This window comes from Corticium candelabrum, chromosome 17 (genome assembly GCF_963422355.1).
Source record: "Corticium candelabrum chromosome 17, ooCorCand1.1, whole genome shotgun sequence".
Taxonomy (NCBI): domain Eukaryota; kingdom Metazoa; phylum Porifera; class Homoscleromorpha; order Homosclerophorida; family Plakinidae; genus Corticium; species Corticium candelabrum.
In genome coordinates, this window is record NC_085101.1 from 1,226,816 (window position 1) to 1,370,477 (window position 143,662).

General features: G+C 42.5%; 14 protein-coding genes and 2 long non-coding RNA genes across 16 annotated transcripts in view; 11 read left to right on the forward strand and 5 right to left on the reverse strand.

Annotated features, from left to right (window-relative positions):
* LOC134192984 (uncharacterized) overlaps window positions 1–5,686 on the forward strand; it is a 7,808-nt gene extending 2,122 nt beyond the window's left edge. Inside the window, exons 2-3 of the mRNA XM_062661744.1 lie at window positions 2,338–3,027; window positions 4,998–5,686. Coding sequence (XP_062517728.1) covers window positions 2,338–3,027; window positions 4,998–5,378 — 1,071 coding nt within the window. The 3' untranslated portion in view covers window positions 5,379–5,686. The remainder of the gene's footprint in view (window positions 1–2,337; window positions 3,028–4,997) is intronic.
* Window positions 5,687–9,633: 3,947 nt separating this feature from the next.
* On the forward strand, window positions 9,634–12,202 carry LOC134193295 (uncharacterized). Its single transcript, XM_062662117.1, has 3 exons — window positions 9,634–10,533; window positions 10,599–11,294; window positions 11,538–12,202. The coding sequence occupies exons 1-3, from the start codon at window positions 9,673–9,675 to the stop codon at window positions 12,039–12,041; spliced, it is 2,061 nt and encodes a 686-aa protein (XP_062518101.1). The 5' UTR covers window positions 9,634–9,672; the 3' UTR covers window positions 12,042–12,202.
* Window positions 12,203–12,985: 783 nt separating this feature from the next.
* Window positions 12,986–15,451, reverse strand: LOC134193112 (uncharacterized). The gene is made up of 2 exons (XM_062661903.1): window positions 15,441–15,451; window positions 12,986–15,343 (listed from the first exon to the last, which is right to left on the reverse strand). Exon 2 carries the CDS (start codon window positions 15,189–15,191, stop codon window positions 13,173–13,175), a length of 2,019 nt encoding a protein of 672 aa, XP_062517887.1. The 5' UTR covers window positions 15,192–15,343; window positions 15,441–15,451; the 3' UTR covers window positions 12,986–13,172.
* Window positions 15,452–21,932: 6,481 nt separating this feature from the next.
* Window positions 21,933–23,736, reverse strand: LOC134193149 (uncharacterized). The gene has a single exon (XM_062661949.1). The coding sequence runs from the start codon at window positions 22,949–22,951 to the stop codon at window positions 22,442–22,444; it is 510 nt and encodes a 169-aa protein (XP_062517933.1). The 5' UTR covers window positions 22,952–23,736; the 3' UTR covers window positions 21,933–22,441.
* A 5,699-nt stretch (window positions 23,737–29,435) lies between these two features.
* LOC134193310 (uncharacterized protein K02A2.6-like) lies at window positions 29,436–31,166 on the forward strand. Its single transcript, XM_062662138.1, has one exon. It carries the CDS (start codon window positions 29,485–29,487, stop codon window positions 30,976–30,978), a length of 1,494 nt encoding a protein of 497 aa, XP_062518122.1. The 5' UTR covers window positions 29,436–29,484; the 3' UTR covers window positions 30,979–31,166.
* A 5,828-nt stretch (window positions 31,167–36,994) lies between these two features.
* LOC134193309 (uncharacterized) lies at window positions 36,995–38,043 on the forward strand. The gene is made up of 4 exons (XR_009972052.1): window positions 36,995–37,720; window positions 37,792–37,827; window positions 37,905–37,940; window positions 37,998–38,043. It is a non-coding gene; the product is annotated as an uncharacterized LOC134193309 (long non-coding RNA).
* A 9,041-nt stretch (window positions 38,044–47,084) lies between these two features.
* Window positions 47,085–47,628, reverse strand: LOC134193506 (uncharacterized). The gene is made up of 2 exons (XM_062662333.1): window positions 47,452–47,628; window positions 47,085–47,381 (listed from the first exon to the last, which is right to left on the reverse strand). The coding sequence occupies exons 1-2, from the start codon at window positions 47,626–47,628 to the stop codon at window positions 47,085–47,087; spliced, it is 474 nt and encodes a 157-aa protein (XP_062518317.1).
* A 3,066-nt stretch (window positions 47,629–50,694) lies between these two features.
* LOC134193279 (collagen alpha-2(VIII) chain-like) lies at window positions 50,695–53,664 on the forward strand. Its single transcript, XM_062662104.1, has 8 exons — window positions 50,695–50,855; window positions 50,923–50,976; window positions 51,227–51,280; window positions 51,340–51,402; window positions 51,460–51,516; window positions 53,044–53,076; window positions 53,136–53,199; window positions 53,273–53,664. The coding sequence occupies exons 2-8, from the start codon at window positions 50,938–50,940 to the stop codon at window positions 53,641–53,643; spliced, it is 681 nt and encodes a 226-aa protein (XP_062518088.1). The 5' UTR covers window positions 50,695–50,855; window positions 50,923–50,937; the 3' UTR covers window positions 53,644–53,664.
* A 7,793-nt stretch (window positions 53,665–61,457) lies between these two features.
* On the forward strand, window positions 61,458–62,241 carry LOC134193437 (uncharacterized). The gene has a single exon (XM_062662269.1). The coding sequence runs from the start codon at window positions 61,524–61,526 to the stop codon at window positions 62,055–62,057; it is 534 nt and encodes a 177-aa protein (XP_062518253.1). The 5' UTR covers window positions 61,458–61,523; the 3' UTR covers window positions 62,058–62,241.
* A 5,869-nt stretch (window positions 62,242–68,110) lies between these two features.
* LOC134193507 (uncharacterized protein K02A2.6-like) lies at window positions 68,111–74,164 on the reverse strand. Its single transcript, XM_062662334.1, has 5 exons — window positions 73,144–74,164; window positions 72,685–73,098; window positions 71,945–72,568; window positions 70,542–70,696; window positions 68,111–68,224 (listed from the first exon to the last, which is right to left on the reverse strand). Exons 1-5 carry the CDS (start codon window positions 74,162–74,164, stop codon window positions 68,111–68,113), a joined length of 2,328 nt encoding a protein of 775 aa, XP_062518318.1.
* An 11,626-nt stretch (window positions 74,165–85,790) lies between these two features.
* LOC134192720 (uncharacterized) lies at window positions 85,791–86,246 on the forward strand. The gene is made up of 4 exons (XR_009971969.1): window positions 85,791–85,912; window positions 86,000–86,035; window positions 86,109–86,144; window positions 86,201–86,246. It is a non-coding gene; the product is annotated as an uncharacterized LOC134192720 (long non-coding RNA).
* A 10,483-nt stretch (window positions 86,247–96,729) lies between these two features.
* LOC134193508 (collagen alpha-1(XXV) chain-like) lies at window positions 96,730–104,741 on the forward strand. The gene is made up of 8 exons (XM_062662336.1): window positions 96,730–96,858; window positions 100,210–100,263; window positions 100,335–100,388; window positions 100,640–100,693; window positions 100,756–100,818; window positions 100,880–100,936; window positions 103,997–104,029; window positions 104,089–104,741. Exons 1-8 carry the CDS (start codon window positions 96,730–96,732, stop codon window positions 104,185–104,187), a joined length of 543 nt encoding a protein of 180 aa, XP_062518320.1. The 3' UTR covers window positions 104,188–104,741.
* Window positions 104,742–124,510: 19,769 nt separating this feature from the next.
* On the forward strand, window positions 124,511–125,470 carry LOC134193509 (uncharacterized). The gene has a single exon (XM_062662337.1). It carries the CDS (start codon window positions 124,544–124,546, stop codon window positions 125,468–125,470), a length of 927 nt encoding a protein of 308 aa, XP_062518321.1. The 5' UTR covers window positions 124,511–124,543.
* An 831-nt stretch (window positions 125,471–126,301) lies between these two features.
* Window positions 126,302–126,814, forward strand: LOC134193547 (pulmonary surfactant-associated protein D-like). Its single transcript, XM_062662372.1, has 4 exons — window positions 126,302–126,416; window positions 126,488–126,523; window positions 126,601–126,636; window positions 126,694–126,814. Exons 1-4 carry the CDS (start codon window positions 126,306–126,308, stop codon window positions 126,778–126,780), a joined length of 270 nt encoding a protein of 89 aa, XP_062518356.1. The 5' UTR covers window positions 126,302–126,305; the 3' UTR covers window positions 126,781–126,814.
* A 744-nt stretch (window positions 126,815–127,558) lies between these two features.
* LOC134193510 (uncharacterized protein K02A2.6-like) lies at window positions 127,559–132,113 on the reverse strand. The gene has a single exon (XM_062662338.1). The coding sequence runs from the start codon at window positions 131,913–131,915 to the stop codon at window positions 127,758–127,760; it is 4,158 nt and encodes a 1,385-aa protein (XP_062518322.1). The 5' UTR covers window positions 131,916–132,113; the 3' UTR covers window positions 127,559–127,757.
* Window positions 132,114–141,345: 9,232 nt separating this feature from the next.
* The window catches only part of LOC134193068 (collagen alpha-1(XXVII) chain-like), a 2,967-nt gene continuing 650 nt past the window's right edge, over window positions 141,346–143,662 (forward strand). Inside the window, exons 1-6 of the mRNA XM_062661856.1 lie at window positions 141,346–141,487; window positions 141,556–141,609; window positions 141,842–141,895; window positions 141,963–142,025; window positions 142,083–142,139; window positions 143,584–143,616. Of these exons, the coding sequence (XP_062517840.1) occupies window positions 141,571–141,609; window positions 141,842–141,895; window positions 141,963–142,025; window positions 142,083–142,139; window positions 143,584–143,616 (246 nt within the window). The 5' untranslated portion in view covers window positions 141,346–141,487; window positions 141,556–141,570. The remainder of the gene's footprint in view (window positions 141,488–141,555; window positions 141,610–141,841; window positions 141,896–141,962; window positions 142,026–142,082; window positions 142,140–143,583; window positions 143,617–143,662) is intronic.

The following is a 143,662-nucleotide window of genomic DNA, read 5'->3' on the forward strand; positions in this document are numbered from 1 at the left end:
TGTGTGTGTGTGTGTGTGTGTGTGTGTGTGTGTGTGTGTGTGTGTGTGTGTGTGTGTGTGTGTGTGTGTGTGTGTGTGTGTGTGTGTGTGTGTGTGTGTGTGTGTGTGTGTGTGTGTGTGTGTGTGTGTGTGTGTGTGTGTGTGTGTGTGTGTGTGTGTGTGTGTGTGTGTGTGTGTGCGTGCGTGCGTGCGTGCGTGCGTGCGTGCGTGCGTGCGTGCGTGCGTGCGTGCGTGCGTGCGTGCGTGCGTGCGTGCGTGCGTGCGTGCGTGCGTGCGTGCGTGCGTGCGTGCGTGCGTGCGTGCGTGCGTGCGTGCGTGCGTGCGTGCGTGCGTGCGTGCGTGCGTGCGTGCGTGCGTGTGTGTGTACAAATCTCAAATTTCTCCTCCCCACAACCACGTTTCATGATAGGGCCCACCTTAAAAAATTGTTTTCGTGTCTGACTACAGATGAGCCTAAGAACGATTTGTTCAATTGACCGAACGGCGGCGAAAACACTTCATGAACTTCCGTTGCCCCATCCTTTTGTATTGTAGCTAGGGACTGTGTGTACTTGACAACCAAGAAACACCTTCAGGAGTTGAATGCCACCTACAGTCAACTACTGTATTCGCCCGTAATAACGCCATGGGCATATAGAAAATAAACACTTTTTTCTGGGCGTATACTAGGGCATGGGCGTCATTTTGGTCCTAGGCGTATACATGGTCACTAAATGTTGTCGGCTGGCCAGTCATCATCTAAATACTTGAAGACAAAATACCATAAATGCTTGCAATTATCCATTTGCAAGATCTAAGGTACTGGTATCCATAAAGCATCAGCATACACGCAGAAACTAAACACTATACACACGTGGTCGTCGGACTGAAGCCCGTCAAGAGCATCAGGGCAATTGCAATGAAGACATGAGTCTAGCGGCAAGAACTTTCACTCAACATTGACACCAGCTCATCAAACGCACACAGACGGAGATGAATGTTCTGCGGACCCCATTTTGTTTTGTCTGCTCATGCGTATTCTGGGCTTATACTTGGGCATGGGCGTATAGTTGGGATGGGCGTTTTTTCGGGCTGAAAGTTCTGACCTGTCGCACATGGGCGTATATACGGGCATGGGCGTTATTTCGGTATGGGCGTTATTACGGGCGAATACGGTATTCACACGTCAGTATGATCAATCCTTTACTACATTGTGCTGCATCTGTTGATAGTCAATGTTTGCTGATATCAATTGCTATGTCAGTAATACCATACCACTGTTGTTACAATGGAACCGAGTGCAAACCTAGACTGTACATTTCAATTGTCTTGATCACGATCGCAAAACGACGACTACCTATACCAGGCCTATATACGTAATCTAAACTACTAGGAAGTTTGCATGTTTACTTCCATGACAGCTAGGGTTTCAACAAATACGTATTGTCTAGCTAGGACTCGGCGTTTCAGCAGATGGTCTGAAAAGTTCGTTGGAAGTGTTACTCACGAATGGGAGGCGCCTACGGATACCGTACAACTAGTAAAACAATAAATGTTTGTAGTGTGAGTGCATCGGTTTTGACACTGTCTAGAATCTTCATGGTGTTTTGGTCACCTTTGACTTGTCAACTAAAGAATGTCATAACACCCCTTGATATAGAGCCTTTGAAACTGTTAGGTGTCATATCTTGTGTAGCTTCTGACACAGTACAACACATTTCTGGATTAGCAGTAGACTAGACTTTGATAGGGCAGAATAGCTAAAGCAATACTATAATCAGTTGTCTTGATGTTGTTATGGTAGGCATATTTGTAAAGGTAAACTTGTTTGGACTGGTGTGTCAAGGGACAACTAGGTACATACTGTACATGATGTATGTGTTGTCTACCTTAATTGCAAGCTCTCACTGTCCTGCCAAAAACAATGAATTATTTTTTTATGCATTTGAATTTAGTACATTTTAATTAATACATTGTGTTGTTTTTGTTTTTGCATAATAGTCCTTGCCAGACTTGTTGGAGCTAATTTGATACAGATGGGCATGTGTTTGCTTAGCTAATAAATCAGCAAGTGATCTGCAGCTGATTACTATTGACTCTTTGTTTGTGCTTTCACTAAACAGTCTATATGATTAGTTTGTGCAACGAATTTCTAATTTTTGCGTAAGAGAAGGGAAGATACTGAATGGGGTACTGTAATGTAGATGTTGTTGATATTAATTGTAAATATGTCAGCGATAGGCATATAACTCATGAACTGTGTGGTATTTGTGAAATGTATTAAATGGGTTGTAGTTGCCATAAAGTTATTGTGGACAGTTTTGGTTTTCTCACTTAACGATGGTTATACATCTATAGGAAGTCTATGATGGCCCAAACGAGCGTTTCATGTTCAATTCTCCTTCTTATCGATCAATTAGAGACTTTCGTATCGGCATTGGTTTCAGTTTGTTCAGAGGGGCATGCAAGGCAATTGCTCTGACACCATCTTACTTGAAGGAACACAGAGTGCCTTTTGCTAAAATAGCTGCTGATCATAAACATTTGGAATTGAAGTCAGTGAAAGAACTATTTGGTTTCTCTGGTCAATACAATGTTTCATACATTGGAATTCGAACAGTTAACGGTATTCCATGTGATGTATTTGCGGAGAGACGAAACGACTTTCCACGTCCTGGAAATGCAACTATCACTGAAATGTCATTTGCTAGAAAGTCACTCAATTACATTGCTTCTAGTCGGCCAGAACATCAGGTTCCGATAAAGTATGAATTGTACAGTGAGAGCCTGATTGGCAGATTGCAGTCACCTCCTTTGCCTCATGAATTCCACAGCGTCATCAACGTTTACAAGTTTTCTTCCGTACTAGAAGATGTACCTCACATTGATGTGACTGCCTGTTACTCATCGAGTGCTACTGTTTGGTTCCAACTGAATAATGACTATGAGACACTCGTGCGGTATGGCATCGAGACTTTTACAAGGGCTTGTGTGCAGATGGTGGCTAGCAGTGCTTTGGTGGACGTGTCGCGTGTAACACGAATGACGGTGAGTTTGCTCATGTTGAATATCCAATAAAAGCTAGTGCATGTTTCATGTCTGTTGGTTTATCTACTTTACATGCTGATGGTTCTTGAACTTATATTAGAAGCTGCAAGTCATGATGGTAATCTAACCATGCAATCAGTAGCATTATCATCAATTAGTCAAAATTTTGACATTCCCTGCTGTGTAGAGACACAAACCCATTTGATAAACTTATGGATAGACAGCCAGCATAACTTCTCTATGTGAATGAGATGATCAGACAGTATATCTTTGTTGTAATGGAGAAACAGCAGAGAAGTCATCAATTCTTCTTTTACGTTGAACTTCCAAATTCAAAATAAAGGAGACGGAAAGACTCTTAGACCTACTTCTTACCGTTGTGTATGACAAGGCTGCTTTACGTGTATAGTAATACTGGCTTTACACTAGATGATTTGACTTGAGCCATTGGCTTGAGCCTGCATGACCCTGTGCTATGATTTGGCCCCGTGGAAACGGTGTTGGCTCAAGCTAAGTGCAATTAGCCCATGCTAGAGTAGCTCGAGCTAAACCTTACTGTCAGGCTTGAGATAAAGCTAACCACGTATTACATATTTTCGTGTTAAGAGGCAACAATATACACAAGCGTATTGCCTGCTACTTATTCCCGGATTATTATCAAAATGGCAAGCTGTAGTATGAGGATGTGAAATTCTTGTTGTGAAAACTGAACTGATGTGGAGGTTTTGATTGACAGTATCGTCGTCTTCATGCACTTGTGCCAAGCATTCCAGATGCACCACAACGCCCAGCCACCAATCATGGCCAAATTAGCACGGGCCAGCCAATATGTCTCGAGTCAAATCGTCTATTGTCTAGTGTAAAGCCGGTGTAAGACTGCATGTATACCATGCCAAAGTGCACAACACAGTACTGTACCTGTAGCTTTCGTTTGTAGCTAGTGAATACATCACATGTTTATAGGCCTACTATACTACTATTGTAGCTGCTCTAGGAAGCCGTCCCTGCAGCCGCTACATAATGTAATGCCAGATTCTAATTGACAGTACTTGAAAACCCATTAGAGTTTCAGTTTGGACACTTACGTTGAATACATATAGTTTTGATATCTTAAATAACACCAGTCACCTCGTTATTTTGGTTACATTGATTTTAATGGCTGTGATACAGTAACATACATACATACATGTATGTACATACATGATGGCATCTCTACCACTGCAGTGAAGACTTCAGACATACATTTTTTCTGTTTTATTTTGGAGTTGCTACAACTCCTAATAAAATGTAAAAATGATACAAAAATTCACACAATACTATTGCCAAGACCTAAAGAGTAGTATACTACTAATTTCCAGCGTGCTCGCCACAACCCGTGCCAGGGAGGTCCAAAAATCTTGAAAATCCTGCAGTACCCTTTGTCCACAAGTCCATTCCAGCCTAATGTTTTGTTTAAGTTTCCACTTAAAGCAGGCCATAATGGCTCTCGGTGGCAGTTTTCTCCTTTGTGTCCAGAATGTTGTTATGAGAGTTACAAAATGTTTCTGAAGTTTTCCCTTGTGGAGCAGTAGATTGAGGATATGGATGTTCTGATTCACAAATGTCACAATGCCGCTGGTTTGCGGCAAAGCCAAAACGCTGCATAAAATGGTTTTCCATATGATGTACCGGCCAAAACATGTTCCATTGTGTCTTCCTGTGCATGACAAGCTGGACAAGTTGACGAAATATCAAGTGCCCACCTGTAGAGATTTGCTTGAGTTGGGAGTGTCTTATGAAGTAATCTCCATAGAATGTCTTTGTTGACAGTGTCATAGGTACATACGTACATACATACATACATACATGTATACATACATACATACATACATACATACATACTTACTGTATAGTATGTAGAAGTTGCTGATGATGAATGTTGTAATGTGATGCTGTCTGCAATTTAATTTACAAGCATTTTTTGTCTTTAGTTCACAAAATTGGACATCAAGGTTCTTACACAAGTGACCCTAGTGGGGTCTTTAAATAACAACAGCATTCAAGCAAACCTGTTTATGGGAAAGAATCTGGATGACGGTGTTGCCAAGTTGCAAGCTATTATTGAGTCTGGCAAATTTGTTGTTGTTGTGGGTAACGCAACGTTCAAGGGAGTGGAAAGCTCTTTCTCTACTACGAGCCCGGTAGGGTCATCTTCATCGTCATCAGATGCTAGAGTGGGAGTTTTTATTGGAGCGGTGCTTGCTGCACTGTTCGTTGGTATCCTGATTGGTTGTTGTGTCGTCTATATTGTGGCAAAACGTAGAGGAGCGTTTTCTCCTACGTCTTACAACAAGCATGATAACCCTGTCTGAAGTGAGCAGTAAGGGTCATGCACAGGACTCTGGTGCAATGTAAAGTTGTGTTGTTTGTTTAGTTTGCAATATATGGTAGCAGTGATGTGATGTAGTAGTCAAGGGTGTAGTGTTTACTCAAATTCATTTTTCTCACAAATGTGAACTGGATATTCCTGCATGGAATTGTGAAATGCACATGTCCGAATGTATGCTGCAATCAATGAGTTATAATCATGCCATTGAAGTTACAACTTGTTACATGATAGTATAGTCAGTCATTTTTTCATAATAGTACAGATCAGTCAGTCCAGAGAAACGTTACAGTTCACTCGTGATACGGATTTTGCAATGTTTGTCTCTTGTGTCTGTACGTACAATAGTATTAGGGGGGGGAGAAGCTTCCACAGCATGCGCAATCTCGAGGGTAACACGCACCTTTTGTTGATCTCGGTGTACAGAAAGTAAACGTTTCCGTACGTGTCTGCTTCTGAACCGTAGATCATCTTGCCGTTGACTAGACTTTGTAAGTAAGTTCACTACTTACTATTTCGTGCATCTTGTGAGAGACTTTGCCTGCGTAGAGACGCGTAGGAAGCCATTTATTGATTAGGCTCCTCGAGCTGAGGGTGAGAGACTGCTGTTCAAGCTGAAGTCGCCTGATTCACTCTTTGAAGAGATACACGTGGAATGGAAAGACAGACTACTCATTGCCTAGCAATGGAAGTTTTGTTAGGTGAAGATTTTGCGGTAGGGGAACCCATTCGGGGTAACCGAACGTGACGCAGTGTGTGGCTGAATAGGACTACTTGTTTTCCCCATCTAGCGTTCTTGAACTGTGGAACTGTAAAACTGTGTATCTTTTCGAACTAGAGTCAGCAAATTCGTCTGGCCTAACCAACCCTTAATTCATGAAAGGCGGTGAGCTCACGAGCGTAGATTTACATCACTTGATGTACCTTGACCTGATTCTTTGTTTGCTATACAGACTAATAGTCTTGGCTGCTGGTTCAATCCAACTTCACACTGTATCAAGCATACTTCTCGACACGAAACCTGTAGAGCTTGATTTTCATGTGGCAGTGTGTTGATCGTGAGAATGACTTTCCTTTCCTTGCAACTCAGACTTTGCAAATGCAAGCTCTTGCTTGAGAACTCTAATCTTGTTTTGAAGTTTCACTATTTCATTTGCTTGCTGTTCAATTATCCGACATAAACCATCGTCTAGGCTCACTAGACTAGTTAGACACATGTCTTGTTCAACTGCGCCTGCGGATGAGGTAGAACAGCCTCTGCTTTCTGATTGAGACATTACAGCTATGGAATAGCTAGTGTGTTTGTGTGTGTGTGTGTGTGTGTGTGTGTGTGTGTGTGTGTGTGTGTGTGTGTGTGTGTGTGTGTGTGTGTGTGTGTGTGTGTGTGTGTGTGTGTGTGTGTGTGTGTTGTGTTACTTTAGACCTAGCTGTTGCTGAGATTTGTAGACTGGCAGTGCTAATATAATTGTAATAAACAGACTGTAGTGTACGACTGTACTCTGATCCGCGTCAGTACATATCGAGTGCAAGTTATCACAGTAAGAACTTTGACTTGGCCAATTACATATATACAGAAGCAAACTAGACTGCCTAGAAACGCGGAACGTCCTACATGTCTAGTTACCCCAAATGGGTTCCCAGGTGGCATGATGTCACTCGCCAAAACTAATCCATCGCTAGGCAATGAGTAGTCTGTGCTTCCACTCTGAATCAGGCGACTTCAGCTTGAACAGCAGTCTCTTAAGCTGGATTTACAATATGGGAACGCTTGAGCGTCGCGTCGCGTGCGTCCAGTCACGTTGTCTTGCGTGGGAGTGGCACGTACGCGTCACACGCGTCGTACCATTCACAATACGATTTCAGCGCGCCGTAGACGTCGCTGCCTGAATTATTGAACTGACCACTCGCGCTTCGATTTTCTACTAACAGAACTCTGCCGGAACCCCCAGCTTGCTCAAAATCAATTTCGAGGCGTTCTCCCATGCACGCAGGTCTTTGTACGTCTTGCAGTTGATCGTCCACAAGCAAGGACAGCTCCCTACACAATCTATAGACCGCTCAACGTCGAGTACAGCGCCCAAATCAATAATCATTGCCCACGGAAGCCACACGTGCATTTATAGTTGGCTGTGATTGGTCGAAATCAAGGTGCTACTTCCGACGCGACGTGTACAGCTTCCGATTCGACGCTCAAATAGAACTTGGTTCTATTTGGACGCGTCGCGTCGCGTCCGTCGAACGTCGCGTCGCGTAGACCATTTACAATTTGAATTTGTACTACGCGACGTGACGCGACGCGACGCACGCGACGCGACGCTCAAGCGTTTGCATATTGTAAATCCAGCTCTCGAGAAGCCGTACTCAAGAAATGGCTTCCTACGCGTCTCTACGCAGGCAAAGTCTCTCACAAGATGCACGAATGGTAAGTAGTAAACTGACTTACAAAGCCTAGTCACAGACCTGCCAACCTAGCAGTGTCAAAATGCGTGAGTTTGCAGGATAAATATGTGAGAGTTTAAAATTTTTGGACACGCCTACATTAGCATTAATATCAATAAATTTATATCGTAATAAGTGTTAAATATATATAAATAATATCTAATCATCAAAATTTAAGTATTTGCATGCCCGATTGGAGTAGAAGCCATTATTTTATTTAGTTACTAGGATCCATGGCCCGTCCTTCGTACGGGCAAGATACTGTAGTGTAAAGATAGGTCTGTGGACACGTCACGTGCAATTTTTGTTGCGAGGTCCCGGATGTGCTGACTGAATTCGAATCTTGCTCTTCGCGCTTGTTTCGATAGAAATCGACACACTCCCCGTGTAGCGTTTACTGCAGAGAACGTGTAGGTTGGATTCGGTGCAAATGCGATCGGAATTTGGAAAGAAACGAAAGCGCTAGAAGAGTAAGTTTCGTCGGCAAGAGATATTCGATTGCTCGAAGCTTTGCGAAGGACGGCGATGCATACAGTCTACACAGGACTTGTGTGGGCGTGTATTCGAATGAACTGGAATGTGTAGCGTTTGCGTTATCAAGAAATTTTACGCGGGGGTCGACCCCTGAAAAGGGGACCCGGTGCGTAATTTTTTAAATTTTTTTACACAAACCTTTCTCTGTGCGTACCGATTTCGGTTGCGAACGGACAAAAGACGTGGCCTCCAAACGCGAACACACACACACACAGACAGACAGACAGACAATTTGAGCTTTAGATAGTAGATAGTGCAACAAATGTATAACCGATTGATTAATGTGCCTAATTAGCGACACACAGTATCAACACCAATTACTAAACATAATAGTTAATTAATTAATTAAACACAGAACTTGTACTGTAGGTACTACTGCCTGTTATAAAAATCTAAGAACAAAGTACATGCACATTCTCGTGGCTAGTTGGGATGTTCTGGATTCTATTTTCTTGTGGCCTTCTTCGATCGCTTTTCCAGCAATACGTATGGTAATCGGGTAGCCAGCCCCTTCCCCCTTTTCCACTGCTGACCGACTCCTCCTTCGAATTCTAGGTCGGTACTTTGACCAAGTATGTTAGGAAAGAGTCGGATGAAGAGGGGGCTGGCACATAGAAATTGATATTGAGATATCAAGTGTGTGTACACATGCATGTACAAAAACTGCAGGGTACAGTTACACAGAACAGACACGCCTATCATTTTGGTTACACCCACCAATGGTCAGAATGCGGGAGATCTGATGCCAAATGCGGGTAAGCGGGAGAAGGGTCCCAATTGCGGGAGAGTTGGCAGCTCTGTAGTCAACGGCAAGATGATACAGCAGACCCGGAAGTCGACTTTAATTTGTGGTACAGAGCGAGATTGGCGAAAGGTGCGTTACGTGTTACCCTCGAGATTGCGCATGCTTTAGAAGCTTCACTCCCCCTAATATCAGCAAACGCTGTCATGTCTTGCCCAGAAGTACAGTATGACGCGACGGGAAAGGGTCTGGCTACGCGAGACAATGTTGTTTCCAGGGTTTTACTTTGAGTTACAGTTGACAGCGAGGACAGCTTGATAGCTGTTGAGGTAGATACTAGAGCACGCCCGCTTAGATCCTCACAAAATCTCACACAGGAAGTGACTTTTCCGCTCCTCGCGCGCGCGTTAAGAGGGGCTGTGCAAGAGGCTACGTCAGATGTACACCTAGCAAGAAACCCGATAACCGGAAGACCGAGAGCGCGGCCTAAGTCAAAAATTCCCGTAGCTGGTCTGGAACTCCGAGGTTTGGTGCTGAAACTCGTGCAACGCCACACGTGACAGCCATGACGCAAGCCAAGAGTTCAGTGCAGACGATGCTTCTCTTGTTCCTCTTCTTTATTGCAACAAGCCGCAGTCAAGTCCACACGTGCACGGTCGACGTCTCGACTCCCTCTCCAGACGCTCCTCCACTGCCAAACCTCGCTTCACAGTTCACAACGAGAATCGAAGCGAACATTGAAAACAGAGGCTACACAATAGACACAGTCGAATATTACGACGAACCGAACAACCGCGGAAGACTGGATTTCTCAGGTGGAACGTTCTCAACACCTCAAACCCGCATCTACACCTTCGCCGACAATCAATGGTTCAGCATCAATGGCACGCAATGCACAGCGTATCACCTCACGCCCAACGTCAGCTTTCGAGGGCTTCCTATTACTTTCGATCCTGCCGGCCAAGCCCACATCCGGGGTGTCGCGGATCTTTTGAGATTCGGAAAGCAATACAATGAAACGTATTTGGGGCGAGAGGAAGTGCGTGGCATACAAGCGGATCGATGGAGATCGTGCATCGTAACAAGACGTAATTTCAATGTGACTCTAGATTGGTACTTTGCAGCAGCTGATTGGCAGACCACAGCTGATGGAACGCCCCTCCGTCTCATTGTTGAGGGTGTCGCTCCCAACCGTACTGATCCAAATAATCCGACAGCCAATGTGAGCGGATTTCACCACTTCAAGCATTCCTACGAGTTTGTCTTCTTCCAGCCAGGACCAGCTGATAATCTACTATTCCAGCTACCTCGAGGAATATATTGTGATGGCACTCAGTTAGCCAAAAATCTCCCTCCAATACCAAATCAGTTTTCCACAAAAGTACAAATTATTGATGCTGTTAACAACTCAATCATAACTATCGATGTAAGCTGTTCACACTCAATTTGATAATTTCTATTTATTTCTATTTACTGGAATTTCTCTATCAGGAGTTTTACGATATTAAAAGGCAGCAATTTTTGTTTCAAAGTCCTCAGATCACTTCACTGCAAGACTTACATATTGGTGTTGGTTTTTACCTGACCAGTTCTTACTGTTACACATATCCAATCACTACTTCACTACTCCAGATGCCAGCTGGGCGTAATATTTTCCAACTTTCTCCTGATGGACAGCATCTACAACTGCGACCAGTGAGAGATTTATTTGGACTTGCTAAAGAGTTCAATGTGTCGTATGTGGGTGTTCGAACTGTCAATGACATTTCATGCGACGTCTTCCAGGAGCAGAGAGTCGATTATCCACGTTCTGGCAATACAACTATTGTTGAATTGTCATATTCCAGAAAGTCGGTGACTTATTACAATCATTCAAACGTTCCCGTTCATCAAATTCCTGTCAAGTATGAGGTATATAGTAAGGAATTGGTGGGAAGGTTGCTTGATCCTCCACCACCAGGCGCCTTTCATCAAATCTATAATATATATGATTTTGAACCGACTCCTCATCTTGTGCATAATGCAGACATCGGACAGTGTTTTAATTTGAGCGTCAACGTCTGGTTCCAGTTGATCGGAGAGTTGGATGATTTTCGTCAGCAAAGTAGAAATTCATTGATTCGTGCTTGCACAGATTCAGTGGCCGCAGCAGCTAAAGTTGATGTCACACGTGTTTCAAGAGTTACAGTAAGGATGAATAGATCTCTAGTTTGTCTGTCTGTGTTTCCATGGCTGGCTACATAGTGTCACAACTTGCACCTTACATCTACAATTTATGACACCAGCTTTTGAATATGTTTGCTTAATGTTTTGTTTTACATGGTACAGTCTTTTATGTTATTGTATATTTTAGTTATTTACTGGTTTTGAAATATATTGTGTTAATATTAATTTATCACTAGTACATATTTCTATGTTTCCATGATCTAGGTGATACCAACAACTGGTGATCGTTTTGTTGTTCATGCACTGCTTTTGGGACTTCTGAGAAATACAAGTATCACGCCTTATATATCAATGGGAGCAACACTGGATGATGCTTTAGACAATCTGAATCAAACTATTATGAGTGGTCAACTTAAAGTTTCAGTGAATAAGTCATCATCGTACTCAAGTGTAAGGGGAAGTCTCACTACCACCTTTCAATCTCCACAACATTCGTCACCATCTCAATGTCCTACCCCTGCTTCTCTAACTAAAGCTGCTACTGCAGTCATGCCAACAAAAGATGTAAATGTCACTTCATCATCACCATCTTCACCTCACATGAGTGGAAAGGGGTCATCGTCTGGATATTCTGCTGGGTCGATGGCAGGTCTTGCTATTGCCATGCTTATGGCTGGTGTAGTCAGTGGATGTGCAGTGATGTTTTTTGTTATGAAACGGAAAGCAACTGCAGAATTCGGCTATGGTAAACAGGGCAATGTCAATTGAACGGGTCTTGTATTGCATAGAATATTAGCAATTTTTGTGGATTTCTGATGCAGATTTGTTAGTTGTGTAGCAGTTTAGATTATTGTGATACGGTTATTCAAATACCTGTATTATGGATATGAAGCACAGCTGTTGATGATAGAATATATGAAGAAGCTTGATGTAGGATATTCATAGATACAACCTGTTATATAAACCGGTTGATCTTACAGCATACTCTGCATGCATCTCATAGAACAAAAGATTGCAACACACTTGACTTAGTGGAAAAGTTTGTTACCAAACACAGTAATGCTATAGGACCCTATGACCCAACATTTATGTGTAATGTACAGAGTATACCACCAACGTATGTGCGGCACACAGTGTGAAAAATAAGGAATTATTTTGGCTTGGTCAGACTGAGCCTTGGTAGGACAGTCTTGTATGGTGTTACATGTCTAATTAAGTGCCTCCCCTACTCCAGCAATTTTGCATGTAATTTTTGATAACCAACTTCCAAGGGAGAAATGGCGTTAAAGGCAGCTGAGGTTTTCTCTGGATAAAGCATGCTAGGAGGCACCTAAGTTCATGAAATTAACAGTTACACCATTGACAAGACCATCACGTGCTAAGCGGCAAGGTTTACACTATCATATATGCATGCTAATGGATGTTTTGCCCAAACACATCCCAACACTGGTGCAGTATTCAGTCGGACAAACAACACATTTGGTGGGGCATTGTGGTATGTCCTACCGTTATTTTCCACACTGGCACAGAGCAAACAGGACAACAGCAAAGACATATGTTTGCACATAATAATAACAATAATTTTGTATAAAAACGTTGACAGTAAATATTAATTCAAATTTATATAATTTGCTTTTAGATTAATTAAGTTATACCTATAGTTGCAAAGCATGCAAACGACTGTGTTACATAAAATCATAATTAGAGTTGAATATGAAATAGCCACCAAATGTACTGACAACTGTCTGAGCATGTCATCTCCCTGCCATTCTACACGTAAACATACCTATACGATACATACGTCTAGCAGTACTGACACTATACCACTAGCAGGCAATCAATATAACGTGTACTTGTATTGCACATACAACTAAAAAGTTGGATAATTTTCTTACACCACTAAACTTTGTAGCCACCCAAATAACATCGAAGAGACACGTTATCACTACCTCTCGAGTCAATTATCACATGTTGTAGAAAGTCAGTTAATCTTTGTGTTTCCTCCTCTATCGTTATCAAGTTCCCTGGATGACACCTCTCATGGGTTGAACAATAAACAACAGCATCAGGAGGCAGACTACGACACAAATAGCACAGGAAGCAAGAAAGGTCTGTCGCAGAATGATATAAGACATGAATTCGAAAGGAATGTGACTTGTCATCAACCGTCCCAATTGTGATCAGTATATCATATTGCCGCTCAGACAAATTGGCAAGTTTGAACATATTACTTGTACTTACTGTGTGACTGTCACCAACATTCATTCCAAATTCTCTACAGACAGACTGCACTACTTGATGGACTACACAACTGGCGGCCACTTGAACAGTCAGCGAGCAAGTCAGTGCTACTGCATGAAAAGACAAACGATCTTGCTCAGCATGTTTGCAACTACAACACTCTATAAGATCAGCAGTTGTCTTGACAGTAAAGGCATCATCGACAAGCTGATGTAAAGACAACCCAAACTGATGGTGTAACATCAAAATTTCTGACTGTCTTTGTTGTGAGCTACAAACTGATGCTTTGGAAGAGTCCATAATCCTAAAGCTTACACACACAGTTGCAATCATTTTTGACGTGCTCTTAAATGTTGGGCAGTCTGTTACAGTCAGTAATGTAGCTTGATGACCAGAACACAAAACTATGCTTGAAGCACTATTCTTGGTGTCAAACTTGACAACGTCAACGTCAAGTCGTTTTCGTTTTGGTGACGACTCAGGCACAGACTCCAATTGGTCAGCACTTTCGTCTTCCGCTGATGATTTCAAATTCATGTAAGATTTGGATCGAAAGTGTGATGATGTACCATCACTACCAACAAGAGAAACGAGATCAAAAGCAAGGTTATCGATATCATACTTGGATATGTTTTCCACGTCTATTGCTAACACCCACTTGTTATACACATTTCGCTGAAACTCACCGACAACTATCAAAGGTAACTCTTTGCTTGCATTGCTGTGGTAGTCATCTTTCTTACTAGATCGTTTGTCATCTTCACCAATCAGTTTAACTAACGATGAGTCAGTAAACCATTTCAATGTCGAATCATTTTCACAATCAGTGGCGAGTCTGGGGAGTTGCATTGCAGCCCCTTGCAAAAGACGTTTCTTGTTGCATAAAAGCATCTTCTTGTCAACAAGCTGTACTTTGGCTGTTACCAATCTATTTTGCAAAGCTTCGAGTGCTTGAATCAGCCCATTTGGGCAACTAGTATCCTCTTGATCGGCATTCTCAGACGTTTCATCCGCACAGCTGTCAGTAAACGATGAAGTCGAATAACTACACTCAAAATCTGTCAACACAAATCCGTGTTCCACAGAGTTTGACATAAACAAGATTAACAGTTGGTGTCCTTTGCGAGTAAAATCCCCGACTAACCACTTGACCACCCTACTGTAGTTGCCGACTACTTCAAACTGATGACAATTCACAATACATACAGAGGAATCAATCGATTGCAATAGAGCAATAGTATTCTTGTTGACTACTGCTGTTGTAATCGATTGTACGATTATTGGAATACTACACGACCCGACTATTGCTTGCTTACAAAATAGCGACAACCGATTGTCTGCAGTTGCCACCAGCATCATCTGCTTGCCTTGTATTGACACCAATTGCAGTGCCAAGCACAAGGATTCATACCCCATTGGAAACAAAGTTTCTATAGATTTGTTGTTGACTAAATCGAGTTTTCCCAGATTAGCAAACAAGTCGAATGCCTTAAATTTTTGCTCCTTATCACGTGACTCAAAACACATAATTGCTATGTGAGGCTGACAGTGACCAGAAAATGTTACATCTGGTAGCCACAACGATGACATTTCAGACAATTTAATGTCTTCAACGGTTGTTGTGAGTATTGTAAACTGTTTGTCGTTTTGTGATAGAATAGATAGACTTGTTACCATTCCAATGCTTCCACTCTCCGTCAACCAGCATATTTGAGATTCATTCTGAATGGTCACTGTGAGAGGCTCATTGATATCACACAGAACAAATTGTTTCCAACTCTCTTTCCTCAAACGTAAAGCAACCGCTAGCTGTCCGTTGCTCGTGTAAGCTAGACATAGATGTTGTAGAAGAGTACAAGTGTCCACGACGATCCCAAACGTAAGGATTTTCTCAATATTCAAAGTCTTGTCTATCCATTCTCTTACCTTCTTCATTGATGGTTCGTTGAGGTCGAGCGCATACTCGGAGAAGACAACAGATCTGTCTGACTCGAGATTGACACTCATGGCTTTTCCACGAAAGAAGCACAAGTTCATGTTTTTAGTTGATATTAAAATGCACCAAACGGTCCTGACACGCAAGTTTCTCACTCTCCAGTAATCATCTTTTTTCTTCTAGTACCTAGGTTAATGAAGTTAAATGTGTACAAATATAAGAGAAGGAAAATATGCATGTACATCATTTAGGTAATTGTTTATTATTTTAACTGCAATGATAAATTTGTACGTAGAAATGGTGTAGTGTGTATAGTGTAGTCTTGTGTTTGGCGATAGTTATTTGTGTATGCCCTAAGAGGGAACATGTACTTGCAAATCACACGCGGAAACTGATGATTAGAATGCAGCTCCGCGACTTGCTTATCAGTCCACAGGCTTGTTCACCGTGACTCGCTCTGACTTGCGGTGAATCGCTGTGACTGTAAGATGAATCCTTCTCAATAATTGTCGCTGCTTCTTACTATAGATGCATGCGAACATGCATGGATCTCTGACTACAAAAGTTTCAATATTTTGATTATTAAAAGGTTTTAGTTGTCCGGCATCCGTAGGCGCCTCGCATTCGTGAGTAACACGTCCAACGAAGTTTTCAGACCATCTACTGAAACGCCGAGTCCTAGCTAGACAATACGTATTTGTTGAAACCCTAGCTGTCATGGAAGTAAACACGCAAACTTCCTAGTAGTTTAGATTACGCCTAGAGGCCTGGTATAGGTAGTCGTCGTTTTGCGATCGTGATCAAGACAATTGAAATGTACAGTCTAGTTATGCACTCAGTTCCCTTGTAACGACAGTGGTATGGTATTTACTGACATTGAAATTGATATCAGCAAACATTGACTATCAACAGTGTTAGATGCAGCACAATGTAGTAAAGGATTGATCATACTGTAATTACGCAAGTATGGGACGTGTGAATAGTTGACTATAGGTGGCATTCAACTCCTGAAGGTGTTTCTTGGTTGTCACGTACACACAGTTCCTAGCTACAATACAAAAGGACGGGGCGACGGAACTTCATGAAGCATTTTCTTCGCTGTTTGGTCACTTGCACGAATCGTTCCTATACTCATCTGTAGTCGGACACGGAAACGATTTATATATATATATATATATATATATATATATATATATATATATATATATAGACTCCTGGACAAAGAATTACTAATTCCTTTCACTGGTTGTAATGCACTTGTAACTCTATCCGCACATATACGTTGGCCATTACAAAGTTATATATTTATCTTACTTAACCTTATGGCTGTTTGAGTGCTGTATATTTGGAGTATGCGGTGATTACTATTTATGAGTCTGGATGAACAATACTAGAATGGCAAGAAGAGACCGAGAAGATCATCTTCGTCTCTCAGACAACAAAGTTCAATTTTAGACGTACCACTACTGTCGTCAGTGCCTTAGCTGAGCACCTGCTCACAGTCGTTTCTGAGCCTCTTCCATGTTACTGAGTTCTACCATGTCGCTTTAAGGCAGTCGAATAAAGTTTAACTAATGCTACTAACGAACTTAAAAATGTAGATAACTTGATGGTATGCAACTAGATCGAGTCACACAGGCAGTGTTTGAATTGTGCCGTTTGGTGTCCTAGGACTAAATATTAACACAAACCTGAGACTGTATGCATGCACAACAAGCACACACCGACTACGTAGTAGTCAACTATTTATTACCCTTGTTGAGATCTTTTGAATTTTTACCTTATTATTTTTGGTGTGATATTATTCTCACCGATACATTTGAAATATTTAACAATGAATAAACAGTTGCTAAATACACACACACACACACACACACACACACACACACACACACACACACACACACACACACACACACACACACACACAATCTATTTAAAGGATACTCTGGCTTTGCAGAAACATTGGCTCCATTCTACCAAGCTGTCCTTAGTTTCATCTTTGGAAGATGATAGTATGTTTTGTTCTACCTCTCCTATGGAGAGTAATCATATTTTATCTGGTCGACCGTATGGAGGCGTTGCCTTGCTGTGGCATAAACGATACGATCATTTAATTGCTCCTGTGAAAACTGCTTCTGAACGTATGGTTGCTGTGCGATTACGTTCGTGCTCTGGAATAATCGTGGTTATTCAATTTACATGTTTACAGAATATGGTAACTCAGAAGCTTTAGAAGATTACAACATGGAGCTCGGATGTCTGGATGGGATATTGGATGCAGAAGTATATGATGCAGTGGTAGTCTTGGGTGACTTTAATGCTGATCTTCGTAAATCTGGGAGATTCTCAAAGCTGCCGATGTCTTTCCTGAACAATTCCAATCTTATTCTTGTGGGTTTGTCTGATCCCCAAGTGGCCAGTAATATGTCTACATGGCATAGTGATGACTTTCCAAGGAGTCATGGATCGACTATGCTTGTATTTCTAAGTCTTTGTTTGATAGTAGTTCATCCGACTTTGAGATAAGAGATGGTATGAGCATGTGTTCTGATCACTGGTCGATTTTCTGGTGTAGTGACATTATGGTTGATGCGGTGAAGGAGATGGTTGGATCAAAGACCAGAAAGAAAAGAATGTTGTGGAGAGAGGCTTGTTCTGAGGACGTATTCAGATATAGGCAATGTTTGGAAATGGGATTGGAGAATTTGGATATTCCTGCAGACGCAGCCGTATGTAATGATCCTTGTTCATGTAGCCACAAAGAGGTTATACAGTCGTATTTTGATGCTGTGGTTGGTTCAATGATGAAGGCAAGCAAGAGGTGTATAGCCATGGGAAGACAAAGTAACGCAAAGGTGTTGGGATGGGACTTTGAACCTAGAGAGTTGAAAGGCAATGCTAGGGCAAGTCATAAGTTATGGCGATCTGTAGGTAAACCACGTTGTAGTGAGCTGTTTGATGCCATGAATAGTTTGAGAAGATTATTCAAGTCGAAATTTAAACAAAATTAAGAGAGAGACAAATATTTTGTGAGAAGTTGTCTAAAGATATTGAAGAAGGACACCATTCAAGATTTTGGAGTAAATTTCATGGTGGTTTACATCATAGTAAGTCAAAACCATCGACGAGGATTGCTGAGGCATCGTCTGCAGAAGACATTCTGAAAGTATGGAAGGATAATTTCAGTGCTATTGTTAACAACGAGTCGTGTGAGAGTGTGAAAGATGATTGCATGGTATTTGAGGAAACGCTAGATAGTCACCTAGATGATTTGCGAATACCATGGTGGTCGGTGGACGTTCGTCCCATTGAAGTATAAAAGGCGTTTGGGCGTCTGAAAGCCAATAAATCACCAGGTCCTGATGATATAATGTCTGAACACTTGAGATATGGTGGTCCTATTCTGGCTATATACATGAGCGTGGCTTTCACGGCTTTTCTGAGACATTCCTTTGTACCTAGTCAGTTCTTGAGGTCCTACATCGTACCGATTGTCAAGGACCAGATGGAAAACACTCATGATCCTGACAATTGCAGAGGCATTGCGTGTATCTTCCGTTGTATCGAAACCTTTTGAGCACCTTCTTCTTTACAGACTTCAGGATCTTTGGAATTCAGGTAATGAACAATTTGGTTTTAAGAAAGGACACAGCTGTTCGGATTGTTCGTATGGTTTCAGACAGACTATTGACTATTACCTATCAAGAGGTAATAGGTATGCTTATGCTTGCGCATTGGATTTTTCAAAGGCATACGACAGAGTTTCGCATTATAAATTATTCAGTAAACTATTACGACTTTACACACCAGTTTATATTGTAAAGATACTTGAAAATTGGTACACGCTGCGCAATCTATGCAGATAAAGTGGGATAACAGTCTTTCAGAACCCTTTAATGTTTGTAATGGTGTTCGTCAAGGTAACGTTTTATTTCCGTTTTTGTTCAATGTTTACCTGGACGATTTATTGGGAGATCGCAGAGATTCCGGTGCTGGTGCCAAGATTGGCAACATGTTTTTGGGGTGTCTGGCGTACGCTGATGATTCCTTGCTTATTTCTCCTACTGCGGCTGGTCTACAAAAAGTGATGGATATTTGTCTGCAATATGCCAATGTTCACCATTTGAAGGTCAATGGCAAGAAGAGCTCTGTTATTGGATTCATTAAACGTGTTACGTCATCACGTAATATTCCAGAATTTCCACTGAATGGAATTTCGTTGTCGTGTCATGAAAATATCAATCATCTCGGTGTTGTTTGGATATGCTGGGTCGTGATCAAGTGGCAGTGGATGCCAGAAAACGAAAGTTCTTTGGCGCTGTTAACTCTGCTGTTGCAAGAATGGGAGGTAGTTGCTTGAGCGACAGCACTTGGAAGAAAATAGTAGATATTCAACTATTTCCTTTTTTATCGTTTGGTAGCCAGCTGTGGAACTTGGACAAAACGTCAACTACTAAGGCAGTTGACGCCATATTTAGGAAAGATATTCGACGGGGACTTGGTCTTCGATGGAGAGACTCACTGTATGAGCGCCTAGGTAATTGGATGGTCAATGCGTCAGTGAAGATTCGAACAGTACAAGCTTTATCGTTGAAACGGTCACTAGACTCTAGAAATGACCTAGTTAGAGGACTATCGTGGAGAGTCTATAGAGATAAGTTGCCCTTTGTAGATGTGCATACTAATTTTTTTGCCACCTCGCTGAAGCAATTACGTTCTATGTTATATACTTAGCTGTGCGTTTGTTTTTGAAGTGTCTATGTGTATGTGTGTGTTTGTATGTATATTTCTCTCATTCGTGAGAGGCTGTACCTATATATATATATATATATATATATATATATATATATATATATATATTGCTGTTCTGTCAAAACTATGTCTTTGAATAATAATTATGGTAAAATCTATTTTGTACAACTGGTTTAGTGCTAACTAACAGATTTGTGAGCGATAGATTGATCACCATGGAGCTACACATTGAATCCATTCTGCTACAAGTTGAATATCACAAGATGCCTTTTCAGTATGCCAGAACGCTGCACAAACTGTGTACGTACTACGATCTTGTTGATTGTAAGATTTTTGCTGAAGCAGTTATTATCAACAATACTGCTTGGTTACACAGAAGGGTTAGTTGGATATCTTAACTGGACTCATTCTCTCTCACAACTTCATAATTGTCTCATGGGACTCAGAACTGTGTCATGAGGAAATCTGTTTATTGTTTGGCAACATGTTACCATTTTCAGTTCTCAGGATATATCTAAGACTATAACCCTCGCAAGGATAAATGTAAAGCAGTTTGTGTGCAATTCTGCTTCATAGAATCATCAATCATCCCCTCCAAGATAAAGAATCGTTATATCTGCCAGTCAAGAATGTAGAAACAGCTATCTATAGGACTACTCTCTGGTTAACTGCCAACAAATGTAAAATTCAGAGTCATCACATTGCAATACCATGCATATTTGCAATACCATGCATATTTGAAGTGATAGAAATAGAAAGTAAATTTGGCAGACACGTTTGTGACAGTAGAGCACATTTGTGACAATTTAGTCTATTTTAACTCTAGAACAACACTAGATCACACAATGCAATCAAGTACAAAACCCGTCTTTCCCAAACTCGCGTGACCGAGATTATGTCCATCCGGATCCCGTAGGCTATCACGTGCACCTTTCTCACTGCCATGCAACAGTAAAAACTGAATTGAAAAAAGGGTTAACCGCCTATTGAGTGGCCTAAAAAACTTTCAACAGACACTACTATCCTCTCAATTCGTCTTTTAGAAAATCGACCGAGAGAAATCTTGATATGATCCCCGATGTCCGAGTATTTGTCTCTCAGATTTCACGTTCTGCCGTAGGAACAGAACAATGAGCGCCCTGTAGGTATAGTAGCCAGCGGTGAGGACTCTAACATTAGCCAAAAAGAACGCCTCCGATCTACGTCTGAAGAAAGAAAATAGCTCGAGATCATGTGACCGACATTATGTCCAGTGAGTCATCCATCTTCTTCGCTGTCTGCAAGAGTAGAGGTTGACAAAGACAAAGCTACTAAAAAAGGAAGTCATATAATGATCCTATCGATAGAGATGACTTACGTCTCAAACGGAGTTGTAGAAACGAAATGGCAAGCACTGACAGAGATGATTAGCTTCGGTCTCCCAGACCCGTGTAACGCAGATTTAATATTGTCACGGGTCTGTGATGGTACCTTCCCTTCTCAATATATTGTGGTTGGTCCTAGGACCAGCATTAGTGTTCAGTTTCATAAATGCATACCTTTTCAATACGGTTGTAATCAACGAAGACATCTCATGTGCAACAATGATAGGAGTCGTCGTTGCTGCAAAGTAGACCCGAGAAGCCTACCCGATCACACCCGTACACACGCTACTGGATACCTGCCGAGAGGATCCAATTCGAGTGTAGAACGCGAGCTACTACGTCACGACCGTCTACACCAGACACTTGACTAAGAAGGCAATCTATTCTTTCAATGTCTACTAAATACAATACTAATCTAATTAGCAACTCTAGCTGTTAAACAATCTACTACATTACATTCCTTCCTGTTAATTCAGGTTCCTCTCTTTTCAAAAGCGTCCCCACCAAAGTTCCAATATTTTAACCAAGAAAACGGCTATATTACTGCTACTTCAAGTCTCAAACAATAGTAACACAACACAACTCAACAATAGCAGAGAAATTGCAACTAACTGCAGTCATAATCTTGCAAGCACTTTGGCAATTGCATTTGTCTATGTAGTCTGGCAGGTACTGTTGGTTCTTCTGCTACTGCAACTGCCTCCTCTGCCTCTAACAGTGCTGTGGTATCTGCTGCTAATCTTCTACCAAGATATGAATGACATCTGGTTCTTAATTTACCCATTTTCCTGGATTGCTGCCTTGCTGCTCATGTTGCTCGGTCTCCTGATCTGCTGGTAATTCCTCTTCTCGAGCTCTTCTGTAGAACACCTCTAGTGCGTTACTATGAATACGTTTTCCCTTTCTCTTTCTTTCTCCCACCTTTTAGATCTCGTAGTTATGCCTACTTGCCTCATGACTTGATACGGTCCTTGGTAAGAGCAGTACAACTTCGAGACAGTACCTCCCGTCAATGCTGGACTAAGCAGCAACACAAACTCACCTACTTCATATAGAGCTACTTTACTTCCACCATAATTCGTGTGCTGCCTGTCTTGAGCTGCAGTGACCTCTTGATCTAAAATCTCTCTAGATTGTCTCAGGTTTCCTTTCATCTTGCTCAAGTACTCATCTGTTGTATCGGGCGAAGGGAGTTGCTGATGCAGTTGTGTATCCACTGGCAACCGTGCTGTTCTTCCAAACAATAATTCATAATGACTGTACCCAGTAGAACTCTGTGCTAAAGTGCGATATGCAAACAATACAGTTGCTGTCCGCTTGTTCCAATCCTCCTGATGGATGTCTACATACTTGGACAAAGACTCTACCAAAGTCTTGTTCATTCGATGAACAAGCCCATCACCTTGTTGATGATATGCTGCAGTTCATTACTTACGAATTTCCGAGAGTTTGCATACTTCACGAACAGGAGCGCTTTCAAAATTGCGTCCTTGGTCACTATGCAGAACTATGGGCATGCCAAATAATCGCGTGATGACCTCATTTTATTAAGGTCTCTGCTGTTGTCTTTGCCGTTTGATCTTGTAACGGAAATGCTTCAGTCCACTTGGTGAAGTAGTCCGCAACAACCGAAATGTACTTGTTGCCTTGTTCTGTTGTTGGTAAAGGTCCTAGAAATTCCATCTCAAGCATTTCAAATGGTCCTCCAACTGTAACAGTCTGCAAAGCCGCTTTAGCTTTCTTTGCTGGCATCTCTTTTTGTTGACACTTTACAGTAGTTGCTAGATAGCTCTCAACTGCACCTGTTTAGCCTAGGACATAGGACCACTACCTTGCGTCTTAAACAACGGAGCTGCAAAAGGCGAAAAGTGTGGAATGAAGCGGCAATAACATCATGCTAGCCCAAAAACAGACATACTCTGGTACCATCCACTGGCCATGGAAAGCCCATAATTGCTTGCACTATCCTCTGATCAGGTTGTAATCCTTCCATTTCGACTATATGAGCCAAATTATTAACCGATTTCTGCCCAAAGCAGCATTTGCTTGACTTTAAGTTCAACCCAGCAGCACTAAGTCTGCTAAATTAAACACAGCTCTCAGCTTTTTCACATGTTGGTCAAAGTTTGTAGAAAAGACAATGATATCATCAAGTTATTCTAAACAATAATGTCATTGTAGCCTAGCTAGAACACATACCATGATCCTCTGGAAAGTGGCAGAAGCATTACAAAGACCAAATGTAATTACGTTGAATTCAAAATGGCATTGTTTGATGCAGAAAGCCGTCTTTTTTATCCTCCGGATCCATTTCTATCTGCCAATACCCACTCGCTAAGTCTAAAGTCGAGAAATAGCAAGCTCCACCTAATTAATGTAACGTTCTATCTACTCTTGGCAAGGGATAAGCATCTTTAACTGATACGCCATTCAATTTTGTGTAATCAACACAGAACCGAAACGTTTCGTCTTTCTTACGTATACCAAGACTACAGGTGAACACCATGGACTCACTGAGCACTTCCCTTACTTCTTTATCTACAAACCCCTAATGAGCGCGAGGTAATCTTCTTGTTACCTGGTTTTGTGGCAATGTGTCTCCTGTCCTAATAGTATGGGTTACAACTTCTGTACTTCCACGATCACACGGCTCACTTGTAAATAGCTGTTGGTTCGACAACAACAAGTGCTTCAAAGCCTTCTTTTCTTTGTCTATCAAGACACTTTGCAAAGAGTCAAATTGACTTAAAAACTGTTTGGGTGGTATACCATCGACTTTCCTAGGCAGACCTTGTACAACTGCTACCTTTACCGGTTCTGCTTCTTTACTTGCCAATTAGTTCTCAAGACAGTACCTTTCAGTAGCTTCGTCTCATGCATGCATCACAGTCAGTTGAACAAATACTTTGCAAAAGCCGTGTTGACTAGCACTCTGGCTACTAGTAGTTCAGTTCTTTCCATGAAACCTCGATCTGTTTCCAGCAAGCAGTTACCTAACCTATGTACTACCAGTCTCTCTCTGTCTGCAAGACAAGCCATAACAATCTGCCCACTGAGTTCAATTCTTCCTTCAAGATATATTAAATTTGCTCAGCTACTACTGTTAGGGGTAGTGTACGTCCTATCCAGTCCAAAGGGTGCTTAGCCATTTTGATGATCATCCCAAGATCAAGTTAAACTTCAGCTACCAAGATAGGCATATATACGTCTGCTACCATAAATTGGTGTGAATACATCCACATGTAGCCAAATGTACAAGCATCTTACAAACTCTCTCGTACTTCAGACTGCTGTCATCAACTGTCTTCAGTTGTAATCTTGTCCCACTTGATGATGTGCTCTTGACACTAAACAGACTTCTAGGTAACAGTAAAACTAAGGAGTCAGTATAAACCAGAAAAGACGTTTCCACCTCATTCACACAAAAAGTGACAATCACAGAGCTTATCAACGCACCAGACACACTTCTGACACCCCTCTTGGTGTCTACTACCTGTGGTTGATTGCTTCTTGTAATCTGGCTGTGCATACATGTACTGTTGCTGTGGTTGTTTCCTTGTGGTCATTTGTGGCTTGTCTGTTGAATTATTGGACAATCTCTCATTAAATGACTCATCTGATTACACCTGAAGCAAGGGCTTACACGTTTCTGTATACTTCTGTGGAAAATTTCTTTTCATATGTCCCTGCTCGGTGCACAAGAAACATCGAAGTCCTCGTTCAGCGCTAGTGTGATAAACGTCTTGCGTCACAGACAATTGACCCGATCCTGACTGCTTGTTATCATTTGTCACACTCACTCCTGCAGTACTTAGCGCCTTTTCCATCTCGTTCAATCTCTCTTTCAGATCCTCGATGACACTTGTTTCTCTATCTGCACAAGCCGCGCTAACACTAACAAACTTGCGACCGTCGCGCTGCTGCTGTCTATCATTCAACAACATCAATTTACGAGTTCTAACGATTGTACATTGGAATGTCGCTTGCAGGTGTAAACCCAGCTGATACCTGGTGTGTGGGAGCTGACCTTCAACAAAGCGATGAATGATTTGTTGTTCTCTCATATCTTTCCCCAGCCCTGGCATAGGACGATCCAGTAATTCTTCTGGTTCTCTCGCATACGCTTCAAGCTCTTCCACATTACGTAACTATCGCTCTGAGAACTGCCTTCTCGTTAACCGACGTCTTTGTCCTGTTCCAGGCAGAAGTTTCTTTCAACGCCGTAGCTAGCACATCGTACGAAGTCTTCTGTTCTGCCGTCAGTCGACGGTAGACTGCACATGTCTTTCCTTTCAAGTACGTTTTGAGAATCTTCGCTTTGGCATTCGCATTCCAGCTATTAGCAGTCGCACACAAACCAAAACGCTCCAACCATCACTCAACGTCTCCGTCGGAAAATTTCTCTGGTACTGCCACAATTCGCGATCTCTGCCCAGGCACCAATCCTGCTTGACCTGGCCGATCAACTGCACTGCCTTCTGCTATGATGCCGCTTTTCTACGTAAGGCGTAGCACTCACACGTACACAAGTGCAGTCTCACGTTACAACTCGACAACACTAACCGAGGACTGATCCACGAAACGATCTGTCCAACTTCTGTTCCGATATCTTGCTCGATATCCCGCTCCTCATCACCAAATGGAACAACGTTACGCGTCGTCGTTGCTGTATAGTAGACTTTCCAAGAAGCCTACACCATCACACCTGTGCACACGCTATTGGATACCTGCCGAGAGGATCCAATTCGACTGTAGAACGAGAGCGACTACCGCACGACCGTCTACGCCAGTCACTTGACTAAGAAGGCAATCTATTCTTCCGATGTCTCTCCTAAATACAATACTAATGCAATTAGCAACTCTATAACTGTCTCTTCGAAATCGATATAGACTCCATCATCCAACACTAGCTGTTGTCACACCTTAGTAACCGCACCCCACCTATTGCTTCTTCTCTATTCTCCATCGCAAGAAAGCTGTCCAAAATCTTTGACAGTAAAGGATCTTCCAACTGTCTCATCTGTAACTCTTTACCTGTCCAAGATGGTGTAAATGCAGCTGCTGCACATCCTTGACTACCTTTGTGTTTGCTCTAGCTTTTGGTCTGAGATAGGACATAGCATTCCCTTCCTAGACGTGCAGATGGTATTCTGGACAATGCACGATTCTGATTTCCTGCTCTGTACTGAATCGACCATTTGTATTCACTTAGTGTGAGTTGTAGTATGGATGTCTGGGCCGGACTGCGAGGCCCACGCATGCGTAACGAGAGAGAGAGAGAGCGAGCGCGATTGCAGACTAATAGAGTAGCATTGTTGTGGAAGCAACTCTCTACATTTGGCACTCTCTACATTTGGCGTAGTCGGCAGGATACGAACGACCCACAGACATGGCGGTAGCGAAGGCGGGCAGAGCCCCTAAAGAGTTTGTTCCTGATTATGGACACAACGTCGCCAGTGAGTTCGAACTGTGGCTAGAAGACGCTAATGATTATATGACTATATGCAAAGTGACAGACCCCGCAGAGAAGAGAAGCCTCTTTCTGAACTTGGCTGGACTGAGTATCAGACGAGTCGTAAAAGGACTGGCTATCCCGGATGTGGTAGGAGAAGAGGGAGATCCATACAAAGCAATGACTGACGCAGTCCTAGCGCACTTCCGTCCATCCGTGAATACAACGTCTGAGCGACACAAGTTCCGCCAATTAAAACAACAAGGCCAAGAGACCGTGACAGCGTTCGTAGGACGCCTACGAGCCAAGGTAGAAGCATGTGAGTTTGAATCAACGCGGGTAGACACGATAGTGAACGGACAGATTCGAGACCAACTGATTGTTGGGCTAAGAGATAACGATATTCGAAGGGAACTACTGAAAGAGTCACAACTCACCTTGGCTCAAGCAGTGTCAAAAGCGGTGGCATGTGAGTCATCTATAGCTGACAGCTCCCTGTATGAGGAAGTTCCACCGCCAAGCCTAGCAAACAAAGTGAGTCAATCAAATCCATTGAGTAAAGGAAATGCTGGGAAGTGCAGATACTGTGGTTGCCACCATACTAGAGGGAAACAACATTGCCCGGCCGCAGAGAGTCAGTGCTCCCACTGTCACAAGATGGGGCACTTTGCTGCCGTGTGTTTCCGTAAGACCAAGATGGCAGTGGCACGTGCAGTGGACCAAGAAGGACTCGGCCTAGAAGCGGATGAACAGACAAATCGGGTGACTGAGGATTACGACACGGTGTACAAGACAGGGAGTGGGCAACAGTCGAAACACTTCACAAGGACACTAACAGTCAACGGAAAACGTTGCAGAGGCCTGCTGGACACGGGGGCAACGAGAACCCTCATCACCGCAGACGTAGTGGCAGCAACACGACCAAGCCACACAGTTCTTACGGCCTATGACGGCACGCCGGTCACAACACTCGGAGTAGCAGATGTGACCATATCGTCCGGCAACAAGTCTTGCACATGCACGTGCTTTGTGGTCCCAACAGGACAAACTGTACTCTTCGGCCAAGACGTTATCATACAGCTGCAGTTGTTGTCAGTTGCGGACGTGAATGTAGTCAAAGTCAGACCGGTGGACATCACCGTCGATCCCAAGGCAACGCCGGTCGCTCTTCCTCCCAGGCGCCATGCCTTCAGTCTACGAGAAGCTATCGAAGCGGAGATCAAGAGGCTGGAAGAACGCGGTGTGATCGAGTCAGTTCAGGAAGCCACACCGTGGGTATCGCCGCTAGTACCAACAAGGAAGGCGAATGGCACGCTAAGACTGTGCGTGGACTACAGACGTCTGAACAAAGCCATCATACGGGAGAGGCATATGTTGCCTACATTAGAGGAGATAACGGCAAAGCTGGAAGGAGCTAAAGTATTCTCCGTTCTAGACGCTGAGTCTGGCTTCCATCAGATCCCGCTGGCCCTGGATTCTCGCCCATACACCACGTTCGCATCCCATTGTGGCCTCTACCGATTTAAACGACTCCCATTCGGGATAAGCAGCGCCCCAGAGACCTTTCAACGCGTGGTCAGTGACATCCTGCACGGCACAGAGGGAGTGATGGTCTATATCGACGACATTCTCGTTTTCGGCACATCTCAGGAAGAGCACGACAGAAGGCTTGAATTGGTACTGCGGCGCCTGAGCAACGCCAATTTGAGGCTCAACTGGGAAAAATGCCAGCTTCGACAGACTCAAGTCAAATATCTGGGCCATTGGCTAACCGGACAAGGAATAGGACCAGACGCAGACAAGTTGAGGGCCATTCAGGATATGCCCTATCCCACGTCAGTTACGGATTTACGGCGTTTCCTTGGCCTAGCCACCTACCTAGGCAAATTTATTCCCCGCCTCTCACAAATCACAGATGGTTTACGTCGAATTGCCAAGCAGGAGCCATTCGTGGCCAACGCGGAGTTGAAGAACGCCTACGACACAGCAAAGAGGAGTATTGCCACAGCCTTGCAAAAGCTCGCATATTTCCGACCCTCCAGCTTGGTTCCAACGGCTATCAGTAGCGATGCTTCACCACACGGACTGGGGGCGATGCTTTGGCAGAAAGACGACAGTGGTCAATGGACCCCGGTGGCATGCGCGAGTCGGTCATTGACAGCAGCGGAAACCCGTTACTCCCAGTTGGAAAGAGAAATGCTCGGAGTGGTATTTGCAATTACACGCTTCCGTCAATATGTACTGGGACGACACATACAGGCCTTCACCGATCATAAACCGCTGGTCAACATCGTGTGCAAGCCATTCGATGACGTACCACCTCGGCTTCAACGTTGGTTGGTCGCCCTGATGCCGTATCAATACTCACTGACGTACACACCCGGCCATCACTTAGTGTGTGCAGACGCATTATCTAGGGCCCCACTGGGGGACCAACACCCGTCGCCCGAGGAATGCCGGTCCATGCGCGAATATGTGAATATGGTCTTAGAAGAAGCACCAGTGGGTATCGACGAGATACGAAGAGCATCCGAGGATGATCCTCTCATCAGCAGTCTCATGAAGAGAGTCATTACAGCGTCCTGGAGAGACCGCAACCCACAAGAAGAACCATACTTCTTAGTGCGGGAGCAACTGACAGCAATTGACGGTGCCTTACTGTTCGACAGTCGCTATGTGCTTCCTGAGAATCTCAGACAACCGATACTAAGACTAGCTCATGAGGGTCACCCAGGCCGAGATGCGTTCTTAGACACGCTGAGGACAAGAGTCTGGTGGCCCGGGCTGACCAAAGATGCGACTGCCTTCGCAGAACAGTGTGGAGTATGCTGGCGGAGGCGTTCTAATCAAGAACAAGACTTGCAGCCGTCTGAAGTTGAAAGTGTCTGGCATAAACTGGCGATCGACCTCGTGTCAATAGAAGGACATTCGTGCCTGTCGATCATTGACTACGGCTCTCGCTACCCTGAAGTGATCCCCCTGGGCTCTACAATAGCCACAGCAGTGATCGACAAACTTATGGAGGTGTTCGCGAGATTTGGGCTCCCATCAGTCCTAGTGACTGACAATGGACCTCAGTTCATAGCGGCTGAGATGGAACAATTTCTCAAGCAGTTGAATATTCGTCACGTCCATTCAAGCCCGCGATACCCGAGATCCAATGGGATGGTTGAGCGGCTCCACCGTGTCTTGCGGGAACGGCTAAAAGGATTACGGCCGTCCATTTCTTTCCCACGACGACTACAGCAAGTCCTGATGGACATCCGCAACTCTACCCACAGGATGTTAGGGACCACGCCAAGTGAAGCCCTCTTCGGTCGTGTCCTCCTTACCCGAGTACCGTCCTATCACCACCCTGTTATGGTTAACCCCGCACACCAGCTGAGAGCGAAGGCGAAGATGGCGGATGCCCACGACGCGAGGAGAGGGGTACACCCCCTGCCCACACTGAAACCGGGAGCTACAGTGATACTGCAGGATGGACGCACAGATACCACCAAAAGGTGGCGAGTGGTGGAACAGTACGGGCGCCAGGTGGGGGTATCCGACGGCAAGCGAATTTTGCTCAGGAATCGACAACATGTGAGGCAGTATAATCGACAGCCCGAAGGAGAAGAGCAGGATATGCCCCAAGCTTGGACCCAGACACCCGCTCCCGCAGTTCGTGCGGAAACAACATGGAACAACACCCCTACGCTTGCAGACTCAGAACGCGAAGGAGAGATTACAGATCACACCCCGCCAACCCGGTCATCTATGGAAACTTGTGTGGAGCCTTCATCTAACATGACTGGGGGCAATAGCGTGGGAACAGGGAACACCGATCCGGATCCAAGATCAGGGGACGACTTAACGGAGCACCGGCACTCAGGACGGACTTTATACAAGTCAGGGACAGTGACGAGGTCGGGGCGTCAGGTGAAACTCTCGATGAAAGCGCAGGAAGCAGACATATAGGGGACGTTAGTTGTACCGCGGAGTTGAGTTGAGTTAGTAGCTTAAAAGACAGAGGGGGTAATGTAGTATGGATGTCTGGGCCGGACTGCGAGGCCCACGCATGCGTAACGAGAGAGAGAGAGAGCGAGCGCGATTGCAGACTAATAGAGTAGCATTGTTGTGGAAGCAACTCTCTACATTTGGCACTCTCTACATGAGTAACCACTTCGCCATTCTTCTTTTCACTTCCTTTCAGGAACGTAGCCATTGCAATGGAAAATGATCTGTCCAGAGTGTGAATCGCCTTCCCTATAAATATAGACTAAAGTTTGTCGCCGCCGAAACTACAGCCAATACTTTCTTCTCTGTTGTGATGTAGTTCTTCTCAGCTCTGTGTAGCACTCGACTTGCATAGGCTACTACGTGTTGTTCTCCACAGTACTTCTGTGACCACACTGCACTCAATCCTACTTCAATCGCATCCGTAGCTAACACAGAGTCTTACTCAAACTTGGGGAAAGCCATTACTGGGTCAGTTGTCAACATGTGTTTCAGGACTTCAAATGACTGTTGGTCATCATCTGTCCAGTCAAACTTAGCAGCACTACTTTGTGTCTTAAACAACGGAGCTGCAACAGGCGAAAAGTGTGGAACAAAGCGGCAATAATATCCTACTAGGCTCAAAAACCGACGTACTCTGGTACCAGCCACTGGCCTGGGAAAGTCCATATCTGCTTAAACTTCCTCTGATCCGGTTGAAATCTTTCCATTCCGACTACATGACCCAAATAATTCAACGCAGCAGAACCAAGACTGCTAAACACAGCTCTCAGTTTCTTCGCATGTCGGTCAAAGGTTGCATAAAAGACAGTGATATCATCAACATATATTAAACAATAATATCATTGTAGCCCAGCTAGAACATATACCATGAGCCTCTGGAAAGAGGCAGGAGCATAACAAAGACCAAAGGGAATTACGTTGAATTCAAAATGACCTTGTTTGGTTTCATTTCCGGATCCATTGATACCTGCCAATAACCACTCGCTAAGTCTAACGTCGAGAGATGGCAAGCTCCACCTAATGACTCTAACGTTTTATCTACTCTTGGCAAGGGATAAGCATCTTCAACTGTTATGCCATTTAGTTTTCTGTAATCAACACAGAATCGATACGTGTCGTCCTTTTTTACGTATCAAGACGACATGTGAACTCCATAGACTCACTGATTGTTGAATCACCTCCTGCTCAAGCATTTCCTTACTTGTGTCTCTACAACCCCTTGAAGTGCGTGAGGTAATCTTCTTGTTACCTGTTTTGTGGCAACGTGTCTCCTGTTGTAATAGTATGGGTTACAACTTCTGTACTTCCACGATCACATAGCTCACTTGTAAATAGCTGTTCGTCGACAACAACAAGTGCTTCAAAGACTTCTGTTCTTAGTCTATGAAGACACTTTGCTTAAAGTCAAATTGACTTAAAATGTTTGGGTGGTATACCATCGACTTTCCTCTGCAAACTATGTACAACAGCTACCTTTGCAGGTTCTGCTTCTTTTACTGGGCAATTAGTTCTCAAGACAGTACCTTTCAGCAGCTTTGTCTCATGCATTATAGTCAGTTGAACAGATACTTTTGCAAAAGTCGTGTTTGCTAACACTCTGGCTACCAGTACTTCAGATCTGTCCATGAAACCTCGATCTTGTTCCAGCAAGCAGTTACCTAAGTTAGTAAACCGTACTGCCAGTCCCCTCTATCTAAAAGGCAAGTCACAACAACCTGCCTTTCCATTCCCACTGAGTTCAAGCTAGTCTTCCTTCAAGATGCAATATACTTGCTCGCTACTACTCTTAGGGGTTGTGTACGTTCTATCCAATCCAACTGGCCCTTAGCCATGTTGATGATCATCCCATGATCAAGCAAAAGGTCAGCTACCAATATAAGCGTATCTACGTCTGCTACCATAAATTGGTGTGAACATACCCATGCAGCCAAAACGTACAGGTATCTTACAAGCTCTCTCGCAGTTCAGACTACTGCTATCAACTGTCTTCAGTTGTAATCTTGTCCCACTTGATGATGTTCTCCTGTCACCGACCAGACTCCTAGGCAACAGTAAAATTAAGAGCCAGTATCAATCAGAAAGACCTTTCTACTTCATTAGCACAACCACTGACAATCACAGTGCGTAGCAACGCACCAGACACACTTCTAACACCCTCTTGGTGTCTTACTACCTGTGGTTGATTGCTTCCTGGAATCTGGTTTTGCATACATGTACTGTTGCTGTTGTTGTGTCCTTGTGGTCACTTGGGGCTCTGTCTGCTTAATTATTGGGCAATTTCCCACTAAATGACTCATCTGATTACTCCTGAAGCAAGGGCCTACACGTTTCTGCATACTTCTCTGTAGGCAATTTCTTTTCACATGTCCCTGCTCGGTGCACAAGCACCATCGAAGTGCTCGTTCAGCGCTGGTGTAATAAACGTATTGCGTCACAGACAATTGACCCGATCCTGACCGTTTGTTATCACTTCTCAAACCCACTCCAACAGTACTTAGCGCCTTTTCCATCTCGTTCAATCTCTCTTTCAGATCCTCGATCACACTTGTTTCTACTTCTGCACAAGCCGCGCTAACACTAACAAACTTGCGCCCGCCGCGCTGCTGCCGCCTATCATTCAACAACATCAATTCACGAGTTCTAACAATTGTACCTGGGATTTTCTCTTGCGGGTGTAAACCCAGCTGATACCTGGCGTGCGCAAGCAGACCTTCAACAAAGCGATGAATGAGCTGTTGTTCTTTCATATCTTTTCTCAGCCCAGGCAAACATGATCCAGTAGATCTTCTAGTTCTCTCGCATACACTTCAAGCGCTTCCCCATCACGTAACGATCGCTCTGAGAACTGCCTTCTCGCTAACCGACGTCGTTCTTCTGTTCCAGGCAGAAATTTTCTTTCAACGCCGTAGCTAGCCCATCGTACGAAGTCTTCTGTTCTCTGTTAGTCGAGGGTAGGCTGCAAATGCCTTTCTTTTCAAGTTCGTAGTGAGAATCGTCGCTTTGGCATCCGCATTCCAGCTATAGCAGCCGCACACAAAGCAAATCGCTCCAGCAATCACTCAACGTCTTCGCCTGCAAACTTCTCTGGAACTGCCAGAATTCGCGTACCCTGCCCAGGCACCAATGCTGCTTGACCTGGCTGATCGACTGCACCGCCTTCTGGTATGATGCCGCTTTTCTACGTAGGGCGCAGCACTCACACGTACACAAGTGCATTCTCACGTTACAAATCGACAACCTTAGCCTAGGACTGATTCACGAAACGATCTGTCCGAATTCTGTTGCGATATCTTGCACGATAGACCACTCCTCATCACCAAATGCAACAGCGTTACGTGTCGTTGTTGCTGTATAGTAGACTGTCCAAGAACCATACCCGATCACACCTGCGCACACGCTACTGGACGCCTTGCCGAGAGGATCCAATTCGACTGCAGAACGCGAGCTACTACCGCACGACAGTCTATGGTGCAACATTAAACTTTCCGACTGTCTTTGTTGTAAGCTACAAACTGATGCTTTAGAAGTGTCCATAATCCTAGAGCTTACACACACAGTTGCAATCATTTTTGACGTGCTCTTAAATGTTGGACAGTCTGTTACAGCCAGTAATGTAGCTTGACAACCAGAACACAAACCTATGCTTGAAGCACTATTTTTGGTTTCAAACTTTACAACGTCAAGTCGCTTTCGTTTGGTGACGACTCAGCCTCCAACTGGTCAGCACTTTTGTCTTTCGCTGATAATTTCATATTCACATAAGATTTGAATCGAAAGTGTGATGATGTAACATCACTACCAACAAGAGAAACGAGATTAAAAGCAAGGTTATCGACATCATACTTGGATATGTTTTCCACATCTATTGCTAACAACCACTTGTTATGCACAATTTGCTGAAACCCACTGACAACTATCAAAGGTAACTCTTTGCTTGCATTGCTGTGGTCGTCGTCTTTCTTACTAGATCGTTTGTCATCTTCACCAATCAGTTTAACTAACGATGAGTCAGTAAACCATTTCAATGTCGAATCATTTCCACAATCCGTAGCGAGTCTGGGGAGTCGCATTGCAGCCCCTTGCAAAAGACGTTTCTTGTTGCATAAAAGCATCTTCTTGTCAACAAGCTGTACTTTGGCTGTTACCAATCCATTTTGCAGAGCTTTGAGTGCTTGAATAAGCCCATTTGGGCAACTAGTATCCTCTTGATTGGCATTCTCAGACGTTTCATCTGCACAGCTGTCAGTAAACAATGAAGTCGAATAACAACACTCAAAATCTGTCAACACAAATCCGTGTTCCACAGAATTTGACATAAACAAGATTAACAGTTGGTGTCCTTTGCGAGTGAAATCCACGGCTAACCACTAGACCACCCTACTGTAGTTGCCGACTACTTCAAATTGATGACAATTCACAATACATACAGAGGAATCAATCGATTGCAATAGAGCAATAGTATTCTTGTTGACTACTGCTGTTGTAATCGATTGTACGATTATTGGAACACTACACGACCCGACTATCGCTTGCTTACAAAATAGTGACAACCCATTGTCTGTGGTTGCCCCCAGCATCATCTTCTTGCCTTGTATTAACACCAATTGCAGTGCCAAGCACAATGATTCATACGCCATTGGAAACAAAGTTTCTATAGATTTGTTGTCGACTAAATCGAGTTTTCCCAGATTAGCAAACAAGTGGAATGCCTTAAAATTTTGCTCCTTATCACGTAACTCAAAACACATAATTGCTATGTAAGACTGACAGTGACCAGAAAATGTTACATCTGGTAGCCACAGCGATGACATTTCAGACAAATTAATGTCTTCAGGGGTTGTTGTGAGTATTGTAAACTGTTTGTCGTTTTGTGATAGAATAGATAGACTTGTTACCATTCCAATGCTTCCACTCTCCGTCAACCAGCATATTTGAGATTCATTCTGAATGGTCACTGTGAGAGGCTCGTTGATATCAAACAGAACAAACTGTTTCCAACTCCCTTTCCCCAAACGTAAGGCAACCGCTAGCTGTCCGCTGCTCGTGTAAGCTAAACATAGATGTTGTAGAAGAGTACAAGTGTCGATGACGATCTCAAACGTAAGGATTTTCTCAATATTCAAAGTCTTGTCTATTTATTCTCTTACCTTCTTCATTGATGGTTCGTTGAGGTCCAGCGCATACTCGGAGAAGACAACAGATCTGTCTGACTCGAGATTGACACTCACGGCTTTTCCACGAAAGAAGCACAAGTTCATGTTCTTAGTTGATATTAAAATGCACCAAACGGTCCTGACACGCAAGTTTCTCACTCTGTTCTAGTATTAGTAATCATCTTTTTTCCTTGTAGTACTTAAGTTAACTCAAGGCGTTCATGCGCTAGAGTTACTGCAACACCAGGCCACCAGGTCGACGACTCGGCGACTAGATCTTGTACGACTCTAGTAAAATTAGCATCAGATGGGTCTGGGAGGTCGAGGCTTAGTCCGAATCGTACACGACGACAAATCTCTAAAACAGACGGTTCTCTTAATCAAGTTGTTATAGCGTGGACTTTGAATGAAGTAGTATTAATCTATGCATGATCAATTTAAGAAAAGGAAAATATGCATGTACATCATTCAGTAGATTGCTTATTATTTTAGCTGCAGTGACAAATTTGGACGTAGAAACGGTGTAGTGTGTATGGACATAGTGTAGTCTTCTGTTTGTCTATAGTTGTTTGTGTATGACCTAGGAGGGAACATGTACATGCAAATCACACGCGGAAACTGATGATTAGAATGTGGCTCGCTCTCGCTTATCAGTCCACAGGCTTGTTCACCGTGACTCGCTCTGACTTGCGGTGAATCGCTGTGACTCTAAGATGTATCCTTTTCAATTAATGTCACTGCTTCTTACTGTAGTTGCATGCGAACAAGCATGGATCTCTGACTACAAAAAATTTTCATTTTTTTTTGGATTAAAGATAAAATGAACTTCCCAACAAGTCTGGCAACACTATGTAGCCGTAAGTGACAAGGCTCTCCTATTTCCTTGCTAGTTCAATGTCAACCGCATGATGTGACAATTTGACTTTATTCTTTTATGAACTTTTCTGCTTCTGATGTTTGTGTGTATAAATCATTGTTTGTAAGAATCAAAAGTTCAATTTATATAACTGACATATAAGCACACAACAGTACATATATACGGTGTTCGTGCCGTGGACAGTTACGTTTTGAGTGTGTCCGTTGATAAATGCTAGTGTCATTTACAACACCTTGCTGCAACATCATATGCTGCATTGCAGTAAGCATTACCTGAGCCTTCAATTGCCATTTGATTGCCAGTTATTGAAGATCCTCCCACTTGAGTGTCATACTGCGAGCAGCATAATTTAGCAGCAATATGTATCTAACACATTTGATTGAACAATAGAACATGCCATACATTTGACTGTAGCAATATTATTATATTTGCACTGTACAAATCTTCTATCCTGTGATTGGATGACGCAGCTTTGTGTTCCTCCTCCCAGTCAATTCGATTCATTCGCAGCAGACCGGAACTATTTGTTCATTGTTCTTCTTTGTTCACAAAGAACAGCATGCTCAAGTTCTTGCTTGTAGTTTGTATTCTATTTGAGCAAGCTGTTAGCAACAGCGACCAGACAGGAGATGCATCAATCCAAAGTTGCATTGGCGAGAAAGGTGAAAAGGTAATAGACGTTGCAAAAGAATTTAAAAAGAGCTATAGCAAGTATTGCTTACGAATTTTGTAATGTCTAAGGGTGACTACGGTCTTCCTGGAATACGGGGGTTAAGAGTAAGTTTATCAATTCATGTTTCAATACATTCTATTGCGTGGACTCGCTCATGTGTGCTTTGTGCTTATACTTTTAGGGTCACAAAGGCGGATTGGGAGCAGCCGGTCCCAAAGTAATTACATTTTCTAAACAGATATTGACATTACAATATTAGACGTCGTTATTGCAGGGAGACAGTGGAGCATCTGGTCCTGCTGGACCTCCTGGTGCTCAGGTGAGTAGTTTGGTTGCATTAATATTTGCACAAATGAGACAATTGAATGTAAATATTATTAACCCGAAGAGTAATACGTAATGTGGACAGAATGACGGACAGACGAAGGGACGTCGAATTTGAATGCAGCGCATCGTAATCGTTAGTGTTAATTCGCATGCTAGATGTCAACAATCCTACGTGCCGGTCATTGTGTCCAGCTTCCTTATCACGCCCTTCCTGTTACTAAGCAGGTGCCAGTATGTGTGCAACACCTGCATGTTCCGTAACATATATAAGCTAACAGCCGAGGGTTTACCACGTTAGTGCTTTTCATTTGTTAATTAAGTTAAGGTAACCTGATTACATTTTATCTCTTTTCGTATGACTTGACGCTCACAAAGTGTGCAAATAATTCTGTTTAATTAAACAATTATCAATAGAAAGTGCTGTTTAGTCTGAAGTGTCCGGCATAAAATGTAACCCGATGAACAGTTTAACAGATAAACGTTTACATAATAATAATAATAATAATAATAATAATAATAATAAAACAAACACTTGTCTTCTTATTGATATCAGCTGTCCTGCTGATGGCAACATTGGCAAGAAACATGCTGAGAAGTTGGCGAAGTACAGCGACTTGCGAGTGGAGATAAGCCGCATGTCGCATTGTCGAACACTGGTGATTCCGGTGGTCTTGGTAGCTTTGGGCACAGTGCACGCAGGTATTGCACGGTGACTGGACATTATTCCAGGTCATCACAACCTGCAGCACTTACAGAAAACAGTGCTTCTGGGATCTACTCGGATCCTTCGTAAAGTCATGTCTTCTTTCTAGACAGCCGTGATGGTCTAAGTACTTCTGAAGCAGGGTTTGCTTCCGGTACTTGTAATAGACTTTACAAACCAGACTGATCTGGTTGAGCACGACAAATTATTATATTGATGGAAGATGAACGTCTAGCTGTATCGCTCGTCTCAGAGCTAGCTGAGGAGCGCGTTCCTTGTCGGGAAACCAGGACAGGGCTCGAAAAGTCGGCATCTGGAATCACTGGAGCTGTTCGGAAGACCAGGAATAGTTCTGGGCGTAGGGCGACTGGTCGAACCATCTCTCGTGCGGCGTCTGATTTGAATTTGGCTTCAAATCTCGCTGATGAGACTACTGTGATGCCCACCGTTCCTAGCGAATCTTGTGTTTTGGCTAACAGGAAAGGCAATGCAACAAGACGACGGAAATGGACGCGACACATGAATAGGGACAGTGCACGCAGGTATTGTACGGTGGTTGGACATTATTCCAGGTCATCACAACCTGCAGCACTTACAGAAAACAGTGCTTCTGGGATCTACTCGGATCCTTCGTAAAGTCATGTCTTCTTTCTAGACAGCCGTGATGGTCTAAGTACTTCTGAAGCAGGGTTTGCTTCCGGTACTTGTAATAGACTTTACAAACCAGACTGATCTGGTCGAGCACGACAATAATAAGGCGAATTCGAGTTTTTGCTCACAACTATAGACCAAAGTAGATAGGAGACAGTGTGGCACGCGAATGAAAAGATAGCGCACATCGAGTCTGTTTCAGATTGCCATTTAGAATCGTGACATCACCTGGCACTGGAGATATATATAATTAAACTCAATAGTCGATTAATTTATTTTAAAGAATAACTAATAACTTCATCGCATCTTTCCACTCCACCTCTCTACTCAACTCACACACACTCACACATACTAACGCAATGTTCTCTCCATGCACAAACCACGCCCTATTCAGTCATTGTTATGTGAGTCAAACGTCTCAAGAGGCCGGTGTAGCTCCTTCCGCTGACAGTACCCGTAGATTGTGACATACATCCCGGCCAGATCATTTCTTTCGACTCAAATCCACGGCGCCTACGTCACTCAACTGAGAAAGTCAACTTCTCTGTTCTCGCTGCCCTTGATGGCTTCTATGCAGAACGAATAGGCTTGTAAATACATTCTCCATCATTCCGGTTAGGAGACTACTGGATCGTGTGATTCAGACGTTGAAAAAATCTCTTTAGTAGATTGACGTTGTAGATCTTCACTTGCCGTCTACATTAATCTTTTAATCACATTCTTCTACAGCCGAATTACAGAGTACGGTCCTCTCTATCTCGATCATTAGTAGCTTGTTACTCTCTGCTACCAGCAATATCAGAACTTCGTCTCCCGGAGAGAACGTACGTCTCTTGGTGCTGCGATCATAGTGTATACCTTGTACTTCCGCCAGGCTTTTCCGGATCTTCTCTTGCAATCTTTGATGGCATTTTGCCGTGCAGTGCTCTAGCGGTTGTTCTTCTTGACACTGTCTTCTGACTTATTTCGCATGAGCGACATGTACAAAACCTTGACATATCATTTCTAATTTTGGGCTAAAAGAAATTCCTTAAGATTTGTGTGTCGTCTTCTTGGCTTCAGGATGGCCTCCCTTAACCAACTAGGCATTACTATCACATCAATGATGTAGATATCTACAATTACTTGTCGTATTATTTTTCTTTGTCTACCTTGGAATTCCTAAAATTTCGATAGAGGACGTTATCTCTTTCTTGGAATGTGACCTCCTGACCTCTCTTGATGATGGGTCTTGTTCTGGAATTATACTTCTGAATTGATGTGTCGCGTGCAATCGTGTTTCATCGCGATCTACTTTATTCCATTATAGTTTACGGTGTTTATACGACCAACCGATGACTTACACATCTCTCCGTAGCTTGAGCACTGGCCTCACTCATGTTGGGTCAGGATCTTCTGCGGCTACGATGATTATGTCGCATATTGCGTCAGACGGACACAAGTCATAATGTCATATGGCGCATCTAGAGTGACCATTGCTAAAGGAACCGTTAGCACTGTGTTATCAGCCATACGCATAACACCATGCTTATATCAATAAATTGACTTGGTTTCACTAGTTGTTGCTTGTCGACGACGACGCTACATCGCATGTTGCGTATAATATTTCCTATCACCCTTCCAATCAGATCACAAACAACAGACATTTTCCCCTTTGTCCACATTTCTAAACTTTTCGAATAGACGCTACCGACGCAGGAAACTCGACGTCCGTTTGCTAACTCTAACCAACTATCATCATATATCACGTTGGAGATCGGGCGACGTGGATTCACGTGAAGAGTCGGATTGAAGCCATCACGAGGCAGAAATTCTTCTAACCAGTTCTTGACTTTACTCTTCTTACTGAAATTCTTCTTACTTCTGATCAGCGGCGCTTGTTTTGGTGACTTGCGTGACAGTATAATTCATGCCATTACATTGTTAGCCCCCTTCATAGAAAACACTCTCTTCCCACATAAAATATTCTAGAATACTTTATCCCATCGTGATTGTTTTTATTCTGACCGGATAGAGTGTCCTAGTGCACTTTATCCTTCCGGGTAGAATTTGGGCCTAAACCAGCATCGTCAACTAAATGTTCGAAATAACATAACTTTTTAAATATATATATATATATAAAGCTCCATTTTTGTTTCTAACTGCAATATCCTCATCTCTCTCTTGTGGCTTGTCTTTCTTTCTCTTCTCGTTTCTTCGTTCTCTCTTCTCGTTCTATTTCTGTCGCTTCTCTTTCAATGGCGTAAGTTGCACCATACGACGATAGTACTTCGAACGCTTTTCTACGCGAAGAGTCTTCTTTTCCTATCTTGCATACGATACATAGAATATCCAATCCCAGCCTTTGTAGAATTTTGTTGAAACTCTTTTAGTCCAGCTCTAGCAGTTCATGGAGTGGTAGATAGCTGTGCATTTCTATGGTCGATATATCCAAACTATCGGACAAGATATCCAGTATGCTGGGTAAGACTGTCTTTGCCGACATTGCGTTTTGCGAAGCACGCTACATATAGGGATACATATAGGGCTACATGTAGGGCTACATATAGGGCTACATATAGGGCTATATAATTTTTCCTGGACTGTGGCATCAAATTCTATCCCCTTGAATATACCAGTATGGAATTCCTCGCCAGCAAGATTCGGGCATTCGTTGAACGACCCGGTTCTCTCCGACAACTTAAGGAGGAATGGCATCGACCGCGACGACATACTGATAGAGGATCCAGAATAGCTTCTCTATTGGATTGAAATCCCTATAGCTTCTTTCGAAAATTGCTCGAAGACAAGAGCGGTGTCGAGTCGAGATCTCTTGTGGGTATCGCTTGTGGTGGGTAACGGTATTCGAACACGTGTCGGAATGATTGGTTGCGATAGATTGTGACACCGTGTGTGTGTGTGTGATCAGATCTTATATTTGAGCTGGGAATGTATACTATAGTCCAGGCGGGTACTGTGTCGTATCGTTGACGAAATGTGACAAAGTTAGATGCATCCACACTACGGCGGACGTACAATCGAAGGTCGACCGAGATATTGTTCTACTCGAGTACAAGGTCCCGCACCGAACAATACGCAACCGTTGCATAACTCGATACTACAAACCCCAGATTTGGATGGGACTGGATCTCTCTCCCACCACGTGCTTCGGTCTTTACGTAAAGGTCGTCTATCGTCTCTGCACCTTGGTACAGCTAGATCCGACACCGTTCTACAATACGTCCTACTAAGGAGACACAACCCACGGTTGGACATAGCCGATGGCTTGTGGTTGCATAGTGGTGCTCGAAGAAGGTGTGGAGGAGCCCGTGGACTACGAATCCGCCTCAAACAATACACTCCACAATACCATGTAAGACATCGCCCGTGGTACCCGTCGAGTCAAATATTTGTACTCCTGGTTTGCAGATGGAAGGGACAACAAGGGGTCTCTCAAGGAGGCTCTCGCCGGTGTGGACGGTACTTTTGTGGTGTATGTACCTTGGAAAGCCATGGAGGCGCACTATAGAAGCATCGATCGCAAACGAAGTTTCCTACGAGATAGCAGACCCAATATCGAAGAACTGTGCAAAACGGTTTGCAAGATCCGAGCTTCAGAATATCCGCATATGTCCTTGGACGATCTGTATACACTAACAGATGGGAACGTGCGAAGATGTGTATAGAGATCTCTAGGTGTGGATAAAAAAACCTACCCGTCTGTCTACCTACCTACCTGCCTGCATACCTTTCCTGTATTTTTGGATTTCTTTGTTTGCCTCCTTACCTACCTGTCTCCTTTTCTACATTCTTTGTCTGTCTGTAATTTGGGAGTTTGTCTTTGTCTGCCTACTTACCTGCATGTATTTGGATTTTGTCTGTTCTATCTACGGTATTTTTATGTTTCCTCTACTCATTCCATGGCAAGCTAGAACGAAACCCTAACAATTTCAGAAAGCCATATATCTCGAGGTGAGCCAGCACCAACGGTTGGGCTCTTTCCATACATAGATGGAGCAAAGATTTTGTTATTTTTACAATCGAAATTTTGGACTTGTCGCATAGAAGGTGTCTCGGATTTTCTCCAACCTAGCTTCAATTCCCGCTTTTTTAAATTTGTGCTTATTGCAATAGCAGTCGTGTTTTCTTCCGTCTGGCCACTATCGTGGCTCGTTCAACCTGTTCGACTTGCAGAGAATCTTCTTGCCTCGTGGCTACGACCATTAGCCAGTTGATCTCCTGGAGTAGCAAAGCCTCTTTCGCCAACATGTCCCGACACTCGAGTGTAAAGAACAGACAAACGTCGGGGTGGTAATAGCCTCCTCGAGGGGTAATGGAAGTAGGTCGCGGTCGCCACGCCAATCTTGCAATTTCACTTCCATCGAACAAATTTGGTTTCTGACAGACGTCGTTTGCCCTGTGTCGGCTTTCGATCTTTGTCCGAATTTCGTGTAAACGGGGCATTGCTGCAAGCTAAGTACATTGCACCTTCCATTTTTCGATAGGTGCGTAGCGTATTGTGGACTCTCTCGTCGTCTTTTTCCAGAAACACGGCATGATGGGTATACACCCACGAACCTGAAGGCGGATACTCACAACAAAAGATAGCCCTTCTCTTGAATCTCGAATTCCCGATCTCTGTAGTCCTGGGATACCCCGCAAATACGGCCGGTTGTCGTGTGGCCCCAGTAGACGGCTTAAAAATTGGTCTCCTTCGACAGGAATACCATGTTGCAGTGTATTTCCGACGCTGGCGCCTTATACATTGTTCGCACAGAGGGTACGCCCAGAACAGTGGATCACCCGTCGGCAAAGAATGTACGTACGAGACAACCTCATCTGCTGTTTCCAAGCACGCCTCCTCCGGTTGTATCCCGTACAACGACACCTCGACGCAACTGATTCCACGAGCTTGTACGTCCGAGTGGGCAAACGTCTCGTCGAGCCTCTTGTCGTGGCACTTGCAGTAGTTGGCCACGGTGGTTCACAAATTCTCTTGGACGCTTGCACACTCGATCTGGCATGCAAACGTGTTGTACAACTTGTCCTTTTATGGCGATACACAGGGCCTTTGTTGCCCACATTCTCGTCGTTCGCCAGAATCCTATTTGGGTTGTCTCCAGTACTTTCTGTTGTAATAAGTCGTGCTCGGAGACGTGGTGGTCTAGGAGTGCTTTTCTATCCAGACATCTAGAAAAGTCTCGAGTACACTCTATGGAGGAGAACCCGATTCCGTTGCGTTGTAGTCTTTCCAGAAACTCTGCAAGCCGTCTCAACAGCTCTTCGATCAGAATATCTGCTACATCAATCTTGCATACCACGATCGCAGTCGATATTGTGTTTGAATACTTCCCGTTGTACACACGTAGCGCATTGTCGTCGTCGGCAAACCTGTTGTTTCGTGTTCCAATACATGGAGTGTCCTTGCCCGTCTTATGGACAAATATCTACAATATCAACGTGTAGACGCTTTGGAAGTACTGCTATGTTCGCGTGTGGTCGAATCCGGGCCCTCCGACTCTGGTTTTAGTGTCTTTGTAATGCAGACTCCATACAAAGAGGTCGTCGACGAAGACGTCGGATACTGGTTCCAGATTCGTTTGAAGAGCGTCTGTGTGCTCGACTTGTATATAGTCCAATTTTTGCGATATCGCTCGCCAGGTTGTTCTTGTACAGGCTATGTAGAAGGACGTGACGAACCGTGTACGCTCGCCGACGGTGCGGAGATCCAAATCTTTAAGATAGTGTATTGCTCGGTGGCCTTGTAGCCGAAAGCTGTGCTCTTCACGGCGTTAAACGTGTCAAACTCTGTTCCCAGATGCCGTATATCTAGTACTACAGAAAAAGGCCCTCTAGCGCTAATATATATATGACTAGAAATCTTTGCCATTTTGAGGTCGAATGCTTTGCGACTACTATAGGTTGTAGAAATTTGACTGAACGTTCCAAGATTGCCGCCGAGGGTGGGTGGCTCGAGGGTAGAAATATCTTGTATTATTGCGATGGGTTTTTATCGAGCGATCGGAGTGCGACGGGCTGTCGAAGTGGGATGGGTCGTCGGAGTGCAACGAGTCGTCTGAATGTGCTTGACTTTGAAAAAATAGCCGTTTGTATTGGAGAGGTGGTAGTCAAACCTTGAGGAGATGGTAGCCCAAGGTCAAAAAGAGTCCATTTTATTGGAAAGGATGGTAGTCGAAACTAGCAGAAAAGGAGCTGGAGCCGAAGCACATCTCGCAACGGATTTTAGACCATTCTGTGCTTATACAATAAAATAGATTTTTTCTAACAGGGCGAAACTTTCTCTATAGACAGTAGGCGATCAATTCTGTGACTGTATACTAAAGATTCCATTTGTCTAATAAGGCGCAACTTTGTCTATAGACAGCGGGGGCTCAATTCATTGGCTATATACTGCAGAAGAGAAACCCCTTATATATAGAGCGGTTAAAATAGTACAATCTCCATAAATTGCTAATAGACCAGTTGCACTCACGTGAGCTAGACTGACCACCGCACACGTCGAGGACAGCCGGGACATTTCCGCGGGCTCTAGTATTCTCGTTTATCACGACAGATTGTTAGATTCCGACAGCCGACGTCGCTACAATGCTAAATTGCAGTATACTGATTTTCGAGACCTTTTATGAAAATTCCCTCAGCGAGTTGTCCGAGAACGTCGACTTGTGGCCGCAGCATCCACGCCGGATGAAATGTTTTCTCTAAAGGCAGACTGCTTTGAAATCGGAATGCCATATAATCTGTCAGAGTTCCCGAAGACAGTGCAACGGCTTCTTTAGCCTGTCAACATCTTCAGACGACAACTCTAGTAGGTCTGCATGCATGTTACCACTCACATTGCCATTCTCAATGTCGTCTGTTAATTTCGCTTGCACATGCAATGCAAAGAAGTGGAAGAACGGGTTCGTCGTCTTCTTCTAATCGCAATCTCTTTGCATTCCTTTGATGCACTCGTTCGTACCGTTCTGTCGTCAATGAATTTTATTTGACGAATATCGAAGATTTTGACTAGAAACATAATTCGGATTTGTTTTGTCTTCCGTTGCAGAAGCTTATGAAGTGATCGGAACAAACGAGTGTGTACGTCAAACTGATTTGTTTCAGGTTTATGGCAGTGATCAACGCTCATCTTCACCGTTTCGTCAGTTTTTGAAATTTCTTGGCTTTGACCATCACAATCGCTGGCAAACAAACGAAACTACTCACTGTTCGCGTTCACTGCGCATTTAAAAAATCGCAATAACTCCTGTGTCCTTCGTCGGTAAGCGACGATCTTGGCATCATTGGCAAGCGCAAGAGCCCGGATTCCTTCTAGACGCTAAACCGATCATGTAATTAAGACGCAGCCGGGAGGATAAGGTTTTTGCATATCAAAGACCATTAGTCTATCAAAACTTTATGTTAGGATATGATTACAGCTAAGTGGTCATGAAAGCAGATGCCACGTCAATTACCTCATTAAGATTAATTACTCTAGTTCAAAGCTTCGTCTGCGTTCAGCAACGCTTGGTCATGTTTGTCTGGTCTTGGCTGGCCAATGTCTTCTTCCTCGTCTTGATAGGGAACATCACTATCAAATTCCGTCACTTCGTAGTCGTCATCGTCGTCGTCTATCTCATTTGCGATGATAAATCTCTCCACGAGGTCTTCCTGCATCCCGTCTTTTTTCCAGAAATTTTCTTCTTATTTTTCTACGTGTTTGCAGTGCGATTTCCACATCTCCGGAGTCACAGACTGAAACGCTGCAGGTACCAGTTCTTCCAAGTCGGCCAGCTTGAAGGTTTGGTTTTGCTCTTTCAAGTACCGTTTGACCTTTGACCAAGCCAATTCAATCGGCTTTAGCTCACAGTGAGCAACAGGAGACTGAAGAAATATATGACCAAGTCGTTGCGCCAGAGCATTCGTGTGAAACAGTTTCCTTTTGGGAGCGGCGTCTCTGATCTTTGCAAACAAGTTTGCCTTCAGACTTGAGATCTGTGTCTTCAAATGCAATGTTTTTACTTGTGAGCCACTCTTTCATCATGGTCTTAGTACTGGATTTGGTTGGGACTTTCTCTAGCACTACATTGTGATAAGGAGCGTTGTCTAAGACGATAACAGATCTTTCAGGAACGTTGTGCATTAGCCTGTTCTCAAACCAATCCAAGAAATGTTCTCCATTCATCTCATCATGATAATCTCCAGTATGTTTTTGGAACGAAACACAAGAGCGCAGTTTGGAGTCCATCCGTTCTTGGAGCCTGCATGAAGTATAATAAGACGTCTGCCTTTCCCAGAAGGTCTTTTCCATCCATCCTTTCCTTCTTCGTCTAGCCGCAAGCGTTGAGGGGCTATGGACTAGTTTGCCCAAGTCTCATCGAAATACGCTATTGGACGGCCTTCTTCTCGGTATTTGCTCAGATATTTGTGGCGTTGTTGAATAATATCCCGTCTCTCATAGAAGGAAACTTTGTCATCCATTTTATGGTACTTAAACCCCATTTTCTTTAGCAACAAAACAGGGTTGTTCTACCACCAGGGAATATTTCATTGGCTCTGACTTTAGCAAGAAGCTTGTCTAATGTAGTATACTCCTTTTGCTCATACGTTTTGTGAACAGTACGACGAATAGCACCTCTGTCAAAATCATCCACGTTGACTGCAAAGCGAGGTACTGTATATCTCTTTCTCTTCTTGAGACTTCTAAAGCTGCCGCTTGTAGCCTTGGATTCTGAGTTAATCTTGGACAGCTGAGTTTTACTAATTCCAGTTGCCCTTTAAAGACGGTCAGTAACTTTTGTGAGAGTTATTCTTTGTTTGGAGTTGCATTCCATCTCCATAAACCGTCTGACCTTGTCAATGAGACACTTTTCTGCAGATGTAATACGTCTACCGTGGTAAGACTTCAAGTAACACTATGAACACTTGAAGAAATGGGGTTTTTATGGGTTTGCATGGGTAGTTTTATATCTAGGCAGAGAGCGAGCGAGGTTCAGTGATTTAACTTCAGTGACCTGCAGGAACAAGTACCGAATATTGTGATGACGTGTAGAAACAAGATAGAAGACTTTATTTTGAGCTGTAACTTGTTGAATTTCTGTCTTGTTGTAATACAATACTACTGCAATGCGTGCAAAAACAAGCTATTGATGTTATAATCACTTAGGAGGTCGCAGGCAATTAGTTAAACGTTTCCAAACAAACACAGGTGCTTCATTACATAGTTCCGGAATCACAGCGAACGCGAACAGAGAGTAATGTCCCTGTCACCATCGACACTGTTGCCGCAGCCCACAACAGCAAAGAAGTTTTTATTGCTATATTAAAGTCCCGAATGTACTCCAACACGTGCGCACGTGAGTAGGTTTACGCCTACTGCAAAACCGGTGATAGTCAAAGAAAATCTGAAAACGACAATTGTTGTTGTTTTGGAATCTGCGAGTATACAACTAACTTTAGTTAGCTATAAGGCATAAAATGTGTTTCCGACCTTGTTTTCACGTTTCGGCTTCCACGTTTCGGCCACCTCTATCCGATTTCGATAGAAGAATAATTATTAGTATCGATCGACTAGACCCGTACGTACCCAGTTGTGTGCGCGAGGTGCTTTCATTTTTGAGCCCAGATACACTACTTATAGATCTCATAAAGAAAAATCAATTGACACATAAGCTATTCCATATAATATTCTCTTTCCTTACCAAGTACGAGCAGTGCTTCTGCAATACGAATACACGAAAATCTGCCGTACTTACTGTCAATATTTTTCAATTTTCCATAGAGTAAATGATGCCGGTATCGAGAGGTGACTTTTTGTCAGACTTTCATGCAAAATTTTGCACTTTATCGTTTTTCTTTTTAATACTCGAAAAGGAATTTTTAGAGTACCTATGTGCTGCAGATGCCGTTCTATAGTTTACATCCGAGATTGTAACTTTCGACCAATCAGCAGCAAAGGAAATTGAGCAGATCGAATGTGAAAATTATCCGAAATATCAGCGTTTTTTCAAATTTGTAGTACAGTGTACACGTTAGGCGGCAAATGTACACCAATCAATGTATCGTGAAATCTACTCATACAAATTAAGTTCACTTTGTTTGATTTCCTCTTTTAATTAAAGATATCGTGAGATCATGCTAAGATACCGGCATAGTTCACTTTTTAATAAGTCTGTACCATCAACCTGGTCATAGTTCCCATACACAGTTAGCAAATTCAATAATAGCGTTCTGTGATCAAGCTATAGTATTGATCTCATTTATAAGTCAATATTAAAAGCTTTAAATAATAATTTTGACATCCAAAAATTTAGATCTGGCTACTCCGCTGTGATAAGACGGGCGTAGAAGGCGAAGGGATGATGGGCTCAAGCCCCTCGCTCAGTGTAGGGATTTAAATTTTCTGTGCCGGTGACTTTTGCAAATCTGTCTGGCAAGGGAAGCAGTTTTTGTCTACTCATGATCACATTCACGGTACAGCCCCCCGTTCGTGAACTTCTTCCTACGCCACTGGTCATAAGAACATTCTGCCTATGCCTCGGAAATCAAAAAAGGTGACTTTACGAGATAAGTACAAAGTTTTTATCAGCTGCCAGTGCAATTAATGAAGTGCTATGATGCACAAGCTAGATATGACAGCATTCACCGCTATAAGTATCCACCTTTAATTTAGAGATAGCAAACTAAACTTTTTCGGATTTTAGTGATAGATTCTTGGTAACAGTAGTGATAGGCCTAAGGGAGCAACATGACATAATATGGTTTATGGGTTAAAATGACTCCACTAGTAAATAGTACTGCCTAAAGAAGGACCACTGTTATAGACTCGACTATGTACTCCTGTTCTTTACTAAAATATGCACTTCGAGTAAGCTTAGTGCAGTATAGATACGTAGCCAAGGTTGAATAGACTGACACATTATGTGTAAGAATATATAGATTTATGCATGCGCATATAGTTGTAAACATATCTGCGTAAAAGAATGTCGATTCACACAGTGGTCTCTAATTAGGCGGGTATCTCATGGTAGTGGACGCGTCCCATACGCAATATAATCCAACCCTCTCACTTTTAAAAGTAACTCAAATTACAAGTTGAACAGGCAGACATGCATGCATATAGACGAAAAACAAATATAAAATTTTCAAACAAAGATAGAAAAAATATACAAGTTAATTGATAACCCTTTACTGAAAATGAGCTCTTATGTAAAATACGTACAAACAAGGTAAATCTTAACAAAAATTTAAATATGTAAATTATTTTATACGTGTAGATAGATCTTCAATCTTTATATATACTATGAAACATAACTGAAATGTTTGATTCATTTCGTGTTTGATTGCAGACCTTTAGTGTTTCAGTATTTAATGTATGTCCGTTATTAACATGGTTACGGAACATTAATTATTTATTTTAAGGGTTCAACAGGTTCTGTTGGCCCATCCGGACCAAAAGGATCAAGTGGTGTTAAGGTAGATAAATATACATTGTTGAACGATGTGGCCGCAATTGTTTATTTTATGTGTAAATTTTAAATAGGGACAAAAGGGAAGTATGGGGCCGAGAGGTATTGAAGGAGCTGATGGAGATCCTGTGAGTTACGATCGATATAGAGAGATCTGAATTACACAATTACTATTAGAATACAATATCAATTAGAATTTAAAATTTTAGTACTAAATAATAATTTTTAAAATTTACATTTGGATTCTATATATAAATCTTTAAAAAAATTATACCAAGATATTCAAGTAACGTTATACTTACATTAGAGAAACAAAGATATTAGATAGAATATAACATTAAATTATAAGTGTTATTATGTACCGTTTGTTTGGTCAAGGGGGCAGCCGGTCACACGGGACCAGTTGGCCCAAGAGGCTCAAAAGGAGAAAAGGTAGCAACTTGTTAACTTTGAACATTGGGTTTATGCTCAACATTTATTTGCATGTATAGGGACTGAAGGGGGTACCAGGTATAACAGGACCGAGAGGTCCACAAGGAATTCCCGGAGAACCAGTACTATATTGAATTTATTAAGTAAATTTAACATTTCAAAAGTTTTAATTATTTTAGATAGACCAGGAGACGCTTGAAAAGTACTTTAGTCCTGTGAAGGCGCTACAGACAGAGGTAGGTCATTGTCAAGTTTGTACAAGCATGACGGACTGTCACAATTTAATTAATCGGTAATAACACAGCATTTTAAAAAGATGGTATTTGCATTTGATTATTGGCTTTACTTCATTCAATTGCGTTAGTGCAATAAATTTTGTAAATTCTAATTTGGTTTGAAGAACGAAAGTTTACTATTTTGGCTTTAGCTAGAAACAGAAATTTGTAAAAGTCACGTGAATTAAATTAAAACGTACTTAAAATGTTGGCTAGAAGGACTTCTGGTTTGTGAGCTACCTGGCAGTGGCGGATCCAGGCATGGGCACAATCAGCACTTGCCGGCCTCCCTAAATTAATGCGCTCAATTCCTCTGGCACTAGGTATAATCTTGTGGCTTTTCTGACTATGCGGCCAAAGTAAGTGTTGAAAGAAGTAACTCAGCTCTCGCGTATGTCAAGACTGAGCCTCGCAGCAGTACGAGGCTCAACGAGCTGATTATATACTTTTTTCGTGCACAAGGACATTTAGTTAGACTACACCGTGATGATTGAATCTTTTGCCCGGAGGAATCTCAGACGAATGCTGCTCGCTGATGCTATTTATGAACTTACTGAAGAAAGCACTCGAAGTTACGTCTAAAATATTTTATTGCTAAATGGGCGTGTGTTGAAACGAATGAACTGAATATTTTTGCATATATATATTATGAGACATAGTAGCTATTAAGCTTAATTAATTAATTAATGCCCTTCTGCTGACTGCATGCTCCCTATGTACTGCTGTGCATGTTGTCTTGTAATTTAATATAAAATTCTTTGCCCAAAGTACTTGCAATATAACAGTATATAAAATACGTATGTCCAAACTGATTCATAATTATACTAGTCTGAATGCCGAGTTACGCCGCGAAGTTGTGACTTCATAATTTTAATGACGTTATACTAGTTTGTAGTCGCTTGCACTCCCTCCAGTCAAACTCTGGATCGGCCGTGCATTCTGAATTTAGTCCAATCAGCGAACAGTATTTGCTTTACATCGTATTTGGCTGTACCGCCCAGGGAACGGATAAACCGCCAGGAAATCTGCCAAACGTTTAGGAAAGAGATTTTACCAGAAAAGAGTAATTTATGTTTGAGATTGCCAAATATTGATGGAAATCAACATCAAAACTGCTAACGCAAAATAGATCACTTCCGTGCACGTCTTAAGACATTTATACAGGGGAATAACGTAACATTGCGTAGAGAGGGTTTGTTTGCCGTATGTGATAGCTCTCGTTACTGCAATTCTGCCACTACGTATATAATAAATACTTACGGACTGGACTTTGTGGTCACGTGAAACGACCATCGCTTTTACGATTCTAGATAGATTATTCTTGTAACCCCAGTTTAAAAAGGGTATATGTTTAATTCGTAATTTTTAGCCACAATTAAGGTTAATGGTTGTGAAACGACGGTGTAAACACAGTGATCGACGATGTAAAGCCAGCTTTAATTACTACCCGTATAGTTGGTCAATGTAGCTGACGTTGTGTGTTGCTAGGTATCTAACATGAAACTCACTTTGCAGTCTTTGGTATGCAATCATACAAATTTTCTGTTTACCCACTTTCATATAATAATGTTGCATTGCAGGCAAGTAACGATCAACCTGCTGCTCATTTACACGGGAATAATAATCATGGCACAAAAAGTGGTGGTAAAGTTCTTGTTCTTCTACAATTTAAAAATATATTAAACTAATGTATTTTGGAGTTTTTGATTGCAATCAGGCAGTATTATTACGGACTGGTATACTGGTAGCGGTCAGTGGTATTCTCCTATTCTGAGAGGTGGAATGACATACAGTAACGGATACATTACCGTGCCGAAAGATGGACTTTACTATATCTACGGAAAGATATATTTTGATCCACAGTCGGGACAAAAGAATTCTGGATTCTACATCTACTTGAACAGTCAATATGTTGATCGTACATTCCAGTACGTTGCATCACCTAATAGTTATCAAGATTACACTCGTTATTCTGGTCTTCTAACAATGGTCAGCAAAGGAGACAGGATCTATATGAAGTTTGTCTATACTGTCTTCGCTCATATGTATCCGTATTACGCTCATTTTGGAGCCTTTCGTGTTGCCTAGACGGTGCAATATGTACTGTTGCTGTGTCTTTGTGGTCATTTGGGGCTCTGTCTGCTGAATTATTGCACAATCTCCCATTAAATGACTCATCTGATTACACCTGAAGCAATGACCTACACGCTTCTGCATACTTCTCTGTAAGCAATTTCTTTTCACATGTCCCTGCTCGGTGCACAAGAACCATCGAAGTGCTCGTCCAGCGCTAGTGTGATTAACATCTTGCGTCACAGACAAATGACCCGATCTTGACTGCTTATTATAACTTCTCAAACCCATTGCTACAGTACTTAGCGCCTTTTCATCTCGTTCAATCTCTCTTTCAGATTCTCGATGACACTTGTTTCTCTATCTGCACGAGCCGCACTAACACTAACAAACTTGTGACAGCCGCGCTGCTGCTGCCGATCATTCAACAACATCAATTCACGAGTTCCAATAATTGTACCTTGGAATGTCTCTTGCGGGTGTAAACCCAGCTGATACCTGGCGGGCACGAGCAGACCTTCAACAAAGCGATGAATGAGCTGTTGTTCTTTCATATCTTTTCCCAGCCCAGGCATATGCATAGCACTATCCAGTAGATCTTCTAGTTCTGTCTCATACACTTCAAGCGCTTCCCCATCACGTAACGATCTCTCTGAGAACGGCCTTCTCGCTAACCGACATCGTTCTTCTGTTCAAGGCAGAAGAGGTTCTTTCAACGCCGTAGCTAGCACATCGTACGAAGTCTTCTGTTCTCCGTCAGTCGACTGTAGACTGCATATGCCTTTCCGTTCAAGTTCGTTGGGAGAACCTTCGCTTTGGCATCCGCATTCCAGCTATTAGCAGCCGCACACAAAGCAAAGCGCTCCAGCCATCACTCAATGTCTCCGTCTGCAAACTTCTCTGTGACTGCCAGAATTCGCATACCCTGCCCAGGCACCAATGCTGCTTGACCTGGCTGATCAACTGCACCGACGTCTGCTATGATGCCGCTTTCCTACGTAGGGCTCAGCACTCACACGTACACAAGTGCATTCTCACATTACAAATCGACAACCTTAACCGAGGACTGATGCACGAAACGATCTGTTCGAATTCTGTTGCGATATATTGCACGATTTCCCGCTCCTCATCATCAAATGCAAGAACTTTACGCGTCGTCGTTCCTGTATATAGACTGTCCAAGAACCATACCCGATCACACCTGCGCACACGCTACTGGATACCTTGCAGAGAGGATCCAATTCGACTGAAAAACGCGATCTACGACCGCACGACCGTCTACAACAGACACTTGACTAAGAAGACAATCTATTCTTTCAATGTCTCTCCTAAATACAATACTAATCTAATTAGTAACTCTAACTGTCAAACGGTCTGCTACATCACACATGTATGGCGTGGTAGTGATCTGCTGTCTATCAAGAGTACTGTACACAAACGGCGAGTTGTAGTGCACTCTTCACGTATAATCACATCCCTACCCGTTTGTGGTTTGTATTCTTCACCTGTCAACGTCATTAACGACACCTTCTAGTAGCAGATCTAGAGCCGTCTGTTCTAATTTACGAACTGATGTTTTGACATCTACACTAACCAGCTGCATATGCATGCTCAACGACTTCATGATCACGTCTACTAGACAAAACCGTAGCTACAGCAAACATAAAAGTACCCGTACTGCGAGATGCAACACGATGTTAATTCTAGCGCAACATGTCTTCGTCGTTCTTGTATTACATCCGTAATTAGAAAGGTATGCATTCATAAAACTGAACACTGATGCTGGTTGTAGGACCAACCGCAATATACTGAGAAGAAGAGGTACCATCCCAGGCATATAAATCGGCGCTACACGGGTCTGGAAAGTCGAGGTTAAGTTAAGGTACTCTGTGAACGAGATTAGGTGCGATCAGATTTCAATTTCTACAGCAGCAACGTTACGAAAGATGCCGACGTAAAATGCTCTACCTAGTAGCTATCCAGTAGGACAATGACGCTAGCGTAGCAGCTAGGTCTGGCCGCAAATTAGGAAAGTAAAAAAGATTCTGGACTCTACATAGGTACTGATCATCAACACAATGTTCCTTATAAGAAGGATGTCTATATTATTTATATTAGTCTAATCGACAAGTTTAAACTTTAAAACAGGGTACTTTTTGACATGGATTAAAACAGTTCATTCTGAATTTTTGGTATTAGGACTTGTTTTAATAAATGTTAGAAAAAACGTCAGAACAGTCTCTGGCTCGTCGGTTACCTAGAAGAAACAAGTGTGAGATAGTTGTATTTACAGAAATATTTTTAGAATATATTCCATCCAATCTAATTTTGAATGGACATATGTCTGATTAAACTACAAATATTATTTCGATCACGTACTGTACTTGTGACCTAGAGATAGATTGTATATGTTAGATATTTGTAATATCTAAACGTTTCATGCTAAAATGTATATGCGTCTCCGCTGTTGAAAAGCGCATATTTTAGGTATGTTAGAATTAAAATATATACTTGGAACGCCAGTATGCTAATATCGCACTTATTGAATCTACCAGAGAAATTTTGTAAAATGAAGATACCTTTTCGTGTGCGCACAATTTTCCATTTATCAACTGAATCTTTCTCTAACATGCACCCATTAATTCAACTGCGAAATACTAAACTGCCTTATGTAGACAGGGAACCATGCCGCTCTTTAATCGCGCACACATGCACAAAAGATGGACAAATGGACCAATGTTAAGTCCTCCACGTCTTTCGTCGTCGACCTGGAGGTCAGTTGCGGAGATAGCTCTCCTGCCTGTATAGACAGGGCCTCCATGCGCTACGTGGTGTCTTGGGGCCAGCGCTACAATCCACCTGGAGTTTGGCCAGAGTCATCCAAGGGCACTGACAATGGAGCATCTCTGGCACTGGACACTAGGGCCCACACGTAGCCGGCTGCTGCATGATGTTACTGCCAAGTCAGCGGTCTTGTCAACCCCAGTCAATGACCAGGTACTCATTTGTACTCCTGTGTCGAGAGAAGCAATTGTGTGTAAGTTTCTTGCTTAAGGAAATTATGCCATAGCTGGCCATCACTGTGACTTGAACCTGCAACCCGGCAAGGTCCCGGATGTTTTCATTCTCCAAATGCACTCTCTAACCAATTGAGCTACAGCATCACACATGCACACACACACACACACACGTGTACAAACACCGCAAACCGTAAGCAAACACACACACACACACACACACACACACACACACACACACACACACACACACACACACACACATGCACACACACACACACACACGTGTACAAACACCGCAAACCGTAAGCAAACACACACACACACACACACACGCACGCACGCACCTCACCCCACTCGCTAGCAGCAATCTGGGAACATATCTCGTAAAATATGAATATATCTGGGAACCCTTTAATTCACAGCTGGTCATGTATCACTAGTACATATTACTATGTTTCCATGATCTAGATGATAACATCAACTTGTGACCATATTGTTGTTCATGCACTGCTCTTGGGACTTGTGAGAAATACAAGTATCACACCTTATATATCAATGGGAGCAACACTGGATGATGCTTTAGACAATCTGAATTAAACTATTGTGAGTGGTCAACTTAAAGTTTCAGTGAATAAGTCATTATCGTACTCAAGTGTAAGGGGAAGTGTCACTACCACCTTTCAATCTCCACAACATTCGTCACCATCTCAATGTCTTACCCCTGCTTCTCTAACTAAAGCTTCTACTGCGGTCATGCCAACAAAAGATGTAAATGCCACTCCATCATCACCATCTTCGTCATCTTCACCTCACATTAGTGGAAAGTGGTCATCGTCTGGATATTCTGCTGGCTCGATGGCAGGTCTTGCTATTGCCATGCTTACGGATGGTGTAGTCAGTGGATGCGCAGTGATGTTTTTGTTATGAAACGGAAAGCAACTGCAGAATTTGGCTATGGTAAACAGGGCAATGTCAATTGAACGGGTCTTGTATTGCATAGAATATTAGCAATTTTTGTGGATTTCTGATGCAGATTTGTTAGTTGTGTATGGGGTAACCCAATTAGCGTACTATATAAACGTAGTGTGTTGATTGTAATAGAGACTTCTTAACGTGTACGCCTAGAATACGGACGCACCACGTTACATGGTGACAGTGAGTGGGACAGCGACACCGTCACGCTACACACGCTATTCTAGCAGCAGTGTAAAGGATGGCTGAACAACCGGACGCTCCAGTTGCAGAAGAAGCAGCACAAGCGGAGGCAGTTCGACCGGTTAGCCTGCAAAGCCGAATCCCTCTACCTCGACCGCTGGTGGTAAGAGGAAATCTGTCGCAAAACTGGAGAGAGTTTCGCCAGATATGGGACTCTTACGAAGTTCTTACGAATCTCAGACAGCCGGAAAGGAAAGAGCACCGAGTGGCAACATTTACAACATGCATTGGCTACGAAGCTCTCCGGATTTACAATGCACTACCTTTTGCTTACGAAGCAGAGAAAGGAGATCTTGACCGAGTGCTAGACAAGATGCAAAAGTACTGTCTGGGAGAAACCAATGTTATCTATGAACGGTTTCGATTCAATGGCAAAACACAGCAAGACGGTGAGTCATTCGATAACTTTTTGACTAACCTCATAGAATTAGCCAAGACATGTCAGTTTGGTACTATGCACGACGCTCTATTGAGAGATCGAATAGTAGTAGGAGTGAGAGATGACGCCCTCCGGAAGCAACTCCTACAGAAGAGGGAACTGACACTGTCTGAGTGTATTTCAATATGCAGAGCGAGTGAAACTACAGCATTGCAGATGAAAGATATGTCTGCACATGATACAGTGCATGCGATGGCCGTGCGAGCGCAGAGATGGCCAAGCAGCAATGCAAGCCGAGGAACAACGCGAAGCAAGACGAGCGAAGGTGAGAAAGTATGCAAATATTGTGGTAAATGTCACAGGCGTGGACGACAATACTGCAAGGCATTTGGGAAACAATGTCAAGCGTGCCACAAGATGAATCATTTTACTCACATGTGAAAAGTCGAAAGCAACAGCGACGACCAAGAAAAAGAGCATAGCGAAGCTACACCTTGTCGAAGGTGATATGTCAAGCAGTGACACAGATAGTCCAGAATACGGAAATGACAGATTGGTGAGTTTGACGTTGACTCCAGACGATGATGAGTCAGTCAATGTGCTAAACGACTCCGCTACAACATATCCGAACAGATTGTATGCTAACCTACGTGTCAAACGACGGCAGATCAAGTTTCAAATTGACACAGGTGCCACGTGTAACGTCATTAGGCGACAGGATATGCCCATAGCAACGCGTTTAGAGCAAACAAAGCAAGTGTTAACGCTGTATGACGGAAGCAGGATCAAGCCTCTGGGCAGATGCACATTAGAAGTGAGAAATCCAAAGAATGGGAATGTTTTTCGCAGCAAATTTGTGGTTGTTGACGACGCTCGAACAGAGTCGATTATTGGAGCTTCCTCAGCGCAAGAAATGGGCCTTATACAGCTGAATATGGAGAATGTGCAAGCCATCACCACTCAGCAAAAACAACAAAGGCACAAGACGAAACCAATGACAAAAGAGAGTGTGATGCAGAAATATCCATTGGTCTTCCAAGGAGAACTGGGACGATTAGCAGGCAAGGTACATCTGATGGTGGATGAGACCATCATGCCTACAAAACAACCAGTTAGGAGAGTGCCTATAGCTATCAAAGAGCAGCTGCAGAAGGAGCTACAACGAATGGAAGAAATGGGAGTTATAGCAAAAGAAGAGCAGCCGACAGATTGGATTTCCAGTCTAGTCACGGTAAAGAAACCAAATGGCAAGATTAGAGTATGCATCGATCCTAAACCTCTCAACAGAGCTCTCATTCGAAGTCAATATCTCATGCCTACCCTAGAACACCTGTTACCAGAACTAGCAGAAGCACGAATATTCAGTGTGCTAGACGTGAGGAATGGATTCTGGCATGTAAGTCTTGATGATCAAAGTAGTAAGCTTACCGCATTTGGTACACCCTTTGGAAAATATTGTTGGAAGAGGCTACCATTTGGCGTATCTACAGCACCAGAGATATTCCAGGAGCGATTGAATGCAGCTATTCAAGGAATTCGAGGTGTGTATACAGTAGCAGATGACCTTTTGATAATTGGCAAGGGATCTACAGAAGCTATTGCTAGAGAGGATCATGACAAGAATTTGACAGCGTTACTGGATAGATGTCAGGAGAAAGGCATCAAGCTCAATGGAGAGAAATGTCAAATAGCAACACAGAAGGTGAAATACATGGGACATGTACTCTCGTCAGATGGGCTACTGTCAGATTCCGCAAAAATAGAAGCGATCCAAAAGATGCCAAGGCCTACAAATGTTGCAGGAATACGTCGTTTCATTGGAATGACTGGCTATTTATCACGATTCTTAGGTCACCTCTCGGACCTATGTGAACCATTGAGACAACTAACGAAACAATGCATTTAGTTGCAATGGAATGAAGAGCATCAGCAAGCTTTTGACAAGATTAAAGCAGCAGTCACACAGGCACCTGTCTTACAATACTTTGATGGAAAGTTGCCAACTACAATCCAATGTGACGCCTCTCAGACAGGACTGGGTGCTGTGCTTATGCAAATAGAGGTCCAATAGCATATGCAAGCAGAGCGTTGACTGAAACTGAGAAGCAGTACGCTCAGATTGAGAAGGAAATGTTGGCAATTGTATATGCTATGGAGAAATTTCATACCTACACCTATGGACGCGACATTACAATTGAATCGGATCACAAGCCTCTTGTTACCATACACAAGAAACCATTGCAATCTGCGCCAAAGCGTTTGCAGAGAATGCTTATGCGATTACAGAAGTATTGAATTGACATTCAATATCGTCCAGGTAAAGAGTTATATCTGGCAGACACTTTGTCGCGAGCATACCTAGCATATGATGTAGATGCAAACAAGACAGAGAGCATGCAGCAGCAAAGTGATTGGGAGAAAGAATTGGAGCAGGTCAACATGATCAATCACTTGCTGGTGGCAAGCACTACACTACAAACCATTCAAAATGCTACTCAAGAAGATCAGAGCTTACAAGAACTACAGCAATACATCATACAAGGATGGCCAGACACGAAGTACGGTCTTCCATCATACATTACACCATATTATGACATTCGGAATGAATTGACCGTGCAGCAAGGAATGGTTTTGAAAGGAAATACACTAGTGGTGCCACAAGCAGCTCGAAAATTTGCTCTAGAACGAATACATAGTTCACACATGGGAGCAAATGCTTGCATTAGAAGAGCCAGAGAAGCACTCTATTGGCCGGGTATGACAAGCCATATTAGAAATCATGTACAGAAATGCTCCATATGTCGAGACTATGACAACAAGCAACAGAAGGAACCTTTGTTAGCACACGAGGTACCTCCAAGACCATGGGCAAAAGTAGGAGCAGATCTATTCAAATTCAAGGGCCGTGATTATCTCATAGTTACTGACTACTACAGTAATTTCTGGGAGATTGACAGACTACAAGCAACAACTTCAGATGATGTCATCAGGAAAATGAAACAACACTTCTCTCGATATGGCATACCGGAAGTTCTCATTTCTGACAACGGTACACAATTCACATCAAGAGAATTTCGATCATTCACGAAGCAGTGGAGATACAGCATGAGACTAGTAGTCCACATCATCATCAATCCAATGGCAAAGCAGAAAACAGTGTAAAGACAGCAAAACGACTTATGAAAAAAGCTCTACAAGCGGGAACAGATCCATGGCTAGCAATTCTTGAGTTCAGAAACACGCCAGCTGAAGGACTAAATACAAGGCCTGCACAAAGGTTAATGAACAGAAAAACAAGAACTCTGTTGCCAACAATAGAACAATTTTTACCAGAGAAAATGGAGGAACATCACAACATAATGGAACGGAAGAAAAGGCAAGCAAAATATTACAACATGAAAGCCAGAGACCTACCGGAGCTGAAAACAAATGATGTGGTTCGAATTCAACCAACAGGTAGAGACACAGTTTGGAAACCAGCCAAAATAGAAAAAGTGCTACCAAACAGATCATATTTGGTTATCACCCCTGGAGGAACTATCTATAGAAGAAACAGAGTGCAGCTACGAAAGACCAAGGAGGAATTCAAGCCTTCAGCAGGTATGGATGATCCCCCAGTCGAGATGATACCACAACCAAGACAGAAGAAACAAACATCTATCCCTACACCTGTTACAAAGAAGACAGTACCACCACAAGCACAGGCAAACGAATCAGGAAGAGAACAAGCAAGAGAGACTGCAACATCTACCACACGATCTGGCAGAGCAGTAACAAGGCCAAAGTATCTAAGAGACTATGTATGCGGTAAATAGACACTTAGCATGCATGGTAGTATGTTTTTTTTCCTTTTTTTTCCATAAAGAAAAAGGGATGTATGGGGTAACCCAATTAGCGTACTATATAAACGTAGTGTGTTGATTGTAATAGAGACTTCTTAACGTGTACGCCTAGAATACGGACGCACCACGTTACAGTTGTGTAGCAGTTTAGATTATTGTGATACAGTTATTCAAATACCTGTATTATGGATATGAAGCACAGCTGTTGATGATAGAATATATTAGGAAGCTTGATGTAGGATATTCATAGATACAACCTGTTATATAAACCCGTTGATCTTACAGCATACTCTGCATGCATCTCATAGAACAAAAGATTGCAACACACTTGACTTAGTGGAAAAGTTTGTTACCAAACACAGTAATGCTATAGGACCCTATCACCCAACATTTATGTGTAATGTACAGAGTATACCACCAACGTATGTGCGGCACACAGTGTGAAAAATTAGGAATTATTTTGGCTCGGTCAGACTGAGCCTTGGTAGGACAGTCTTGTATGGTGTTACATGTCTAATTAAGTGCCTCCCCTACTCCAGCCGTTTTGCACGTAATTTTTGATAACCAACTTTCAAGTGAAGAATGGCGTTAATGCCAGCTGAGTTTTTCTTTGGATAAAGCATGCTAGGAGGCACCTAAGTTCATGAAATTAACAGTTACACAATTGGCAAGGCCATCACGTGCTAACAGACAAGGTTTACACTATCATATATGCATACTAATGGCTGTTTGTCCAAACAAGTCCCAACACTGGTGCAGTATTTGGTCGGACAAACAACACATTTGGTGGGACATTGTCCATGTCCTACCGTTAGTTTCCACACTGGCACAGAGCAAACAGGACAACAGCTAAGAAATGTTTGCACATAATAATAACAATAATTTTGTATTAAAACGTTCACAATAAATATTAATTAAAATTGATATAATTTGCTTTTAGATTAATTAAGTATACCTATAGTTGCAAAGCATGCAAATGACTGTGTTACATAAAATCATAATTAGAGTTGAATATGAAATAGCCATCAAATGTACTGACAACTGTCTGAGCATGTCATCTCCCTGCCATTCTTCACGTAAACATACCTATACGATACATAAGTCTAGCAGTACCGAGACTATACCACAAGTAGGCAATCGATATAACTTGTACTTGTACTGTAAACACAACTCAAAAGTTGGATAATTTTCTTAGACCACTAAACTTTGTAGCCACCCAAATAACATCGAAGAGACACATTACCACTACCTCTCGAGTCAATTATTGCATGTTGCAAAAAAGTCAGTTAATCTTTGTGTTTCCTCCTCTATCGGTAACAAGTTCCCTACATGGCACCTGTCATGGGTTGAACCATAAACAACAGCATCAGGAGGCAGACTGCGACACAAATAGCACAAGAACCAAGAAAGCTCTGTCGCAGAATGATGTAAGACGTGAATTGGAAATGAATGTGACTTGTCATCAACCGTCCCAATTTTGATCAGTATATCATATTGCTTCGCAGTTAAATTGGCAAGTTTGAACATATTACTTATTCTTACTGTGTGACTGCCACCAACATCATGTGACTGCCACCAACATCAGTGGCAGATCCAGAAATTCAATTTGGGTGGTGCCAGCCTAGGCTTAGCGGGTATAAGGGCATGCATATATATATGCAATACTGAATATGACAAATTTAAGTAAAACATCAGTTACTATCGCTGTCTAAAACATCTAACATTGTCATTCTTCTCGGGTGCTTTCTTGCGAAGGCAGACAGCACAGCCTCATAGTCAATAGACATACCATAGTGGAAGTGCATCAGTGACAGGCCATTCAGTCGTGTTTGGCTCATTGTTGACCTTAAATATGTTTTCAGCCGCTTGAAGCCACTGATGCTCCGCTTACAAGAGCAGGTGGTAACTGGAAGGGTGCAAACAATCCTCAACAGTTTGAATGTGTTGGGAAAGTAGTTTTTTTCACACTGGAGAAGAATGTCGGCTGGTTTGTTTGGCACTTCACCCTTGTGGTTGTTCCACCTCACTCCCCAGCATAAAGATTCTATATTTAGATTCTGTGATGAGAGTATGTTATCATGGGAAAGTTTTGGCAATTGATTTATATTCTCTGACTACTGTAGTACTGTCGGGTGTTCTTCATAACACTAGTGATCAGGGAATAGGATAGGCCAAGACCAACGCGTTGGTGGTCGCTACTGAATCGCTCCTCCCTTTGAGTTAAAAGATCATTCAAAAAAGGGATAGTAATTGATCTCTATTAGTACTCCTTTGCATTTTCAGCTTGAACGGTATCCCTGTGCCTCTGCCGTCCACATCGCAGTGGATCCGGCCATAAGATAAAAGCTTTTCTTTTCCAAAGTTCTCGTGGGTGGGGAACACAAAGTCTGGTTCTGGTTTGTATACATTGGAAATAACTGCATACCTGCAATATACTTATATATTATATAAGTGAATCACGTCAAACGTGCAATTTAAACCATGGAAGTCTAGTTGACTATATACAGTTGTAGAACTTTTAACCAAATATTATAAGTTAGTCCATGATTGTAAAAATTTAAATTATAACTAGTATAATAGGTAGCTAGCTAATGACAATAACAGCTAAAAGCGTAGCTAGCTCACATCTCCTGCTCAGACAACTGCCTAGCAAACTTCAAAACCTGTTCAAGGTAATGTGGGGGATGAAAAGTCGCTGAATTTCAATGCAGTGACACGCAAATCAATTGGTCCAGCTGATGTTGAAGGACCAGGATCCATTCCAGCAGCCGGTAGGTCCCTTCCAGCAGTAACAAGATCGACACTTTGCGGGTTGTGGGGTACTACAGTACTACAACTGCCAGGTACACAAACCTAAAAGAAGTTAGTGCAGCTTGTCGCTTAGACATCGAGGAACGCTCAACACGGTTCTCCGAAGGAAGGCCACCAGGTCACGCGCGCGTTAAAGTACGTGCCTACATGTGCTCCACCACGTGGCCAAATCTAGGTTGGTGCCTGGGCAACCCAGGCACCACCCTGGATCCGCGCCTGAACATCCAATCCAAATTCTCTACAGAAAGACTGCACTACTTGATGGACTACACAACTGGCGGCAACTCGAACAGTCAGCGAGCAAGTCAATGCTACTGCATGAAAAGACAAACGATCTTGCTCAGCATGTTTGCAACTACAACACTCCCTAGGATCAGCAGTTGTCTTGAGAGTAAAGGCATTATCAACAAGCTGATGTAGAGACAACACAAACTGATCGTGCAACATCAAAGTTTCTGACTGTCTTTGTTGTGAGCTACAAACTGATGCGTTGGAAGTGTCCACAATCCTAAAGCTTACACACACAGTTGCAATCATTTTTGACGTGCTCTTAAATGTTCGACAATCTGTTACAGCCAGTAATGTAGCTTGACGACCAGAACACAAACCTATGCTTGAAGCACTATTTTTGGTTTCAAACTTTACAACGTCAAGTCGTTTTCGTTTTGGTGATGATTCAGACACAGACTCCAACTAGTCAGGACTTTTGTCTTCCGCTGATGATTTCAAATTCACATAAGATTTGGATCGAAAATGTGATGATGTATCATCACTACTAACAAGAGAAACGAGATCAAAAGCAAAGTTATCGATATCATACTTGGAGACGATTTTCACGTCTATTGCTAACACCCACTTGTTATACACAATTCGCTGAAACTCACTGACAACTATCAAAGGCAACCCTTTGCTTGCATTGCTGTGGTAGTCATCTTTCTTACTAGATCGTTTATCATCTTCATCAATCAGTTTGACTTACGATGAGTCAGTAAACCATTTTAATGTCGACTCATTTCCACAATCAGTGGCGAGTCTGGGGAGTTGCATTGCGGCCCCTTGCAAAAGACGTTTCTTGTTGCAAAAAGCATCATCTTGTCAACAAGCTGTACTTTGGCTGTTACCAATCTATTTTGCAAAGCTTCGAGTACTTGAATCAGCCGGGTTGGGCAACTAGTATCCTCTTGATCGGCATTCTCAGACGTTTCATCTGCACAGCTGTCAGTAAAATTTTGAAGTAAATAGCAACACTCAAAATCTGTCAACATAAATCCATGTTCCACAGAGTTCGACATAAACAATATTAACAGTTGGTGTCCTTTGTGAGTGAAATTCCCGAATAACCACGTGACCACCCTACTGTAGTTGCCATACGTACAGGAATCAATCGATTGCAATAGAGCAATAGTATTCTTGTTGAATACTGCTGTTGTAATTGATTGTACGATTATTGGAACGCTACACGACTTGACTATCGCTTGGTTACAAAATACTGACAACCGATTGTCTGTGGTTGCCCCCAGCATCACCTTCTTGCCTTGCATTAACACCAATTGCATTGCCAAAAAACATGGATTCATACCCCATTGGAAACAAAGTTTCTATCGATTTGTTGTCGACTAAATCGAGTTTTCCCAGATTAGCAAGCAAGTCAAATGCCTTAGAGTTTTGCTCCTTATCACGTGAATTAAAACACATTATTGCTCTGTGAGACTGACAGTGACCAGAAATTGTTACATCTGGTAGCCACAGCGATGACATTTCAGACAATTTTGATGTCTTCAAGGGTTGTAGTGAGTATTGTAAACTGTTTGTCGTTTTGTGATAGAATAGATAGACTTGTTACCATTCCAATGCTTCCACTCTCCGTCAACCAGCATATTTGAGATTCATTCTGAATGGTCACTGTAAGAGGCTCGTTGTTATCACACAGAACAAATTGTTTCCAACTCTCTTTCCTCAAACGTAAGTCAACCGCTAGCTGTCCGTTGCTCGTGTAAGCTAGACATAGATGTTGTAGAAGAGTACAAGTGTCGATGGCGATCCCAAACGTAAGGATTTTCTCAATATTCAAACTTTTCTCTATCCATTCTCTTACTTTCTTTATTGATGGTTCGTGGAGGTCGAGCGCATACTCGCAGAAGACAACAGATCTGTCTGACTCGAGATTGACACTCGCGGCTTTTCCACGAAAGAAGCGCAAGTTCATGTTTTTAGTTGATATTAAAATGCACCAAACGGTCCTGACACGCAAGTTTCTCACTCTGTTCTACTATTAGTAATCATGTTTTTTCTTTAGTACTTAATTTAAGCCAAGGCGTTCATGCTCTAGAGTCACTGCAACACCAGGCTAGACCACCAGCTCGACGACTCGGCGACTAGATCTTGTACGAATTTAGTAAAATTAGCCTCAGATGGGTCTGGAAGGCCGAGACAAAGTACGAATCATACACGACGACAAATCTCTAAAACAGACGGTTCTCTTAATCAAGTTGTCATAACGTGGACTTTGAATGAAATAGTATGAATCTGCAGGATCAATTTAAGAGAAAGAAAATATGCATGTACATCATTCAATAAATTGTTTATTATTTTAGCTGCAGTGATAAATTTGTACTTAGAAATGATCTAGTGTGTATGGACATAGTGTAGTCTTGGGTTTATCGATAGTTGTTTGTGTATGCCTTAGGAGGGAACATGTACATGCAAATCACACGCGGAAACTGATGATTAGAATGTAGCTCGCTCTCGTTTATATGTCCACAGGTTTGTTCACCGTGACTCGCTCTGAGTTGCGGTAAATAGCTGTGACTATAAGATGTATCCTTCTCGATTACTGTCACTGTTTCTTACTGTAGTTGCATGCCAACATGCATGGATCTCTGACTACAAAAATTTTCAATATTTTGATTAAAGATAAAATATTATTGAACGCTTCATAAAATGAACTTTCCAACAAGTCTGGCAACACTATGAAGTCGTAAGTGACAAGCCCTCCTATTTCCTTGCTAGTTCACTGTCAACCACATGATGTGATAATATGACCCTATTCTTTTATGAAGTTTTCAGCTTCTAATGTTTGTGTGTATAAAACATTGTTTGTAAGAATCAAAAGTTTATTTTATATAACAGACATATAATCACACAACAGTACATATTTACAGTGTTCGTTCCGTGGACAGTCACGTTTTGGGTGTGTCCGTTGATAAATGCTAGTGTCATTTACAACAACTTGCTGCAACATCATGTGCTGCATTGCAGTAAGCATTAGCTGAGCCTTCAATTGCCATTTGATTGCCAGTAGTTGAAAATCCTCCCACTTGAGTGTCATACTGCGAGCAGCATAATTTAGCAACGATATGTATCCTAACACATTTGATTGAACAATAGAACATGCCATACATTTGTCTGTAGCGATATTATAATATTTGCACTGTACAAATCTTCTATCCTGTGATTGGATGACGCAGATTTGTGTTCCGCCTCTCAGTCAATTCGATTCATTCGTAGCAGACGGGAACTATTTGTTCATTGTTCTTCTTTGTTCACAAAGAACAGCATGCTCAAGTTCATGCTTGTAGTTTGTGCTCTAGCTCAGCAAACAGTTAGCAACAGCGACCAGACAGGAGATGCATCAATCCAGAGTTGCATTGGAGAGAAAAGGGAAAAGGTAATACACGTTGCAAAAGAGTAATATAAAAGAGAGAACTGTTGCAAATGTAGTTACGTATTGCTTACGAATTTTGTGATTTCTAAGGGTGAATACGATCTTCCTTGAATACGGGGGTTAAGAGTGAGTTTACTAATGTTTCAATGCATTCTATTGCGTGGACTCGCTCATGTGTGCTTGGTGCTTATACTTCAAGAGTTACAAAGGCGGATTGGAAGCAGACGGTCCCAAAGTAATTTCTTTTTTAGACAGATATTGATATTGCAACATTAGACGTCGTTATTGCAGGGAGACAGCGGAGAATCTGGTCCTGCTGGACCTCCTGGTGCTCAGGTGAGTAGTTTGGATACATTAATATTTGCACAAATGAGATAATTGAACGTAAATATTATTAACCCGAAGAGTAATACGTAATGTGGACAGAATGACGGACAGACGAAGGGACGTCGAATTTGAATGCAGCGCATCGTAATCGTTAGTGTTAATTCGCTTGCTAGATGTCGACAATCCTACGTGCCGGTCATTGTGTCCAGCTTCCTTATCACACCCTTTCTGTTACTAAGCAGTTGCCAGTATGTGTGCAACACCTGCATGTTCCGTAACATATATAAGCTAGCAGCCGAGGGTTTACCACGTTAGTGCTTTTCATTTCTTAATTAAGTTAAGGTAACCTGGTTACGTTTTATCTCTTTTTATATGACTTGACTCTCACAAAGTGTGCAAATAATTCTTTTTAATTAAACAATTATCAATAGAAAGTGCTTTGTAGTCTGAAGTGTCTGGCATAAATTGTAACCCGATGAACAGGTTAACAGTAATAATAGTAAGGCGAATGCAAGTTTTTGCTCACAACTATAGACAAAAGTAGATAGAAGACAATGTTGCACGCGAATGAAAAGTTGGCACACATCGAGTATGTTTCAGATTGCCATTTAGAATCGTGACATTACCTGGCACTGGAGAGATATTCAAACTCAATAGTCGATTAATTCATTTTAAAGAATAACTAATAACTTCAGCGCATCTATCCGTCTCTCTACTCAACTCACACACACTCACACATACTAACGGAATGTTCTCTCATATACAAACCACGCCCTATCCAGTCATTATTATGTGAGTCAATCGTCTCAAGACGCCGTTGTAGCTCCTCCCACAGACAGTACCCGTAACACAACTCCGCTAGCACGTATAGATTGGGACATACGTCCCGGCCAGATCATTTCTTTCGACTCATATCCACGGCGCCTACGTCACTCAACTGAGAAAGTCAGTTTCTCTGTTCTCGCTTCCCTTGATGGCTTCTATGCGGAACGAATAGGCTTGTAAATACATTCTCCATCATTCCGGTTAGAAGACTACTGGATCGTGTGATTCAGACGTTGAACAAATCTCTTTAGTAGATTGACGTTGTAGATCTTTACTTGCCGTCTACATCAATCTTTTAATCACACTCTCCTACAGCCGAATTATGGAGTACGTCCTCTCTATCTCGATCATTAGTAGCTTGTTACTCTCTGCTGCCAGCAATATCAGTACTTCGTCTCCCGGAGAGAACGTACGTCTCTTGGTGCTGCGATCATAGTGTATACCTTGCACTTTCGCCAGGCTTTTCCGAATCTTCTCTTGCAATAGTTGATGGCATTTTGCCGTGCGGTGCTCTAGCGGTTGTTCTTCTTGACACCATCTTCTGACGCCTTTCGCACGAGTGACCTAGACAGAACCTTGACATATCATTTCTAATTTTGGGCTAAAAGAAATCCTTTAGGATTTGTGTGTCGTCTTCTTGGCTTTAGGATGGCCTGCCTTAACTCACGTGACTCAAAACACATCATTGCTATGTGAGGCTGACAGTGACCAGAAAATGTTACATCTGGTAGCCATAGCGATGACACTTCAGACAATTTAATGTCTTCAAGGGTTGTTGTGAGTATTGTAAACTGTTTGTCGTTTTGTGATAGAATAGATAGACTTGTTACCATTCCAATGCTTCGACTCTCCGTCAACCAGCATATTTGAGATTCATTCTGAATGGTCACTGTAAGAGGCTCATTGATATCACACAGAACAAATTGTTTCCAACTCTCTTTCCTCAAACGTAAGGCAACCGCTAGCTGTCCGTTGCTCGTGTAAGCTAGACATAGATGTTGTAGAAGAGTACAAGTGTCGATGGCGATCCCAAACGTAAGGATTTTCTCAATATTCAAACTCTTGTCTATCCATTCTCTTACCTTCTTCATTGATGGTTCGTGGAGGTCCAGCACATACTCAGAGAAGACAACAGATCTGTCTGACTCGAGATTGACACTCACGGCTTTTCCACGAAGAAGCACAAGTTAAGGCTTGTTGTTGATATTAAATGCATCAACAAGTTTCTCACTCTGTTCTAGTAATCATCTTTTTTCTTCAAGTAATTAAGTTAACCCGAAGCACTCATGCGCTAGAGTTACTGCAACACCGGGCTAGACCACCAACTCGACGACTCGACGACTAAAAATTTTAGATCTTGTGCGACTTTATTAGATTAGCCTCAGACGGGTTTGGGAGGCCGAGGCTAAGTCCGAATCGTAAACAACGACAAATCTCTAAAACAGACGATTCTCAATTAATCAAGGTGTCATGACGTGGAGTTTGGATGAGGTAGTATGAATCTATGCATGATCATTGTAGCGATAATTTTAAAAAAGCCAAGTTTTCTAGGTGCCAAGAACATTACCTAATTAATTAAGTTAAAATGTGTATAAATTTAAGAGAAGGAAAATATGCATGTACATTATTCAATAAACTTCCTAGTGTTTTTGCTGCAGTGATAAATTTGTACGTAGAAATGGTGTAGTGTGTTTAGGTAGACATAGTAGTCTTGTGTTTGCCGATATTTGTTTGTGTATGCTCTAGGAGGGAACTCGTACATGCAAATCACACGCGGAAACTGATGATTAGAATGTAGCTTCAATCCGTTGCGACTCGCGTAGTTATCAGTCCACACGCTTGTTCACCGTGACTCGCTCTGACTTGCAGTGAATTGCTGTGACTCTAATATGTATTCTTCTCAATAATTGTCACTGCTTTTTACTGCAAACATGCATGGATGTATAAATACAAAAAATTTGATTAGAGGTAAACTATTATTGTACGCTTCATAAAATGAACTTCCAAACACGTCTGGCAACACTATGAAAGCTGTAAGTGACACGATCCTCCTATTTCCTTGCTAGTTCAATGTCAACCGCATGATGTGACAATTTGATCCTATTCTTCTAGAAACTTTCCTGCTTCTGATGTTTGTGTGCATGAAACATTGTTTGTAAGAATCGAAACTTTAATTTATATAACTGACATATATATATATAATAAGCGTCAATCATAATAAGATAATGTTGACTTTTCAACTCTACGAAATCCGCGTGAACTCTCTCCCAAGGTGCTGTGGGATACATCCATGGATGAGGAATACCAGCAGCCGGTTTATTCCTCTGACTTTGGCAAATTTCATATTTCTTGCACAATTCTTCCAACGTCATGTCCAAACTCGGCCACCAGATATACGATCTTGCTAATGCTTTCATTCGATTTGAACCTAGGAGATTTTCTTGAAGATCTGCTAGAACTCTTGACTGTAATTTTTGCGGTATTATCACACGTGTTCCCCACAGTAAACAGTTCTCTTCAACGCTAAGTTCATCTGACCGTCGTGAGTAGGGTTGTACCCTGGGATCCATGTGACTTTTCCAGTTCCATCCAGACAATGTATACTGGAATGCCCGTCTCAAAATTGGATCTGCTTTAGTCTGTCGTGCTACTTCTGCTGCTGTTACAGGTAGATTTTTACAGCAATCCACATGGTACAATTCCTGGTTAGGGTCTATGATATTCACTTCCATTGGCAGTCGGGACAGCATATCTGCTTCCTTATTCTCCTCTCCAGCTTTAAACTCCGGGTTGTACTTATATGCACTTAAATTAGTGCCCACCTCTGCAGCCTTGCTGCTGCTAACGCCGGGATACCCTGTTGAGGTCCCAGAATTTTGACCAAAGGTTTGTGATCTGTCACTAGTGTAAATCTTTGGCCAATGAGGAACTTGTGGAAATGACGAACGCCGCAAATTATTGCCAGTGCTTCACGCTCTATTTGGGGGTAGCCCTTTTCTGCTGATGACAGTGTTCGTGAAGCAAATGCTACTGGTCTCTCCGATCCATCCTCAAACTCGTGACTCAAACAGGCTCCTATTCCATATGGGGATGCGTCACATTTGAGCTTGACTGGTCGAGACAAATCATAGTGCGTAAGAAAACCAGACTGTAATAACTTGTTCTTTGCTGCATTGAATGCGGTCCTGTGTTTCCTTGTCCATCTCCACTGTTTTCCTTTTTGAAGTAACTCATACAATGCTTGTAAAGTATTCGACAGATTTGGTAAGAAATGACTGTAATAGTTCAACAGCCCCAGAACTGCCTTCAACTCAGTCACATTTCTTGGCTCAGGTGCTTCCCTGATAGCCTTGACCTTGCCTTCTGTAGGTTTCAGACCTTCGTGATCTACTCAGTGACCTAACTATGTCACCTCAGACTGACCAAATTCACATTTGTCCTTCTTTGGCCGGACTCCTCGTTGCTTTAGGCGTTGTAATACTTGCCTCACTCTTGCTGTTCGTATACCAAAAGGCATTCTGGTATAAGTAAACAAACCCTTCCTAGTATTTATGGTTAAATACTGTTGGCTTTCGGTATCCACTTCCATTTGTTGGTAAGCTTGCTTTAGATCAAGCCTGGTGAATCGTCGACCACCCGCTAAAGTAGCAAATAAATCTTGAGCATTTGGTGTGGGATACTCAATATTTCCCAAATATTCATTGATGGTTACTTTGTAGTCACCACACAATCTGATACTGCCGTCAGATTTCCTCACCACTACTATCGGTGAAGCCCACTCGCTCTGTTCTACAGGTGTCAGTACTCCTTCTCTGACTAAGCGATCGATTTCAGTATCCACTTTAGCTTGTAACGCAAATGGTACTGGTCTTGCCTTATGAAAGGCGGGCCTTGCGTTGGCACTCAACGTAATTTTTGCTTGCACTCCTTGCAGCTTTCCCATTCCTTCCTTGAATAACTCAGGAAACTCGTGTACGGGATCCAGGACATTCAAGCTAAATAAGGATGCCCAGTCCAACTTGAGTTGTGACAACCAATTCCTTGCAAGCACTGCTGTCTTATTTGCAGCATTGACGACAACTACTTTACCTCGTATTGCTGCAACTTCTCCGCGTACAGACAATGTCTGTCCATAATATGACTGTAATTTCACGTTGCTGCTCTGGACTTTGACATGAGATAGTTGTTTCTCATAGGTCTCCCTGGGAATCACAGTAATAGTTGCACCCGTGTCAATAATCAGCTCTAATTCTCGTCCAGCTACAGTCATATTGACTTTGATTGCATCCTGACTTCCCAGAACATAAAGTGAACATACTTCCTCTTCTTCCACTTGTAACGTGGCTTGTTTCTGGTACTTTGTATTCTTGGCACCCGTTGCTCCGCTCCTGTTCTTGAAATCGCCTTGCTTCTTACTTCGGCAGGCTTTGCGATATGTCCCTTCTTGTGACATAAATAGCACTCTCTTGATTTGATCTGACACTTATCAGGAACGTGCCCCTTGCCATTGCATCTGTAGCATACTTTCACATCAGACTGTGTTGTCTTTTACCTCCCACTGATACTACTTTGCATGCTAAATGCCGTCTCGTGGTCTGTTGTTGATCCGTGTCTGCGCATGTCTCCTCGCAAAGCTATCGTTTCTTGTCTTGCAGATTCAAAAGCTTGCGCGATTCGTACCGCTTTCTCGAGTGTTAAGTCAATTTTCGCCAGAATTTTCTGCTGTAGGGCTTCTACTCGTAATCCACACACGAATTGGTCCCTCAACGCAACTGACAACTTGTCTCCGAACTCACAGTGTTTAGCTAGACGACGCAATTCTGACAAGAACACTGTAATAGTCTCACCTTCTTTCTTTTGTCTCTTGTAATAACGGAATCGCTCGGCTACGACAATCTTGTTTGGCTCGTAATGATTTCTCAGTTGCTGAATGATGTCATCAAGCTCCAAATCTTGCGGTTGGCGAGGTCGTACCAAGGTCCGCAACAAACTGTAGGTCGATGCACTCACAAACGTTAGAAAGATTGCCTTCCTACGAGCTACGTGCTCGTCTCCTATCGGCACTACTTTTGCCAGGCAGTAAAGCTCGAACCTTTCCTTGTATTCGTCGATGCTTTCTACTCCTGCTCAGAATTCGCCCAGCAACCCGTGTTTCAAATTCGCGGCTGCACTCGCCATCTCTCGTCGCCACTGTTGTGTCGTTACCGACTATATATTGGTTCTATTGCAACTCGCTTACAGTGTCTACGCAATACTACACCAGACTAGCCTCGACACTAGGCCTCCCTTTGCTTTCGGTGGTCCGACCGCGCGAGGATAACAACGGGACTGTATCATGTGATGTTCTCTTCGAAAAGCAAAGGGAGACCTAGGAACTCATTATGTCACGTGACAACTTAACTAATTATTTCATTAGGAAAACCCACCCTTTGTCGGTTTGTTTCATATTGCTAAAGACTTGCAAAAAGAGATCAGGTGTGTTTTCGTTTACAGCAGGTATACCGTCATACCAACGGTGTTGGAACGGAAAGGCGCGAAATACAGTCAGTAACTATGCATGCTGGCCTTTGTGATTCTACTTACTGTTTAGTTAGCGTAAAGAAACGAGCGCAAAGACTGTACGGCCATGTCGCGCGCATAAAGACAACGTGCAGACTCTGTCCTCTCTTGTCGTGAACTAGAAGTCTACGCAATACCGGTTAGGCTACTGTACATGTACGCTTTTGTCTTAGACTATCATCGCGCTCCCGGAATCAATCGAAAGCCATTGCGACTACGTGTGAAATTTCTACGTGGCTGATGTCAGCTTGAAGCTACTCCAGAAGCAATCGCTGCACGCGACTAAAGTAATACCTTCACTCGCTGCGATCTAGGGAGAATACCGCAACTGTTTGCAACCTACAAACGCGCCCAAACGATATTCTTGGGTCGGTAAACAAGCTGTTGTAGCACACTAAATGACACCAGTGAGGTGGGCGATTGTTTACTGATCTTCGCATGTCTCAGAGGAAATAATCAGGAAGTAACTCAAATGTGATTTACAGTGGACTAATCATCATTTGCAAAATAGATCAGGTGACAAGCTAGCTTGTCACGTGACATAATGAGCTACTAGGCCTCCCTTTGCTTTTCGGAAAGAACATCACGTGATACAGTCCCGTTGCTATCCTCGCGCGGTCGGACCACCGAAAGCAAAGGGAGGCGAATTTTTTTGGGCCCGGTTATTTCAGGTCCCGGATAAATATCCCGGATATTCACGTGCTTGACTTAATAAGCACGTGTATGTGTTTGCAGCGAATACGGCGCCACTGATAGTTCTCTTATTTTCGACCGTAGGTTATTTAATTGTTGAATATGAGTGCGCGCATTGAGGGAGAACACTAATCTGAAGGGACCCCAGTTTGGGAATTATTTGCAGCAGCTGCTGAACTCTTAGAGTCTACTATTACATATGTGGACTTCTTTGCGACAAAGAAAGAATTTCAAATTATGCAACACAACAGAAATTCAAACAAATTGAAACTGGTACGTTTTAGTTCATAAATTGAATATTATTGTTCAAACAGTAAATTGGCAATATTGATATTACATATGATTGCAGTACGTACAGCGTACTAGCATGCACTGACACGAAAGACCCACTGAGCATGCATACTATAGTACTTTGATTTATGTGCTGTTGTCAACGGTTCATCCTAATAATTTTGGAAATTGTTGTACACTATTTACAGGTCAAACTTGTCAATTGTCACATTCAATTTGTATTCTGTCACACCAAATTAGTTTGTAGTCAGATCAAATTTCCAAGTCGTAAAATCAAATTTGTTTTATGTCAGATCAAATTCACAATGTATCAAAGAATCAAATTTTTTTTACTTGTCAAACTAGCTTAGTTGTCTGTCAAATTAACTCTGGAGGGTGTCAATTCAAATTTAAAAGTTACCTGCTATTACTTAGTAACTAGTAATCAAATTTGCAAGATGTTTACCTAAGTTGTTAACCCGTAGGGTTAATGGCTATGAATTTCAGTGCTTTGACTTGGATTTCGTGCAAAGTTAGTACGGTCAACATCTTATTTAAGCTTATTTCACAATATCTGTAGGACAACAGTCTGGCAAATGCACGTTGCCACGCACTACTGAAGCCAGAGTGCAGCCAGAGCAGCAGTGGTAGCCAGAGAGAATAGGATTTATTCTATTTTGCTCGACAGCTGTCGAGTAGGTCCGGCAGGTCTCCAGCAGATATTGTGAACCAGGCTTTAGGTATTAGATTGGACACTTTTTGTATTTGATCTTAACTTTAAACTAATTTGATTCAGCACAATAGGAATGTAATGTGACAAGTGACAATTTTGAACTGTAAATGGTGTGGAGTAATGAGGTGTGATTGGTATTTTATATAAATTCTGATATTGGGAAAATTAATAAGAGTTAGAACATGGTTGGTGAGGCAATACTTTAAATATTGATCAGAGACGCGAGAGCTTTCTAACATAATTAGTCAAGGCTAATTGTCAAGGATAGCTCAAGTGGGTGAGGGTCAATATTTGTCTTGTTCATCAGACCATGTTTTGAGTATTTTGTTGCATGTTGTCCCTTTTTGTGTCACATTTCATTTACGAATATATTTTGAGCTGTAAGGCACTGAATGTGGATGGTTTTTTCGCTTTGGGGAGGAAGAAGGGGGGAGGTTACACATAATTGTACTTGAGGTGTGATTGACGTGCGATTGATTTGTCAAATCCCCAAAGGAAGCTAGCCGTGCAGATTATTTACCGATTGCTGTACTATGCAATCCAAGCTACATCATTTTCACTTTGTTTAATTTCTTATTAATTAGTTGATGATGGAGAACAGTTTCATGATGCGTTTTCTCTTGGGAAATGTAGGATTTTTTATATCAGTATACTTGTAAGATAGAAACATAGGCCATGTTTCCACTAAGTGCACTTTAACTTAGCTTAAATGCGTTTATAAACTAAACAAGTTCAAGAAAGCGACTGTTTCCTCTTAGGTACTTGCACATCCAGGCTGTGCAAGACAAATAGTTTAGGAACACTTGTAGGCTTGTTTGAAGTATTGCCTGCTCTGTCGCAGAGTCAGAGCAACTGTTGGTTGTCACATGATAGTACTAGGAATTTGCATGACGATGACCAAGGACACCATCTTCTCCCTTTCTCTCCTTTAGTTAATTAACAACCCTTACATCTTTCAAGGTAATCCTGTACCAGCAAAACAGTCAATATCATCAAACAGCATTGTCGAGAAGCCATCTAAGCAAGCGCGCTACTGTCACGACATAGTTCAATCTAAATCACTTTGCTAAACCTACTACAAAGTAGGTCTAGGAAAGCGGTTTAGGTTTAGAATATACCCTGGTAACTGGTTTAGTGCAGGTGGAAACATGTTAATCCCTAAACCAGTTTAGCTTAAACCACTTGTTAAACTGATTTAAGTGCTAGTGGAAACGTGTCCATAATTTTTTGTCATGATTGTGGACTAATGTGATGTCACCCATTGTTATTGCCGAAAGTTTTTATTGGTTGGATATTCTAAAGTAAGAGAGGCACGTGGCTCAACAACAAACACAGGATATGCAAACGCATGTTTTTGGTCAATCTAAGACTAAAAAGTATTAGATATCCTGTTGCGTACATTTGTTAGATGTCATATATTGCAACTGCTGTAGTAAGTATTTTTGTGATTAGTTGCAGCTTAATTCCAATGTACTGAGAAGGGATACTATCAAAGATAGTAATGGAGCAGTGCTAGGTAGTTGCAATCTACCAACTATAAACTATGAGGTTTCAGCAGCTGGTGTTATCTTCTTCTGTCCATTTGCTGTGGAAACTCTCGGTCTATGGTCACCTTACAGTTTCAAGATTCTATGTTCTATAGCTTCAAGAATTATGCAGTGAGCAACAGGATGTTTTTCATAGTCTTTAAACAGTTTATTACAACAATTGTCTATCAGATTGTGGTCTTACATTGCTAGATTGGTGTTACAACATTTAAATTTAGAGATAGTGGATGGACATGCATGCCTTAGTTGTTTGGATGTTGAGGCGGGACTGTTTATGTATGTAATAAAGACAAATATGGGCGTGTGTCAAAATATAAAAATTAATATAGCTGTTTGTATAAAGTCAACCAAAGTTCAAATTTAAGTCATGTAAACATCATCGATTTAAAAGAACCTTTGCGTTACAACGCCATAAACATACTGACAGTTGTTCATTCAAATGTAGTACTGCTTGATTGTTGCATATACAGTATGTTGTGTTCCAAGCACGGATTTGGACAATCCATAAACTAACTACCCAGCACAATCCATGGTTTACCCGTACAAACCATGCATTCCGAACCCTAATCCTAATTTTAACCCTAACTCTAACCACTAACCCTGACCCTAACCATATCATCATGACCCTAACCCTTAAATTACCCGGCAAAAGTAGACATCCACTACACATTCACGGTTTGTCCATATCCGTGTTTGTGCATAACATATATATATATATATACACTATAAATTATAAATTTTATAATAAACGAAACCCAACTTTTTGCTTTTGTGTTGATTCATTAGCAGGCATTTTATTTAGTGCATGAGCAGATCGATAGATAGTTAGTACATCTGTAGCAGAGCATGAAATAACGGCCGGCCATAAGAGCATTGGTACACTACTGGAAAGAAAGTTACGGCATGGATTGAAATGTTCGGGTTGCTTTCAGGGGTACAGTTTATGATGCTAGGAGACCACAGCTTCAGGCGTCGTCTGCGCTCGTGCGCTTCTGACAACTCACCAGCGGTCAAGACAGTTGAGCTAGTTCATGATCAAAGAATTCACCCACCTCCTTTACCACAATGTAGTGACATAACCACTGTGCAGGCAGTGAGACTGTCCACAAATGACTGTTACAGACAACCGTCAGCACACACACAATACATGGCATTTGTACAATCATGCAGACAGCTGATAGGCATCACACAACAATACCGGATATATAGCTGAACTGATTAAATATTTCTATTTAATCACACTGTTTAGCATAAACATCCAGCTTAGGCAACACAAACACATCACTCTACCAGTTATGACATGGATCAGACTCGACGAAGGGTTATGTAATTAGTCATTCATTTCTCAAAATGGCGGCTGCAATAGAGCCGCTTCAAAATGGCAGCTACAGCTCTGACTAAATGGCCGATCAATTTGAAATCCTTATTTCAGCGTCTGTGTAGAATAGTAGACAAAGCAGACAATAGTTGGACTTATGAAAGCAAATTTACTTCAACATTGTGAAAGTGGCACAACTAAAATGACTGTCGCTGCTGTCTCATTTGAACTATGCAAAGAATTAAGCAAAACTGAAAGCTAAAACAGGACTTGTTGCTGTAAAAATCATTTACGTGTAGTGTAGCTACTAATAAAGTTATTGTGTTATAGCGCATTTTTAGTGTTTCCCTTTAAACTGATTGCCAGATTGTGTCCTTTCTTTGATCGTTGAATTCGTTTCGGCATTACGTATCTACTTGCAGCAGCAGCAGCAGCCACCTTTTTACTAAATAGCGTGCGGCGCCCCACCTTTGCTGGAACAGAAGCTGATGTCTTGATGGGCCGTCTTCTACTGACAGCTGTGATTTGTACATGTATCTTTTGCTTATGTTTGGTTAGCCCTATATGGCTACCAAACATGTGTAACGCAGAAATCAAGCGCTGCTGTTTGTTGGATGGATGGGTTAGTTTACCCCGAATCTTCCAGTAGGTTGAGCAAAACTTTTCTACTGCAGCCAAGAAACCATCTTCACTTGAGATACTATAATGAGTATTACCTAGTCCATTTTCAATGTCGTCCATTACATGACATAGTTGCTTCCTTACTGTTTCAACTCTGTCGATTTCATCCATGCCATTACCTGTAATTATGTGATCTTGATCAGTATCATGTCTAACACAGTCTTGAAGTGGGTCATCAAATGGTGGGAGTGGACCTTCCAATGATTTCTTTACGTCTTCATTAGACCATTGCACATCAACGGAGAGAGAACGTAGGTGCTCTTCATCTGCTTTTTGGTTGACACTACTGTAGAAACTGATGTCTTGGCAGCTGCTCCCTAGAGCAAGAACTGCAAAGAATTGTCGTCCTTGTGGAGATTCAGTTGGAATGCTATTGATACTATTTTTCATGTATTTTGCTGAGGCTGCAAGCTGATGTTTGCATGGCTTACCATTGAACCCTATAGGACAGGAGCATTCTCCGAGTTGTAGGTCGACTACCCATTGGATGTCATCATTTGATTGACTTTGCACAACATAAACATGTGGGTCATCCGTAGGCATAACATCATCAAAAGAATGGCTCCTGGCTTGATTCCAGCAAGGGTGAATCTCAGTGATACAAAGTGGTCAAGTCTGTTGCTTGCATAGGATAACAGTCGTCGTTGCTGGTATAAGTCTAGTGTTTTCCTTATCAGTTGAAATAATTGAATTGAATTCCACGCTTTCCTTCTTTGGAACGGGATGTCCTTTGTAATTCGAATACTTGCTTCTGAATAGTTGTTGGTGAAGTTTCCTCGAGTAGGAAATTTTGTACGAAAACACAGTGCCCACTCTTTTCTTCTCGTCCAATAGCTATCTATCTTTGTTTTGAAGTTTCCAAACTGGGTGTTGTCAATTTCGTTTTTAACGTTGTCTAGGGCTTCCTCTGAAGGCGAATAAAGAAGACGTTTGGTTAGTAGCATACAAGTGACTCTATCATTTGCTGACACACCAGACCTAACACTCCATAGCCAACGCCACATACTTTGGAGAAAATGAAACACACACAGATGTAAAACTGCTTCTGGCCAGGTTGTCTTGAGTGCTTTTCTTTCACTAGCAGAATCATCTGTTAAAATCATTAAGGGTCCAACTGTTCTGCCTCTCCCGAAGAAGGCATAGTCAGGTAGAACATCAACAAGTGCTGTGAATGCTGATGATAGGGTCTCAGCATCTTCACTAGATGTCATTACAGCACCCAATGGTATTGCACCAGCTGAAGTACTGCAGCTCACAATGAAGACTGCAGTATTCAAATTGTCCAAACTGGCTGTTGAGTCACAGTAAACTAATTCGCCGCATTGACGTAACAGTTTGTGGGCTCTTGCCATCAAAGGTGTGACTACTGCTAGGATAAGGGGAACGTGGTCAGATATTTTTGTGACTTTAGCTGCTGGTGGTTCAAATGAGTCATCAGGAAGCCCAGTTTTGTACTCCACCTCTAACTTATATTGTTGAAGAAATGCTTTACCACCATTACTAGCATGAATTTCATTGCATTGTTTTACTTCTAATGACAGACGGTCAAACATTGCTTCGCCGTTTTCAGGACCGATACATCTTTCTCGCCACTTTTGGAACAAACGTTGAACATCTTGACAGTTCGGATTGATGGATCTATCGGCAAGAGTTTTTTCAATGTCAAGAATGTCATACTTCATTTGCAGTTGATTTGCATATTCATGCCTAGCTGTAGCTGCTGAGTTTCCTGCCTCGAATAAACTTGTAAACTGCTTCTTGACAGCATTGTCTACTGGGTGAAAACTGAGGACATGAGCAGAGTTGACTGGGTGGTTATGGCAGTACTTAAGGTTAATCATGCAAAGATGGTTTGGATGAGCGGCAACTGTTGAGCTGATCTTTGGATGTAGTCTGAGTATGAGGGTACTAGGGCAAGAAGTCTTTTTGTTCCTTATACTTTTCTGAATGAGGGCCCGCTTTAGATCTGAAGGCGGGCATTGTTTTGACAACTGTGTTTTTGTCAGCTTCTTTTGCTGATGTTGGCAGTGGCGAACAGTTTTAAAAAGAATTCTTTGTCCAGAAATTTGAGTGCCGCGCGTTACCCGGTATGTTGTTTTTGATGTCTTCTCAAAGTCGGCAATCCACTGGACTGATTTGGTGTGGTCTTCTGCATTTATCCATGCTTGCAAACTAAAGGTTTGGGTTTCTGCTCCAAGGAATGACTCGGGTGTATGTCTAGTGTACTGATCAACTATGTAGTTGTAGGAATCAGGGAACAAGTACGCTATTTCGTGAGGTATCTCACTGTTTCTAGTATCAGCTATGGTAAAGCAATTCAGACTTGAATGACTGTTCTTTATTTTGTCAGTAATGGTTTTGTCACTCTTTCTTTCTTTGTCAGCAAGCTTTTTGGTTCTCAGTTTATCTCTCTCAGCAAAATTGCACTCTCCTGTTGTAGCACTTCCGTTGGCCATAGATTTGCTATTCTCATACAAAATGTTTCCTCTGACTTGAGCACCAGTTTTGTAAGAGTTTATTACATCAATATCCATTCGTTTTCTCTTCAAAGTGAGGCTAGGGTGGTGATCTGTTCTGACGGACTTGCATTTTTTACTTCCTGGTAAAGGGATTGAAAGACGTTTGTTGACGTCAAATATTGATATGTCAACTACGTTTTGAACATTTATCTTTTTAGTTAGTAGCCAGGTTGCCAAGACGTTTCGCAGATATTGTGCATATGTGCTTGGATGGTGATAAATACGAAGCAGAGATTTCACAGGATGACATTGAATCTGTGGAAGCTGTACATACTGCCAAACTTCTTTTGGACAAAATGATGCAAACGCAACGAAAGCAATGACAATAACTCCGCAAGAGGATGAACATGTTTGCACTGGGAAATTGCAGCATTCACGTGAGCAAACATGCTTTCCTTCTGCATCAAACATTGTCTTGTGTAGGGCTAATATTGGATATGCAGTTGTAATGTGTTCATTAAGAAGCTTGTTCAATCAGTGAATACTTGCTGGGTCTCGACGACTAGGTTAGTTGGAACCGGGTAGCCAAGGGAATCACCATAGAAGGAGAGTTTGGCATCAAAGTCAGTAGCAACAACAGTCCAGTGGTTTCCTGTTAATAGTCGATTGGATGCTACAGCAGTGCCTGACATAGGGTCAATTTGCACATTTATAATCCAAAAAGCTAGTCGAATGCTGGTTCTTCCATGGAGTGCTTTTGTAATATAGTCTTGAAGTCTTCCTTTGTTGTACTCTGATAGTACAAGGCACAAACAATCTTCTGATGACAGGTTCACAATGTTAGCAAGACACTCTAGAAGTTCATCTGACAACCATCTATTACATGCTAACTTTGACAATTGGCTGTTACTAAGACCAGCACATACTGTTGCAGATGCAGATTGATTTAGCAATAGCTCCTTGAACGTTTGTAAAGCTTGATTTTCAGGGTGTTCTAGATTCAAATTCTTTGGAAGGTTATAGGTCTGACCGAACCATTCTTCTTCCTGAAGGACCTATTAAAAAGTTGAATGGTTATCATTACTGATAGAACATTAGTTCTGGTGCAATAGTGACAGGTACATGCATGCACATTGTAAGTAGCTGTGTGTGTGTGTGTGTGTGTGTGTGTGTGTGTGTGTGTGTGTGTGTGTGGGTGTGTGTGTGTGTGTGACAGTGTGTGTGTGTGTGTGTGTGTGTGTGTGTGTGTGTGTGTGTGTGTGTGTGTGTGTGTGTGTATGTGTCTGTGTGTGTGTGTGTGTGTGTGTGACAGTGTGTGTGTGTGTGTGTGTGTGTCTGTGTGTGTGTGTGTGCGCGCGCGTGTGCGTGTGTGTGTGTGACTGTGTGTGTGTGTGACAGTGTGTGTGTGTGTGTGTGTGTGTGTGTGTGTGTGTGTGTGTGTGACGGTGTGTGTGTGTGTGTGTGTGTGTGTGTGTGTGTGTGTGTGTGTGTGTGTGTGTGACGGTGTGTGTGTGTGTGTGTGTGTGTGTGTGTGTGTGTGTGTGTGTGTGTGTGTGTGTGTGTGTGTGTGTGTGTGTGTGACAGTGTGTGTGTGTGTGTGTGTGTGTGTGTGTGTGTGTGTGTGTGTGTGTGTGACAGTGTGTGTGTGTGTGTGTGTGTGTGTGTGTGTGTGTGTGTGTGTGTGTGACAGTGTGTGTGACAGTGTGTGTGACAGTGTGTGTGTGTGTGTGTGTGTGTGTGTGTGCGCGCGCATGTTGTATTTAGATTTGTTAGAAAGTTGCTATATACTATCTGTGCACAATTTATTAATTAAGTTATTGACCTCTGATGCTATTCTCTTGGCTTCATGAATTGCAAGAAATTCATGCATTGCATCCAGATCAAAGATTCCAAATAGAAATGATGCACCATAATGCCTGTTCAAAGCCTTTTCGCTAGATTCATTCTCCTTCCTACTCAATGCTCTACTGCATGTTGTACAGGTAGAATGGCTGGGCATCATGCTTCTGTTGTGTGGATCACTGAACTGATTAGTTCCAGTCACGCAAATGATGCTTCCTTTCTCTGGGCGGACATGAGGGAAGATCAGCCTAGTGCAATCTTGACGGGATAGCTCTCTTACAGATCTACGCAGGTCAAATGTACAACGTGAGGCGCAGCCTAGACGGCTCCTGCTACGTAAGGTTTCCTAGCGGAAGTGCCTTCGCTAATTACTACTAGCTAACCTCTTCTCCAACGTGAATGAAACAGAAGCAGGGAAGTTTCTAAACATGCTTTCAGCTGAAAGAGCGCGAAATTGAACAGACGGGGAATTGCACTGTGACAAGTGCGAGACACCTGCAAACTCACGTGCAGGATAACCACGGCACGTGTACTAAAAAGTCAAGCACGTGAATCTAGAATTTATATGGGATATTTATCCGGGACTTGAAATAACCGGGCCCAAAAAATTCGCAAAGGGAGGCCTAGTGTCGAGGCTAACACCATACTACACAAAGCTGGCTAACCACATGCCACAGTACTATATAGTGTCATATTCTATCAGTATGCTAATGAGTACTAGGGGTAGTCCCACAGTCCCTTACTCTACTACAAGTGTCATACCGCGATCAGCATAATTTAGCAACGATATGTATCCTAACACATTTGATTGAACAATAGAACATGCCATACATTTGACTGTAGCAATATTATTATATTTGCACTGTACGAATCTTCTATCCTGTGATTGGATGACGCAGCTTTGTGTCCCGCCTTCCGGTCAATTCTATTCATTCGTAGCAGACCGGAACTATTTGTTCATTGTTCTTCCTTGTTCACCAAGAACAGCATGCTCAAGTTCATGCTTGTAGTTTGTGCTCTAGCTCAGCAAGCTGTTAGCAACAGCGACCAGACAGGAGATGCATCAATGCAAAGTTGCATTGGACAGAAAGGTGAAAAGGTAATACACGTTGCAAAAGAATAATATAAAAGAGAGAACTGTTGCAAATATAGTTCCGTATTGCTTACGAATTTTGTGATTTCTAAGGGTGACTACGGTCTTCCTGGAATACGTGGGTTAAGAGTGAGTTTACTAATGTTTCAATGCATTGTATTGCGTGGACTCGCTCATATGTGCTTTGTGCTTATACTTCTAGGGTTACAAAGGCGGATTGGGAGCAGCCGGTCCCAAAGTAATTTCTTTTTTAGACAGCTATTGATATCACAACATTAGACGTCGTTATTGCAGGGAGACAGCGGAGCATCTGGTCCTGCTGGACCTCCTGGTGCTCAGGTGAGTAGTTTGGATACATTAGTATTTGCACAACTGAGATAATTGTATTGTAAATATTATTAACCCGTATAGTAATACGTAATGTGGACAGAATGACGGACAGACGAAGGGACGTCGAATTTGAATGCAGCGCATTGTAATCGTTAGTGTCAATTCGTGTGCCAGATGTCGACAATCCTACTTGCCGGTCATTGTGTCCAGCCTCCTTATCACACCCTTCCTGTTACTAAGCAGGTGCCAGTATGTGTGCAACACCTGCACGTTCTGTAATCTATATATATATATATATATATATATAAATATAAAGGAGAGGTGTCTGTCTGTCCGTGTGTCCGTCTGCTGGAACGTTTCTCAAAGACGGCGAGTCCGATCTCGGCCGAATTTGGCTCGCATACGCCAAATTCATTAATGTCGAAAGTCAGACCGTGGTCGCCTTCCTGACTTCTCCCACGACGACGCCATTTCCCGCCGATGCACTCGCTTCCGCTTGCGCACGAATATCTCCGGAACGGCGAATCGTATCTCCGCCGAATTCAGACTGCCCGTTCCCGACGTCAGACGGTACGCGCCGAGCGTATCGTTTATTGCGGGCTACGGCGGGAAAGGGAAGATATTGTTGCTGATATCCGGGTATTGCATCTTTTCAGTGCATCACTGCATGCCAAGTTAAGTGCGTGTCCGTAGCAGTGTGTGAAAACCGCTCTTGATTCTTCGTCAGATAACTGCTTGTCTACTCCTGACTTTCCGCCACTCATATTCGCTGCCCCTTCGTAGCATTACCCACGAGCTCTTGCTAGAGACAGGTCCATTCTCAATAGCGTATCCTTGATGACATGAACTAGAGTGGCTGCAGAAATGTTTTCTACCTCATATAAGGCGATAAATTCTTCGTGGGCATCCAGATTATCATCACCCACCGTAACTATATGACAACCTGTTCTTTGTTTGCAAAGTCTGTCGACTCGTCTACCATGATGGTGACGAAAGAAGTCTGCTTCAGAACTCACGCAATATCACGCGCTATGCGTAAGGCCATGACCTTCAGCAGAAAAGTACTTGTCCGTTTTTCCTCCAGTAATCCATTTCAAAAGTTTTGGATTGTCCTGTGCTTGTAGCAGAAGTAGTTGCCTAAAAGTAGCAGAAGTAGTCTACTTAGGCCTTTATCCTCGTAAAGGTAGCCCTTGACGAGCTAAGAACCTTACACATGAAACAATTTTTGAGGAAGCATTGTCGTCGTTCACATTTGTCTTGCTTGTGAAGTCTTGACAATAATTCCCCAACATCCTCTGTGGTTTTTGGAAGACTGATGGTTCTCTCGACGGCTTTGCGATGAACGTTCGATGCTTCGTGAGTTTTTAGTTTCTCAGTGGCATTCTTCCAGTAGCAGAATCCCTTCCGTATGAACGACCGATCGACAATCCCTGCAGCTGCGGCTAGCTTTTTCTCCTTGCATGCTGTGATGCAGAAGTGACAAAACGCTACATCTTTGGCCTCATCGTAGTGTAGCCAACTGTGGAGCTTGAACCAAGACGACTGAAACGATCGGCTAACAGTTTCTTTCTTTCCAAACTGTCTTTTCGGGAACTGAAAGTCTAGAGGTTAATGAGGCGAGTCACCAATATCAGGTAGTGTCATTTCTGCTTGAGATCGAAGAGTTGACAATGCCATGTCTTTGTGGAGCTTCTCAACCAGACATAGCAGAAACCGGATGGGTGAGTCACATCCGGGTACGTCAGATCTGTTCATGAGCATGCGCACAAAGTTTTATACGTCTTGCCGTCCGATCTGGTCTCAGACTCCGGCAAAGTAGAGGTTGCTGGTTGTGTTGGAGTAGATCAAGTACGACATAAATTAGTTATTTAATCAGCTATAGACTAAACCGGAAGCATGCTCTAACGTAGCGCTGACTGAACTCAACTTTCCAGAAAGTGGAGGGGCCATGGCCCCTCGGCCACTGCTCCTCCGACGGCCCTGTTAAGTGAGTCAATCGTCTCAAGACGCCGGTGTAGCTCCTCCCACTGACAGTACCCATAACACAACTCTGCTAGCACGTACAGATTGTGACATACTTCCCGGCCAGATCATTTCTTTCGACTCAAATCCACGGCGGCTACGTCACTCAATTGAGAAGTCAGCTTCTCTGTTCTCACTTCCCTTGATGGCTTCTAGGCGGAACGAATAGGCTTGTAAATACATTCACCATCATTCCTGTTAGAAGATTACTCGATCCTGTGATTCAGACGTTGAACAAGTCTGTTCAGTAGATTGACGTTGTAGATCTTCACTTGCCGTCCACATTAATCTTTTAATTAATCACACTCTCCTACAGCCGAATTACGGAGTACGGTCCTCTCTATCTCGATCATTAGTAGCTTGTTACTCTCTGTTGCCAGCAATATTAGTACTTCGTCTCCCGCAGAGAACGTACGTCTCTTAGTGCTGCGATCATAGTGTATACCTTGTACTTCCGCCGGGCTTTTCTGGTTCTTCTCTTGCAATGCTTGATCGCATTTTGCAATGCGGTGCTTTAGCGGTTGTTGTTCTTGACACTGTCTTCTGAATTATTTCACGCGAGCTACATGTACAGAAACTTGACATATCATTTCTAACTTTGAACTAAAAAAAATCCCCTAGGATTTGTGTTTCGTCTTCTTGGCTTTGCGATGGCGTCTCCTAGCTAACTTGTGGAGTAGCTACATTACTATCACATCAATTGTGTAGGTATATACAATTACTTGTCGTATTACTTTTTCTTTGTCTACCTTGGGATTCCTAAAATTTTGATCGAGAACGTTATCTATTTCCTGGAATGTGACCTTCTGATCTCTCTTGATGATGGGTCTGGTTCTGGACCTATACTTCCGAATTGATGTGTCTCGTGCAATCGTGTCTCATCGCGATCTACGTTATTGCATTATACTTTACGGTGTTTATACGACCAACGGGCGACTTACAACTATCTCCGCTGCTTGAACACTGGCCTCACTCACGTTGGGTCAGAATCTTCTGCGGCTCGCGCTCCGGGAACGTTGCCGATGATTGTGTCACATAATACGTCAGACGGACACAAGTCATAACGTATTACGGCGAATTTAGCGTGACCATTGCTAAAGGAAAAGTGAGCACTGTGTTATCAGCGATGCGCATAACACCATGCTTAGATCAATAAATTGACTTGGTTTCACTAGTTATTGTTTGACGACGACGACGACGCATAGCGTGTCGCGCAAAATTCTACCAACCACCCTTCCGATCAGACCACGAACAACAGACATTTCCCCACTGTCCGCATTTCTAAACTTTTCGAATAGACACTACTGACGCAGGAAACTCGGTGTCCGTTTGCTAACTTTAATCAGCTATCATCATATATCACGTTGGAGATCGGGCGACGTGGATTCACGTGGCGAGTCGGATTGAATCGAACACGTGGCAGAAATTCCTCTAACCGGCTCTTGACTTGACTCTTCTGACTAAATTCTTCTTACTTCTGAACAACGGCGCTTGTTTTGATGACTGGCGGGACAGTATAATTCATCTAACAACATTTTTACCCCCTTGATAGAACACACTATCTTTCCGCATAAAATATTATAGGATACTGTATCCATTGTGATTGTTTTTATCGTGACCTGATAGGGCGTCCTAGTGCACTTCATCCTTCCTGGTACAATTTGGACCTGAACTAGCATCGTCAACTAAAATGTTCGAAATAACATAAGTTGTGTAATATATAGCTCCATTTTGCCTCTAACTGCAATGTCATCATCTCTCTCTTCCAGCTTGTCTTTCTCTCTCTTTTCGTTTCTTTGTTCTCTCTTCTCGTTTTATGGCTCTCGCTTCTCTTTCAATGGCTTAAATCGCACCATACGACTATAGTACTTCAAGCTTGTTTCTACGCGAAGAGTCTTCGTTTCCTATCTTGCATAAGATACATAGAATATCTAATCGCAGTCTTTGTAGAATTTTGTCGAGACTCTTCTTGTCCAGCTCTAGGAGTCCATGGAATGATGGATAGTTGTGTGTTTCTATGGTCAGTATATCCACACTATCGGACATGTCCAGTATGCTGGATAAGACTGCCTTTGTGGACATTGAGTTTTGCGAAGCAGGCTACATATAGGGCTACATATTTTTTGACTGCGGCGTCAAATTTTATCTCCTTGTATATACTCATATGGAATACCTCGACAGCAAGATTCGGGCATTCGTCGAACGACACCGTTCTCTCCGACAACGTAAAGAGGAATGGCATTGACTGCGACGACATACGAATAGAAGATCCAGAATAGCTGCTCTAGTGGATTGAAATCCCTAGTGCTCCTTTCGACAACTGCTCGGAGACAACAGTGGTGTCGAAGCGAGATCTCTCGTGGATATCGCTTGTTGGTGGAGAACGGTATTCAAACACGTGTCGGAATGATCGGTTACAATAGATTGTGTGTGGGTAATCACATCCTATATTCAAGCTGGAAATGTATACTATAGTCTAGGCGGGTACTGTGTCGTATCGTGGACGAAATATGGCAAAGGTAGACGCATCCACACTACGGCGGACGTACAATCGGAGGTCGACCGAGATACTGTCATACTCGAGTACAAGGCTTCGCACCGAAGAAAGCCCAACGGTCGCATACCTCGATACTACAAACCCCACATCTGGACGTGACTGGATCTCTCTCCCACCGCGAGTTTCGATCTTTACGTAAAGGTCGTCTGTGGTCTCTGCACCTTGGTACAGCTAGGTCCAACACCGTGCTACAAATACGTCTTACTAAAGAGACACAAGCCACTGTTGGACATAGCCGATGGCTTGGGGTTGTATGGTGGTTCTCGTAGAAGGTGTGGAGGAGCCCGTGGACTACGGATCCGCATCAACCGATACACTCCGCAATACCATGAAAGACGCCGAGTCAAATATTCGGACCCTGGTTTGCAGAAGGAAGAGACAACAATGTGTCTCTCAAGGAGGCTCTCGCCGGTGTGGACGGTACCGTTGTGGGTTATGTACCTTGAAAGGCCATGGAGGTGCACTATAGAACCATCGAGCACAAACAAAGTTTCCTACGAGATAGCAGACCCAAGATCGAAGAACTGTGTAAGACGGTTTGCACGATCCGAGCTTCGGAATATCCGTGTATGGCCTTTTACAATCTGTATACATTAACAGGTGGGTACGTGCAAAGATGTGTACAGAGATGTCTAGGTGTGGAAAAAGGGAAAACCTACCCGTTTGTCTACCTACCTGCCTGCCTGCCTACCTTTCCTGCATTTTTGGATTTTCTCTGTTTGCCTGCTTATCTACCTGCCTCCTTTTCAATTCTTTTTTTGTGTCTGTCTGTAATTTGGGAGTTTGTCTTGGTCTGCCTACCTACATGCCTGTCTTTGCATTTTCTCTGTTCTGTCTACGGTATTTTAGATTACATCTACTAGTTTCAGGGCCAAGCTGGAACGAAACCCCAGCTAATTCCGAAAACCATATATCTCGAGCTGTGCAAGCACCAACTCTTGGGCTCTTTCCGTCGATAGATCAAGCAAAGTTTTTGTCTTTTGTTGCAATCGGAACTTTCGACTTATCGCATAGAAGGTGTCTCGGATTTTCTCCAACCTTGCTTTGATATCCGCTATTTTAATTTTTGCTTATTGCAATAGCAGTCAGTTTTTCTTTCTCGTGGCCAATGTCGTAGCTCGTTCGACCTCTTCGACTTGCAGATCTGCTTCTCGCCTCGCGGCTACGAACATTCGCCAGTTGATCTCCTGGAGTAGCAGAGCCTTTTCCTCCAACATGTTCCGACAATTGAGGGTAAAGAACAGACAAACCTTGGGGTGGTAATAGCCTCCTCGAAGGGTAATGGATGTAGGTCGCGCTCGCCATGCCAAATCTTGCAATTTTACTTCCATCGAACTAATTCGGTTTCTGGCAGACGTCGTTTGCTCTGTGTCGGCTTTGAATTTGTCCGGATGTCGTGTAAACTGGGCATTGCTGCAAGCTAAGTACATTGCATCTTCATGTTTTCGACAGGTACTTAGCCTAGCGTGGTCTCTCTCGTCGTCTTTGCCCAGAACCACGGCATGATGGGTTTACACCCACGAACCTGAAGGCGGATACTCATAACGAAAGATAGTCCTTTTGTCGAATCTCGAAATTTCGATCCGTGTAGTCCTTGGACACCCGCAGATACGGCCGTTGGTCGTGTGGCCAAAGTAGACGGCGTAAAGCTTATTTGTCTGATTCGACAGGAATACTATGTTGCGGTGTATGGCCGACGCTGGCGCCTTGCATTGTTCGCATAGAGGGTACGCCCAGAACAGTGGATTACCCGTCGACAAAGAATATACGTACGAGACAGCCTTTTCTGCTGTTTCCAATCGTGCTTCCTCCGGTCGTATCCCGTACAACGACACCTCGCCGCGACAGATTCCACAAGCTTGTACGTCCGGGTGGGTGAACGTCTCTTCAAGCCTCTTGTCGTGGCACTTGCTGTAGTTGGCCACGGTGTTTCCCAGATTCTCTTGGACGCTTGCACACACGATCTGGCATACAAACTTGTTGTATAACTTGACTTTTATAGCAATCCACAGGGATTTTCTCGGAATTGGAAGAACAAGCATTTGTTGCCCACATTGTCGTCGTTCGCCAGAATCATATTTGGGTTGTCTCCGGTACTGTCTGTGGTAGGAAGTCGTGCTCGGAGACGAGGTGGTCTAGGAGTGCTTTCCTATCCAGACATCTAGAAACGTCTCGAGTACAGTCTATGCAATAGAACCCGATTCCGTTGCATTGTAGTCTTTCCAGGAACTCTGGGAGCCGTTCCAACAGCCCTTCCATCGGAATGTTTGCTACATCAATCTTGCATACCACGATCGCAGTCGATGTTGTGTTTGGATACTTCCCGTTGTAAACACACAGCGCGTTGTTGTCGTCGGCAAGAGTCTGTTGTTCCGTGTTCCAATATATGAATTGTCCGTGCCCCTCGTATGGACAAATGGCTACAATCTCCACGTGTAGACAATCTGGAAGTCCTATGTCCGCGTGTGCTTGAATTCGGGCGAGAATCGCTCTTGCGACTGCACCCGCTGCGAATACGGTGGTTCCTCCGACACTGGTTCTAATGTCTTTGGAATGCAGACTCCATACAAAGAGGTCGTCGACGAAGACGTCGGATATTGGTTCTAGATTCTTTCAAAGAGCGTCCGTGCGCTCGACTTGTATATAGTCCATTTTTGCGATATCGCTCGCCAGGTTATTCTTGTACAGGTTCTGTACAAGGACGTGACGAACCATACGCTCGCCGACGGTGGGGAGATCCAAATCTTTTAAGATGTTGTATTGCTCGGTGGCTTGGTAGCCGAAAGCTGTGTTCTTCATGGCGTTAAAGGTGGCAAAGTTTGTTCCCAGATGCCGTATATCTAGGACTAAAGAAAATGCCGTCTAGAGCTAATGTATATATACGACTAGAAATCTTAGCCATTTCGAGGTCGTATGCATAATTTGAGGATACTATAGGTTGTAGAAATTTGTCTGAAAGTTTCAAGATTGCCATAGAGGGTGGGTGGCTCAAGGGTGGAAAGATCGCGTACCAGTGCGATGGTTCGGTATCATGCAATGGGTTTTTATCAGGCGATCGAAGTGCGACGGCTCTTCGAAGTGTACGGGTCTTCGGAGTGCAACGAGTTGTCTGAGTGTACTTGACTTTGAAAATTAGCCCTTTGCATTGGAGGAATGATAGTCAAACTTGAGGAGATGGTAGCCCAAGGTAAAAGAGCCCATTTTATTGGAAAGGATTGTAGTCGAAACTGGCAAAAATGGAGCTGGAGCCGCAGCAGATCTCGGAACATATTTTATACAATTCTGTGCTTATACAATAGAATATATTATTTGTCTAACAGGGCGCAACTTTCTCTATAGACAGTAGGCGACCACTTCTGTGGCTTTATACTACAGGGGCGTAGCCAGGCATGTTTCGACGTTTGCCGGAAACCCCTAAGAAGGTGGGTGTGTCTACTGCATCGCGTAAGCCCCTCTCCGATTCGCGAATCTGTAGGTCTTTTTTTAGAAAAATAAATTACAATAAAGAAACGGGTCACCGTCGTTTGGTTTTGTCAAGAGACACGAGATGAAGCTGAAACAACAGGTAACTCGTTTTTTGCCTGTATTTTGCGCTACTAGGTTATTTGCAGGTCAGTTGTGAAGAATGCATTATGGGCTAGCTGACCTGCACTTAATTCATCAACTAGTAGAGCTCATATCAATCTTTGTCGCAACTGCCTCGGCAGTCGTTTCCGTTTGTCTTCCGCGTCATCTTCCGTACTTTCTCGACCGACTTGCAGTGAACAGTCAAACCCGGTTCATTCAGCAGCCTGCTGCTCCCAGTCTAACAATTACCCTGACCTAGGGAGGTACAGTACGGACTAGCTCTGTTCACTCACTGATGAAAGGAAGTACTGGCTGCTCACTTACGCCTTCTGGCCAACTTCCAAATTCAAGTTTCCTAGCAAGAAAGAGTACTGTAAACCAGGTCATTTCAGCATCCATGGTGAAAATAGTACCCCTGGTTGGCCTACTGTCGGATTTTCGATGGGGGCTTCTGTATGAACTGTGTTGTCTTTGCCAAAGGCCGCTCGTCCCTTAGACAGTTGGTAACAACTCCCATGACATGTTTTACTCGTGCGAAACAAACAATTCAAGGACACTATGTGCAGACGACTCACAGAGTAGCAATGGAGGATTCTGCAGCATACATAGGCCAAATGGAGACGGACATTCGTCTGTTGAGCAGCAGTTGCAAATTCAAGCTTTCGATGTCATTCAGAGAAACAGAGCCATTTTGAGAAGTATTCTCAAAGCAGTCATATTCTGTGGTAGGCAGAACATTGCTCTAAGAGGTCATCATGAGAGCAAGCTTGCAACAGATGAGGAGTCTAAGCATGTGTGCAATGCAATACTGGGCAAGCACTTCTTCGGTTTGGTATGGATGCTGGTGATCAAATTCTCAGGGAGCACCTTGCAACTGCACCTAGAAATGCGCAATATCATTCTCCAACTATCCAAAATGATTTAATTGCAGCTGCTGGCCAATGGATACAGAAAAAATCGTTTAGGAAGTTAAAGATGCCACGTTCTTTGCAGTATGTGCAGACGAGGTTGCTGATGCGGCCAACAAGAAACAGCTTGCACTCATCATTCGGTTTGTTGATAAATCAGGTCTTATTCAGGAAGACGTCTTGGAGTTTTTGCATTGTGCTTCTGGCGTTAGTGGCGAGGCAATTGGCCAGAATATACTGTGTGTGCTTGAAAAGCACTCCCTTGATGTCAATATTCTAGGTGAACAAGGTTATGACGGAGCAAGGAATATGGCGGGAAAGTATCAAGGAGCCCCTGCTCGCATTCAGCGCAATCGTCCTAAAGCAATTTATGTCCGCTGTGCAGCTCACATCCTCAACCTATGTATCGTTGCTGCTTGTAAGGTGCATGGGATTCGCAACATGCAAGGCACTTTAGATCAGATATACCTTTTCTTCAGTTTGTCTCCAAAACGAGTACAAGAGCTTCAGGTACATATAAAAGAGCTACATGTAGATCAAGGTCGAAGAACAAAACTGGTTAACACATGTAAAACTTGTTGGGTTGCCAGAATGGAATCTTTCCAAGTTTTTATGGAACTATTGCCTTCGGTAGTCACTACACTGGAAAATTTTCAGCACTGGTCAAGATTGGAATGTAGAGTCATCTACTAAAGCTGCAACTCTTCTGACTTCAATCACGCAGTTCGAGTTTATAATGGCGTTGTTAGTAGCACATGCCTGCTATGGCTTTGTGAAGAGTTTGACAGTTTTCTTGCAAGGCAGATCCCGAGACATCTACTCCGCCTATGTTGAAGTTGATAGCGTCACGACTGCTCTGCATGAAGTAAGAGAAGACATCAATACTTTTCACAAAACATTGTACGCCACTGCAGTTGCTTTGGCGGAGACGGTGAATGCTTCATTACCTTCAATTCCACACCGTTGTGCTTGACAGATGTTTAGAAGTAATGTGTCGGCCATAATCCCGGAAGATTGCTATAGAAGGGATTTAAAAGTTCCATTTCTGGATGAAATGATAGCACATATTAATAGTTGCTTCCCTGAAATTCAGAAGAAGGCGATGATGGCTCTGTCGCTCGTTCCGTCTGTCCTAATGAGTCCAGAGCATGAGCAAAGCACGACGGACCTTGCACACCAGCTTGCCGAGTTCTACGCAGACGACCTCCCCCAATCCATCAACACTTCAGCAGGAGCTACACGTATGGAAGTGGAAGTGGAAGAGCTTCTCAGCTGAGCGACCTTCGTTGCTTTCATAGTCTCTTTTCCATGCTAATGAGACTATGTTTCCAAACATCTGCCAGTTGTTGCGAATTGTCTCTACCTTGACAGTCACCAGCTGTGAATGCGAGAGGATCATTAGCGTTCTACGGAGGCTTAAGACATACCTGCGTACAACAATGGCTGAGGAGAGACTGACTGGGTTGGCACTCATGCACGTTGACTATGGCATGGATCGGAATTTAGATGAAATTATTAAGATACTTTCCAGACAACATCCTCGTAGAATGCTTCTGCAGGATACTTTAGTTAGTGACAAAGAAGGTTCAGAGTAATAGATTATCTTCAGACCAGTTCCCTATAGTGCAAATACGTATGACGTTGTTGGAGTCTATGCGTACGCACACTCGCGACCTAATACTGGCTAGTGACTGTTAAATATTTAAGATAGAGGGCAAATCATTAAGAAAAGCTAAATTTACCGGCGATCCACGCATTGTAGGCTTGGCTATTGCCGTATCAAATCCGGAAACCCTCTTTCCATATTTTGGGTCATTTCTGGCTACGCCCCTGTACTAGAGACGCTGTTTTTTTTTAATAAGGCGCAATTTCTTCTATAGACAGTGGGGGCTCAATTCAGTGGCTATATGCTGCAGAAGAGAAACTCTTGTATATTGAGCGGTTAAAATAGTACAATCTCCATAAATTTCTAATACAGCGATTGCACTCACGTGAGCTAAGCTGACCACCGCACGCGTGGAGGACAGCCGAAACATTTTTGATAAGTTAGAAACCTATTATTCCCGGTTATAGCAACAGATTGTTAGATTGCGACAGCCGACGTCGCTACAATGCTAAATTGCAGTACGCTGATGGTCGAGACCTTTACGAAATTTCCATCAGCGAGTTGTCCGAGAACTTCTACTTGTGGCCGCGGCATCCACGCCGGATGAAATGTTTTCTCTGAAAGCAGACTAATTTGAAATCTGAATGCCGTATATTGCTTGCCAGTTTTCCCTGAAGACAGTGCAACGGCTTCTTTAGCCTGTCAACATCTTCGGACGACAACTCTAGTAGGTCTGCACGCATGCTACCGCTCACATTGTTATGATTTTCAGTTTCACCTGTTAATTTCGCTTGCACATGCATCGCAATCAAGTGGAGGAACGGTTTCGACGTCATTTTCTAATCGCAGTCTCTTTGCATTCTTTTGCTTTACTCGTTCGTACCGTTCTGTCGTCAATGAATGTCTTTGACGAATATCGAAGTTTTTGACTAGGAACCTAATCCGGATTCGTTTCGTCTTCCGTTGCAGAAGCTTATGAAGTGATCGGAACAGACGCTTGTGTACTAAACTGATCTGTTTTAGGTTTAGAGCAGTGCTCAAGGCTCCTCGTCGCCGTTTCGTCAGTTTTTGAAATTTCTTGGCTTTGACTATCACAATCGCTGGCCAACAAACGAAACCAATGTCTCTGTCACGATCGGCACGGTTGCCGCAGCCCAAGACAGCACAGAAGTTTTTATCGGATATGAAGGTCCCGAATGTCCTCCAGCACGCACATGAGTAGGTTCACGCCTACTGCAAAACCGGAGATAGACATACAAAACCTGAATACGAGAATTGTGGTTGTCTTGAAATTTGCGAGTATAGAACTAACCTTTGTTAGAACGTATAAAATCTGTTTTCTGATCGTTTTCACGTTTCGACTACTACGTTTTTTCGGTCACCTCTATCTGATTTCGATAGGAAAATTAATATCGATCGACTAGAACCGTACGTAACCAGTGGTGTACGCGAGATGGTATCATTTTGAGCCCAGATACACTAATTATAGATCTCATAAAGAAAAATGAATTGACATATAAGCCACTCTGTATAATGTTTACTTTTCTTACCAAGTATGAGCAGTACTTTTCTAGTACGAATACTTGAAAATCTGCTGTACTTACCGTCAATATTTCTTCAATCTTATCAAGAGTAAATGGTATCGGTATCTAGAGCTGTCTTTCTGTAAGACTTTCTTGCAAAATTCCCCATTATCAAGGCTTACCTAAATGACATGTTTTTGTTTGAGTAATAATTTATCGTTGTTAGTTTTAGTATGCGAAAAGAAACGTTTAGAGCACCCAGGTACTACAGATGTCGTTCTATAGTTTACATCTGGAATTGTAACTTTCGACCAATCAGCGGCAAAAGGATCGAGCAGACTGAATGTGAAAATTATGCGAAATGGGAATGTTTTTTAAATTTGTAGTACAGTGTACACGCTAGACGGCGAATTTACACCAATGAATGTGTCGTGAAATCTAATCATACGACTTAAGTTCATTTTGTTTGATTTCCCCTTTTAATTAATGATATCGTGAGATCATGCCAAGATACCGGTATAGTTAACTCTTAATAAGTCTGTACCTTCAAGCTGGTCATTTATTACCCATACACGGTTAGCAAATTCAATAATAGCGTTCTGTGATCAAGCTATAGCATTGATCTCATTTATAAGTTAATATTAAAACCTATAGATAATAATTTTGACATCCAGCAATTTAGGTGTGGCTACTCCGCTGTGATAACATTGGAGTAGGAATCTGGGAATGGAGGGCTGAAGCCTCATCGCTCAGTGTAGGAATTTAAATTTTCTGTGCCGGTAACTTTTGCAAATTTGTCTTGCAAGGGAAGCAGTTTTTGTCTACTCATGATCACATTCACGGTAGAGCCCCTCGCTCGTGAACATATTCCTACGCCACTGGTCATAAGAACATTCTGGCAATGCCTCGGACATCAAAAAGCTGACTTTACGAGATAAGTATATCGTTTTTATCAGCTGCTACTGCAATGCAGTGCCATGATGCACAAGCTAGATATGACAACTTTTACCACAGTAAGTATTCACCTTGAATTTAGAGAAAGCAAACTAAACTTTTGTCGGATTTTAGTGATAGATTCTTGGTAACATTAGTGATAGGCCCTAAGTGAGCAAACATGACACTGTATGGTTTGTGGGTTAAAATGATTCCACTAGTAAACAGTACTGCCCAAGGAAGGACCACTGTTATAGACTCGACCATGTACTTCTGTTATTCACAAAAATATGCACATCGAGCAAGCTTAGTGCAGTATAGATACTTAGACAAAGTTTAATATACTGACACATTATGTGTAAGAATATATAGATTTAAGCTCATATAGTTGTAAACATATCTGCGTAAAAGAATGTTGATTCACACAAGTGTCTTTAATTATGTAGGGTCTGTCATGGCAGTGGACGCGTTCCAAACGGAATATAGTCTAACCCTCTCACTTTCAAGAGTAACAAATATTACAGGCTGAACAGGCAGTCATGCATGCATATAGACGGAAAACAAATATAACATTTTTAGACAAATATAGACAAAATGTACAACAAGTTAATGGATAACCCATTACTTTAAAATGCATTGTTATGTGAAAAACGTAAAAACAAAGTAAACCTTAACAAATTTAAATATGAAAATTAATTTATACGAGTAGATGGATCTTCAATCTTTATATATACTATAAAACAAAACTGAAATGTTTAATTCATTTTGCGTTTGATTGCAGAAATTTGGGATTTGAGTCTTTTTATTGTGTGTCGGTTACTAAAATGGTTACGCAGCATCTATTTATTCATTTTTAGGGTTCAACAGGTCCTGTTGGCCCATCTGGACCAAAAGGATCAAGCGGGGACAAGGTAGATAAATATACATTGCTGAACGATGTAGCCGCATTTGTGTATTATTATTATATGTAAATTTTGAATAGGGACAAAAAGGAAGTATGGGGCCAAGAGGTATTGAAGGAGCAGATGGAGATCCTGTGAGACACAATCAATACAGATATCTAAATTACACAATTTCCATTAGAATGCAATGTCAATTACAAGTTACATTTTAGTACTAAATAATCATACTAGAAATTTAAAGTATGGAATTTATCTATTTATATCTTTAAGAATAATTACCAACATATTCAAGTAATGTTATACTTAGATTAGGCAAACAAAGATGTTAGGTAGAATATAACATTGAATTATTATAAGTTTTATTATGTAGCGTTGTTTGGTCTAGGGGTCAGCCGGTCACACTGGACCAGTTGGTCCACGAGGCGTGAAAGGAGACAAGGTAGCAACTTGTCAACTTTGAACATTGAGTTTATTATACTCAAGATATATTTGGATATATAGGGACTGAAGGGGATACCAGGTATAACAGGACCGAGAGGTCCACAAGGCGTTCCCGGAGAACCAGTATTATATTTAATTTATTAAGTAAATTTAATTAACGTTTCAAAAGTTTTAATTATTTTAGATAGACCAGGAGACGCTTGAAAAGTACTTTAATCCTGTGAAAGCGCTACAGACAGAGGTAGGTCATTGTCAAGTTCGGACGAGCGTGCAGTACTATGCTACAGTTTAATAAAGCAACATTTTGCAAACTAGGTATTTGCATTTAATTACTGGCTTTATTTTATTTAGTTGTGTTAGTCAAATAAATTTAGCAAATTGGAATTTGGTTTGATAAACAAAATTTTTGTTGTTTTTGCTTTAGCTAGAAACAGAAAAGTTTAAAGTCACGTGACTTAACTCGAAACGTAATTAAATTCTATTTTTCTAGAAAGACTTTCGGTCTGCGGGCTACCTAGCTTGCTTAATAATTACTATACCTGTTACAATCAGTAATGTGGCAGTGGCAGATCCAGGCATGAGCACAATTGGCACGTGCCGGCCCCTAAACTAGTGCAGAAGAGCTCCGCCCTCAATTGTTGTGGCTCTAGGTATAATCTTGTGGCTCCTCTGACTATACGGTTACAGTAAGTGTTGAAAGAAGTAACTCAGCCCTCGCGTATAATCAAGACTGAGTTTCGCAGCACTATGAGCGAAGATAGGCTCAACGACCTGGTTTTATACTCTTTTTTGCGTACTAGAATATTCCGTTAGACTACATGCACCGTTGTGATTGAATTATTTGCCTGGATGAATTCGAGACTTGTACCAATGTTATTGTTATTTATACGAACTTACTAAAGAAACCGCTTGAAGTTACGTCTAAAATATTTTATTGGAAGATCGGTGTGTGTCGAAATGAATGAACTGAATATCGTTGTCTATAGCTATGAGACATACTAACTAGTAGGCTTAATTAATTAATTAATGCCCTTTTACAGATTGCATGTTCCTTATGTACTGCAGTGCATGCTGTCCTGTGAATCACAGCTTGCGTAGAAACAGCGACTATGCATCACGTCGGTTGTTTCCACACCTACTTTTGTCTTTAAGCAGTCACTAATTTCATATAACGAAATTCACGTTCAAGAGAAAGTATATGACAGTAAGGCACAAATCATGTCATTACTAAAATATAAAATCGTGTCATTACCCTAAGCCCGGATTTCCTGGCTAAGGGTGTAGTAATCGTTCGATGACCGACAACTGACAGTATTTATACTCAATTAGTGCAGATGCAAATGCAGCTATTCCGACCAATAAACGAGAAGTGGTGTCATTACCGACCAATAGACGAACGTGATGTCATCATGAGGCTCAATCTCTCTTTGTTGGTGTAGCTGCAGCTTTTAGCTAGAGAAGCGGCCCAAGCAACGGGACGCCTAGAGAAGCTGTACACAGAACAAGACGCTTAAATTCTTGTGAGCTGAATATTTGGTGGTGAGGTGCTTGTTTTGCTCTACATTTCTAACATATCTTTCCCACCAACAAACAGACCAATGATTACGAGCGTTACTTCATCACGTAAGGCGAAGATGGCCACCCGGCCTAGCGTCGAGGTTCTCCGACTTGTAACATTTGGCTTGTTCCAGCACTTGGAAACAATTACACGTGTAACGTGCATGTTTTCCCCCATTCCGACTACTACCAGACGTCTAGAATAGCTGCACAAACAACCAGACGTCTAGACAAGCTATGCTAACAAGCAGACGTCTAGAGAAGCTGCAGAAACAACCAGACGTCTACATTCTTGTGAGCTGGAGAATCGGTGGTGAGCTGCATGTTTATTCTACATTTGTAACTCGCCCACCAACAAGCAGAACAATGATCACGCGCGTTACTTCATCACGTAAGGCGAAGATGGCCAGCTGGCCTAGCGCCGACTTGTAACATTTGGCTTGTTGCAACACTTCGAAACAACCTGATCTACATTTGTAACGTGCATGTCTTCCTCCATTACGACAACAACCTGCAGACGTCTAGATTGTTGTGAGCTGGAAAATCGGTGGCTAGCTGTTTCTTTGTTGTACTTGAGTGTTTAGCACTTAGAAACAACGCCTAATCTAGCTTCATTTGTAGCGTTCATGTTTTCCCACATCTAATTTAGTTTTGGCTCTGGTGTTACCTATGCCACGCCTAAAACCGCTCATAGTGGCTCCTTACGACCTCAAGAGCTGCACAAACAATCAGACGCCTAGAGAAGTTGCGCAAAGAACCAGACGTCTAGAGAGCAAAGATTGTAACATTATGCTTGTTCCATCAATAGTGTCATCTTCTGAAAGCTCAAAACATTGTAGGTACATCAAATCGTGTTTTGTTCACTGAAAATCAGTGCTGCTTTTCTATCTAGCCGAAAGATAGTTTTCGTATGTGCTCTAGACTTTCGCTGTGCGTGGCGGTTTGTATAGCGCGACTAATTACCTACAAGGTGCATAACGGCCGAGGGTTTGCACTTCTAATGCTTCTTCGTTACTAAATTCTTTGCTCAAAAGTAATGTCCTAACTATTCATAATGATACCTGTCCAGATGTCGAGTCACGCGGTGAAGCTGTGACGTCATAATGGTGATGACGTCATACCAGTTTGTAAGCGCTTGTGCCCCTTCAGCCAAAACTCTGGATTCGCAACTGGAAAATGGCACATCTTTCTTTACTCCAATCAACGAACAGTATTTGCGATATGTCGTACGTGGCTGTAACGCACAGAAAATGAATAAACCGCCAGAAAATCAGCGGAAAGAGAACAGTGTAATTCGTGTTGAGATTGCCAAATATTCATGAAAATCAACATCAGAACTTACTTTTCTTTAAATGCTAACGCGAAATCAATGACTTTCACGTCTTAAGACATTTATACAGGGGAATTAACTTAGCATCGCGTAACTAGAGAAGCGATATTTGTGTCCCGTATGTGATAACTCTCGTTACTTCTTACCGGTACTGTACAGACTATACTTACGGACTTTGCGATTACATAAAACGACAGCCACTTTGTACGATTTTATATAGATTTTTCTAGTGCCTCGTATCAAAAAAGAGTGCATGTTTAACTCGTAATTTTCGCCACCATCCAATCGTAGTTTACAGAATTAAGGTTTATGGTTGTAAAAACGACGATATAAACACAGTAATCGACGGTATAAATCCAACTTTAATTACTACATGTATAGTTGGTCAATATAGCTGACGTTGTGTGTTGCTAGGTATCTAACCTGAAACTCACTTTGCAGTCTTTGGTACGCAATCATACAAATTTTCTATTTACTCACTTTCAGATAATGATGTTGAATTTCAGGCAAGTAACGATCAACCCGCTGCTCATTTACACGGGAATAGTAATGGTGGCACAAAAAGTAGTGGTAAAGTTGTTGTTCTTCTACAATTTACAATTTAAAAAATATATTAAACTAATGCATTTTGGGGTTGTTGATTGCAATCAGGCAGCATTATTACGGACTGGTATACTGGTAGCGGTCAGTGGTATTCTCCTATTCTGAGAGGTGGAATGACATACAGTAACGGATACATTACCGTGTCGAAAGATGGACTTTACTATATCTACGGAAAGATATGGTTTGATCCACATTCGGGACAAACACAATCTGGATTCTACATCTACTTGAACAGTCAAATTGTTGATTTTACCTACCAGTACCTTCAATCACCTAATAATTATCAAGATTACACTCGTTATTCTGGTCTTCTAAGAATGGTCAGCAAAGGAGACAGGATCTATATGAAGTTTGTCTATACTGTATATGCTTATATGAATCCGCAATACGCTCAGTTTGGAGCCTTTCGTGTTGCTTAACCTGCGCAATATCTTTTGCAATGACGTTAACTAATTGTTGTTCCTTTGTCATTGATTGCAGTTTGTGCATGTAAAGTACGTGTGGTCTCGTACTTGATGCATGTCTTGTGAATTTTGTCTAGAGTAATTAAACGTTTACTGACAGCACTTATATACAGGGTCGGTCACTTTTAACTGTCCTGGGGAGCGGGCATTCTATGGAATAAATCCTACATGATACCCATGACCCCTGGTTATGGCAAAGTATCTAAATCGTTAACCCACCCGGGAATGTTTATAAAATTATGACCCCCACTGCTGATCATAAGTCAGAAACAAACATGTAGTCCTACGAAGAGTTCCACGGATTGCACAACACACGCAGCACATGAATCTCTCTAAAAAATCGCAGCCTCCTCTGGCCAAGATGAACTCACACGGTGTGAGAATTCCCGTTGGTACCGTTTGAGATGTGCAGTGCTCCTCGTCCTCTCCTACCCTAACTTTAACTGTCTTAGTTTGATAAGATCGTAAACACAACCTCTGCTCAAAAGTAATACGTAACACCTCAGAATTATTGCTCTCACGATTTTCTATTCTCTCTGGTTGAATTGTGGCTCCATTAGCATGATAAACCATGAAACCCAAACTGACCAGGGCATTTGTTCCAAGAATCAAACCGCAATCCGTCACTTATCCCTTCCAAATTGGTTTGGATGATGACAGGACATAACAGGGAATGTACTCTGTGTTACCCGTTGCCTCTACCGTTACCTGCAAGTTTACAAGCATCGTGACTCCCAGAATGTCTCCTCCTGCTCCTACTGGCTAACAGCCCATCTCCAAATTTCGTGAATGACACTGTTCCAAGGACCAACCTTGCTTCGAGGTAACAATTCTTTTCTGATCAGTGAGACTTGTGTTCCATGGTCAAGAAGGCATCTAGTTTGAACTCGCTCAACAGAGATGTCAACTTTGTAAGTTGGGCCTTCCTCCTCATGTGGCATTTACTCTCTTCTTCAGCTACTGTCACATTGCGAATCCATGACTCATCCTCTTCACTGTCTATTGATGTTATCCTTCTTGAGGCTAAAATGATCTTTTTTTCAGGGCATACTCTAGCTATATGGCCAGTTTTACTACACCTGAAACACGTTATGTCGCGAGTGCGAAGTTCAGAGCCTTGACAACGAATCCTGGCTTATGTAAATGAAGAATAGGTATGAGCCTCTGCACTAGGCGTTTTCACTACCCCACTCTGCAATTTTTCTTGCCCATAAGCAATTTTTCTATCCTTGTCTGTGTTTGGTCTGGCACGCTCTTCAAGTGCTAGTTCAGCCTTCAGTAACTTGTGCACAAGTGCTTGCACCAAACCATCAGAAAACTCTTTTACCTCTTTCTGAATCTCTATAATATAGACTCAAGGACATCATCAGTGAGTTTATTTGGTGCCATTCGCTGGTAGTCTTTCATTGCATCCAGTAGTCCTTGTAAAGGGCTCAACTGTTCATATTGCAACTTCTGGCAACGTTGCTAAGCAGCACGTGGGTCAAGGTGTACACCATACTGTTCCTTGTATATCTCCATGATGCTATTCCAAGTTTTCTTCGATGAATTCAAGGTATGATGCCATTTAGCCTTAGCAGGACCAGATAGGAACCAAGAACACCACCTAACCCTCTGCTCATCCGACCACACACAGTCTGCGGTTGCTTCAATAAAATCCAGCAACCAAAACGTCAAAATCATTTTCTCCACTACGACCACTAAATTTCTCCACACGCTGCGAAAGTACCTTGAAACCGGGTGGGTGTGGGTTGCTACCCTACCTTGCCTGAACTGCATCCATGTGTGCGGCACTTTCATGTGTCTCACTCCGCAAGGATTTTGCAGCCAGACGCTGCTTCCCCGCCAGTGTCTGCACTTCGCTAATACGTCGCTTCGCCTCTAACAAGTGCCTCTCTAATTTTTCTACATTCGCTTGAAGCTTGTCGCGTTCGGTTTGCATTTCTCTCAAAGAGCGCTCGTAACTTGACCTGTCTCGCTCACTTCGCAATTCCAACTCGCGAACTCGCTTCGCTATGGACTCTTTTTTTCCGACACGACGTACATGCGTAGACGATGGCCTTGCTTCTACAAGATACCAGTGCGCCATACACCGCTTCACTGGGTCTGTCGCACTCCCGCACACATGAGACGTGTTCCCATCCTTCACACAAGTGACATCAAAGCTCACTCTTTTTGTTCCACTTCTTTCGACAAGTTCCGCAGTCATCCATTTTGACGATCTCGGTGGGAACTCCAAGTTTTAAAGCTTTAATCAATAGAATAGCACGCTGTAACGCTCTAATCAATAGACTAACACACCAAACAACACAACAGTCGGCGGAAAGCACCGCTTCAGTCAAATCATACTCTAAAAAGACCCGGATGTCTCATCAATCCCCGAGTCCCGGATATCAACACTGTATATTCGCACCGAATTGACACCTAAGTACTGCTTCGCACTGTATTCGCACCAAAGATTAGTACTGCTTCGCACCGAAGTCGGACCTGATTCTGTCTATTCGGTTATACTACTGCCTCACTACGTAGCATTTCTTATCTAATTCGGGCCGAATTCTCTTAGCCACTTTCCATAGGCTCTCAATTCGTCTTGTAGAAACGCGACTGACCGAGAGATGATCCCGGATGTCCGACGTCCGAGTATTTGTCTCTCAGATTTCACGTTCTGCCGTATAGCAACAGTACAATGAACACTAACATCGCCCCGTAGATACAGTAGCCAGCGGTAATGACTCTAACATTAGCCAAAAAAGAACGCCTCAGATCTACGTCTAAAGAGAGAAAATCTCTCGAGATCAGGTGACCGAAATTACGTCCCGAGAGTCATCTGTCTTCTTCGTTGTCTGCGAGAGTAGAAGTTGACAAAGACAAAACTACTAACAAAGAAAGTCATATAATGAGCCTATCGATCGATAGAGATGACTTGCATCTCAAACGGAGTTGTAGAAACGAGATGGCAAGCACTGACCGAGCTAGGACAGTCTGTGACCGAGAATAGGTGCGATCAGATTTCAAGTTCTACACGAGCAATGTTACGACGGATGACGTAACATTGACAACAATTTTGACATGCATTAACAACTCAATCATAACTGTCGATGTAAGCTGTTCACACTCAAATGATAATTTCTATTTATTTCTATTTACTGGAATTTCTCTACCAGGAATTTTACGATATTTAAAGGCAGCAATTTTTGTTTCAAAGTCCTCAGATCACTTCACTGCACTTGCGTATTGGTGTTGGTTTCTTCCTCACCAATTCCTACTGTTACAGATACCCAATCACTACTTCACTACTCCTGATGCCAGATGGGTGGAATATTTTCCAACTTTCTTGTGATGGCCAGCACCTACAACTGCGACCAGTGAGAGATTTGTTTCGACTTGCTATAAAAAAGTTTAATGTGTTCTATGTGGGTGTTCGAAATGTCAATGACATTTCATGCGATGTCTTCCAGAAGCAGAGAGTCGATTATCCACGTCCTGACAATACAACTTTTGTTGAATTGTTATATTCCAGAAAGTCGGTGACTTATTGCTATCATTCAAATGTTTCCGTTTATCAAATTCCTGGCAAGAAGGTTGCTTGATACTCCACAACAAGACGTCTTTCATCAAATCTATAATATATATTATTTTTGAACCGACTCTTCATCTTGTGCAAGTGCAGACATCGGACAGTGTTTCAATTTGAGCGTCAACGTCTGGTTCCAGTTGATCGTAAAGTTGGATTATTGTCGTCGGCAAAGTACAAATTCGTCGATTCGTGCTTGCACAGATTCAGTGGCCGCAGCAGCTGCTAAAGTTGATGTCACACGTGTTGCAAGAGTTACAGTAAGGACAACTTAATTAATTAGCGGTTTTTAAATTATGTGACACCAGCTTTTGACTATGTTCGCTTGATGTTTTGTTTTACATGGTACGATCTTTATGTTATTGTATATTTTAGTTATTTACTGGTATTGAAATATATTGTGTTATATTGTGTTATATTGAAATATATATATATATATATATATATATATATATATATATATATATATATATATATATATATGTTAAGTATCACTTGTACACATTTCTATGTTTTCATGATCTAGATAATACCAACACCTGGTGATCGCATTTTTGTTCACTGCTTTTGGGACTTCTGACAAATACAAGTATCACACCTTATATATCAATGGGAGCAACACTGGATGATGCTTTAGACAATCTTAATCAAGCTACTGTGAGTGTAGCGGTCAATTTAAAGTTTCGGTGTGTAAGCCATCATCGTACTCAAGTGTTAGGGAAAGTCTCACTACCACATTTCAATCTCCACATCATTCGTCACCATCTCAATGTCCTATACCCTTGCTTCTCTAACTAAAGCTGATACTGCAGTCATGCCAACAAAAGATGTAAATGTTACATTTACATTTTACAAAAGATGTAAAAATCATCACCATACATCTTCACCATCTTTACCTCACATGAGTGGAAAGGGGTCATCACCTGGATATTCTGCTGGGTTGATGGCAGGTCTCGCTATTGCCATGCTTATACTGGGTGTAGCCAGTGGGTGCTTGGTGATGATTTTGGCATGAAACACAAAGCAACTGCAGAATTTGACTATGGTAATGGTAAACAGGGCAATGTCAATTGAACGGGTCTTGTATTGCATAGCTACAATTTGAGGAGTTTTAGTTGATTTCTGATGCAGGTTTGTTAGTTGCGTAGCAGTTTAGGTAATTGTGATACAGTTATTCAAATACCAGTATTATGGATATAAAGCACAGCTGTTGATGATAGAATATATCAAGAAACTTGATGTAGGATAGCCATAGATACAACCTGTTATATAAACCGGTTGATCTTACAGCATGCACTCTGCAAGCATCTCATAGAACAGAAGATTGCAGCACACCTGACTTAGTGGGAGAGTTTGCTACCAAACACAGTAATGCAATAGGTACCCTATGACCAAACATTCATGTGTACTGTACAGAGTATACCAGCAATGTATGTGCGCATGCGCACAATGTGAAAATAGGGAATTATTTTGGCTCGGACAGACTGAGCCTTGTAGGACAGTCTTGTATGGTGTTACATGTCTAATTAAGTGCCTCCCCTACTGCAGCCATTTTGCATGTAATTTTTGATAACCAACTTCCAAGGGAGAAATGGCGTTAAAGGCAGCTGAGGTTTAATTTCTCTGGATAAAGCATGCTAGGAGGCTCCTAAGTTCATGAAATTAACAGTTACACCATTGACAAGGCGATCACGTGCTAAGAGACAAGGTTTACACTATCATATATGTATACAAATGGATGTTTGTCGAAACACTTCCCAACACTGGTGCAGTATTTGATCGAACAAACAACACATTTGGTGGGACATTGTCCGTGTCCTACCGTTAGTTTACACACTGGCACAGAGCCAACAGGACAACAGCAAAGACATATGTTTGCACATAATAATAACAATAATTTTGTATTGAAACGTTTACAGTAAATATTAATTCAAATTTATATAATATGCTTTTAGATTAAGTTATACATATAGTTGCAGAGCATGCAAATGACTGTTACATAAAATCATAATTAGAGTTGAATATGAAATAGCCATCAAATGTACTGACAACTGTCTGAGCATGTCATATCCCTGCCTTTCTACACGTAAACATTCCTATACGATACATAAGTGTAGCAGTACCGACACTATACCACTAGTAGGCAATCAATATAAATTGTAATTATATTTTACACACAACTAGTTGGATAATTTTCCTACGCCACTAAACTTTGTAGCCACCCAAATAACATCGAAGAGACACGGTATCACTACCTCTCGAATCAATTATTACATGTTGCAAAAAGTCAGTTAATCTTTGTGTTTCCTCCTCTATCGTTATCAAGTTCCCTGCATGACACCTCTCATGGGTTGAACAATAAACAACAGCATCAGGAGGCAGACAGCGACACAAATGGCACTGGAAGCGAGAAAGGTCTGTCGCAGAATGATATAAGACGTGAATTGGAAATGAATGTGACTTGTCCTCAACCGTCTCAATTGTGATCAGTATATCATATTGCCTCTCAGACAAATTGGCAAGTTTGAACATATTACTTGTAGCAACTGTGTTACTGTCACCAACATTCAATCCAAATTCTCTACAGACAGACTGCACTACTTGATGAACTACACAACTGGCGGCAACTCGAACAGTCAGCGAGCAAGTCAAAGCTACTGCAAGAAAAGACAAACGATCTTGCTCGGCATGTTTGCAACTACAACACTCTATAAGATCAGCAGTTATCTTGACGGTAAAGGCATCATCGACAAGCTGATGTAAAGACAACACAAACTGATGGTGCAACATCAAAGTTTCTGACTGTCTTTGTTGTGAGCTAAAAACTGATGCTTTAGAAGTGACCATAATCTTAAACTTTACACACACAGTTGCAATCATTTTTGACGTGCTCTTAAATGTTGGACAGTCTGTTACAGCCAGTAATGTAGCTTGACGACCAGAACACAAAACTATGCTTGAAGCACTTCTCTTGGTTTCAAACTTTACAACGTCAAGTCGTTTTCGTTTTGGTGACGACTCAGGCACAGACTCCAACTGGTCAGCACTTTTGTCTTCCGCTGATGATTTTATATTCACATAAGATTTGGATCGAAAGTGTGATGATGTATCATCACTGCCAACAAGAGAAACGAGATCAAAAGCAAAGTTATCGATATCATACTTGGATACGTTTTCCACGTCTTTTGCTAACACCCACTTGTTATACACAATTCGCTGAAACTCACTGACAACTATCAAAGGTAACGCATTGCTTGCATTGCTGTGGTAGTCACCTTTCTTACTAGATCGTTTGTCATCTTCACCAATCAGTTTAACTAACGATGAGTCAGTAAACCATTTCAATGACGACTCATTTCCACAATCAGTGGCAAGTCTGGGGAGTTGCATTGCAGCCCCTTTAGTCCGTCGGCCAACCCCCCAAAAGACGCTTCTACACGAAGTTCCGTAGCCCCCACGCCTGGGGAAGTTTTGATAACTCTAAAAGATAAAGCAGTATGACAGAACTCCAACTGCACTTGTTTGCCTCTCCATACCGGGGCCGTTAGGTAGCCGCACGTCAACAAAATTTAGGGGCGTGGCACACAGTCAGTAGAGCGAGCTCGCTAACTCTGTAGTCGACAGAGCACTCAAAACGGGTCAAAACGCATCATGCAAACTACTGAGACATAAAGCATCCATTGTGAACATGTTAGCTCGCAGCATTAGCCAAATAGCTTACGATATAAAATCACACGTGATCACATGACACGCGATGACGAAACCTTTTGAGTTGTGCGTCTGTCAACTTTTCTAGAGACCTAACCTAAACCAGATTGCTCACTAGCAGTTAAACTTCTATTGCGGCAGCAGTAGAACAAACTGCAAGCAAACAGAAAGCAGTACCAATGTAAATTAGGCTGCCAACAGAAAGCCTAGATGTCCAGGCAAGCATGCATCACGTAGAATAAAAGCGCTGCACAGCTACCTTGTTGTGGACTATGAAACGGTGTCTGCTGTTCTCCTACGAATGGAAATCAACCGTCTTTCTGTAGTACTCTTGCCCAACCTCAGGTCTCAGACACGTGGCCTCGTAACCTCGTCGGTTTGTCATTTGGCTGCCTTCATAAGAGTCCAAATTATTTTCTGAACGTGTGGGAAACAAGTAACACGCCAGACAGACGACTATCTGCGTTTATTTACGTAACCTCGTGTAAAGCATTGTGATGCAGGCGTAATGACCACTTCCGGTACCGTGATCAAAGTCTATAGTGTACAGTACAGTACAAGCATTTACTGCCAGATTGTGGTTTAGATGTATTTCCAGTTAGCAAGCTAGAAGTAATAGCTTTCGCCTAACTACTGTCTGTTCGCCATAAGCGTGAACTCGGAAGTGAGTAATGAAGTAGAGGTCACGCCAGATGTGCACATTAGAGCACTAAGAGCTGCCCCAGTTGGACCATGTTATACCAATTATCTTAAATGGTTCCAGTTGCTGATCTGTTGGTCTTACAAGATAATTGGATAATAGCCATTGCTCCACCCGTTTGTGTTTGATATGCACAAGTACTATCCTTCCGTTTCGTTTGTAGAAAGGACTTAGATAATTTGATAAACAGAAATGCCAGACCTAGCGGTTTCTAACGATACCGAGATCATCGCGAAAGTCCACTAAACAGCAGAGATATTGATGATTTTCAAAGTTCACGCTTATGGCGAACAGACAGTACATTAGTTTATGTGTGAGCAAACTACTTGTTGTCTCCTTTCGACCAACTGTGCTTACTCAGCTTTCAACTCAGCTTTCAACGGTATCAGTGGTATAAAGTTGTCAACTGAACAGGTATATATCAAACCGAACGTCAGAGATTTATTGTTGCATTATTGTTGATCTTGACAGATCTCAAATTCTAAAGCATTTTGCAGTTTTGTTTTGAATATCATCAGATGTCTTTGCAGAGAGCAAAGATAGTAAAAATTGAGTCTGAGCACTGCCTGTGCCATATTCGTCATGATGTTACCGATCCTCTCACGGCTCTTACACAAACCAGTTGGAGAACGTTGCAAAAAGCAGCAAGCACTCGCTTAGACGATGTCTTTACGGTTCTACAGAATCTTGCACAGATGAATCGAAACCGATAGGAGCTTATCACAGACAATGCTACCAAGCATACACAAACAAAAAGGCCTTAGACAAACTTCAGCGCAGCCGAGTTGTTAGCATCTTTGAAAGTAGTTTAGTAGCAGAGTCGCTTAATATTCTTTGCGAATCAACAAACTGTAACAGAGTCGGAACTGGTCACGTCTGCTACTGTACCCCAAGAGATTCTTCTGAGAAAAGTAGCTCTGTCGTTGCATGACGAAGGCAAATGCAACACGAACAGAAGAATATGAAGACGACCAAGACCTGAATCTAACGCCAGAAGTGACGGCAGATGTTTCGATATACCGGCAACTATCGTGTTTCTCACGGGTATTAAAAATCGTCGCTGCTTCATCAATTTGACGCAAGTAGGAAGAAGTCTCGGGGGAGAGCTTTGCTTAGCCTTGCCAGGATACTATGCGTTCACAGGCTGTGATACAACCAGCGCCTTCGCAGGTAAAGGCAAAGTTGCACCACCGGAACTTCTAAACAAGAATGAGTCGTTTTGCACTGCTATGCAGCCAATTGGAAATAACATCTATGTATTATTTAAGAAATGTCAACCTTACGTTTGTAAGATCTACGGTTACCATGACGTCGCCACCGACATTATTACTGTGAGGTATTTCTTATTTTGTGCACGAGCTGCAGAATCAGCACAGCTTCCTCCTACTCAAGACGCTCTGAAGATGCATATCAAAAGAGCAAATTATCAGGCTGGTGTATGGCGACGTGCAATGGAAGCTAATCCTAATATACCATCTTTCCACAATCAAGGTTGGCAGATTGGTGATGACAATGAGGTACCTACTGAATGGACAACGAAGCCACCGGCACCTGTTGACGTTTTGAAACTGATCAGTTGCAGCTGCAAAAACTGGGTGCCGCTGTAATTAGCTAAGCGCTGCTCTTGCCAGCGAAGCTGCTTGCCATGTACAGATGAGTGCCAATGCGACAATTGCGAAAACCCTATTCGACGTGAAGTTTTCCAGCCTGCTTCCACTATAGCATCTGCAAATGAGTTTGAAGCTGATAATTTTGATGCAAACGCTAGTGACAAACATGATGAGTAGGTGGCTCTTTACATTTCATTGGCTATTAATTAATTAAGTGTAGGTTCTCTATGAAATCATTAGTCCACTAAATAATGACTAAAATAACTCTGAGCGATCTAGTACAGCCGTAAATTTAGGCACTTTATGTCAGTAACGCTTACAACCTGCTTTCGATGGCCTTATGTTAATTATTGTACACTTGTACTAATGTCTAGATAGTTAGTATTACAAATACGTGCCCCACATTCCGGAAGTTTGTCACGACTTGTGAGGTACTTACTGTCTTTCTGAACGCTCAGGGTCACATTACTGTTGTAAGGCAGTCAAACGCAGCAGCACAAGTGTAACAGCGGTGTAGGAGCTTCCTTTCATCAACAGAACTGCTGGTAATGTGAGAAATACTATCTGGAGACCGCACTTCATTACCTTCAGCTCTAGAAAAGACAGCTGCACTAGTTTAAGCCTTCGCGTGATGTAGCTAGTATCTATAGAGCTTAGTCATGGAACCACGTTCGTCTCTTACTCTCAGTTCGCTGTTGCTGCGAATTTGCGTGGGCGTGGCCTCAGTCAATCTAGTTCTCCTTGTACTCAGAAACGGCCCCGTTCCAAGATGGCAAACAATCGCAAATGCACTCGCATGGTTTCTCTTCGGCGATTGCAACTACGGAAACTTCCCCGGGTTTGGGGGGCTACGCAACTTGTCGCTTTCTGGTGTTGGCCGACGGACTATTCAGCAAGCTACCGGATTAGACATCAGCGACACAGATGGCATTTCACACTACGTATGTGGTTCTTGTCGAAGCAGACTGCTGACTTTCGAACGCGAGTGCAACAAAATTGAAGCCACGAAGAAGTCCATTACGTTGACATACAAGAAGACATTGTCCTGTTGGAGGTTCAAGAGAGGAGTCATAGCGTCTCCAACAAGTTCATGCACTGTCAAGAAAGCAGACCTGACGGCAAGTCCCCCAATGGCTGGTGACGAAAGGTTAATTGTTACTTTTTGTATTTGATCATCGCGGTCGTCTGAGTTACATGGGTGTACACGTTTAGACCGTGAGAAACACTGCTGGTGCTGCAGTTCATCGACCTTTCGTGCACAACGTCGCACGGTCCGTCCCTCTTCGCGGGAAACTTTGCTGCGAAGAAGTCTGTAACATTTCATTGTGTACGTCGCACAATGGCTTTACCGCCTTCACGTATTCCAGCGCCCATTCGTAGTTCGCCTCAGCGACCACGTAAGAGTATTGTGAGCCGCTATCTCACTCTGATCAATACTAATTAGCTATTTGTTGCAGGGTCAAGACAGGCTAGATCACCAGCTCGACGATCCGACGACTAGATCTTGTACGACTCTAGTAAAATTAGCCTCAGACGGGACTGGGAGGCCGAGGCTAAGTACAGATCGTAAACGACGGCAAATCTCTAAAACATTCGGTTCTCTTAATTAAGGTGTCATAACGTGGACTTTGAATGAAGTAGTATGAATCTATGCAGGATCAATTTAATGATAGTTTTCAAAATCTATGTTCTAGGTGCCAAGGACATCAACTAATGAAGTTGAAATTTGTACAAATTTAAGAGAAGGAAAATATGCACGTACGTCATTCAGTAAATTGTTTATTATTTTAGCTGCAGTGATAAATTTGTACGTAGAAATGGTGTAGTGTGTATGGACATAGTGTAGTCTTGTGTTTGTCAATAGTTGTGTGTATATGCCCTAAGAGGGAACATGTACATGCAAATCACACGCGGAAACTGAGGATTAGAATGTAGCTCCAATCCATCGCGACTCGCTTATCAGTCCACAGGCTTGTTCACCGTGACTCGCTCTGACTTGCGCCGAATCGCTGTGACTATAATATGTATCCTTCTCATTAATTGTCACTGCTTCTTCAAGGCCGGCGAAGCCTGTAAGCCTGAAATGACGGCAATATTCCACTAAGGATGATGTCGTCTTCTGCCACGTGTGTGTGTGGTAGCGCTGCAGTCGAAGAAGATCAAGTGGCAGAAAGGGGACCCTTCCTTTGTATCAAAGGGGTTTTCCACCTGGAAGGAAGCCACAGTGGCATTCAAATCTCATGAATCGTCGTCTTGCCACAGGGAGGCAATGCAAATGATCGTTGAATTGCCCAAAACTTGGCCAGATGTAGGTGAGATGCTATCTAGAGAGCACGCAACTGAGAAGGGACAGAACAGGGATTGTTTACTCAAGATCATCTCCAATTTGAAGTTTTTAGCCAGACGGGGATTACCTGTTCGAGGAGATGGCGATGAGACTGACTCTAGCTTTATTCAGTTACTGAAGTTACGTGGTCAAGATGATCCTCTACTAAAATGCTGGCTGACTAGAAAGTCAGGCAAATATGTATCTCATGACATGCAAAATGAGTTCATAAAAATCATGGCATTGTCTATTCTTCAAGAAAAGCTGAATGTTTCCAGAAGTCTACATTTTTCTCCATCATGTGTGACGAATGCACAGACTCATCCAACAGAGAGCATCTGGTATTACCCATGCAGAAAAGAGCATGAAAATAAGCGAAATCTCATGAGATTCTCGCTCATCTCATGAGATCTGGGCATTTTTCATGACCGGAACCTCATGAGACGTGTATCTCACGAGATTCAATGGGTGTGTTCATGCGGCTCATACGCCAATTCCTCATCTCATGAGATTTGGGCATTTCTCATGAGATTTGGGCATTTCTCATGAGCGGAGTCTCATCAGACGTATATCTCATGAGATGTAATGAGACAATTGTTCATCTCATGAGATTTGTGTATTTCTCACGAGCAGTGGCTCATGAGACGAATTTCTCATGAGATGTAATGGGTGTGTTCATGCTGCTCGCTATGAGCCGCGCGAGTTCTCATGAGCAGATCGATCTAGGCGCATGCATGAAGATTTGTTCTAGCTAAACAAAGCTACTATTGGTGCATGCCTACTAGCGATGTCGTATTATGACACGCGATCGCAAATCAAATAGAAATTAGTTTGCGTGCGATCATGCACAGCATGTACCCTTCGAATTCGATGATATGATCGCTCTAGATAGATCGTACGTACAGTAGACGTAGCCTACCTCGTCACATTCAGTGAGTTGAGTGTTAATTGCACGTGAGAATGCCTTCACGATGTACAGTCGACCAGTACGACCAGAGTAACTTACAATACAGATGTACGGAGTCTCCAACGACTGCGGATACGTATGCGCCGGAAGTAGATGGAAGAGCTCTCGTCCACCCAACTGCCCCGTACACTTACGTGCCTGGCATAGGCATACGACGTCTGTTACGTATCTGACCGCACAACTCAAAGATAAGGGAATGTTTTAGATAACGTCAAACTAACATATATAGGTAAGTAAACTTAAATTTGACCCACCACATGCAATCAGGAGCTTATACACTCCGTCTGACTCATCTACACGCATACACACACACACACACACACACACACACACACACACACACACACACACCACACACACACACACACACACACACACACACACACACACACACCACACACACACACACCACACACACACACACACACACACACACACACACACCACACACACACACCACACACACACACACACACACACACACACACACACACACACACACACACACACACACACACCACACACACACACACTAGAAAGATTAAATGTCTGAAATATCTGTCGATAAGTATATCTGTAATGGTACAGCTATGTTTCACACTAACACAACTATTACATACTATTAATACTTACACATAGCTATAGACAATAAGCATATAGCGTCAGCCCACTACATTCCTCCCCATCCGCTTCATGAAAGTAAAGTGAAAATGCAAAACTGATAACATATGCGAGAAACACAACACGACAGAACTCTAGGTCCAAGGCAACAGCTAAGTCACTACTAGTCTTCAAGGACGAATTATTTCTCTCCCAGATCTTGTCATGTGACACACCTGTTCATGCAGCTGCAGTCTCGAGTTCGTAATTAATGCTCTTCAGCTTCTTCCTCAGTTGCCTGTTTGATCTCATCGACTTCTTCCACAGAGAGTTCCTTATAATATGTTTTGTTCTTCAGGGTCTTCCTCAGTTGGGTATCTAGACTAGGTAGTAATGACTGCTGTTTTCTCTGTAATCATGTCATCGATTCTCAGCAATGCGTAAGGATCCTTAGTCTGCATGATCATTTAAGCTGATCTTTCTATCTATATACATAATCAATGTAGAAACATTTGCCTTCATCCCATTTGTCAGTCGAGAGCCAACCCTGGACTTTGAGAAGGTCAAATTATATTACTAGTAGTTTCCAGCATCTCGTCCACTTCTCTTGTGATCTCTTTACGCTCAAATTTAGGGTCCCGTTTGGTAAGGGTATGATGAGACAGGCAGCTAGGCTAATGCCAGTGTCCATGCAGTGTGAGTTTCACCCAAATCATAAGGTCCAGAAGAAAACACATCAGAGTATAATTATGCACCAACTCAGATATTTGATCCCACTGTTTATTATCATTGCGGCCTGTTAATGAGCATATTTTGTTGACTATAGACAATGAATGGTCAGGATGTAAGGCACATAAGTATTCCGCATCAATAGAAGACCTTTCTCAGGTGGAGATTCACTTGACTGTAATTCCTTGACCACTAATGGCACAGCATCAAGGAGGTATATACCTACACATGTGTGTCCTTTTCTAATTCAATCAAGTCTGCAGACTCAGACTCTTCATATAATAGGTCTTAATATCTCTGACATCAATTGTCCAACAGTTACCACCTCAACTTTCCCACAAGCTCCATAAGAAAGAGAAACAATCCCTTGCCTGAATTCCAGTACAGCATGCACCCTAGACATGCAGAAAGTCATGATGATGACCCAACAAAACAGAAAACCCAAATTGCTTCACCACAACAAAAGGATGTGTGATGTGTTTCGGTCCTATTGAAACAGCTAATTGCATGGTACCAGCTGTTATGACCATTTAATTGCGGATATATCACTCTCTGCGTAGGCGGTAGGACCTTTGAGCAAATTCGTAGTTTCCTCAGAGACAATTAATAGAGATAGAAGCACCAATACCCAGCAAGCAATCAATAGATTGTGTGTTACGGCGCGAGATAGGCAGGCCAGCAGTATTCACAAACGCACAAGCTCCCGAGCTTCTTGAGATCGGCACGCATATCATCACCACGTTGAGACATAACACCGACATTCGATACCTGCTTAGGGAATTCCCTTAATAGTTCTGCGTCTGCCTGCTGCATGTACATGTACCTTCCTTGCTTGGTGGTTGCTTGAGTTGCTGCTGTTCGCGTAATCTCTTTCGGCACTCAACGTAGTGATGACCCACAATATCGCAGTAGTGATCGACACTTCCCCTAGACCGCCTAGGTTGAGCTCTAAAGTACGAGACATCTGCGAGCGCGATTAGTATATATTGTTGCTGTTGATCGAGAAGCAGCAGGTGAGCACTGACCCTGCTGCATCAGAAGACTCAAGGCCTTGTCTTGTCGCTCGCCCACCTTGACCATCTGCTGAAGGAGTTGGGTTGTATCGCCGTCGATCTTGTTTTGCCACAACATCATGTCGTCCGCGTAGTTGACGTTGTTGCACCCTCTCAGGCGGATTTCACGGCATCAGCAAGCGTTGCGGGTTGGTCACGTTCCAACTCGACTTGGCACTCCGCGCGCAAGCCTTCATGAAATAAACTGACGAGAGTTTCCTCCGGCATGCAAGCGTGAGTCGATCACCTAATTTGCAGCTCTCGTTGCAATATTGAGAAGCAACCTGACAGAATCGCATAGCATCTAACATCTTTCTGACAGATGCCCACGACCTTCTAGACACACAGACCGTTGTGTCCATGAGAGCGCGATCGCCAAGTGCTAAAACAACATAACGAAGCGTATAAATGACATCTAGTGGTGTCATATACATCGCAATTCCAAACAGCACACGGAAGATGCACCACTTTGTAGCGGTGTAGAGCGCTTCCGCGTGACATAACTATCAATACATAGGCGTGGCTAGACAATCTACTAAAAACTAACCACAACGTCAGCCCACTGTACATGATACACTGTGTCATACAGTATGATATCTGACCATTGCAAATGTACAGTTTTAATTAACAATTAATTAAGGCCACAGATGCCATTTTTAATTATGTTAATTAATATTCTAAACTGTTTCAATAATTGCTATTAATAAGTACATTTAATTAATACATTTATTTTGATCCGATGGCTGTGAAGAAACAATAATGTATCTATGGTTGACTATATTCTAGTTATATTTCTATTGATGAATTGAGTTGGGTAAAATATCTACTAAGTTTGAATTCAATTGAAAGTTGTCTTCACTCAATGCAAGTCATTCAAATTTTGAAAACTTTTGATAGATATTGACATATCTGACCACCACTTTGGCAAATATGTAGTTTCAAAAAGAAAAACTTTACATGCAAACTTCTTTTTTAATGATTGATATTAATATCTACATAATATAATTATACTGAGTCAACTCTGGCTGTGTACAGCAAGACCTGGATGTAGCTAGTATAATATAAATGGTTGAATATTGTAAACACTCATTTTTTACATTCTAGTTATATTTCTACTGATGGTTTGAGCTGGATAAAGTATCCACTAAGTTTAAATTCAATTAAAAGTTGTCTTACTTTAATACTAGTCATTCAAATTTTTGAAATCTATTGACAGGTGTTGACATATCTGACCACCACTTTGGCAAATATGTAGTTTCACAAGTAAAACTTTGTATACAAACTTCTATTTACAATATTAATGTTTTGAAAAAGTTTTAATGATTGATGTTAATAACTACATATTACAATTATTTTGATTCAACTCTGGCTGTGGAGCAACAATGTACAGTGAGACCTGTCTATAACTATCAAATATTATAAAATAGTTGAATGTTGTAAATACACAGTCTTTGCATTCTAATTATATTTCTATTGATGGTTTGAGTTGGGTAAGATATCTACTAAGTTTGAATTCAATTGAAAGTTGTCTTCCCTCAATACAAGTCATTAGAATTTCTGAAATCTGTCGACAGGTGTTGACATATCTGACCACCACTTTGGCAAATATGTAGTTTCAGAAGTAGAACTTTGCATACAAACTTCTATTTACTGTATTAATGTTTTGAGAAAGTTTTAATGATTGATATTAATATCTACATATTACAATTATTTTGATTCAACTCTGGCTGTGGAGTAACAATGTACAGTAAGACCTGTATGTAGCTATAGAATATTATAAAATGGTTGAATATTGTAAATACACACTCTTTACATTCTAATTATATTTCTATCGATGGTTTGAGTTGGGTAAGATATCTACTAAGTTTGAATTCAATTGAAAGTTGTCTTCCCTCAATACAAGTCATTCGAATTTCTGAAATCTGTCGACTAATGTTGACATATCTGACTACCACTTTGGCAAATATGTAGTTTCACAAGCAAAACTTTGCATACAAACTTCTATTTACTGTATTAATGTTTTGAGAAAGTTTTAATGATTGATATTAATAGCTACATATTACAATTATTGTGATTCAACTCTGGCTGTGGAGCAACAATATACAGTAAGACCTGTATGTAGCTATAGTATATTATAAAATGGTTGAATATTGTAAATACACATTATTTACATTCTAATTATATTTCTATTGATGGTTTGAGTTGGATAAAATATCTACTAAGTTTGAATTCAATTGAAAGTTGTCTTCCCTCAATACAAGTCATTTGAATTTCTGAAATCTGTCGACAAGTAATGACATATCTGACTACCACTTTGGCAAATATGTAGTTTCACAAGTAAAACTTTGCATACAAACTTCTATTTACTGTATTAATATTTTGAAAAAGTTTTAATGATTGGTATTGATATCTACATAGTACAATTATTTTGATTCAATCTGGCTGTGTACAGCAAAACCTGAATGTAGCTATAGTATAATATAAAATGGTTGAATATTGTAATTATACATTCTTTACGTTCTAGTTATATTTCTATCAATGGTTTGAATTGGGTAAGACATCTACTAAGTTTGAATTCAATTGAAAGTTGTCTTCCCTCAATACAAGTCATTCGAATTTCTGAAATCTGTCGACTAATGTTGACATATCTGACCACCACTATGGCAAATATGTAGTTTCAATATCAACATCTGCCTTTAGTACAATTACTTTGATCCAACTGACCGTCAAATCAAGAAAGCAGGACAGCAAAATCTTGATGTAGCTATGTTATATAGTTGACTATAGATTGATACACACACTTTCCATTCTAGTTATATTTGTATCAATTAAGTTCACATGCAGCGTGGTCTCTATGATTACAGATCTACTTCGATATCATTGAGAGTTTCAACAATTACATGTCTCCCCTCACAATGAAGTATTGATGCGCACTTGCAAAGTAATCTATTTACAGAAAGTAGCTCAAGATATTCTAGCCTTTGCGCTAACTACAGGTCTCGATCGGCCAGTTTGTGATCACATCGTCTTGCATAGCTGCTTCAACAAGAGCACAAGGACCAACATTTCTTAGTGGATGAACAACTGATGCTGTTAGATCATGTTCAAACTTCTCATCCTTCCAGCTAGGTTCCAACAGACAGAACTATGTACAATATTTCAGCATTTGCATCATCGTCTCTTGTAAACTTGAATAATTGTTTCTCCTAAATAGAGTGTCATACTTCAATGAAGAATATTGACCATTTCCTATACAACCAATCTTGTGAATTTGAGAACATCTATCTCAACAGAGATGCTGGCATCAAACAGACCCTTCAAGTCATCTGGAACTCTATGTGACATCTCCCAGTCTCAATGATGTTTGCTTTCTAAAAAGACACAGGTGAAAGAGAAAATGTATCTTCTGAGAGGATTCAACATGTTACCACTGCAAATTAACGTTCCTTAATTAACTAAAGCATAAACGCGCGCGCGCGTGTGTGTGTGTGTGCGTGCGTGTGTGTGTGTGTGTGTGTGTGTGTGTGTGTGTGTGTGCGCGTGTGTCTGCGCGTGCTACTTTCTCCGTTGTGTTAGCGCTAGTTCAATTATTCTATCCGAGAGATCCGCTTCCATGAGCACGAGCTTTGGTGAGCTGTAAACAAAGTGTCTAGCAACAAGCACAAGCATAGCTAGATCAAAGAGAAACTTTACTAGCTAGAGTATCACTATAGTTGTTGACTAAATAGAACTGTTAACAGTAAATTACCGAGGAAACAGCGACGAATTCACTCCACACGCGCATCTGCACAGCCACACCGACTATTTCCCTTGGCACGCATGCGTAAATAACCTACATTGTCTGGACAGCGAGCGGTCGTCTCACGAGCATGATCTCATGAGGGTCATGAGAAAAGATCAAGAGCTTCATGAGGCAAGATCAGGAGGCTCATGAGAAAAGTCAGGGTCGAGGCTCATGAGAAAAGGTCGGATCTCATGATCTTGTACGCATGAATTTCGGCTCATGAGCCATAATTCTCATGAGGATTGTCCCAATTTCCTCATGAGAAAGGGGCGTATCTCATGAGGAAATTGGGACAAAGCTCATGATATTTTCTGCATGGGTATGTATTCGCTGGATTGATCATGGCAATTTATAGAGCCACAAGAAGATGTCATTGGTATGTACCAGATTGATGACATCTCAGCACATACCATTGTCAGTGTCATCAGACATATGTTGGTGCGCATAAACTTCTCACTGTCAAGATGCCGAGGGCAATGCTATGATGGTGCTGCCAACATGAAGGGTGGGAATACTGGTGTTGCAAAGCAGCTATTGGATGAAGAACCCCGAGCTTTATACAACCATTGCTACGGGCAAGCGTTGCCCTTGGCTGTTGGGGATGCTGTAAAACATTGCAAAGTGATGAAGGATGCAATGGACACCACTTATGAAGTCTCAAAGCTTGTGAACTACTCTCCAAAAAGGGATACTTCTTTGCAAAAGTTGAAGGGAAGTCTTGCACCAGACACCCTTGGTTTCCGCACATTATGTCCAACAAGGTGGACAGTCAGGGCAGACTCTTTGAAGTCAGTAATTGATAACTACTGTGTTCTGTAGGAGCTTTGGGAGATGTCCAAAGACTATGTATGTGATCCTGCTATCAAGGGCCGCATCATTGACGTTCATTTCCAGTTTAATTAAAACGTTCCGATATTTGTTTGGGTTTGCTTTGGGACAACTAATTCTGAGGCATAGTGATAACTTGAGCAAGACCCTACGATCACCCAAGTTGTCTGCTGCTGAGGGTCAACGGATAGCTTTGATGACTGTTGCAACTCTGCACGTGCTCAGGGACGACACACAGTTCGATCTTTTCTGGAAGAGTCTTCAAGAGACAAGGACTAAATTAGATGTTGATGACCCTGTCCTGCCCAGAAAGAGGAAAGTTCCAAGGCGATATGAGGAGGGCAGTGCTGAACCTGAGTTTTTCGATGTTTGCAAGCAATTTTATTGCCAGCAATATTACGAAGCACCCGATTTAATTGTGAATGCTATTCAAGCCAGGTTTGATCAACCCGGATTCAAAATGTACCGCAAATGGCAGGACCTTTTGCTAAAGGCTGTCAAGGGTGACGATTATAGGGAATGCCTCAACCATGTCACTTTATTGTATCATGACGATTTAGATGCCCAACAACTGCAGCTTCATCTTGAAATTTTGCAAGCCAACTGTGGTCTCGTAGACAAGACTTCTGTGACAGTGTGTGACATTAGGGACTACATCTTGAGTTTATCTCCTTACGAAAAGGATTTGATGTCGGAAGTAGTCACCGTATTTAAACTCATTATGGTCCTGCCATCTACCAACGCCGTCAGTGAGAGGTCATTTAGTGCCCTCAAGAGATTGAAAACGTACCTTAGGAGTACAATGAAGCAGGATAGGTTAAATCACCTACTCTTTCTGCATGTACACAAGGATCGTACTGATTCGCTGTCGCTGACACATGTAGCCGAACAGTTTGTCAGTAGTTCTGAACATCGATTATCAGTATTTGGACGATTCTCGTAGCTGTATAGTGTTGTTAGCCTTGAGTTAAGAGGATTTTGCATTAGACTCGTATTGTGTCACGTGACGTGTCCCGCCCTTTAGCGTGCGTTAGGCCTGACCAATCTAAATTTGCTTCGCCGGCCCTGTTCTTACTGTAGTTGCATGCGAACATGCATGGATCTCTGATTACAAAATTTTTCAATATTTGATTAAAGGTAAGATATTATTGTACGCTTCATAAAATGAACTTCCAAAGAAATCTGGCAACACTATGCAGCCGTAAGTGACAAGGCCCTCCTATTTCCTTGCTAGTTCAATGTCAACCGCATAATGCGACAATTTGACCCTATTCTTTTATGATCTTCCTGCTTCTGATGTCTGTGTTATAGAATATTGTTTGTAAAAATCAAAAGTTTAATTTATATAACTGACATATAAGCACACAACAGTACATATATACGGTGTTCGTGCCGTGGACAGTCACGTTTTGGGTGTGTCCGTTGATAAATGCTAATGTAATTTATAACACCTTGCTGCAACCACATGTGCTCCATGCAGTAAGCATTAACTGAGCCTTCAATTTCCATTTGGTTGCTAGTTGTTGAACATCCTCCCACTTGAGTGTCATACTGCGAGCAGCATAATTTAGCAACGATATGTTTCCTAACACATTTGATTGAACAATAGAACATGCCATACATTAGACTGTAGCAATATTATTATATTTGCACTGTACAAATCTTCTATCCTGTGATTGGATGACGCAGCTTTGTATCCCGCCTCCCAGTCAATTCGATTCATTCGTAGCAGACCGGAACTATTTGTTCATTGTTCTTCTTTGTTCACAAAGAACAGCATGCTCAAGTTCTTGCTTGTCGTTTGTGCTCTATTTCAGCAAGCTGTTAGCAACAGCGACCAGACAGGAGATGCATCAATCCAAAGTTGCATTGGAGAGAAAGGTGAAAAGGTAATATACGTTGCAAAAGAATTAGAAAAGAGCTGTAGCAAGTATTGCTTACGAATTTTGTGATGTCCAAGGGTGACTACGGTCTTCCTGGAATACGGGGGTTAAGAGTGAGTTTATTAGTTAACGTTTCAATGCATTCTATTGCGTGGTCTCGCTCATGTATGCTTTGTGCTTACACTCTTAGGGTCACAAAGGCGGATTGGGAGCAGCCGGTCCCAAAGTAATTACATTTTCTAAACAGATGTTGATATTACAATATTAGACGTCGTTATTGCAGGGAGACAGTGGAGCATCTGGTCCTGCTGGACCTCCTGGTGCTCAGGTGAGTAGTTTGGTTACATTAATATTTGCACAACTGAGATAATTGAATGTAAACATTATTACTCCAAAGAGTAATACGTAATGTGGACAGAATGACGACAGACGAAGGGACGTCTAATTTGAATGCAGCGCATTGTAATCGTTAGTGTTAATTGGAATGCCAGTTGTCGACAGTCCTACGTGCCGGTCATTGTTTCCAGCCTCCTTATCACGCCCTTCCTGTTAATAAGCAGGTGCCAGTATGTGTGCAACACCTGCATGTTCCGTAACATATAATAAGCTAGCAGCAGAGGATTTACCACTTTAGTGCTTTTCATTTGTTAACTACGGTAACCTGGTTACGTTTCATCTCTCTTATATGACTTGAATCTCACAAAGTGTACAAATATTTCTGTTTAATTAAACAATTATCAATAGAAAGTGCTTTGTAGTCTGAAGTGTCGGGCATAAAATATAACCTGATGAACAGTTTAACAGATAAACGCTTACATAATATTAAGTCGAAAGCGAGTTTTTGCTCACAACTATAGATCAAAGTAGATAACAGACAGTGTTGCACGCGAATGAAAAGTTAGCACACATCGAGGCTGTTTCAGCTTGCCCTTTAGAATCCTGACATCAGCTGGCACTGGAGAGATATTTAAACTCCATAGTCGATTAATTCATTTTAAAGAATAACTAATAACTTCAGCACATCTATCTGTCTCTCTACTCAACTCACACACACACTCACACATACTAACGCAATGTTCTCTCCATACACAGACGACCCCCTATCTGTGAAATGTGTAGTCTGAGGACCGAGTAGACAACGTGCTACGTACGAGTAGCTTTCCGTACTGTACTGTACCAAGGCTAGAACAGAACTGAATACAAGTGGCAGGGCTAGAAACCTAAGTAATAGATAGTAGTAGCCGCAAGGGCGTGTCCTCACTTAATGACATTAACTGACCTCAAACACTACATTTCCCTCCCTTCCTTTAGATAAACAATACGGAGAACAAATTGAACGTATACAAACTAACGAAACGAAGTCACAAACGATTTAAATCGCGCAGGAGGGACTATAGTTCGCTTCGGTCGTTCTGATTGTTGTGTCTCTGGCTCAGACATGTCTTGTGTCGGGGTCGTGGCTGCAGCTTGGTCTCCAGTATCTGCCTGGGTGTTGCTGTCGGTGTTTGCACTTTCACTGCTGCCTGCTGATATCTCAACGTCCTCATCTCTTTCCTTCCTTTCGCATACCGGCTTCGTCAGCTGGACGTTGCGTTTAACCTTGACTTTTCCCGGAGATTCGAGGACAAGCTGATCCCCGTGACGAGAAACAACTGTGTACGGATCCGGCAAGAAAGTAGGACTGAGCTTATTCGCAGGAGTCGTATTTCTGACAAGAACTCTGTCTCCCTCTGTGACAGGATGGTCCAGGGCACGACTCGACTGGTCAGCATAATCTTTCGTGGTTTGCTTACGTGCAGAGTCACGATCACGAACAGATACGTCATCACTTACCGTATCCGTGATAGCGGGTAGCTTGCTGCGCATTGGACGGCGAAAGAGTAGCTCGGCGGGACTGACACCTGTTGTTGAATGAGGTGTAGACCGGTAGGCTAGTAGAAATCTTTGTAACTCCACTCGCCATGGTTTCTGTTCAAGATTCGCGACCTTGATGGCCTTCAACAGAGTACGGTTCTGTCGTTCTACTTCTCCATTTGCCCGTGGCCAAAGAGGTGTGTTCCGGCGATGCTGGATTCCTAGCTCGTTGAGGAAAGCAGTGAACTCGGAAGCAATGAACTGCGGTCCGTTGTCGGTGCGAATGCTTCGCGGGATACCGTACCGTGCAAAATGAACATTGAGACGGTTGATGACGGACTGCGCGGTAGTAGACCGTAGAATGTCAACCTCGAAGTAGCGGCTGTAGTAGTCTACGGTGACGAGTAGCGTTTCTCCTGTCGGTAGAGGTCCCAGCAAATCTGTGGCTAGGTCTTCCCACGGTCCTTGTGGTAGTGCCGTTGATTTGACTGGAGCTGGAGGAAGCGGCTGACTGACGGCTTGACAACTGATACAAGTTTTACACGTCATTTCCGCTTGTCGGTCGATACCAGGCCACCATACTTTAGTGCGGAGGCGTTCCTTCGTCTTTACTATTCCTTGATGGCCTTCATGAGCTAACTCCAGGATGCGGTCACGGTAGCATGAAGGAGGTACTATCCTGGTACCGCGAAGAACGACTTGACCGATAGCTGTAAGTTCGTGGCGAACCGGCATGAACTTGTGAGGGAGATGTGTCCAGTCGTTGGTGCTTATGCATCGGCGGATGGTCTGTAGCTCATCATCACTAGCTGAAGCGGTTTCAATGTCCTTTATTGCTATAGCACACGGAGCGGTACACTGCGTAACTATGTGGACTGACTCTTCAGTATCACCTGTGTCCACTGCGTCGTCGATCCTGGTGGTCGGTAAACGTGACAAGGCGTCAGCAATGTTGTTTGGTCTGGTGACGTACTTTACTTTGAAAGTGTACGCCTGGAGTCGAAGAACCCATCGTTCGATGCGTGCAGATGGCTTTGACGATTGAGAGTATATCACTTGGAGAGGTTTGTGATCGGTGACAAGGTCAAAAGTTGTGCCGTACAGGTACTGGTGAAAACGTTCACAAGCCCAAACAAGACCTAAAGCTTCCTTCTCCGTCTGACTGTAGCGGCGTTCGACACTGGTGAGCGTGCGGCTGGCATAGCAGATTGCACGAGACGAACCGTTAGGTTGTTGTTGTACGAGAACTGCTCCGAGACCAACAGGGCTGGCGTCTGCGATGACCTGTGTACGTGCAGTGTGGTCGAAGTACGCGAGTGCGGTGGCTTTAGCAAGCTGTTTCTTTAGTTTCGTGAAAGCTCGCTCTTGCTCGTCGGTCCACGTGAAGGAATTGTTTCTGTGTGTGATTCGGCGTAGAGGCTCTGCAGTCGTGGAGAGGTCGGGTAGGAATCGAGCGCTGAATCCCACGATCCCAAGAAAGCTGCGTAGTTCTGCTGCGGTACTTGGGCGTGGCGCATCGATGATTGCCTGAATTTTGTCCTTGGATGGCTCTACTCCCTGTCCTGACAGCTGTAGGCCATAAAACTCGACTTTAGTTCTGCGAAACCAACACTTCTGTAGGTTGAGGGTGAGACCACATTCTCGAAGGCGATCGAGTACTCGGAACAGGTTAGCGTCATGTGTCCCTTGGTCTGGCCCGTAGACAATGAGATCGTCCGCAATATTCAGTGCACCCGGACAATCGGTCAAAAGTTGGCTAACAATGTGTTGGTACTTCTCTGGCGCCGATGTGATGCCAAACATCATGCGTTTGTAGCGGTAGAGACCGTCGTTGACAGCGAATGTAGTGATATCACGTGACGCCTCGTCAAGCTCGACCTGGTGAAATCCCCATCGAAGATCAAGCTTTGAAAAGACAGTGCTGCCGTTCAGTGCTTGTAGAATTTCATCAACCGTTGGAATTGGGTAACGTTCACGGATAATTGCCTCGTTCGCACGGCGCATGTCAACACATAGGCGTATTTCTCCGGACGCCTTCGGCGCGACGACAACTGGACTAACCCATGACGTAGGACCGTCGACTTTCTCGATAATGTCCTTCGTAAGGAGTTCTTCCAATCTGTCCGAAACAGGCTTTCTAAGTGCGAAAGGAATCCGTCGTGGCTTTTGTGCGACTGGTCTGACCTGCGGATCAATGTGAATATGCGCTTGGTAGCCATCCAACTTGCCGACACCGTGAAAGAGCTGCGGGTATCGCTGTTCGATGTCGACCCGGAACTGATCACCAGACGTGTTGACCGTGTGTGCGGTGTGCGGTCGCTCAGGTTTCAACCGCAGTACTCCAAACTGTTGAGCTGATTTCCTGCCGAGGAGAAGCTGCCCCTTCGACCGAATTACCACAAATTCGGTGGGCGTTGTTCTTCCGTGTATCGTAGCGTTGGCCGTGAACTGACCAACGACGTCAAGTGGTTGACGTGAGGCGTAAGCGTACAGCGTCTTGCTCGTTACTCGTAGCGTTACGTTCAGGCCTTGTGAACAGAGTTTGTGAAAGAGATCGTCACCCATAATATTGCAAGAAGCTCCAGAGTCGATTAGTGCTTGTGTGGTAACGCCGTTCAAACTAATCATGGTTGTTGGTGTTGAAGTTGACAGCTGCTTTGACATTTGGCCGTCGTAATCACCAATCGTAAAGGCGAATGACTCATCCTCATCTTCTCCAGAATCCGGTTGGGAAGATGCGGTGACTTGATGAGCGCGGTCACTGCGGCGAGCAGGTGGTCTGTGTTTCTGTCTGCGGTCGGAGGCGTGGTTGGTACCGCGACGTTGCGGTGAGCCCGAAGATGACGCGGAAACTCCTTGACTGCGGCACTGTGACGCAAAGTGGTTGCGCTTGTGACACTTGTTACAAGTCTTCCCACGTGCTGGACAAGCTTCAGAGCGTGCATAGTGTCCTGATCGACCACAATGTGTGCATGCTGGGGCGTCGCTGTGGGTTTTTGCTTGACCTTTTGGCAATTGTCTGCGGTATCGGACAGCTGCAATGTCGTCTGGCTTTTTTCCACTGGCATTGGTTACGGCGGCAGGTGTGAGAGCGTGCTGCATTCCTCTTGCTTGTTGGTCAACTGACTCCCAAACACGTGCTGTCTTCAAGACGTCTCGCAGTTGTATATCGACAGTTTCAAGTAATTTGCGGCGGAGTCGAGCATCACGGATGTGTTCGATCAGCTGATCTCGAAGTTGGTCGTCTGCATCTTGAAAATTGCAGTGTTTTGCCTGCATGCGGAGACGGGACGCAAACTGGTCTACTGACTCATCATCGTTCTGTCTCATCTGACGAAAGGTATGGCGCTCGTAGGGCGTGTTGGGCGCGCACTGGAAATATGTGTCAAGGGCATCCACAGTACGAGAAAATGCCGTATTATCGTCTGTAACTGCGGCTTCTGTGAGGCTCTCGTGTATGTCCTGCACAGCTGTACCTGCGTAGTGTAACAGGAGACTGCGTTGACGAGAGTGATCGGTGATGCCTTGACCTTCTATGTAATATTGGAAGCTCCTCTTCCACTTCCGCCATCGTTCTGCAACAATGTGTGCGGGGCCTGTGATATCGAGAGTTTCGATAGGTCGGCGCTCTGAGTCCCTGTTCGTAGCCATAGTTCACCTCGTCGCCAATGTGAAATGTGTAGTCTGAGGACCGAGTAGACAACGTGCTACGTACGAGTAGCTTTCCGTACTGTACTGTACCAAGGCTAGAACAGAACTGAATACAAGTGGCAGGGCTAGAAACCTAAGTAATAGATAGTAGTAGCCGCAAGGGCGTGTCCTCACTTAATGACATTAACTGACCTCAAACACTACACTATCCAGTCATTATTATGTGAGTCAATCGTCTCAAGACGCCAGTGTAGCTCCTCCCACTGACAGTACTCGTAACACAACTCTGCCAGCACGTATAGATATAGATTGTGACATACGTCCCGGCCAGATCATTTCTTTCGACTCAAATCCATGGCGCTTACATCACTCGATTGAGAAAGTCAGCTTCTCTGTTCTCGCTTCCCTTGATGGCTTCTATGTGGAACGAATAGTCTTGTAAATACATTCCCCATCATTCCGGTTAGAAGACTACTCGATCGTGTGATTCAGACGTTGAACAAATCTCTTTAGTAGATTGACGTTGTAGACCTTTACTTGCCGTCCACATTAATCTTCTATGTACACTCTCCTACGGCCGAATTACGGAGTACTGTCCTCTCTATCTCAATCATTAGTAGCTTGTTACTCTCTGTTGCCAGCAATATAATGGTGCTGCGATCATAGTGTATACCTTTACTTCCGCCCGGCTTTTCCGGATCTTGTCTTGCAATATTTGATAGCATTTTGCCCTGCTCTGCTCTAGCGGTTGTTCTTGACACTGTCTTCTGACGTATTTTGCACGAGCGACATGTACAGAACCTTGACACATAATTTCTAATTTTGTGCTAAAAGAAATCTCTTAAGATTTTGTGTGTCGTCTTCATGACTTTAGGATGGTCTCCTTTAACGAACTTGTGGGGTACCTGCATTACTATCACATCAGTGCTGTAGGTATATACAATTACTTGTCGTATTATTTTTCTTTGTCTACCTTGGGATTTCTAAAATTTCGATAGAGGACGTTATCTCTTTCTCGGAATGTGACTTCCTGACCTCTCTTGATGATGGGTCTTGTTGTGGACCTATACTTCTGAATTGATGTGTCGCGTGCAATCGTCTTTCATCGCGATCTACGTTATTCCATTATATTTTACTGTGTTTATACGACCAACGGGCGACTTACACCTTTCTCCATTGCTTGAACACTGTCCTCACTCACGTTGGGTCAGGATCTTCTGCGGCTCCCGCTCCGGGAACGTTGCTGATAATTGTGTCACATAATGCGTCAGACGGACACAAGTCATAATGTATTACGGCGTATTTAGCGTGACCATTGCTCAAGGAACCGTTAGCACTGTGTTATCAGCCCTACGCATAACAGCATGCTTATACCAATAAATTGACTGTATTTCACTAGTTGTTGCTTGGCGACGACGACGCTACATCGCATGTCGCAAATAATACTACCAACCACCATTCCATTCAGACCACGAACAACAGACATTTTCCCCCACCGTTCGCATTTCTGAACTTTTCGCATAGACGCTACTGACGCAGGAAACTCGGCGTCCGTTTGCTAACTCTAACCAACTATCATCATATATCACGTTGGAGATCGGGCGACGTCAATTCACGTGAAGAGTCGGATTGAATCAAAGACGAGGCAGAAATTCCTCTAACTGGCTCTTGACTTGACTCTTCTTACTAAAATTCTTCTTTCTTCTGAACAGCGGCGGTTGTTTTGATGACTGGGGTGACAGTATAATTCATCCCATTACATTTTTATCCCTCTTAATTAATAGAACACACTCTCTTCCCACATAAAATATTCTAGAATACTTTATCCCATCTTGACTGTTTTTATTCTGACCGGACAGAGTGTCCTAGTGCATTTTATACTTTCGGGTAGAATTTGGGCCTGAACTAGCATCGTCAACTAAATGTTCGAAATAGCATAACCTTTGTAATATATAGATATAAATATCTCCATTTTTGCCTCTAACTGCAATGTCGTTCTCTCTTCTCGTCCTCTCTCTCGTTTCTTCGTTCTCTCTTCTCGGTATAGGGCTCTCGCTTCCCTTTCAATGGCTTAAGTTGCACCATACGAAGATTGTACTTCAAACTCGTTTCTACGCGAAGAGTCTTCTTTTCCTATCTTGCATACGATACATAGAATATCCAATCCCACCCTTTGCAGAATTTTGTTTTGACTCTTCTGGTCCAGCCATATGATTCCATGGAGTGGTGAACAGCTGTGCGTTTCTATGGTCGGTATATTCACAATATCGCACAAGATATCCAGTATGATGGGTAAGACTGTCTTTGTAGACATTGCGTTTGCGAAGCAGGCTACATAGAGGAATACATATAGGGCTACATAATTTTTCTTGGACTGTGGCATCAAATTCTATCCCCTTATATATACCCGTATGTAATTCCTCGACAGCAAGATTCAGGCATTCGTCGAACGACAAGGTTCTCTCCAACAGCTTACGAAGGATTGGCATCGGTTGCGACGACATACGGATAGATGATCCAGAATAGCTTCTCTATTGGATTGAAACCCCTATTGCTCCTTTCAAAAATTGCTCGAAAACAAGAGCTGTGTCGAGTCGAGATATCTCGTGCGTATTGCTTGTTGGTGGGTAACGGTATTCGAACACGTGTCGGAATGATTGATAGATTGTGAAACCGTGTGTGTGGGTGATCAGATCCTATATTTGAGCTGGGAATGTATACTATAGTCCAGGCGGGTACTGTGTCGTATCGTTGACGAAACGTGACAAAGGTAGACGCATCCACATTACGGCGAACGTACAATAGAAGGTCGACCAAGATATTGTCCTACTCGAGTACAAGGTTCCGCACCGAAAAATAGCCAACGGCTGGCATACCTCGATACTACAAACCCCAGATTTGGATGGGACTGGATCTCTCTCCCACATCGAGCTTCGATCTTTACGTAAAGGTCGTCTATCGTGTCTGCATCTTGGTACAGCTATAGGTCCGACACCGTGTTACAATACGTCCTACTAAGGAGACACAACCCCCGGTTGGACATCAACGATGGCTTGGGTTTGTATGGTGGTGCTCGGAGAAGGTGTAAAGTTGCCAGTGGACTACGGATCCGCCTCAACCGATTCACTCCACAACACCATGGAAGACATTGTCCGTTGTGCCCGTCGAGTCAACCATTTGTACCCCTAGTTTGCAGATGGAAGGGACAACAAGGGGTCTCTCAAGGAGGCTCTCGCCGTTGTGGACGGTACCGTTGTGGGGTATGTACCTTGAAAGGCCATGGAGGTGCACTATAGGACAATCGATCGCAAACAAAGTTTTCTACGAGACAGCAGACCCAAGATCGAAGAACTGTGCAAGACGGTTTGCACGATCTGAGCTTCGGAATATCCGCGTATGGCCTTGGGACGATCTGTATACACTAACAGGTGAGTACGTGCGAAGATGTGTACAGAAATCTGTAGGTGTGGATAATAGAAAACCTACCCGTGTGTCTACCTACCTCCCTGCCTGCCTACATTCCCTGTATTTTTGGATTTTCTCTGTTTGCATTCTTACCTACCTGTCTACTTTTCAATTTTCTTTGTCTGTCTGTAATTTGGGAGTTTGTCTTTTGTCTGCCTACCTACATGCCTGTATTTGGATTTTCTCTGTTCAGTCCACAATATTTTTATATTTCCTCTACTCGTCTCAGGGCCAAGCTAGAACAAAACCCCAGCTATTTCCGAAAGCCACATATCTCGAGATGTGCCAGCACCAACGCTTGGGCTCTTTCCGTCCTTAGATCGAGCAAAGCTTTTGTCTTTTGTTGCAATCGGAATTTTCTACTTATTGCATAGAAGGTGTCTCGGTTTTTCTCCAAACTGGCTTCGATCTCGGCTTTTTATATTGGTTCTTATTGCAATAGCAGTCATGTTTTCTTCCGCCTGGCTACTATCGTGGCTCGTTCGCCCTCTTCGACTTGCAGAGATTCTTCTCGCCTCGCGACTACAACCATTCGCCAGTTGATCTCCTGGAGTAGCAGAGCCTCTTCCACCAACATGTCCCGACACTTGAGGGTAAAGAACAGACAAAGGTTGGGGTGGTGATAGCCTCCTCAAGGGGTAATGGATGCAGGTTTGCGATCGCCATGCCAAATCTTGCAATTTCACTTCCATCGAACAAATTCGATTCTGGCAGACGTCGTTTGCCCATTGTCGGCTTTGGATCTTTGTCTGGATCTCGTGTAAACGGGGCATTGCTGCAAGCTAAGTATATTGCACCTTTCAGTTTTCGATAGGTGCGCAGCGTAGTGTGGACTCTCTCGTCGTTTTTGTCCAGAACCACGGTACGATGGGTATACACCCACGAACCGGAAGGCGGATACTCACAACGAAAGATAGACCTTCTCTTGAATCTCGAATTCCCGATCGGTGTAGTCCTGAGACACCCCGAAGATACGGCCAGTGGTCGTGTGGCCCCAGTAGACGGCGTAAAACGTTTGTCTGCTTCGATAGGTATACCATGTTGCAGTGTATAGCCGACTCTGGCGCCTTACATTGTTTACGTAGAGGTTACGCCCAGAACAGTGGATCGCCCGTCGACAAAGAATGTACGTACGAGACAGCCTCTTCTGCTGTTTCCAAGCCCGCCTCCTCCGGTCGTATCTCGTACAACGACACCTCGACGCGACTGATCCCACACGCTTGTACGTCCGAGTGGGCGAACGTCTCGTCGAGCCTCTTGTCGTGGCACTTGCAGTAGTAGGCCATGGTGTTTCCCAAATTTTCTCGGACGCTTGCACACTTGATCTGGCATGAAAACGTGTTGTAGAACTTGCCCTTTTATAGCGATTCACAGGCCTGGTGTTTGTTGCCCACATTCTCGTCGTTCGCCAGAATACTATTCGGGTTGTCTTCGGTACTTTCTGTTGTAAGAAATCGTGCTCGGAGACGAGATGGTCTAGGAGTGCTTTTCTATCCAAACATATACAAAAGTCTCGAGTACAGTCTATGCAGTAGAATCCGATTCCGTTGCGTTGTAGCCTTTCCAGAAACTCTGGGAGCCGTCTCAACAGCTCTTCGATCGGAATGTCTGTTAAATCAATCTTGCATACCACGATCGCAATCGATATTGTGTTTGGATACTTCCCGTTGTACACACGTAGCGCATTGTCTTCGACGGCAATCCTGTTGTTCCGTATTCCAATATAAGGAGTGTCCGTGCCCCTTGCATAAACAAACAGCTACAATCTCAACGTGTAGACGCTCTGGAAGTCTTGCTATGTCCGAGTGTGCTCGAATCCGGGCCCTCCGACTCTGGTTCTAGTGTCTTTGGAATGCAGACTCCATACAAAGAGGTCGTCGACGAAGACGTCGGATATTGGTTCCAGATTCGTTCGAAGAGCGTCCGTGTGCTCGACTTGTATATAGTCCATTTTTGCGATATCGCTCGCCAGGTTGTTCTTGTACAGGTTCTGTAGAAGGACACTACGAACCATACGCTCGCCGACGGTGCGGAGATGCGAATCTTTTAAGATGGTGTATTGCTCGGTGGCCTGGTAGCCAAAGGCTGTGTTCTCCACGGCGTTAAATGTGACAAATTCTGTTCCCAGATGCTGCCGTATATCTAGTACTACAAAAATGCTCTCTAGAGCTAATATATATATATATATATATATATATATATATATATATATATATATATATATATATATATATATATATTATGGCATGTCCACTAATAACAGTGATGACTCTCTTTAGTGTCCTCTGTGTCTCTGGTGTGATTTAACACCTGCTTTTGAACGGCATTCCTTGCCACAAGATTGGCAAACAAATGACTTGTTGGCAGGAACAATTTGTTCTTTCCGTTTCTGACGTTGAGCTATATATATATATATATATATATATATATATATATATATATATATATATATATATATACGACTAGAAATCTTTGCCATTTTGAGGTCGAATGCTTTGCGGCTACTATAGGTTGTAGAAATTTGTCTGAACGTATCAAGATTGTCGTCGAGGGTGGGTGGCTCAAGGGTGGAAAGATCGTGTACCAGTGCGGTGGGCCGGTATCGTGCGATGGGTTTTTATCGATCGATCGGAGTGCGATGGGTCATCGAAGTGCGGCGGTTCGTCGGAGTGAAACGAGTCGTCGGAGTGTGCTTGACTTTGAAAAAGTCGCCGTTTGTATTGGAGAGATGGTAGTCAAAACTTGAGGAGATAGTAGCCCAAGGTCAAAAAGACCGTATTGCATTGGAAAGGATGGTAGTCGAAATTGCCAAAATAAGAACTGGAGCCGAAGCATATCTCGGAACAAATTTTAGAAAATTCTGTGCATATACAATAAAACAGATTATTTGTCTAAAAGGGCACAACTTTCTCTATAGACAGTAGACGACCAATCTGTGGCTGTATACTAGAGATGCTATTTGTCTAATAAGGCGCAATTTTGTCTATAGACAGTGGGGGTCAATTCAGTGGTTATATACTGCAGAAGAGAAACCCTTTAAATGTAGAGCGGTTAAAATAGTACAATCTCCATAAATTGCTAATAGACCGGTTACACTCACATGAGCTAAACTGACCACCGCACGCGTGGAAGACAGCCGGAACATTTTCGATAAGTTAGAGGCCTATTATTCTAGGTTGTTGCGACATATGGTTAAATTCCTACAGCCGACGTCGCTACAATGCTAAATTGCAGTACGCTGATGGTCGAGACCTTTTACGAAATTTTCCTCAGCGAGTTGTCCGAGAACGTCGACTTGTGGCCGCAGCATCCACGCCGGATAAAATGTTTTGTCTGAAAGCAGACTGCTTCGAAATCGGAATGCCGTATATTGCTGCCAGTAATTCCTGAAGACAGTGCAACGACTTCTCTAGCCTGTCAACATCTTCAGACGACAACTCTAGTAGGTCTACATGCATGCTACCGCTGACATTTCTATTTTCAATGACGTCTGTTAATTTCACTTGCAAATGCACTAAAATCAAGTGGAGGAACGTTTTCGTCGTCTTGTTCTAATCGCAATCTCTTTGCATTCTTTTGCTGTACTCGTTCGTACCGTTCTGTCGTCAATGAATTTCATTTGACGAATATCGAAGTTTTTGACTAGGAACCTAATCTTGATTCGTTTCGTCTTCCGTTGCAGAAGCTTATGAAGTGATCGGAACAGACGCATGTGTACGTCAAACTGATCTGTTTTAGGTTTATGGCAGTGATCAACGCTCCTCGTCGCCGTTTCGTCGCTTTTCGAAATTTGTTGGTTTTGACCATCATAATCGCTGGCAAACAGCGAAACTAATGTCTTTGTCACGATCGACACAGTTGCCGCAGCCTACAACAGCACAGAAGTTTTTATTGCAATATTAAAGTCACGAATGTACTCCAACACGTGCGCACGTGAGTAGGTTTACGCCTACTGCAAAACCGGAGATAGTCATAGAAAACCTAAAAATGAGAATTTTTGTTGTCTTGGAATCTACGAGTATACAACTAACCTTAGTTAGAACGTATAAAATCTGTTTCTTGACCTTGTTTTCACGTTTCGGCTTCCACGTTTCGGCCACCTCTATCCGATTTCGATAGGAGAATTAATATCGATCGACTAGAACCGTACGTACCCAGTTGTGTGCGCGAGGTGGTATCATTTTTGAGCCCATGTGCACTACTTATAGATCTTATAAAACATCAATTGACGTAAAAGCTACTCCGTATAATGTTCACTTTCCATACCATATACGAGCAGTGCTTTTCCAATACGAATACACGAAAATCTGCCGTACTTACTGTCAATATTTCTTCAATTTTCCCTAGAGTAAATAATGTCGGTATCGAGAGGTGACTTTCAGACTTTCTTGCAAATTCTGCATTATTAAGGCTTACCTAATTTGACATGTTTTTGCTTGAGTAATAGTTTATTGTTGTTCTTTTTAATATGCGAAAAGGAATGTTCAGAGCACTCGGGTGCTACAGATGCCGTTCTATAGTTCACATCCGGGATTGTAACTTTCGACCAATCAGCGGCAAAGGAAATTGAGCAGACCGAATGTGAAAATTATCCGAAATAGAAGGCTTTTTTAAATTTGTAGTACAGTGTACACGTTAGACGGCAAATTTACACCAATCAATGTGTCGTGAAATCTACTCATGCAAGTTAAGTTCACTTTGTTTGATTTCCTCTTTCAATTAACGATATCGTGAGATCATGCTAAGATGCCGGCATTGTTCACTTTTAATAAGTCTGCACCATCAAGCTGGTCATGTAGCACCCATACACAGTTAGCAAATTCAATAATAGCATTCTGTGATCAAGCTATAGTATTGATCTCATTTATAAGTCAATATTAAAAGCTTTAAATAATAATTTTGATATCCAAAAATTTAGGTCTCGCTACTCCGCTGTGATAACACGGGCGTAGGAAGTGGGGGGATGAGGGGCTGAAGCCCCTCGCTCAGTGTAGGAATTTTAATTTTCTGTGCCGGTGACTTTTGCAAATCTTTCTGGCAAGGGAGGCAGTTTTTGTCTACTCATGATCACATTCACGGTACAGCCCCCCGTTCGTGAACTTCTTGCTACGCCACTGGTCATAAGAACATTCTGCCAATGCCTCGGACATCAAAAACGCTGAATTTACGAGATAAGTATAAAGTTTTTATCAGCTGCTAATGCAATGCAGTGCCATGATGCACAAGCTAGATATAACAGCATTCACCACAGTAAGTATTCACCTTTAATTTAGAGAAGGCAAACTAAATTTTCGTCGAATGTTAGTGATAGATTCTTGGTAACATTAGTGATAGGCCCTAAGTGAGCAAACATGACACTATATGGTTTGTGGGGTAAAATGACTCCACTAGTAAACAGTACTGTCCAAGAAGGACCACTGTTGTAGACTCGACTATGTACTCATGTTCTTTACTAAAACATGCACTTTGAGTAAGCTTAGTGTAGTATTTAATAGACTGACACATTATGTGTAAGAATATATAGGTTTTATGTATGCGCATAGTTGTACATATCTGCGTAAAAGAATGTCGATTCACACAGTTGTCTTTAATTAGGTGAGGTCTGTCATGGTAGTGGACGCGTCCCAAACGGAATATAGTCTAACCCTCCCACTTTTGAAAGTAATTTATATTGCAGGTTGAACAGGCAGCCATGCATGCATATAGACGAAAAACAAATGAAACATTTTCAGACAAATATAGACAAATATACAACAAGTTAATTGATAACTCATTACTTTAAAATGCATTGTTATGTGACAAACGTAAAAACAAAGTAAATCTTAAAAAAATTGAAATATAAAAATTAAGTTATACGTGTAGATAGATCTTCAATCTTTATATATACTATGAAACAGAACTGAAATGTCTGATTCATTTTGCGACATAAAATTTATTTGCGACATTTGATTCATTTGATTCATTTTGCGACATTGCAAACATTTAGGATTTGAGTCTTTTTATCGTGGCTCGGTTGTTAACATATTTACACAACATTTATTTATTCATTTAAGAGTTCAACAGGTTCTGTTGGCCCATCTGGACCAAAAGGATCAAGTGGTGACAAGGTAGATAAATATACATAGTCGAACGATGTGACCGCAATTGTGTATTATTATTTGTAAATTTTGAATAGGGACAAAAAGGAAGTATGGGGCCAAGAGGTATTGAAGGAGCTGATGGAGATCCTGTGAGTCACAATCGATATACAGATATCTGAATTACACAATTTCTATTAGAATACAATGTCTACGACAAGTTACATTTTATACTCAATAATCATACTAGAAATTTAATTATGTAATATATTTATTTAAATCTTTAAAAATAATTACCAACATATTCAAGTAATGTTATACTGAGATTAGATACAATATAAGATTGAATTGTAAGTTTTATTATGCTGCGTTTGTTTGTCCTAGGGGTCAGCCGGTCACACTGGACCAGTTGGTCCACGAGGCTCAAAAGGAGAAAAGGTACTGCAGCAACTTGTCAACTTTGAACATTGGGTTTATTATACTCAAGATATATTTGGATCTATAGGGACTGAAAGGGATACCAGGTATAACAGGACCGAGAGGTCCACAAGGCATTCCCGGAGAACCAGTATTATATTTAATTTATTAAGTAAATTTAACATTTCAAAAGTTTTAATTATTTCAGATAGACCAGGAAACGCTTGAAAAGTACTTCAATCCTGTGAAAGCGCTACAGACAGAGGTAGGTCATTGTCAAGTTTGTACAAGCATGCAAGACTGTTGCAATATAATTAATCGGTAATAAGGCAGCATTTAGCAGAGATGGTATTTGCATTTGATTATTGGTATTAGTTTATTAAATTGTGTTAGTGCAATAAATTTTGCAAATTCTAATTTGGTTTGAATATCAAAAGTTTACTATTTTTGCTTTAGCTAAATTTTTTTTGTAAAATCACGTGACTTAACTTGAAACGTACTTAAAATGTATTCAGCTAGAAAGACTTCCGGTTTGCGAGCTACCTGGCAGTAGCGGATCCAGGCATGGTCACGATCGGCACTTACCGGCCTCCCTAAATTAAAGCAGGAGCGCTCTGGCACTAGGTATAATTTTGCGGCTTCTCTGAGTATGCGGTCAAATTAAGTGTTCAAAGAAGTAACTCAGCAGAGCTTCGCAGCACTAAGATGCTCAACGACCTGCTTATACACTCTTTTCGTGCACAACGACATTCAGTTAGACTACACCTTACTGAAGAAACCACTTGAAGGTTATTCTAAAATGTTTTATTGCCAAATTGGTGTGTGTTGAAATGAATGAATGGAATATTGTTGCATTTATATGATGAGACATAGTAGCTATTAAGCTTAATTAATTAATTAATGCCCTTCTGCTGACAGCATGCTCTCTACGTACTGCTGTGCATGTTGTCTTTGAATTTAATATTAAATTCTTTGCCCAAAGCACTTGCAATATAACCGTATATAAAGTACGTATGTGCAAACTGGTTCATAATTGTACCTGTCTGAATGCCGAGTCACGCGGCGAAGTTGTGACGTCATAATTTTGATAACGTCATATTGGTTTGTACTGGTTGTTGTCCCCTTTAGTGAAACTCTGGATCCGCCACGCATTCTTACTTTAGTACAATCAGCGAACAGCATTTGCGATATATCGTATATGGTTGTACGGCCTACAAAATGGATAAACCGCCAGGAAATCTGCAAAACGTTTAGAAAAGATCTATTACCAGAACGGACTAATTTATGTTTGGGATTGCTAAATATTGATGGAAATCAACATTGGAACTGCTAACGCAAAATAGATCACTTCCATGCACGTCTTAAGACATTTATAGAAGGGAATAGCGTAACATTGCGTACCTAGAGAGCGATATTTGTTTCCCGTACGTGATAACTCTCGTTACTGCACTTCTATCACTACGTATATAATAAATACTTACGGACTGGACTTTGTGGTCACGTGAAACGACAATCGCTTTTACGATTTTAGATAGATTATTCTTGTAACCCCAGTTTAAAAGGGTATATGTTTAATTCGTAATTTTTAGCCACAATTAAGTTTAATGGTTGTATAAACGACGGTGTAAACACAGTGATCGACGGTGTAAACCCAGCTTTAATTACTACCCGCATAGTTGGTAAATGTAGCTGACGTTGTGTGTTGCTAGGTATCTAACATGAAACTCACTTTGCAGTCTTTGGTACGCAATCATACAAATTTTCTGCTTACCCACTTTTATATAATAA

Bases quoted from the DNA above. Each gene is read 5' to 3' on its own strand.
- LOC134193295 (XM_062662117.1), top strand. From the start codon at position 9,673: ATGACGCAAGCCAAGAGTTCAGTGCAGACGATGCTTCTCTTGTTCCTC. The intron at 10,534-10,598 runs GTAAGCTGTTCA...TTTCTCTATCAG, and splicing joins ACTCAATCATAACTATCGAT to GAGTTTTACGATATTAAAAG. The intron at 11,295-11,537 runs GTAAGGATGAAT...TCCATGATCTAG, and splicing joins CACGTGTTTCAAGAGTTACA to GTGATACCAACAACTGGTGA.
- LOC134193112 (XM_062661903.1), bottom strand. From the start codon at position 15,191: ATGGTAACAAGTCTATCTATTCTATCACAAAACGACAAACAGTTTACA.
- LOC134193149 (XM_062661949.1), bottom strand. From the start codon at position 22,951: ATGAACAAGACTTTGGTAGAGTCTTTGTCCAAGTATGTAGACATCCAT.
- LOC134193310 (XM_062662138.1), top strand. From the start codon at position 29,485: ATGCGCGAATATGTGAATATGGTCTTAGAAGAAGCACCAGTGGGTATC.
- LOC134193506 (XM_062662333.1), bottom strand. From the start codon at position 47,628: ATGGACTCCAAACTGCGCTCTTGTGTTTCGTTCCAAAAACATACTGGA. The intron at 47,382-47,451 runs GTCCCAACCAAA...TTGCATTTGAAG, and splicing joins ACAATGTAGTGCTAGAGAAA to ACACAGATCTCAAGTCTGAA.
- LOC134193279 (XM_062662104.1), top strand. From the start codon at position 50,938: ATGGGGCCGAGAGGTATTGAAGGAGCTGATGGAGATCCT. The intron at 50,977-51,226 runs GTGAGTTACGAT...TGTTTGGTCAAG, and splicing joins AAGGAGCTGATGGAGATCCT to GGGGCAGCCGGTCACACGGG. The intron at 51,517-53,043 runs GTAGGTCATTGT...GTGTGTTGCTAG, and splicing joins TGAAGGCGCTACAGACAGAG to GTATCTAACATGAAACTCAC.
- LOC134193437 (XM_062662269.1), top strand. From the start codon at position 61,524: ATGAACAGAAAAACAAGAACTCTGTTGCCAACAATAGAACAATTTTTA.
- LOC134193507 (XM_062662334.1), bottom strand. From the start codon at position 74,164: ATGTCACAAGAAGGGACATATCGCAAAGCCTGCCGAAGTAAGAAGCAA. The intron at 73,099-73,143 runs GTGAATTTGGTC...GTCACTGAGTAG, and splicing joins CCGGCCAAAGAAGGACAAAT to ATCACGAAGGTCTGAAACCT. The intron at 68,225-70,541 runs GTAACAAGTCTA...TGCTGCTCGCAG, and splicing joins AGAGTCGAAGCATTGGAATG to TATGACACTCAAGTGGGAGG.
- LOC134193508 (XM_062662336.1), top strand. From the start codon at position 96,730: ATGGCTGAGGAGAGACTGACTGGGTTGGCACTCATGCACGTTGACTAT. The intron at 100,937-103,996 runs GTAGGTCATTGT...GTGTGTTGCTAG, and splicing joins TGAAAGCGCTACAGACAGAG to GTATCTAACCTGAAACTCAC. The intron at 104,030-104,088 runs GTACGCAATCAT...GTTGAATTTCAG, and splicing joins AACTCACTTTGCAGTCTTTG to GCAAGTAACGATCAACCCGC.
- LOC134193509 (XM_062662337.1), top strand. From the start codon at position 124,544: ATGTATGTGATCCTGCTATCAAGGGCCGCATCATTGACGTTCATTTCC.
- LOC134193547 (XM_062662372.1), top strand. From the start codon at position 126,306: ATGCTCAAGTTCTTGCTTGTCGTTTGTGCTCTATTTCAGCAAGCTGTT. The intron at 126,524-126,600 runs GTGAGTTTATTA...TTACACTCTTAG, and splicing joins CTGGAATACGGGGGTTAAGA to GGTCACAAAGGCGGATTGGG. The intron at 126,637-126,693 runs GTAATTACATTT...TCGTTATTGCAG, and splicing joins TGGGAGCAGCCGGTCCCAAA to GGAGACAGTGGAGCATCTGG.
- LOC134193510 (XM_062662338.1), bottom strand. From the start codon at position 131,915: ATGGCTACGAACAGGGACTCAGAGCGCCGACCTATCGAAACTCTCGAT.